The sequence below is a fragment of the Convolutriloba macropyga genome, chromosome 15 (genome assembly GCF_964194025.1).
Source record: "Convolutriloba macropyga chromosome 15, txConMacr16.3, whole genome shotgun sequence".
Lineage (NCBI taxonomy): Eukaryota > Metazoa > Xenacoelomorpha > Acoela > Convolutidae > Convolutriloba > Convolutriloba macropyga.
In genome coordinates, this window is record NC_134482.1 from 17,351,727 (window position 1) to 17,495,905 (window position 144,179).

The window sequence follows — 144,179 nt, forward strand, 5'->3', positions numbered from 1 at the left end:
AAAATCTGTCAGTTCTTCTCCTGGATGCTCTACGCGGCGAGCTAGCCTTCCCCGCAAAACGACCGGTTTTTCGCTGTAGTGTTCTCAAAAAGTTTTAACGCATTCATCTTAATTTTCTCGTGTAGCTTGCGGTAGAGTGCGATAGAACTCTATGGCAGATTTTTGTAGCCTAAGTGCAAAGTAATGCGGCCGTTCATCAACTTCACGAGTCGGATCTCCTTCAGTTCTTCTCCACTTTTGTAGTTCCGCTAATAGCTCAAAGTGCGTCACGTAACTTTCCAAGTCGTCTGAACCGGTAAATGCTTCCAGTAATAGCATTCTAGAGGTTGAGCCCGTTGCCATTTTATTGTTCCCCTACTTGTATCATGCACTTTTAAAACTTTGTTAAGCTGTTGAAATTAATAGTTTCTACAAAATAATTATCAAGTGGATTGTCACTGGAAGGTGTTTTCTATTTTTATCTTTTAATTTCTATAGCACTCTCTTTATTTTAATGTTTAAAAAGTTTTGTTTTTAAAAAGCTAACGCTCATTTCAATACGGTATTTCTTTTTTTACTTATTTATTTACTTTTCTTTATGTTTAAGGAAGTTTTAATTTACAGTCTTATAGACGACTGTCCCACCTAATTTCTCTTTTTTTTTAATATGAGTCTGTCTGAACTTCGATTTTCCTTTTTTATTGATGTTTTTAATATATTTTCTTTTCTATTTACAGCAAGGATGATATTAGGTGCTTTAGTTTTCTTTTACTTATTCTGCTTATTGTTACCTGATCATCTTTTTTCGCTTTATTTTCTCTTTTTTTAATGGTAGTTTCAGAAAAAGTCAATATATATAACTTTCAGCAACTGTTTCAATTGATTTAACAACGCGACTATCCCGCGCTGTTTTTTCCGATGGTTATGCCGCTCTTTTTCTGAAAGTCAATTTAGTATTTAAGGTAAAAAAAAATATTTCCTAGATTAATAAGAATTACGCAGTGGCGTTCAGATTCAAATACGAACGACAAAAACAAGAAAGAACTCATTATTTCTTCTCACTTGGTATGATGCGGTCTTTCCTTACAGGGAAGTTTCTGTCTCCACCAACGAGTAAAAGATAGCACCACGCGAGTAATTTCTCACTTGTTTTCCTGCGACTGATGTCCTGTGACTGGTGTCCTCCGCTGTGGCTTCTGCAATTGATTCCCACAAAAATTGTTGGAAATTGGTGGTAATTGAAGATTTATTATCCCAAATCTTTGCGTTTGTTTGGAGAATAATTCGATTCTCGGAGTTTTTGGGGTTTAAGTGCTTTTTGTTTGCGTCTCCCCACCGACAAATTTGTTAAAGATTTTAAAATCTTTAAAAGAGTTTAATACAAAGTTAGAACTATTGCTTGTAAATATTAGAAGTTTTGTGAAGATGAGAAACGTAAAACAATTAAAGAGAGGCAGCTCGATTGTGTAAGGTTTAGTTTTGAATATGTTCTTTGGTTTCAGTCCTATCAATGGTTAATTAATCTTAGGTTATTTTTACCCATTTTCGTTAATCTCTATCGGATTTTCTCATTGTTATTTTCTACCGCACGGGTCTCTGTTAGTTAAACGAACAGATAACAGGTTTACCTGCTTGACGAATCCCGTCATGAACAAACATTCTTTGACGTGTCCCGTCAAGATGAAATTCCATGATGATTCCCATCATTATTTATGATGCTTTCTCTATATTGTTAAAATCCGGTTTACTATTAGTAACCATCTCTTTTTGTTCTCCTATTTAATTGTGAAAATTTCGAATTATGCGTTTAATATGTAATTTATGAGCATGTCATACATTATGGTTCACTATAGCAGCAAAAGTAACATCACCTGTCATTTGTGTCAAAAACCAATTGACACTGGAATGATACTGAATTTTCGCAGCTGTGCACCGCTTCAGCATGACGAAAGTGTAATTCAATGGACTGTTCGCAGGGTTTATAATGCAAAATCTAAAATGGTTGGCCTTCGATCAGCCTTTTGAAAAGAACAAAACTTGCTGGACCCAATATCAATTTCCAGAGGAATGGTCTTTTAAAACTGTGAAACAAACTTTTTGAAAAGAAAATAAGTGGCGGTAAAGATGAATTGGAAACAACACCAAAAGAGAAAAAAAGCAAGACTAGATCTCATGATAAACCAACTATTTTTCTACAATACAGAGGCAACCTTATTCAAAACTTTGCAAGCAAATTGAAGGAACTATGCGACTTGCAAGTGGTTTTTATTACGCGAAAATTCAGATCATGCCTCCCCACTCTGAAATCATCTTTCGATAGCGACCTGAAATCCCACGTTCTATATGAAATAAAAGGTACCAGATACCGATCTATTTATGTTGTGCAAACAAGCCGGTATGTTACCATTAGGATATCAGAACCTCAAAAGGATCTTGTTTAATGTTGTGACTCCACGAATGGCATTGAATGGAAAATTCTGGATGCCTCTCGGACAGTAGAAAAGCTCATGACAATCGAAGCTATATTGATCAGCAAGCTGAAGCCGGCACTAAACACACGCGATGAAAATAGGGGGCGGGAACTCACGTTAAAATAATACTTCAAATTATAATTTTGACTAGATGAGGATACATAGGGCAAAAAGCATTTGGTGCATCACCAAACGAACTTTGCAAAACCTCCACAAAAGGGATACTTAGGGTTAGGGCAATTTCGTGGTTACCATAGAAATACAAAAGATGGTCAAAAATCCGGAATAGGAATGTTTTTGAAGAAATTGGTGACAGATGTAAATATGAGTTGTAAATAGGCTAAATATTGTATAGAAAAAAATTTCCGATTTATTTTTTTAAGATAGTTCATAGAACTGTTTTAATTGTGGTCTCAGACAAATGTAATTGGAATATTCACTTTATCCTTTAACAATTTATGAAACAGTTTTAACCTGACAATGAACTTAAAGTTCGAAAACGTTTGTTTTAAATATCAGAAGTAATTTTTGACAAATTGTTTTGTTTTACCTTTTAGGGGAGCAGCTTTATTTTAATTGAAAAAGATTTTTCTTTTATTTGAAAAGTGGACAACAAAATAATTTTGCTACTAATCTAGTTCTGTTTAATTTTGTTCATTCCTCAAATTTATCCACAAAGAACAAGTTCGTTGCGATGGTGTTAATACAGTTTGTTTCAGAAAGGATGTCTCGGGATAATGTCCTGTACAGTATTTACAACCATAACGAGTGGTGCATTGAATCCGAGGAAACTGTTTTCCGTTTACCGCAATCATTTAATGTGTCGGCATGGTCGATTCTCAGAGCTGCTGGATCTCTTATTAAATCAAATGTAAATAATGTCGTTTTTCCTTTAAATCAAGTTTTTCTCCGGATTAAAGAATTTGCATCTGATTGGAGAATCGATTTTCACCATGCTACAAAAATTTTGGCGATTGCAAATGAGAGAGAAGTATTGTTGTTACCACATGAGAATGGATTTTCAACAGTTATTGCTAGTCATTCTGTCGCACGTGATTACAATGCAAAATGGGCTTTAATTAATTGGTCACCAAGTGGAACGTACTTGATTCTTTGCTCTAGCAAATCTCAGTTGACAGTTTTTGACAAAAAGTTGGCTACCTTATCTTCCTTGTCAATTTTCGGAGGCGAAATGAGAAATGATGACGCAGATACGTTGAATGTATTTGACACTATTGATTACGGTAACTGTATTTGCGCCATAGAATTCAAAGAAGACAGTCAGGGACTTCAAATTTACTGTTTAAGCTACCGCGGAATGTTCAACTGTTTTTACTTCGACACCTCGCTTAATGATTTGGCAAAGTTTTTTGCTGTAAACCTGGGTACTCATGTTCTCGATGGAGGAGTTTTCAGTATGGTGTTTTCTCACATGCACGGGTTATTTGTAACGGGATCGTGTTTTGACAGAAACGCGGAGTCATCAGGGAAGAAATCACAAAGTAGTGGATTGCAATCTTGGAAACTACTGGACGAATCTCCTTGGCTTAGGAGTTTTTCAATAACAGATCAGAAGAGTGCAGGATCTGGCAGAAAGTCGTGGTTTACAAGCTCTTTGACTTCGAAAGGGGACAGAACTGAAAATTTTGACGGCGCGTTTCGTTTAGTACTATCTGTTGATGAGAATTCCGTTTTTGCTTGTAATTTGTATGGGTCCATTTCCCAATGGTCAATGCCAGGTTTACTACCAATTCGCAGCATTACTCAAAACGACATTTGTAAAACTTCTTCAGTGGAATCCGATTTTAACCCTGTCAAACGTCAAGCCCCAGTAAGCTCAGACTTTTTGCTAGAATCGTTGGGTAGACTGCAAATGTGGGGTGTCGATGAAGCTGTTCTAATGAAATTTTCCGGAATCCTTGACATTCAAAATGTAGCAACTATGGAATCCTTGATTGGCAAATGTGAAAAGTTTTCGCCTGTGAGTGAAATAACCGAAGTGTTCACTACGGACGGCGAACATAAAGCATTTGTAGGATTGGAAATGGAGAAAAAGGTCTCAACGGTCAAGCGAAAGTTCAGACTGAGCGATTCCTCTGACAACGAAGATGATGATGACGACGATTCAGATGATGACGAACGAACAGAAACTTTAAAACAGAGAGGTTCTAGATACCTAAAGCAAGGTTTGTACTTTGTGACAGAAAGTGATCATTTCCAGCCACCAAAGAAGAAACCAAAATTGATCAAAAAATTATATCGAATATTTTCTTTCCAATCAACAACTCCAGAAGCTCTTTTTAAGATCAAGCTTCAAAATGAGGAGTTCGGCGAAGCTTTGAGTCTTGCTAAACTCTTTAATCTCGATTCTGACCTCGTGTACATGCGGCAATGGAGAAAGTATCCTGTTTCTAACGCCACAATTCAAGATTATCTCCGGAAGATATCGAAGCGACATTGGATTTTAAGAGAATGTGTGAACAGAACATCAGATGACCTTGACGCGACAAAAGCGCTTTTAAATTATGGACTTATTGGAACTGAAATTGAAGTAATTATTGACATCGGAGCCCGCGGAAATGTATCGGAAAGTGAGTCGAAAAAAGCCGTCTATGATCTGAGAATCGAAAACGACAATGAAAACGATGATGACGATTATCTGAGTCGACAAGCAATCGCAGAAAAGAAGAGCAAACTACGCAAAGAAACGGTTAGCAAGCTTTTAAAGGAGTTCAAAACTGTTTCTAGTTTAGACGATGAACAACGGGAAATTCTCAGACTCCGTAAGCGGTTGATTCATTATCTGCAAACTTTGACGTTGTATGAGGAAGTTTTGGGAGGAGCTGAAAAAGCGGCTCAGAATTTTTCATCCGACGAATTTGCAAAGCTTCGAGATCAAACTTGGCTCAAAACGACCGTAGATTTTGCTCAAAGCTCCGATTGGCAAGCTGTGGATACAATGTTTATGTATGTAGAACAATTGGAAATGAGCCGGTTGCTGGTTCTTTCCAACTTTCCTGAAACTATGGATATTTCCGAGTATGCGGAACTTCTACCTTCACTCTCGGACCAAGGAATTGTCAAAGGTCTGTTTCTAAACAACCAGTTTGAAAACGATTGGATGGACTCAGACGTAATCAAAGGGCTTTTTGACGAAGAGTTGAAACTAGTCAAGATCGATTGTGAATCGTTACCGGAGATTATTAAACCCAGGCCAATAGCGTCAGCAATTTGCAGTGATTGGTTTAAATGGCGGGCTAGAGAAATCGAATCCTGTACCGGTCTAATGGCTAATGCAATCGAGTTACTAAAGGGAGGAGTTGACAACCAAATCCCAGGTCTAATTCAGCTTTTGACCGACATGCAATTGTTACAGGCGTTTGTTTGCGAAAAACAGACAAACACTTTGATAGAATTGGAAACGTTCGAAGCGATGTCAGAATTTGACAAAATCAATTTAGTAGTAGCAAGTTCAACACCACAAACTATCGCAAAAGATGTTAGAAAATTCGTAAAGCCTCGCCTTAATACTTTGAGCGGTAAAAAGCATGACGAACTATTCAGACAGCTTTTAATATCGCTTTCAATGAAAAGTTTGGAGAAATTGGTCACCATTTTTGAGGCCTCAGGTCCGAAATGCCCGGATCCGCTGGAAACTAATCAAATGAGCCTTATGCGAAATGCAGTTGATTGTATTTATAACTGTCCGAGAACTGACCAGCTTTCTCAAGCTTATGCAATCTTAAATTGTCTTCCATTAAAGTCTTCTGGAAATTTCGGAGCCAGTTTTGACCAAATTTTCGAAGATTTAGATTCTCTTGAAATACATTTAGAAGCAGCAAGCATCTTAAACAAATTTGAAGTTTTCAAACCAGTTGTATTTTACATGCAAGTGCAATTTGACAAAACGGAAAGTTTGAAGTTATTGAACGAATTGATCGGTACTTTAATCAAACAGGATCGAAAATTAAGCTTGGACGAATGGTTGAACTTTTTAGTGCACGACTTACTACAGCTCCAGTCAAAATTGATGAAAAAATTATCGGGTCAAGATTGTTTCACAGTTTTTATAACGCAGCTGTTAAGAGCTGATGATTCAAAATTGACGAAAATTGGGCTCCGATTTATGATTTTATCGCAGTCGGAAAAACCTCGCCAATTTTCCTACGCGAACGCGACGACGTTTAAACTCTCATTTCAAGAATCAACGGATATTATTTTGAACGTGACGCAAGAATTTGTGGACTCTAGCGCGTCAGTGCATGATTCATCATTGCTGGCCGCAATTTCCTTGCTTAAAACAGTCCATAACCCTCCAAAAAGTATTCAGGACGAAAAAGATTTCATTGAAATGCTGACCAAACTTCAAAACTACAGCTGTAGTTTGCTGCCAGTTGTCATCAGAACGAAATACAATTTCGAAAGCTTGATTAGACATTTATTGAAAGAAAATGTGGGAGCATATACTAACTGGACAAAAATTCTGAAACTTGCCACCCTTTTCAAAACTGGCAGTGTTCTGGTTTCAAATGAAGAAAAGAAATCTAAAGTTTGCGCTATAATTGCAGAATGCGCTTTGAACGATAACTACATTGACCTCGCTCTAGAAATGTGCCTTCAATTAATAGCTCTCAAATTCCGAAATGCCTGGAAATTTTGTTGGGAGTTGGCGAAAAACGAGGAACTGAAAGATTTGGAGGTGAAACTGAAGTTGCTGTCCTTTGCCATGCTTCACTGCGATGATGAAGTGCTTCCCGAAGTTATCAAGTTGAATAATGTCATCACTAAAAAAGTTAATAAAAATTATTACGAGAAAAGTAATTCCTCGGAGAACAGTTCCTCTGAACAGATCAAACTGTTCCCAGTTCTGGACACGTTGGAAAAAACCGGCAAAGGTTTGCTGAAAGAAACCCAACAAACTACCCAAAAGTTACTGGGTTCACAAGGGGTCAGCTTTCGCGGTGACTCCAAAAGCGACAAAATTGATGTTTCCGCAATAGGAGCATCTTGCTTCTTCGATTATGATGAAGTAACCGCCCAGTCGCTCCGCGCTTTGGAATTACCGGTTCCAGAATTGGATGAGTGCTTTCTCAATCTAACCAGATCTCAACATTTCCAACAACCCAATTTGAACGAAACTTCAGAAAATGTTGACAAACAAATCGAATCTTTGGTTAACTGCGCGGTTCAATGTTTTGAAACCGATATAACTTTGAGTTTATTTTTCGTGTTAGCTTGCAATAGCGAAAAGGCAGTTAATTTAGTAAGGGAAAAGTTAAAGAAAAGTGAAAAAAGTTTGACTTTTGTTGTTGTGGCTTTTGCAATGTTGCAAAAAATGAACGACGAAAGTGAAAAATTCGACATTTTTGAAACCATCAAAACGTCACCGCAGTTCGTTATCGAATCGGAACTCGACAAAGTTTCCGAGTTAACTACCCCGTCAAATAATTCTTTAGTATTAGCTCTAGAAGATCTGCAGTCATTTGTAGAATCATCTAAGCTCGGAAAATTAGTGGTCGATGTCGATACCGCTCGATTTGCGACAGACGAACAGTACAAAACGGAAACTATTTTAAATATAGCTGCCAACACTGACTCAAAATTAGTGGGACTTTCTTTAGAGTTAGCGGAACGGCATAAAGTTGATGTCTCAAAAGTGAGGTTACACACTTTAGCATTTATTTTGACAAATGAGAAATATTCAGTTTCAGACATTCGAAGTCACTTAAAGTCGATGAACTTATTAAAAGAGTTGAAAGAAAAACCAAAAGACGTTGTAAATTTGTTAGAATCTCAAGTTTTTCCTGTAATAAACTCGACTGATTACCAAAAGTTGCTGTTATTTTTCGAGGTCTTGAAATCTTTTGATGTTCTCGAGTCTCAATTGTGCCAGAAAGCAGGGACTCATATCGATATCCTGACATCTGTTGAAAAATTGGCGCCCAAGTTGCCTTACAAAGACATTTTGTCTCAGGAAATGGAAATGGATCCCTGTGAAGTGATTGCGAGATATTGCAATCCGAACAATTATTCAGGCCTGTCTCAAGTTTTGGCTCGAATCCCGAATCCAGGGAAGCCAGTTTACAGAAGCAGAATCGTTTTTCATTACGCCTCAAAACTGATTTTCGAAACATCATCCGAAAGTTTTGCCGCCGAAGATCAAATAAATTTGATCAAGTCTTGTATTGATTTAATGCAATTTGAAGACGTTAAAGAATTCGCAAATTTGATTGCCTTTCAAGAAAACGAAATCAGAGTGACAGATTTGAAATCGATTTGTGTCTTGGTCAGAAAGTGTCTAGCCGTATGTAGGAAAAATAAAAAGAAAACATCCAAAGCTTCCATTGATATATGCCAGGATGTTGAACAAATTTTCCAAGAAGTCGAAAAACTAAACAACGCGATTTTCATGAAAAACTGGCTCACTAGTGGCAATGAAATTAAAACCAGAGCTGCTAAAGCTTTCTGGCTATCAAGAGGCGCGGCTGAGACCCAGAGAGAGATTTTAATCGGATTAGTGCTTGCTCAAATTGATTTTGGCGATATAAACGAATCAATGGAGAGTTTATCGGTTGAGTTTGGCCTTAATGATGTGATTGAGACAATAATGGGAAGGTGTATGGATGATATAGCAAGTTGTCAACATATTGAGCTCGCAGAAACATCTAAACCGCTAGTTGATGTGTTGACTAATGTTCGAGAGAGAATTGATGGCGATAGTGATGGCAGTGAGAAATGTTTGATTTCGGAAGAGAGAATTGTGAAGAAGCTTAGAGAGGTATATGAATATAATTAGAATTTTTTTAAGCCGGAGATCCGATCGACATGGGATAGGGGTAATTAGTTGAGTTAATATTAGCTAAATGTTAATAAAATATTCAGAGAAAATCAATGCATGATGATTGAAACATGATTGTGTATCAAACAAAATCGGTGCAGTTGTAAGTTTTTGTCTTGCTCTCTCATTTCATTTGATTAATTGCTCTTAAACGAAGTTTGTGGCAATTATATTAGTCATGTGGTCTTTTCATGCGGCTTTTTGTCTGACCCATTAGGCTTTTCGTTCTCAAGAACGGGATAATCACGTAACGCCCGGAGGACATTACCCTGTGAACTCCAAGTTGAGTTTGTGTTATAAACGAACGTTGATGTTATCAGGTTACGTGTATCCCCAATCTCTCTACGGAAGCGAAAATTTACATTCTGGAGAAAATCGAGCATTTGTTCAACCTCAACGAAGAGGACTTGAAGTCACTTCTGCATGCGAGGACTCGCTCATTGCTCGAGAATCTCTTCTCAGAAAGTGTATTTACGGAGGATGATCTGGGTTCTGAGCAGGGCAGATACGATTTGATTTGTGATTTGCTTGACTGCAGCGTCAATTCTCAACAGTTCGCCAAATTGGCCGAGTTAGTTGACTCGTGGCCGGCTTTTAAAGAATATTCAGGTATTTCATAATTCGCAAATTAATTGATTTCCACCTTTTAAAATGATTTACACCTTTTAAAATGATTTACACCTTTTAAAGTGGATCTCCACCTTTCATTATTCGTAGATTAATTGATTTCGGCCTTTGAATTCCAATCGCAGGTATAACGTGATGGGTGTGTATAAGCAATAAGACAAATGATAGTTATAAAAACCAAGAAAAATTGCTGCTTTTAGTAGTTGGTTAGTTCATTTGTCAAAGAAATTTTAGATCAGATTCATTATCATGTTTGTAATATATTAAATTTAATAAACCAACAGAGGCTCTCATATATTAAAATGAAATTCAAATTTTCCACTTGGTCTAATATGAGGTGAGGTACTTAGTTCATTGTTCATGACACATCCTACGGCGTTTTTTGAATTTTTAATAGCCGCCGTCATCTTTTCAACGGCTATTTTCAACGCTGTTTTCCCTCATGCCGATACAGGAAGGGGAGCGAAAAACCAAATCCCTTTCTCAGTGGTTTTTTGTTCACGTTTGGCGATTTGACTTCTATTTTTTCTGTTTCAATTTTTTGATCGGGCTTTTCTATTCAGTTTTCGCAATTCAAACATTTTCCATTCTAGGCCTAATTTTTTGTTTAGGCAATGAAAATTCTTAGAATTGTAGGTCAGGACTTGGCCTGCAGTTTTTTAAATTCGCTTTACATTTTTTTGTTTTTACTTTAGTCAACACGTTTACTTTTGACTGCTGACTTGCCTCACTGTTTCAATTGAATGGAATTCAGAATTCGAGGACCAATTTGACGCAATTACGGTCAATATTCAAAAACTTATTATTACGGTCAATATTCAAAATTTAAAGAAACAGGATGAAGCAATAGCCCGGGTATTAAGAGTTAATTATCTTTGTGCATTAAGAGTTAATTATCTTTGTGCATTAAGTCATCAAACTTATTTAGTATATACGGCTAATTGGCGTTATTTTTAAGCTTTTTTTCTCCAACATAGTGACTGCTTTCACAACATTTATTGAGTCTATTGAAACTGCGGACCAAAGTAGAATGTTTTTTGACGCTTTGAAAAATATCAGGCTGTCGTCAATTTTGTTTGCATTTAGATATCGGTTCTTTATTTGTTTTATTATTACGCGTATAGCTGTAAGCTGAGCGGAGCTATATTGCGGTGCCCTAGTTTTTTACAGTTCAAAGAATTTGAGTTGTATTGGGGCGCTGTCTTTTTTTAAGATCTGTTACACATTTTCATGATTTTGAAGCAAAATTTGAGTAGTGATTTTGTTCACGCCGAAAAAGGAAGAGGAGCGAAAAAGCGAGTGGTTTTGCGGCGTGAGAGAAAACGGTATTTGAACAAAAATTCACTTTCTCCCTAGTGGTTTTCTGTTCACATGCGGCAATTTCACTTTGGTTTTTACTGTTTTTTCGTTTTTTTGTCCTGCTATGCTTTTTTGTTTCGTCGTTCTTTTTCGTTTTGCATACGTTACACAGCAAAGCTGGAAGTCGAATTTTTTGAATGACTTCTTCCTCTCACTAACGGCGTTTGCGCGCGTGACATCATTTCTCACTCTAGCAAAGCTTTTAAGACCATTTGCGTGATTAGATTTTGATCATACGTGACTTATCTCACTCAATAAAATGACTTCTGCTCTTAAAACTTCTGCTCTTAAAGTTCAATCTGAGTTAGTTTAAAGTCAAAGGAACTTATTTGTGCAGCCAAGGTCCTAAAGAAAAGGCTTCTGCGGAATGAAGGTTAAAAACCTTTATTAATATATCGATGAATGTTTTTCACTTAGCTTTTTGAGCGGCGTCGATTTTCCAATTTAGATCTGTATCTGTTTCTATCTCGGCTTATCTGTATCTTCTGCTTATATGGCACACAAGTTTATTCTTTCGCAGCTATTCCGGCAATCTGCCGGCTATGTTTAGGCTGAAATAGCCTTATTTGTTGAATCCAATGAAACTGCGGACAAATTAGAAATATTTCTGACACTCGCTAGAAAATTAGGCAATCGTATTTTTTTTTAACTGTTTCAATTATCCGGCAATCTACCGGCTATGCTATCTGATATCAATTCAAAACAGTGGATCGTTCTTTGATGATTATTATTGTTTTCAACTATTTAGGCAACCAGCATCCTTTTGTGGCCATTGCTTGCAAATGGATTCAGACGAATGAGAAAGAAGCAATTGGAGAGTTGAAACCAATTTTGAGGACAAAGTCATCCGATTTCTCAATGAGGCAATCTCTCTCCGCAGTTTTGGACTTCTGTCTGGACTCGAAACTAGACGAGTGTTCTGTTATTTTCGGTCTGCTGATTAAATCGTCCATTGATCATTTGCAGAGAATTGTGGAAATTTTGAATCGAGAGAATCGGGCTTTTCAAGTGTCTGAGGAAAGTTTTGTGGACATAATTGAAGCCGAAATACTTCCGAAGTTGCTAGAGTTTCAGACTAATAATTATCAGGTTGGTTTGATGGCTTTTTTGGTTCATTTGATTACCAGTTGATCCCTTAAATGATTACTTTGTATTACAGAAGATAGGACTGTGCGTTCTGAATGAATATAAACATGGACATGACACGCGCATCCTGAAAATGATTGAGTTTGATAAACCGAAAATTGATTGGTTTCTCAAATCAAATTTGAATTCTGGCGTAAAAATCAAGCGAATAAATCATATGGAATGAAAAATCGTTTTTCTTGCAAAATGCGCCCTCTTAACTTGACCTAACTTTTTTTTCTGTCCTGGGTAGTTTATGACCCTGCATTAATGGAATAATGGATAACCCCACGTCGTCTCACGATACACAAAAAGTATTATAAATGCAAAGAAGTTAATAATTTGTTCACACGTGCAATTGAAAAAAAAATCTGTGCACGCGGAAAAGGAATTAGTCTCAAACCTAAATAGAGAACTTGGCTCGGATGGGTATGATTTGCAAATATTTCGAGAGAAATATTGAAAGTGAATTTCAGGGATCCCTTTACTCGCTCGTAACAGAGTTTGTGATTGAAAAGCAAAATCAGTCACTGATGCAAAAAGTGGTACGTCAATTGCAATCTTCTGGTATGCAGTTGGAGGCTGCTGATTTCTTTGCCAGGTAAGATTTTAAACGCGTTTTATAAAATTTCCCCTGGGTTTTTTTTTATTAATAGCCGCCCTCATCTTCTCAGCCGGCTATTATTGCGCTCCTTTTTTTTACTGCGTCGAACTTTTTTTCGCTTTACCATTTTGCCGCTTTTTCGACATTTTGCGTGAAATCTTTTTGACTTCTGTAGGCTAGTTTCTCTCTTCTCTCGTTCTGCTAAAAGTGAATTTGAACATCAGTTGCTCAGCAAAGCAATTCAAAATGAACAGAGTCAGTATAAAAAATTGAAGTCAGAAATTTAAACGGGATAAACCCATAAAGCCCAATTTTAGATGCCCGCTATTTGAACGTCGTTACTATAAGTCTTAGTTACCATCTCTTATGCTTATTGGTGTTGATAGTAGCCCCTGTAGCCTCTCTCTAAGAAACAGAAGTATGTTCAACTACGAAATTCCATCAAAATAAATCGGACTTAAAAAAGTTTTTTGTACAAAAATCTTTTTTTTTTCAATATCTTCTATTCGTTCAATCCCAATCATGCTTATTGGAATCAACGGCGGCTATTTTCCGGCAATCTGCCGGGTATGTTTTACTTTTCGCTTGATTGTTTTTTTGTATGATTGAATAGACTTTTTTTAGGAACAGGATTACTTGAAGATCGAAGGAATTAATTAGGCTCTAGGTATAGTTTTCCGAAGCTGCCGAGTATAAAGAGCTTAAGGGCTTGAAGGGCAATTTCGAATTAATCTAGATTTCAGATTCTGCACTTTTTTCTGTTTTCTCCCCTCCTGCATGGGCACTGCTGCGTGGGTTGAGGTTAAGATAGCTACAACCAAAAGAGCAAGACCTCGCAAATTCGTCAGATGAAACTCGTTTTTTGAACGTTCTAGTATAAGAAAGTCGTTTTTTTTTAGTTCTGATTATTTTGCTAAGCTCCCTGCGTACCAGATTTTCATTTCTGTTCTTAAATAATTGCTCTCTTGAATCAATTATTTATAGCCGCCGTTAGCCTCTCAACGGCTATTATTTAGGCACTCTCCTTTCTTTTAAATTCGCTTCAATTTTTTTCTCCTTTTACATAAGTGGCCACTTCACGTTTGACTTCTGAGTTACCTCACGCTCTGTTTCAACTGAATGGAATTTAAAAATGATTCAGCAACTTTACTCAAATACGTTCAAGCTCAGAAGGCGAAATCACGAAATCAAAAGAAACGAGATAAAGCAATAAAGCCCGGGCAATAAGAATTGAGGTTCAAAAACTTAGTGCATTAAGTTATCAAAGTCCCTTAAGATTTTACTGCTAATCGGTATTAGTATTAAGCTTATTGTCCTCCAGTATAGAAACCGAACTCGCCAAATTTTATAGAATCTAATGAAACTGCTGACAAAAGTAGAACACTTTTTGAAACAAAAAAACGAGTCTGTTGTCAACAAAAAAACGGGTCTGTTGAAATTTCCTTAGAGTATACTGCTATCAGGCGTTATAAATTAAAGCACCTTTTAAGGCTAAGAAAAACTTAGACTGTCGTCAATTTTTCTCTTTATTTTTTCTAACAATTTCAATCTCAAAGGCGGTCAGGGGGGGGTCAACGCCGGCTGTGTTCCGGCAATCTAACGTCTATGTTCATTGTAAAATTGTTGGTCTTTTTTTCAAAGTTGATCGTTTGAATTTTAGTGACTTTTGTGCCCCTGACTTCTTAGTTTTGCTTGATCTAAATTTCTCATTCACAAGTATCAGCAGCTGAACTCAATCGGTGGCGGTTTACTACTCAAAGTCAAATGAAAAGTGCATCTTTTAATTTTTTAGTGGTTCTACTGATTTTTAACAAAATCTAATTATGTCATTTGAAGCCACCTCACCTGCCTCCTTAGTGAATTCAGTTCCCATCCCAGACCAGCAGGTTACGATAGATTCGAGCTTGCACTAGTCGTTCTATGGCGATTCTTCCGACGTTAGTCATTTATTATTTTTTTGCAACAATTAAATTAAAAGTATAATCTCATGGTTAATTATAATTGAAGCGAACAATAATTCAAATCAATCAAGCACAAATTATAAACATCAATCAATTTTCTTAAAGAATTACATTGTATAATTTTCTTCTGATTGTTTGCTTCCTGAAAATAGAAATATGTTTCAAAAGCTCCTCCGTTACTTTTCAAAGGAATTTTTTCATCCTGCGAGAGCAAGAAATCATTCAACGTTTTCTTAAATTGTTTTCATTTTTTGCCAAGCGAAGCCATTGTGGTAACTTGTTCAGTTTTTGTACGCATTGACGAACAACCCAATTCATTCCAAAGTTGGTTTTTGACATTCTATCTAATTTTGAATTTTTGTTCGAGTGTTTCGATGAGGATTCAGATACCCGTAAAAATTTTCAGAATTTTCTTGTCTGGCTATGTCATAATGAAATTGGATAAGCGATATTTTTGCTATTATTAGCTCTGTTGGTAGGATCTTTATCTGTACTTATGTTTTCAAAATGAAAATATTCATGTAGTTTTCTGTGTTTAGATATTCCGACCATCATCCGACCTATTCAACTCTCACAAGTGCAGTTCACTTTCTTAAGTCTTTCTTTTCAACCGACGAATGACGCTAATAACAGAACAAATTTTTCAAACTGACGGCACAGCTTTATCGCAATGTTTTGGCTTGGAGGGCAATGTTTGTATGAGCCCAGTTTGTGTGTGTGGGTGTAAACATAGAAGACGGTGGGGGTAACAGTTGTTGAAGACGCTAGCTGGAAAGAGATATAAACTGAAGATTGTATCTTCGTAAACTTCTCAACTGAATTTATTCATTTAATAATAGTCACGAAAGTATAAATGCTCTTCTACGAGGTTTAAGGGCTTTTTTTGCTATTGCCGTATCCGGAAAACGGCAATTCTGTTTTTTATAGCTGCGAAGCTGTAAGCTGAGTGAAGCTATATTGCGGTGCTCTTGGTTTTTTACAATTCAAAGAATTTGAATTGTATTGGGGCGCTGTCTTTTTTTTAAAGATCTGTTCACACATTTTCATGATTTTGAAGTCAAATTGGAGTAGTGATTTTGGTCACGCCGAAACAGGAAATGGAGCGAAAAAGCGAGTGGTTTTGCGGCGTGAATTTTATTCGCTGTAATTTTAAAGTAGAGTGAGAAAACGATGTTTGAACAAAAATTCGGTTTCTCGCTGATGGTTTTTTCTTCACATGCGGCATTTTGACATTGATTTTTTGTTTTTTTTTCTTATTTTTTGATCTGATTTTTTAAAAATGGTTTTCTCAATTCACTCATAGTCCATTCTAGGTCTAGTTTTTCAGTTTATGTGACGTCATTTTTCACTCGCTTTAGCAAAAGTTTTTAGGTTATTTGCGTGATTAGATTTTGATCATACGTGACTTACCTCACTCAATAAAATGACTTTTGCACTTTAAAACTTAAGTTTTTGCACTTTAAAACTTAAGTTTAATTTTAATTTGTTTAAGGTCAAAGGAACTCATTTGTGCAGTAAAGGTCCCTAATAAGAGGCTTCTGCGGAATGAATTTTAACAAGCTTTATTAATTTATTGCTGAATGTTTTTTATCTAGTTTTTTGAGTGGCGTCGATTTTTTTTTCAATTTAGACCTGTATCTGTTTCTATCTCTATTATATGGCGCGCAGGTATATTCTTTCGCAGCTATTCCGGCAATCTGCCGGCTATGTTTATAATCATAAAATGTTTGCACAATGGGTACATGTTTTTGAGCACGCGTTTGAAGGAAATGAAAAACGCTGCTATATTGTACATGTTTAGTTTGCCCTCGCAATAAAATGATCTGTTCTTTTGGTGGAGCGCTTCACCTGATTGCCTTACCAATTGCTTAGTTGCTCTCAACCGGATTATGCGCTCAACAAAAACTGTTCAGTAGACATAAATTTATTATGTGAAAGGTAATTTTTTTTTAGTTTTGGGCCATTTGTAATCAATCCAGGTTGATGAGGTGTCTTAATTTCTTGAATTGAACGGCCAAAAGAAATTTTAGCAGTAAATGATATTTGTTAAAAGACTCAATATTATTGTGTAACGAATACTCGACGTAAGAGTTTAGGAAATGTGGTTCAAGTTTCTCAACAGGTATCAAACTTTAGAATTTTCACATTAAAACCCTTTCACTAAGTTGATGAAGCAAAGACGACATCAGCTAAGCAGTCTTCTGAGGAAGCTAATGTTTGAAACTGAAAAACTGACCGAAAAATTACGTTTGTTTTGAAAACGATCTAATAAACGATTCAGTAGTTGATACTTCCAAAAGCTGCTGCTAACGTTCGGGTGGAAAAGAATTTGAGTGATTGGCTTTTAACATGTTTTGGGTTGGGTGGTGAATTTTAGTTTAAATTTTGGGAAAATTTCCCTGGTTTGGTTAATAAAGATATGATTTTAAGGAGTTGGATTAGAGTTCCTTCTTTTTGATTAATGGAATTTCGTTTTTCCTCTTCCTTTTGGTGATAGGAAAGGTTCTAATTTCCTTTAGGAATTGTTTGCTGTATACTCTTTGGAGTATATTGCCATCTGTGAATTCAAATTTTTCCTCTGGATGAGAAGGCCGCGAGAAAATCTCCACTTCGAGTGCCAATTGATGTTTAAGGGGAATTGTTAATCAGAACAAAAAAATAATAAAGGTAAATTTATCAAAAAATACAGTTAATATTTCTTTTTTTTTTCATTTGTGACTTTAATTCTTCGAAGTTTATTATGGACTGAAGATGAATTCCACAGGAAGGATTAGAGTGGTTTTCTCCTTTAGAGATCTATTGGACGGGTTGATTTTTCTTGTTTCCCTTTTTCGTGTATGTGTGTCTAAGTTGGAATTTGTTGCAATATAGGGATTGTTGTAAATTGAAGAATTCAGCAAGTCACCTTGTTCAGTGGTTAGTATTTCTGACTTCTATTCTTTGGTTCGGGGTTTTGATCCAGTTGGATACTGGTTGCCTCTCAAGGTATGAGGAAAGACTGAGAAAGGGTAAAAAGGTAACGGGTAAAGGGATATAAGGGTGAAAGGTTGAGGTGGGGGCGAGGGGAGAAGTTTTTCTAGGTGATTTGTAAGTGCCGCTCGGCCATCCTGCTGACTACATTTGGTAGTGCGTTTGAACCTTGTAATGGTGAGGGTTTGTGTCCAAGTCGGCATTTTCGCTTCCTTTTCTGTAATAATTCTAAATGTTTCCTGTAGTCACAATTTTAAGTGGGTGGCCACTGGTGGGATAACGCGGCTGCTCGGGTATATGGGTGTTAATCGGTTGAGTTGGTGCGACTGTTTTTATATGGATGAATGGCAAATTTCTCCAAATTGGTTTTGCCATTTCTATCGTATTGCTCTTTGTGCGTCTCGTCTCGTTTTGAATTTCTGGCTGTTTTTGTTGGATATGAATTTGCGCCTCTGATCTTGATGAGAAAATTGATATTTAATGAAGTGAGGGTAGGTAGTTGAAAAGCGTGTTTTTAGGATCCGAAAGTTGACCCGTATTGCCGAGACTGTCTGTATAATTTGAAAACCCGGGATGAGGGAGTTCCCTATCCAAATCCCAACAATTTTGAATACTTGAAGAGCACTATACTAAAAAAAATTAGAGAAGTGGTAACTTCACAAACCCATTCTCTTAATTGAAAGAGAGGGTTATACCAGGCCCTCCTACTACTCTTAAAGTTTAATTTTAGAAGCAATGGTTCCAAGGATTTGATTCAATATTGAGCGCCTCGTCTACGATCTAATTGCGTGGAGAAACTAATTAACTACAAAATAGGTGGCGCTATGATTGGGAAGTATACCAAGTTCTCAATACAATTGAGTTCTATTAAGAGATCAATCTATTGTCTTAGGAATTACTAAGTTGAAGATGAAGAGACGATCGTCGGAGTTCACTCCACAAACCAACCAGTCGAGTATCAACCACTTGAAAAAAGAACGTAAGAGCTCTTGCCCATCAGGTACTTCAGGGTTACTGCAGACCGTGTTAATTGTCTACCTGGTTCGCCCATCCATACTACATGGGTTAGTCCTACTTGCCAAGTCTTCTACGAGCAGGCAGCCCTACCCTCAGAGTGGCTTCACTATTTCAGTCTCCAGAGGAGCACAGCGATCAATACTCTTAGAAACACTCGTGTTGTGGGTACTTACAATTACCCTTTCCTCGGTCAAGTCCAAGGAGCTCTTAACTTAACCTATTTCAGAGTGATCCCTGTAAGCCACTTCTATATTCCTAAATTAGTTATGCTAATTTGAGTTCAATGCCAAATCTTACTCTATAGAAGACATAGAACCTGTAACTAAAGATGCGAAGTTACCACAGATCTTAACCCTAGTCAGAACTGAATTTTACCAAGTGTATTATTTGCCAATTCCTTATTATGTTCTAATTCTTCATTCGACCTCTGAGTCTACACCGACTCCATCGAATAGTTCTAGGAGCTTAGAAAAACCGAGTTTAAGGAAGACTTTTACCGCGGAGAATAACAAGTTGGCAAATTAATGAGTTAAATTAGAATCAAGATTTTAGGTTCGAAAAGCTGTGGTACTGAAATTGATTTGCAAAATCAATCGTATTTATAGCGCCAAAACAATGGAATAATAGGTCCGAGTTCAATTTGATCATCCTTTTGTAAGTCCTTTGTTTAATGATTCACAATATGTTTCTTGGCTTTTGTCTTTAACAATGCTTGTGAAGGTAATTGTTCAGTTTCAATCGTTATTTGAATTCTCGTTAATATTCCCTTTGTTGCTCAAGTTATCATCAACTTTCTGGATGACAAGGTTAGTAACATTTTTAACAAAGTTCTCATTTTAATATTCTACACTTCCCTCTCGGACCCAACTATTCTCCCGAATAGTTGTCAAGATCATTAAAAGATTTTCAGCAAGTAAGCATGGTTTAAGCGAATAGTTAATCATATTTTATGAGCACTATGAGGCTGAAATTTCCAGTCTATTTTGTTCTCTGACTCGGCTTAGTAGTTCAATTTGAGGGACCAATGGCAACTCATGGGTTGAAAAGTCCTTCAATTCTTCGTTGCTAATTGGTGGGTTTCTTCTATTGTTTGGCTTCTTTTTGGCCCCAATGAACACGATTTTGTTTTTCCTGACTGCCCAAATAATGATTAAAACGACTAAAATCATCAATAGGAAGAAGGCGGTTAATCTAAGTATATTGGCTACGTATGACAAAGTGCTCTTCTTGGAAAATTCCGCACTGTCGATGTCGAAGTTTTTCAATAGTTGTTCGATGGAGTGTTCATTAACTTCGAGCGTTGGTTTCTGCTGAAGTCCAAATGTAACGTTTTCCAATAGTCTCCTTTGGTAATTGACTCGATCGCCGTCTAGTTTTTGTTCGATCTGTGGTGGGAGGGTTATTGTGAGCGCCTTTTTGAGTAATTGAGGAGCCTCTACATTGATAATTAAGCCGGTTTCGTGTGGGCACATATTTGCTGAAGGATAAAGCATTGAACCCCCGGACGAAACTTCGATCCGCCCCTCGCAAGGCGGTTGTACCAGGCAGCTCCGACATCCTTGCACTTTGTTGCTTCGCATTTGATTTTGTGTCGTGTTTAGCAACCAATAATTAGGATTTGCAGCCGTCATCAAAAAGAGAGAATCGGCCAAATAAGTTGCAGTTGGTATGGCGGGAAGATGGATAACATCGTAATTACAGTTTTGCAGGGTTGCAGCCTCGTGTCCGAAAAATAAACTGAGCAAGCAGCCGGACTGTTGATTGCAAAGTCGAAGCCTCTTTGATCCTCGGCAGGAGTAATAGTATATTTATCAACCTCGGCAAACGTCGTGGAGGCGTCTGAAAGAGCAATTAGTTTGTTTTTGAGGGTCAGTGTAGAAGCTGTGTTTGAGTTCCCGATTGGTTGGGGTAATGGTATTCCTTCGAAGACTCTGTAAACTGCGTTCTGGTTGAATAACGGTATCTCTAGTTTAAGAAGAATTCCATGTTCTCCGACATAAACGTTGCGTAGTAGTTCCAGTTCGTAGTAGAGGGTAAGATGTTCATTTGGGATGGTTCTAAACTTGCCATTGAGTTGTTGTTGAGCCAAAATCCATTAAAGAGTATCTGGTTGAACGAGCCGAGAGGGAAGTTTCCCACCAGCCATCTCTTGGAAGGCTTCTCTCAATTTGTTGCTGTATTCCTTCAACTCAACTTTATACGATTCAATTTCTGATTGAACCGACAATAGGGAGAAAGAGACGTTGTTCAGCACGTTTTGAGTTTTGAAAAAGAAAGTGAAGACATTGCTTTGCTTATGATCGCAGACTTGTGCTCGTTTTGCTTCCTCCATGTCTCGTCGCAGATGATCCACTGCTCTCTCAAGCATCCCAAAATTGCCAGATGTATAGTTCAGTACCTCTGCGATATTAGGTTGTCGTCTACTGTTTTCATCAGCGAGGATATGCACTGCAGTTTTGGTCGAACCTGATAAGTTGAGAAGAGTGTGCTTGTTCTGATGAAGCTGGGTTTTGATTTCGCTCATCTTGTATTCCGAATCGTGGCAAAGGCTAAAGATTGATAGCAGTTTGCAGGCTGTCTTCTTTACCATCGGCTCTAACACCAAGGCAGCTGCAGCACCGATTGCAAAAAGTGTTACCGATCGTCTGTTCCTTTTGTGGGTAGAGTTAACAAAGCTTTCACATCAGATATGAGAGTAGCTCGTTCTCGGTTGAGATCCAGAGTCTGACGCTTGATGTTATCAATCAACAAATCTTGACTGTGCTCAAGCATTCCATTCAGTTTCCTGCTCTTGCAGAAACCCTCCGATGATTCCGCCCAAACTTGTCTTTCCACCTCGGCAAGTGTTTGTGAGAAGTTGCTTATAGCGTCCCAATTCAAGTCCAGCACTTGTGGAAAGGGAATGGCAATTTCGATAATATCAATCGAATCAGCTACTGCAATAGGAGTTTTTGGTATAAAAGCTACACTAGATTGGGTTTGGTGGTCTGTCATGGCCATCCAAGATAACAGCAGTGATAATAATTAGCACCACGACATCTAAATAGGGTAGTCTACTTCTATTCCTGCACCAATTACGAATGGGAAGAGTTATTATTATTTTGAAGGGGGATTTTATTTTTTTTTCAGGGAAGTTTGGTTGCATCAACCAAATTTCTCTGTTGCTGGTATATAAGCGTTTACTTGAGCTTTTTTGGCCACTATAAAATTTTTGCTTGTTAATGGTTTTCCTTTTTTACTTATAGCGTGAATGTTTTTCCTTTACCTTTTTTTAAATCTAATTTCATGACGTGTTGGTTGTTTAGGACAAGGATTCAATTTCGAATTTCCCTCTTTGTATTTCACCTTAGAAAAATGTCCAACTCTGACTGTCGTGCTTTTTGAGAAAGAGTTTTGAATTTATATTAATTGAAGCTTGAAAATTTCTATGACTTTAATATTGTTCAAGCTAATAATGTTCAAGTATTCGTCGTCAATTCCATATCGCTTTGGATTTTTCTTGGTCCTTTTGGGTCGTCCTCCATTGCTGTTGTTGGCATCAAAGTTTAATGGCTCTAGACGCACGTTAGATGTATTTCGCTTGACTGTTTTCAATTTGTGGGGGTAGTCATTTCTGCGGTAGGTGCTTTCTCCGGTGTCAATGTGTTAGGAACAAAGCTGGTCATTGCTTCCATTTGCTGCTCTGCCGGTGGGCTACTGTTTGACACCAATGAATTTGACTGTTCTTCTGGGTTTGGATTCGTCATATCCGACGGGTTTGATTCGAGGGCTTCTTCTGCTTCTCCCATTCCTTTGTTCATTGAGCTTTGTGCTCTCCTTCTGTTTCCCTCATCAAACAAATCGTAGAAGTTATCTTCGTCTTCATCCATCCATTTTTAGGGTTCCGGTCGTCTTGGACCTCTCCTGTGGTCAACTGATGTAACAATGATTTGTTGGTGCGGCCGATCATCATCGTCTTCTTCGATGAGCCTGTTAATTGGACGCAGTCTGCCTGGGGTAGGCCGCGTTGATATCCGTTGTTGGTCTACTCCCTCTTTAACTGGTTTCAGTCGGTTATAATGTACTATCTGCCATTTTCCAATGTTGAGGTTTTTCGCAATTTTGTAGTGAAGGTCCGAAATTTTCTCGAGGATTGTATATGGGCCATCCCATGGAAGAAAAAATTTCCTTGACTTTACCTTATGAGGAGCAAAGAGCCGTACTTTGTCACCAGCCTTGTAAGCGTCACCGAACACATCTTTCTGATAGATATCTTTTTGTCGCTCTTGGTTGCAACTGAGTGTTTCTCTTGCGTTCATGTGCGCCTCTGAATTGTTCTTCCAACCATCTAGTAAACTCATACTTCCTTATCTCTTGTCCTGGTGCTTTTGGCAAAAACAGATCTATTCGATATCTGCACTCTTGGCCGAACACTAAACTGAAGGGTGTGTGTCCTGTCGTCCGATGTACGATTGTGTTATAAACGAAGCTGAGATATGGTAACATTTCGTCCCATGTGTGTGGATTTCCAGAGCAGTACTTAGAAATCATATCGGCTATCACTCTGTTATGCCTCTCCACCATTCCATTTCCCAGCGGATGATAGGCTGAAGTCCTTGTTTTATCAATAGCTAGGAGTCTGCACAACTCCAGTATCAATTCGCTGCAAAAGTTTGTTCCTTGGTCTGTATGATCGGAGTCGGATGTGCAAAACAACAAAATCCAATGTTCAACCAGCGCTTTGGCAACAGCTTCTGCTGTGGTTGACTGTAGGGGTACACTGACAACATATTTCGTGAAGAAGTCGGCGATTACAAGAATGTACTTATAGCCGGTCGGTTTCGTCTTCGTAACTGGTCCCAAGATGTCAGCTCGGATCTTATTGAATCGAATGCCTACGTCAGTAGTTTGTAATGGGGCTTTTCTTTTCTTGCCTGCGGTCGATCGTGCTTGACAAACTAGATAGCCTTCGCATTTAAGCTCTATGTCTCTTCTCATTTTGGGCCACCAAATTTGCTGACGTGCTCTGTCCAGCGTCTTCTGAAAAGCAAAATGCCCGCCGCTGATCTTCGAGTCATGAAGTGGGTCCAAGACGTGGTCCCGTAAGCTCGTAGGCACAATAAATTGAATTGTTGAGTTTGTTTTCTCAACAAGCCACTTCCTGTAGAGCACTACATCTGCCAGTTCGAGTTGTTCCCATAAGCTCCACAATGCAACTGCGTCTGCGCCAGCTGCAATCGCTTTCGATCTTTTCACTCTAAGTTTTCCCAATGACGGTTGGGTTGGTTTCGTCTGTGCATCGGCCCAACTTAAAATCAATTTCAATGTGGGATCTTCCATCTGTTTCTCTCTCGCAATTTCTCTTCCTTCCTCTATAATAAGTCTCATCTTGTTTGTGTCTGTTGAATCATAATTCATAGTTGTGGCTGCTTCCGTGAGTCGAACTTTCCCATTGCTTTCCTAGGTGGATTTACAAGAAAACTTGTGTGATACGCTATCGGCATCATCCGACCATTCTGATAAGGATGTTTCGATAAAGTCACTGTGGTTCGGTAAAGTATCTATAAGTTTGCGGTAACTCATCTCATATAATAGTGGTTTCTCTGGTTCACTCAAAATTTCTTCGTGAGTTGTTGAATCTTTTTTTCACCTCTTCCCATTCCATTGTTTCATCGTCAAGTTCGTGCCTGACAAACGTTAATATCCTTGCCGCTCCATTTTGAAATTGTTTTAACTTTTCGTCGTTTTGTTGGTTTTCACTTTCTGAAAAAGATACCATTTGAATGTGTCCTAATGCATCATCCAAGGTTTCTGCGGCCGGGCAGTTGCCAAAGAGTCGTTTTTGTTCCTCTACGGAGAGTTCTGGCGTCTTGCTACTTTGTCGAGATAGGCTATCTGCGTTTCCATGTTTTTCTCCTGGCCGATGAACCACTTGAAAATCAAATTCTTGAAGCTTTTGCAGGATCCGAAAGATCATCCCGTCATTGTTTTGTCAGAAGAGCCATTGCAGAGAAGCATGATCTGTTCGCAATACAAACTTTGTACACCACAAGTACGGCTTGAACCATTTCATATCTTGGATTACAGCAAGCGCTTCACGTTTTGTTGTAGAGTATTTACTTTCTGATGACGTCAAAACTCGGCCGGCAAATGCAACAGGGTGCTCAACGCCTTTGATTACATTGGAAAGTACTGCACCCAAGCTGTTATCACTTGCATCTGTGTCCAAAACGAAGGGAGATTGATAATCAGGGTGAACGAGTATCGTAGACTCAATCATTGCTGCCTTCAATTTTTCAAACGCCTTCTGGCAATCGGGTGTCCAACTAAAACGTCTGTTTTTCTTTGTTATCTCGTGTAGAGGTCTAGCAATTCCTGCGAATTCTTTGACGAACCATCTGTAGTAGCTGCAGTAACCAACAATGGAGCGAACTTCGGTTATGTTTACCTCTCGCTTCGACTCTCTGAGTGCTCTTATTTTTCCTTCATCGGAGGAAATTCCATCTGCGCTGAGTTTGTATCCAAGATATGTAACCGATTTCTGGTACAGCTTGCATTTCTTTGGTTTAAGTTTTAAGTTTGCTGCTCTCAACGCTTCAAATACCAATTGCAAGTGTTCCTCATGTCCATCCATTGAATTGCTGAAAACCAGAACGTCATCCAAAAAGATAAGAACGAAGTTGTAGAGGTACTCTCTGAAGATGGCATTCATCAATCGTTGAAACGTTCCTGGGGCATTACATAGTCCAAATGGCAATCTCAGAAATTCAAAGTAGCCTCCGTCTGGTGTCACGAAAGCTGGTTTGGGAATTGCTGCTTCGGAGAGAGGAACCTGCCAGTATCCAGAGGCAAGGTCCAAACTCGAAAACACCTTTGCACCATGAAGATGATCGAGGATTTGATCTATCTGAGGGAGTGGGAATGCATCTTTTCTTGTGACATCGTTGAGTTTTCTGAAGTCCACGCACATGCGGTTGTTTCCATCTTTCTTCGTCACCAGAACAATAGGCGCACTGTAGGGGCTATTCGATGGTCGTATTATGACCCGAGTAAGCATGTCTTCAATCTCACTTTTCACTACTGACATTTTTCCAGGTGCTAGACGGTAGGGTGCAAGCTTTATGGGTCCCGATTCTCCCGTATCTATGTCGTGTTCAACAAGGTGAGTTCGGCCCAGCTTCGAGTCATGTAGAGCAAAAACATCCCGGAAAGCAGTAACAGCGGCCAGAATCCGAAGTCCGTTTTTTGAGTTGGCTTCCGTTTTTACCAGCGGGCAGATTTCCTTTATGTCGGGAGAATTCTGTTCTTTCGCTCCTTGGGTGTCTCCAATGGAGTTGTCTGTTGTTGAATCCTCATCTTGTAGTTCGTTTTCAGCTCCACAAACTTTTACCTTCCCCGACTGGTCAGACTTCCATAGAAAAGTTAAGTTAACAGAGCTGCTCTCTGTTCCCATCATCAGTTGTCGTGCCTGGAAATCAATTGACATTTGGTTTTTCTTGAAGTATCCGTGTCCCAAGAATTAGTGGTACATCGGTGTCAGGAGTCACAAGAAATTCGGCCTGAATGACTATCCCAGGCCCAAACGCCAAGATTCCTGTGAATTTCCCCAAGATTCGAAATGGGTCGTTTGTTGCCGATAGTACAAAATCGTTGAAGTCATTTAGAAGCATTGGAGGTGAGTAGAGTTTATATGCTCGTTCTGACATTATATTGTCGTTGCTTCAACTTTTCCATTTAGCTTGGCATCAATATAAACTGTAGGGCCAAAAATTCCTTTGGATGCCTCTATGCTCGCACTATTGAAACTTGTTTGTCTTTGGGCTCTTTGGAGAATCATTTTGACTACAGGTTGGTTGTCTGTGGGAGCATCGTTTGACTTTTTGCTTGATCCATTCTTCCTCGAGTTGTTCCCATAAGCTCCACAATGCAACTGCGTCTGCGCCAGCTGCAATCGCTTTCGATCTTTTCACTCTAAGTTTTCCCAATGACGGTTGGGTTGGTTTCGTCTGTGCATCGGCCCAACTTAAAATCAATTTCAATGTGGGATCTTCCATCTGTTTCTCTCTCGCAATTTCTCTTCCCTCCTCTATAATAAGTCTCATCTTGTTTGTGTCTGTTGAATCATAATTCATAGTTGTGGCTGCTTCCGTGAGTCGAACTTTCCCATTGCTTTCCTAGGTGGATTTACAAGAAAACTCGTGTGATACGCTATCGGCATCATCCGACCATTCTGATAAGGATGTTTCGATAAAGTCACTGTGGTTCGGTAAAGTATCTATAAGTTTGCGGTAACTCATCTCATATAATAGTGGTTTCTCTGGTTCACTCAAAATTTCTTCGTGAGTTGTTGAATCTTTTTTTCACCTCTTCCCATTCCATTGTTTCATCGTCAAGTTCGTGCCTGACAAACGTTAACATCCTTGCCGCTCCATTTTGAAATTGTTTTAACTTTTCGTCGTTTTGTTGGTTTTCACTTTCTGAAAAAGATACCATTTGAATGTGTCCTAAGGCATCATCCAAGGTTTCTGCGGCCGGGCAGTTGCCAAAGAGTCGTTTTTGTTCCTCTACGGAGAGTTCTGGCGTCTTGCTACTTTGTCGAGATAGGCTATCTGCGTTTCCATGTTTTTCTCCTGGCCGATGAACCACTTGAAAATCAAATTCTTGAAGCTTTTGCAGGATCAGAAAGATCATCCCGTCATTGTTTTGTCAGAAGAGCCATTGCAGAGAAGCATGATCTGTTCGCAATACAAACTTTGTACACCACAAGTACGGCTTGAACCATTTCATATCTTGGATTACAGCAAGCGCTTCACGTTTTGTTGTAGAGTATTTACTTTCTGCTGACGTCAAAACTCGGCCGGCAAATGCAACAGGGTGCTCAACGCCCTTGATTACATTGGAAAGTACTGCACCCAAGCTGTTATCACTTGCATCTGTGTCCAAAACGAAGGGAGATTGATAATCAGGGTGAACGAGTATCGTAGACTCCATCATTGCTGCCTTCAATTTTTCAAACGCCTTCTGGCAATCGGGTGTCCAACTAAAACGTCTGTTTTTCTTTGTTATCTCGTGTAGAGGTCTAGCAATTCCTGCGAATTCTTTGACGAACCATCTGTAGTAGCTGCAGTAACCAACAGTGGAGCGAACTTCGGTTATGTTTACCTCTCGCTTCGACTCTCTGAGTGCTCTTATTTTTCCTTCATCGGAGGAAATTCCATCTGCGCTGAGTTTGTATCCAAGATATGTAACCGATTCCTGGTACAGCTTGCATTTCTTTGGTTTAAGTTTTAAGTTTGCTGCTCTCAACGCTTCAAATACCAATTGCAAGTGTTCCTCATGTCCATCCATTGAATTGCTGAAAACCAGAACGTCATCCAAAAAGATAAGAACGAAGTTGTAGAGGTACTCTCTGAAGATGGCGTTCATCAATCGTTGAAACGTTCCTGGGGCATTACATAGTCCAAATGGCAATCTCAGAAACTCAAAGTGGCCTCCGTCTGGTGTCACGAAAGCTGGTTTGGGAATTGCTGCTTCGGAGAGAGGAACCTGCCAGTATCCAGAGGCAAGGTCCAAACTCGAAAACACCTTTGCACCATGAAGATGATCGAGGATTTGATCTATCTGAGGGAGTGGGAATGGATCTTTTCTTGTGACATCGTTGAGTTTTCTGAAGTCCACGCACATGCGGTTGTTTCCATCTTTCTTCGTCACCAGAACAATAGGCGCACTGTAGGGGCTATTCGATGGTCGTATTATGACCCGAGTAAGCATGTCTTCAATCTCACTTTTCACTACTGACATTTTTCCAGGTGCTAGACGGTAGGGTGCAAGCTTTATGGGTCCCGATTCTCCCGTATCTATGTCGTGTTCAACAAGGTGAGTTCGGCCCAGCTTCGAGTCATGTAGAGCAAAAACATCCCGGAAAGCAGTAACAGCGGCCAGAATCCGAAGTCCGTTTTTTGAGTTGGCTTCCGTTTTTACCAGCGGGCAGATTTCCTTTATGTCGGGAGAATTCTGTTCTTTCGCTCCTTGGGTGTCTCCAATGGAGTTGTCTGTTGTTGAATCCTCATCTTGTAGTTCGTTTTCAGCTCCACAAACTTTTACCTTCCCCGACTGGTCAGACTTCCATAGAAAAGTTAAGTTAACAGAGCTGCTCTCTGTTCCCATCATCAGTTGTCGTGCCTGGAAATCAATTGACATTTGGTTTTTCTTGAAGTATCCGTGTCCCAAGAATTAGTGGTACATCGGTGTCAGGAGTCACAAGAAATTCGGCCTGAATGACTATCCCAGGCCCAAACGCCAAGATTCCTGTGAATTTCCCCAAGATTCGAAATGGGTCGTTTGTTGCCGATAGTACAAAATCGTTGAAGTCATTTAGAAGCATTGGAGGTGAGTAGAGTTTATATGCTCGTTCTGACATTATATTGTCGTTGCTTCAACTTTTCCATTTAGCTTGGCATCAATATAAACTGTAGGGCCAAAAATTCCTTTGGATGCCTCTATGCTCGCACTGTTGAAACTTGTTTGTCTTTGGGCTCTTTGGAGAATCATATTGACTACAGGTTGGTTGTCTGTGGGAGCATCGTTTGACTTTTGCTTGATCCATTCTTCCTCGGGCATTTATTGGCGAAGTGCCCCCAGTCTTGACAATGATAGCACTGAACGTTGGTGTTCCGATCCACTCTCGGAGGGCGCCTTGAAATCCGTCCAGATAGTAGAGCCTCCGTTAGAAATCAATTTTGGGTGTCCAGAAGGCGCTCCATGATCTGAGTATGGCGTTCTTGTTGTTCTTAAAGTTTGCCGAAATATCTCGTCTGGTTGTCCATGATTTCGCTCATGCTAATGCCCAATTTAGTTGAAAGATCTCGTATGTCGGCTTTTCTCCCACAGTCGTCGTCTTCTCCTTGAGTCCATCGTACATGTCTTGTTCTCCTAGGTCGGTATCGAGCGTTTTCGACTTTGGTGATAGCCTCTAAGGCTATGGCTCTTTGAGTTGAAGCGTTGAAGGTGTCAGGATCTTCTTTTAGGAGTGTACCTGATTTTACTATCAATTAATCCGTCGATGAAAGCATCTTTATTGGCCTCCTGTCTCCCAGCGGGTTTCAGGTGTGCATTTGCCGCTTCGCCCAGCTTCCTTTTTCGTCTAGAGAACTCCTGAATGCTTTCACTTTCGTTCTGCTGTAGGTTTTTGAACTCCGTTCGTGCAGTTCTGGCGTTCGGGAAGTCGACGATCCTATTATTGAGGGCGTTCAAGACACGTTCAATTGTTGGGGCGGAGTGCCCTTGCAGTTGCTGAAAGAAGTAATTTGGTAAGTTGAAGTACTCGTCTAAAGCGTAGTTGTTTAGACATGTAGGGAGAACTTGTCTTTGCCGCTCGTCATTCCAGTTGTTGGCTAATGACATTGCCTCAAAATGTCTGATCCATCGTTCGAAACAATCAAAGTCTTTACTCGGCTATCGTAAGGGGGTCAGTGGCGGAGGCGCAACTACATTTCGCTGTCCACCGTTAGGTACTTCAGGGTTACTGCAGACCGTGTTAATTGTCTACCTGGTTCGCCCATCCATACTACATGGGTTAGTCCTACTTGCCAAGTCTTGCACGAGCAGGCAGCCCTACCTTCAGAGTGGCTTCACTATTTCAGTCTCCAGAGGAGCACAGCGATCAATACTCTTAGAAACACTCGTGTTGTGGGTAACTGCAATTACTCTTTCCTCGGTCAAGTCCAAGGAGCTCTTAACTTAACCTCTTCAGGATTGATCCCTGTAAGCCACTTCTATATTCCTAAATTAGTTATGCTAATTTGAGTTCAATGCCAAATCTTACTCTATGGAAGATATAGAACCTGTAACTAAAGATGCGAAGTTACCACAGATCTTAACCCTAGTCAGAACTGAATTTTACCAAGTGTATTATTTGCCAAAGAGTTCCTTATTATGTTCTAATTCTTTATTCGACCTCTGAGTCTACACCGACTCCATCGAATAGTTCTAGGACCTTATAAAAACCGAGTTTAAGGAAGACTTTTACCGCGGAGAATAACAAGTTGGCAAATTAATGAGTTAAATTAGAATCAAGATTTTAGGTTCGAAAAGCTGTGGTACTGAAATTGATATGCAAAATCAATCGTATTTATAGCGCCAAAACAATGGAATAATAGGTCGGAGTACAATTTGATCATCCTTTTGTAAGTCTTTTGTTTAATGCTTCACAATATGTTTCAAGGCTTTTTCTTTAACAATGCTTGTGAAGGTAATTGTTCAGTTTCAATCGTTATTTGAATTCCCGTTAATATTCCCTTTGTTGCTCAATTTAGCATCAACTTTCTGGATGACAAGGTTAATACTATTTTTAACAAAGTTCTCATTTTAATATTCTACACTGTCACATGCTGCATTTTCTGAGCTTACATTTGGTCCTGTCGGCTGTTTTCCACATCCCATTGTGTTAATACGCACTCTACAACCAGGGTGTTCAAATCTCGCCAGTCAGTTGCTGTCATTACCGGAGCCTAGAATGAACGATGTTTCTTTCAACGGAATGTATAAAAAATTTTGTTTCAGTATTCCTAAATTTGTTTTGCTAATTTGAGTTCAATGCCAAATCTTACTCTATAGAAGATATAGAACCTGTAACTAAAGATGCGAAGTTACCACAGATCTTAACCCTAGTCAGAACTGAATTTTACCAGGTGTATTATTTGCCAAAGAGTTCCTTTTTATGTTCTAATTCTTTATTCGACCTCTGAGTCTACACCGACTCCATCGAATAGTTCTAGGACCTTAGAAAAACCGAGTTTAAGGAAGACTTTTACCGCGGAGAATAACAAGTTGGCAAATTAATGAGTTAAATTATAATCAAGATTTTAGGTTCGAAAGGCTGTGGTACTGAAATTGATATGCAAAATCAATCGTATTTATAGCGCCAAAACATTGGCATAATAGGTCCGAGTACAATTTGATCATCCTTATGTAAGTCTTTTGTTTAATGCTTCACAATATGTTTCAAGGCTTTTTTCTTTAACAATGCTTGTGAAGGTAATTGTTCAGTTTCAATCGTTATTTGAATTCCCGTTAATATTCCCTTTGTTGCTCAATTTAGCATCAACTTTCTGGATGACAAGGTTAATAACATTTTTAACAAAGTTCTCATTTTAATATTCTACACTGTCACATGCTGCATTTTCTGAGCTTACATTTGGTCCTGTCGGCTGTTTTCCACATCCCATTGTGTTAATACGCACTCTACAACCACGGTGTTCAAATCTCGCCAGTCAGTTGCTGTCATTACCGGAGCCTAGAATGAACGATGTTTCTTTCAACGGAATGTATAAAAAATTTTGTTTCAGTATTCCTAAATTTGTTTTGCTAATTTGAGTTCAATGCCAAATCTTACTCTATAGAAGACATAGAACCTGTAACTAAAGATGCGAAGTTACCACAGATCTTAACCCTAGTCAGAACTGAATTTTACCAAGTGTATTATTTGCCAATTCCTTATGTTTTAATTCTTCATTCGACCTCTGAGTCTACACCGACTCCATCGAATAGTTCTTGGAGCTTAGAAAAACCGAGTTTAAGGAAGACTTTTACCGCGGAGAATAACAAGTTGGCAAATTAATGAGTTAAATTAGAATCAAGATTTTAGGTTCGAAAAGCTGTGGTACTGAAATTGATTTGCAAAATCAATCGTATTTATAGCGCCAAAACAATGGAATAATAGGTCCGAGTTCAATTTGATCATCCTTTTGTAAGTCCTTTGTTTAATGATTCACAATATGTTTCTAGGCTTTTGTCTTTAACAATGCTTGTGAAGGTAATTGTTCAGTTTCAATCGTTATTTGAATTCTCGTTAATATTCCCTTTGTTGCTCAATTTAGCATCAACTTTCTGGATGACAAGGTTAATACTATTTTTAACAAAGTTCTCATTTTAATATTCTACACTGTCACATGCTGCATTTTCTGAGCTTACATTTGGTCCTGTCGGCTGTTTTCCACATCCCATTGTGTTAATACGCACTCTACAACCAGGGTGTTCAAATCTCGCCAGTCAGTTGCTGTCATTACCGGAGCCTAGAATGAACGATGTTTCTTTCAACGGAATGTATAAAAAATTTTGTTTCAGTATTCCTAAATTTGTTTTGCTAATTTGAGTTCAATGCCAAATCTTACTCTATAGAAGATATAGAACCTGTAACTAAAGATGCGAAGTTACCACAGATCTTAACCCTAGTCAGAACTGAATTTTACCAGGTGTATTATTTGCCAAAGAGTTCCTTTTTATGTTCTAATTCTTTATTCGACCTCTGAGTCTACACCGACTCCATCGAATAGTTCTAGGACCTTAGAAAAACCGAGTTTAAGGAAGACTTTTACCGCGGAGAATAACAAGTTGGCAAATTAATGAGTTAAATTATAATCAAGATTTTAGGTTCGAAAGGCTGTGGTACTGAAATTGATATGCAAAATCAATCGTATTTATAGCGCCAAAACATTGGCATAATAGGTCCGAGTACAATTTGATCATCCTTATGTAAGTCTTTTGTTTAATGCTTCACAATATGTTTCAAGGCTTTTTTCTTTAACAATGCTTGTGAAGGTAATTGTTCAGTTTCAATCGTTATTTGAATTCCCGTTAATATTCCCTTTGTTGCTCAATTTAGCATCAACTTTCTGGATGACAAGGTTAATAACATTTTTAACAAAGTTCTCATTTTAATATTCTACACTGTCACATGCTGCATTTTCTGAGCTTACATTTGGTCCTGTCGGCTGTTTTCCACATCCCATTGTGTTAATACGCACTCTACAACCACGGTGTTCAAATCTCGCCAGTCAGTTGCTGTCATTACCGGAGCCTAGAATGAACGATGTTTCTTTCAACGGAATGTATAAAAAATTTTGTTTCAGTATTCCTAAATTTGTTTTGCTAATTTGAGTTCAATGCCAAATCTTACTCTATAGAAGACATAGAACCTGTAACTAAAGATGCGAAGTTACCACAGATCTTAACCCTAGTCAGAACTGAATTTTACCAAGTGTATTATTTGCCAATTCCTTATGTTTTAATTCTTCATTCGACCTCTGAGTCTACACCGACTCCATCGAATAGTTCTTGGAGCTTAGAAAAACCGAGTTTAAGGAAGACTTTTACCGCGGAGAATAACAAGTTGGCAAATTAATGAGTTAAATTAGAATCAAGATTTTAGGTTCGAAAAGCTGTGGTACTGAAATTGATTTGCAAAATCAATCGTATTTATAGCGCCAAAACAATGGAATAATAGGTCCGAGTTCAATTTGATCATCCTTTTGTAAGTCCTTTGTTTAATGATTCACAATATGTTTCTAGGCTTTTGTCTTTAACAATGCTTGTGAAGGTAATTGTTCAGTTTCAATCGTTATTTGAATTCTCGTTAATATTCCCTTTGTTGCTCAAGTTATCATCAACTTTCTGGATGACAAGGTTAGTAACATTTTTAACAAAGTTCTCATTTTAATATTCTACACTTCCCTCTCGGACCCAACTATTCTCCCGAATAGTTGTCAAGATCCTTAAAAGATTTTCAGCAAGTAAGCATGGTTTAAGCGAATAGTTAATCATATTTTATGAGCACTATGAGGCTGAAATTTCCAGTCTATTTTGTTCTCTGACTCGGCTTAGTAGTTCAATTTGTGTATGTGTGTCTAAGTTGCAATTTGTTGCAATATAGGGATTGTTGTAAATTGAAGAATTCAGCAAGTCTCTATGTTCAGTGGTTAGTATTTCTTACTTCTATTCTTTGGTTCTGGGTTCTAATCCAGTTGGATACTGGTTGCCTTTCGAGGTATGAGGAAAGACTGAGAAAGGGTAAAAAGGGAACGGGTAAAGGGATATAAGGGTGAAAGGTTGAGGTGGGGGCGAGGGGAGAAGTTTTTCTAGGTGATTTGTAAGTGCCGCTCGGCCATCCTGCTGACTACATTTGGTAGTGCGTTTGAACCTTGTAATGGTGAGGGTTTGTGTCCAAGTCGGCATTTTCGCTTCCTTTTCTGTAATAATTCTAAATGTTTCCTGTAGTCACAATTTTAAGTGGGTGGCCACTGGTGGGATAACGCGGCTGCTCGGGTATATGGGTGTAAATCGGTTGAATTGGTGCGACTGTTTTTATATGGAGGAATGGCAAATTTCTTCAAATTGTTTTTGCCATTTCTTCTATCGATTTGCTCTTTGTGCGTCACGTCTCGTTTTGAATTTCTCTGTTTTTGTTGGATATGATTTTTCGCCTCTGATCTTGATGAGAAAGTTGATATTTAACCAATTGAGGGTAGTTGGTTGAAAAGCGTGTTTTAAGGATCCGAAAGTTGACCCGTATTGCCGAGACTGTCACATGCTGCATTTTCTGTATAAAAAGTTTTGTTTCAGTGAAGGTTATAATGTCGTTTTGGACCAAAACGAGTATCTGTTGTTGCAGATTTGGGAATCCATATTCTCTGGTGTCGAGTGATTCCAGTGATTTTCTGAGTTCGATCGGTAATAATACCTGTGCAAAAAAACGCATCTTTGTCAAATGCGGGTTCTTGCGTGAGCTCCTGGAATGTTTGTTAGCGGGTTTTGTGTGGAGTAATTTGCTGATCGTATGTGGAATTGAAAGAAACAAATTGTGCATCAATGATATTGATGGCAATGTTTTTTTTCTTTGTTTATGTGTTTGTTAACTTGGTTATCAAAAAGCTGTGGTGGACAGTGTCGAATCGCATAAGTGGTTGATGATTTAGTGTAATTGTTAAATGTGAAATATAGATTTGAATTTGGTTTGAAAACCTGCCTTTAAGAGATCATTTCTTTCCTGTTTACTCTTGTTCACAGTTTTTCTGTTGAAGTTATACAATCATTCTCTTGTGACTTTTTTTGACAATATTGCAATGGATAAAATTATATCTCTTATGTAAATATAGGTCAAATCTATATCGAATTGAATTTGCGTTATTGTTAAATTTATTATAGATTAATTAGTTCTTTTGGCGGAGCGGTTCACCTGATTACCTTACCAATTGCTTAGTTGCTCTCAACCGAATTATGCGCTCAACAGAAACTGCTCAGTAGACATAAATTTATTATGTGACGGTTAATTTTTACTGAGTTGTGGGCCATTCGCAATCAATCCAGATTGATGAGGTGTCTTGTTTTCTTGAATTGAACGACCAAAAGAAAAATTTTAGCAGTAAATGATATTTGTTAAAAGACTCAATATTATTGTGTAACGAATACTCGACGTAAGAGTTTAGGAAATGTGGTTCAAGTTTCTCAACAGATATCAAACTTTAGAATTTTCACATTAAAACCCTTTCACTAAGTTGATGAATCAAAGACGACATCAGCTACGCAGTCTTCTGAGGAAGCTAATGTTTGAAACTGAAAAGTTGACCGAAAACTACTGCCAACGTTCGGGTGGAAAAGAATTTGAGTGATTGGCTTTTAACATGTTTTGGGTTGGGTGGTGAATTTTAATTTAATTTTTGGGGAAACTGCCCTGGTTTGGTTAATTAACATATGGTGTTAAGGAGTTGGATTACAGTTCCTTCTTTTTGATTAATGGAATTTCGTTTTTTCCTCTTCCTTTTGGTGATAGGAAAGGTTCTAATTTCCTTTAGGAATTGTTTGCTGTATACTCTTTGGAGTATATTGCCATCTGTGAATTCAAAATTTTCCTCTGGATGAGCAGGCAGCGAGAAAATCTCCACTTCGAATGCCAATTGATGTTTAAGGGGAATTGTTAATCAGAACAAAAAAATAATAAAGGTAAATTTATCAAAAAATACAGTTAATATTTCTTGTTTTTCATTTGTGACTTTAATTCTTCGAAGTTTATTATGGACTGAAGATCAATTCCACAGGAAGGGTAAGAGTGGTTTTCTCTTTTAGAGATCTATTGGACGGGTTGGTTTTTCTTGTTTCCCTTTTGTGTATGTGTGTCTAAGTTGCAATTTGTTGCAATATAGGGATTGTTGTAAATTGAAGAATTCAGCAAGTCTCTATGTTCAGTGGTTAGTATTTCTTACTTCTATTCTTTGGTTCTGGGTTCTAATCCAGTTGGATACTGGTTGCCTTTCGAGGTATGAGGAAAGACTGAGAAAGGGTAAAAAGGGAACGGGTAAAGGGATATAAGGGTGAAAGGTTGAGGTGGGGGCGAGGGGAGAAGTTTTTCTAGGTGATTTGTAAGTGCCGCTCGGCCATCCTGCTGACTACATTTGGTAGTGCGTTTGAACCTTGTAATGGTGAGGGTTTGTGTCCAAGTCGGCATTTTCGCTTCCTTTTCTGTAATAATTCTAAATGTTTCCTGTAGTCACAATTTTAAGTGGGTGGCCACTGGTGGGATAACGCGGCTGCTCGGGTATATGGGTGTTAATCGGTTGAATTGGTGCGACTGTTTTTATATGGATGAATGGCAAATTTCTCCAAATTGTTTTTGCCATTTCTTCTATCGATTTGCTCTTTGTGCGTCACGTCTCGTTTTGAATTTCTCTGTTTTTGTTGGATATGATTTTTCGCCTCTGATCTTGATGAGAAAGTTGATATTTAACCAAGTGAGGGTAGTTGGTTGAAAAGCGTGTTTTAAGGATCCGAAAGTTGACCCGTATTGCCGAGACTGTCACATGCTGCATTTTCTGTATAAAAAGTTTTGTTTCAGTGAAGGTTATAATGTCGTTTTGGACCAAAACGAGTATCTGTTGTTGCAGATTTGGGAATCCATATTCTCTGGTGTCGAGTGATTCCAGTGATTTTCTGAGTTCGATCGGTAATGATCCCTGTGCAAAAAAATGCATCTTTGTCAAATGCGGGTTTTTGCGTGAGCTCCTAGAATATTCGTTGGTGGGTTTTGAGTAGAGTAATTTGCTGATCGTATGTTGGAATTGAAAAAAAAAACAAATTGTGCATCAAGTGATATTGATGGCAACGTGTTTTTTTTTTATGTTTATGGGTTTGCTAGCTTGGTTATCACAGAGCTGTGGTGAACAGTGTCGAATCGAATAAGTGGTTGATGATTTAGTGTAATTGTTTAATGTGAAATATGGATTTGAATTTAGTTTCAAGACCTGCCTTTTGGAGATCATTTTTTTCTATTTTCTCTTGTTCAGTGTCTTTCTATTGAAGTTATGCAATCATTCTTTTGTGGCTATTATTGACAATATTGCAATGGATGTGATTATTTCTCTTATGTAAATATATGTCAAATCTATATCGAATCGAATTGAATTTGCGTTAATGTTAAAATTTATTATAGATTATTCAGTTTTTTTTAAGTGTTCTCGTTCTATTTAGCTTCACGGGGCAAAGTAGAAACATGGAAGTAGCTTTTCAGAATTATTGCTCAACGAATTGAAGCAAACACAATAAACGATATCGCCATTGTTTCATTAGATAGCTCTTCATTCGTCAGTTTTATTTTTCTGACGTCTCAAATCTTAAATGATCGAAATGGCTTCCGAAGATCTGGAAATTTCACTTCATCTGGATATCGATCGTTTGCAGCAAACTTTTATGGAAAAAGATTTTGCTGACGCATTTCTGTTTGATGCGCTAACGTCAGTTTTGTTCGGTCAAATTCGCGTATCTTGTTCGGGGCATGAAAGAGCTGCAATTGACAATGAGAGGTTGCTTGTCAATTTGAAGAGGGTTTGGAAACGTAAGTCGACATCACCCCAAAATGGACCCCCTGGAAGGAAAACGATGCGCTTGATAGAACCGATTGCCCGTAAGGACGTCCAAACTGCCTTGAAAGACCTGAATCTTATGCCGGATATTGGCGCAGATCTGGGCACGTTTCCTTTGTAATTTTAACCCAGCAGCTTTATTTTTGATTAGGCATTAGTTTTTTAGCATTAAGTTAGAGAGTGCGCTTTTTGGAGTTTCAAATCCGGGTTTCGAATATTCAGTCGGTGAGCTTTAAGTGCATATAACCGTTTCTCTAGGCAGGTATGTCTGTAATTTATGCTGCATGTGGAATATGAAGAATATTTCACCAACGGAATTTATGTTCTCTAAGTGTAAAGAATGAGAAATTGATTCTCAATCCTTCTGCGGTAAGTACAATTTTTTATGATTATAAAGCTAGATTGTTTGCTGCCATATTGGGTGGTTAAAATTATCTGGTGAGGAGTTAGTGAATAGCAGATGATGGATTAAGTATAATCCTAATAAAGAACAAGGAACTCGTTAATGTGCGTTCGCACATTATTTTCCGACCCTCGCTCATCTACATTTTTGACGTAACTGTCTTTTGACTTACATTTTTGACACAGAGAATCAAAATAGACGTTTGAGTTTAAAAAAATCGTTATACAACTAATCTAATAATTGAATTAAATAATGCCATGCCTCATTACAACGAGATCTGCGATTGAAAAGACAGAGAAAAACAACAACAGCAACAACAAAAAAAGCAAAAACAAAAATTTCACGGCGAAAACCCAATATCTTAAAAGTACCTAGTAACAACGTCAAATTACAATCAGACAAAACCTTAAATGCACAAATTTTTTTTCCTAACTAAACATCAGATGGGATTTTTCCTTAATGAGACTAGGTATCAAGTTGACAAAATGAAATAATGAGGCGAAATTCAAAAAATCAACATTTTTTAAAACAAATAATATCGAACTTTTAACGAAATAATTACTGATAAATTTACTAAGAAGTCATAATAAAACCATTAGGACATGTCTCTGGTTATACTAAGCCATAGGAACGGATTAAAGATACAGAAAAACTCAAAAAATTACGAACAAATTACAAACATTGCGAAAACACATATTAGTGAAGCCATTCAAATCATTAGCTATTGTCTGAATACTATGTATTTCTGTTTCAATTTCATATATATATATATATATATATATATATATATATATATATATATATATATATATAATATATATATATATATATATATATATATATATATATACTAATTCAGCTAAAATTATACTGATTGAATAAATAAGTTCAATTGGGCCACATGCCACAATCATTGGTGTCTGTTGTTACGCGACTGTGCTAAAGGAAGAGAAAGAAACAAAAATACACCACTCACAACTTTTTATGAAAACGCATATTGTCCAACCAACAAAACATCAGTTACGTCATGATATCAGTCTACATGTTATATTTTAAAATACAAGGAATTGTATGGGACCTCTCAATAATGAGAATAAATTACAAGTTGACGAAAAAAGCAACAAAAACTGAAAAAATTGAAAAATCTTTAAAAGTATTTAAAAGGTATAATATCATAAACTTTATTTCTATTCGCAATAAACTGACGGCTTCGGGTGACCCCTTTCATTCAATCCTCAATTACAATCTTATGGGACCCGTCAGCTTTTTACGGCTACCTAAAGAATTAAAAAAACAAAAACAGCAAATTCAAAAAAAATTGAGAGAAAAGTGTCCAAGCAGTTAAAGAATGAAATTTTCTGTAAAATTTTTATACCTTCAATTAATTTTCTTAACAGCAATGGGATTCTTCTGTTTAACAATTTGACTCCAATAAATCAACTAACATTAACAGATACATTAAAACCCGAAATATTTGAGAAAACCCATAGTATCAACGCCTTTCATTTCAATAGCTTTCAAGGAAAGCTAATGAACACGCAAAGTTATGCCTCGATGAGACAACAAGGATGTTCGTCATTCATAATGCATCAATATGACGTTACAATAATTCATTGATTATGAAACCAACACCAAATTCGGGCAAAATCTATAAATTAAATAGAAAAGTGATAAAAGAAAGTGTCAAAGCCATTGGATCCATAAGTTTTTTTTCTGAAAACTTAACGTATAATCCATTGACCCTCATCTCTGAGCCAATGCAACTATGTATATTAGAATATTGTGTCAAGATTCCAAAAGGAACCGAAATTACGAAAAAAAGTATCCAAAAGTTTTTAAAAAATTATGAAAACCCATTATGAAATTATGAAAATTATAAATTTTGGTTGAATTAGAAATGAAGGGGGTCCAGTTATTAGTAAACCGTGCTACAGTTCACGAAAATGAGTTTAAGACCGGTTAATTTTCAAAAAAATATATTGAAATATTGAAATTTTATTTTTAAAGTCTTAACAGCCCTCAATTTCAATAGCTTCCAACGGAAGTCAATTGGAGCGTATGCCTCGATTTGAGGACAAGGATGTTTGTCTTGCATAGGCAGCCGATATGACACCACAATAAGTCATATGACCGTGGAAATAACGACACATACGGGCAAAAACCAAAAATTCAGTAGAAAAGTATGAGAAAAAAAGTTTCGGAGCCATTTAAACCATGAGCTTTACTCTGAAAAATTTATCCATGATCCACTCCAATGAGAGATAAAAATATCAGGATAATGAGAAAAGATTTCAAGAGGAACCAATAATAAGAAAATATCAAAAAAGTTTTTCAAAATCTTGTGGCATTGATGTCATAACAAATAGTTAGAAGATAAAACCGCTAACCGAATTGATTATGGTTGCAGTAGAAAAGGAAGGGGGTCCATACATCACTGAGAATGACTTAAAGTTCATGAAAATAAGTTAATGATCTGTTAATGTTAAAAAAATTTCTCGAAAAATTATTTTTAAAGTCTTAAGAGCCGTTAGCTGTCGACTGAAAGCTCTAGATAGGTTCACAAAGCTCAATAGGAATTTTATTGCACTTTTAGTCAAGGAGACGATGCCATAGGACTCCAAAATTTTAGTAAAACCGCAAAAAGAAAATCAACATTTGATTTAAAAATGCGAAAACTCAGAGTCGAAGCCAAAAGGAAAACACGAGCGATTCCTTAAACACGATTTTTTTTTCATTGGGCTTCATTTGACTGTAGATCAGGTTTGATATTAACGGAACCCAGATATGAAAAGTGACTAGTCTCTAGGTGACCCAAGAAAAAAAATTGAAAAGTTTTCAAAAAAAGAGCTCTCAAATGGAATTCGAATTTTTTAATAGTAAACTTCCCTATGAGACCAACTATTCTTTTAACGCTTTTCGTTTATTAGGAACTCAACATTAATTTATTTTGTGGCGTGAAATGTAATTTTGAATTAATTTTTAAATAAAAAAGGTCTTAATTTGAAGAAAATTTACACTAAAAGTGAACAAAATCAAGCCAAATATCCCGTATTCACACAAAACTTCAATCCTCGATAACTCTTCGAATAGAACGAAATAAAAAAAATTTAGGCTCGAATTCTACGCTGGACGAGATTTATAATGATGCCACTCACATTTCCCCACGATGAATATATCGGTCGGCCAAAATTGTCTGAACAAAAAAACCATTTGAGTACAAGTGGGGTCGGAGCAATAATTCCTAAAAAAACGTAAGTGAATTATCAGGACTCTTTCACAATCCCATACAATTATGTCAGTTGAATTGTTTTATTTTTGACCTATTTTTGATAGCGCTCGAAAGAGGCTTGAATCAATTATTGTAAACCTGTCTTATGTTTAATTTTTGCTTAACCGTTTTCTTCTAGAACATTCTTTCGATTTCACTTGAGTGGTTTTTGAGTGAATTGATTTGCGTTCATTAGAAGTTAAATCTGTTGCTCAAATAAAAGGGATTGTGAGCGGCGAAGGCACTTAGGCCGTGTAGTGAAGCGGTTAAAGCCCCTGACGTTCATGCGAGAGGTCGAGGTTGCAAATTCCTTAAAAGTTTGCTCCATAAAAGTTTTTCTAGCCTATGCTCACTTCCAATTTGTTTGACTCGCCAGTCGTTCTAGAGCAATTTGCCCTACGTTAGTCGGTTTTTGTTTGGTACTGATATGTACTTTGTGCTCATAGTGTGTCGTGAAATAATGTGAAAAATCAAAATTGTGGTAAGCAATAAACTAAAAGTTTTAAAGCCGCTTTTAGACAGGAAAGCGTTGTTTCTGACAATCATATTTTGGTTTCGGAAAAATTTTGATGGATTGATTCAGATTATTGCTGACGTTAATGCTGATTATAGCTGAGTGGAGATGATATTCGCTTCTACGTCGTCATGCTCAGGTCAGATCAGGTTTTGTTCATTCATCGTCTGACCGAATTGGATTTGGTGTTGTGGTTCAAATTTTTGGAGTGAGGTTTTTGTTCATTTGTTTTGAGAATTTTTTGATAGCACGTGAATGACATCACTCAAAATAACCTTTGCTCTTAATTCGCTTTTTTCATAGATTAATGGTAGGGTTTAAAGTCGAATGAACATATCTAACATCATCGAAATTCATGTAAGTCTCATCCCTTCAAAACGTTGCATTTATTTGTAGGAAACACTATTTTTTCTCTAGGGTTTTTGGTTTTTTTCATTGGTACGTTAAAACTAAAGAACGAAAATTTTTGTCTTAAAGTTAACAGCTATGTTCTGCAAAATTTTAGAATAAAAGAGTTGCTATCTGTAAGCCAAAATTATACTTTGATATATTTTTTATGCACTGTGAATTTCGAATTTTTTAAATTGCTCTGTTACTAAAAAACACGCTGAATTTGTTTTCTATTTATATCATAGTATTGGTCTGTAATGGACGTTAACGTCAAGTGAAACCCCTTACTGAAGTTACTTCCTCTGCCCCTACTAAAGCAGGCTGCGTTAGAATTGAAGACCTTACCTGTTGAGTAGTATTTTTTCTACGTTAATTTTTGTGTCAAACTAAGATGCTCGTTCATGTGCATTCGCACATGATGTTCCAACCCGAGTGCATCTGCATTTTTGACTCAATTGTCAACCTAATGATGAGATAATTAAAAATAGATGTTTGAGTTTTAAGAAATCGTTACAAAACCGAACTACTAATTGAATTGAACGATATCATGCCTCATTACAGCGCTCACAAGATCTGCCAATAGAAAGACTGCGAGAAAAAACAAACAGCAAAATAAGCAAAAGCAATTTCAGCGAAGGTGCTAAAAGAAGAGAAAACGAAACACAAATATTGACCTCTTACAAAACTTTTATGAAAATGCATACTGTGCAACAAACAAATTATCATTTACCACATTATAACAATGGAGAAATAGTTTTTGAATTACAAGGAATTGGATGGAACCTCTCAATGATGAGAATAAATTACAAATTTACGAAAAGAACAAAAACTGAAAAGTAAAAATAAAATCTTTGAGAACGAACAATATCACAAACTTTAATACTATTTGCAATAAACTGAGTGCATTGAGCAACATAATTCATTCAATCCTCCGTTAGAAACTTGTGAGACCAGTCAGTATTTTACGACTACATGAAGAATTTAAAAAATGCAAAAACAGCAAATTCAAAAAAATATGGAGAAAAGTCTCGAAGCCAATAAAAAAAGAAATTTTTGGTATAAATTTCTCTAATCTCATAAAATTTTTTAACAACATTAGAGTTGTTTTTTTTCTTAAAAATACGACTTCAGAAAATCAACAAGTATGGACAAATATAATAAAACTACGAAATTTTTGAGGAAACCCGTTATATCAACGCCGTTAAATTCAGTAGCTTTCAAGGGGAGACAAAAAATACGCACAGTTATAACTCAATTAGAAGGCAAGGATGTTTGTCAATCATAAGTCACCAACAGGACAAAACAATAAGTCTTATGATTATGAAAACAACAACAATTACATGCAAGAAGCAGAAATTCACCAGAAAAGTGCGAGAAGAAAGTGTCAAAGCCATTTAAACCGTAAGCGTTTCTCCGAAAATTTCATCCATGTGCCATTGGACGTCTTCTGTTAGCCAATCAGAACTATCAATATTTTGATAAAGAGATAAGATTTCAAAGGAACCTCAAAATTTTCTGGAAACTCTTGGCACCGAAGTCATAAAACCAATAGATAGCAGTTAAAATCGCTCAAAATTTTCTGGAAACTCCTCAAAATCCTCAAAATTTTCTGGAAACTCTTGGCACCGAAGTCATAAAACCAATAGATAGCAGTTAAAATCGCTTACCAGATTATTTTGATTACAGTAAAAAGAATAGGGTCCTGTCATTTCTGAGACTGACTTACAACTCATAAAAATAAGGTTATTAATACTTAGTTTCCAAAAAAGTTTTTTAAAGTCTTAGCAGCCACTAAATTCAATAGCTCTCAATGGAAGTCATTAAATACGGTAACTTATGCCTAGATAAGGAGATATATTTTTTGTCATTTTACAGTTATCAATAAGACTTATGATTACGAAAACAACAACAAAACCAGGCGAAAACCAAAAAATTTTAGTAGAAAAGTGCAATAAAGTGTCGAAGCCATTTAAACCATAATTTTTCGCTGATTATTTTATCTATGATCCGTTGAACGCCTTTTCTAAATTTCTAAGCTACTGTGAACTATCAATATTAGGATAATGTGATAAAATTTCAAAAAGAACAAAAGTTTTTAAAAAATCCATAAAAAAAAAATTACGTAAACTCGCGGCATCGAAGTCATGAAACCAGTAGTTAGATGATCAAACTGCTAGCCAGATTATTTTAGTTGCAGTAGAAGAAGAGGAGGTAATGTAAGTTTTGAGACTTACTGACAGTTCACGAAAATATGTTTAAGATTGGTTAATATCCAAAAAAATTATTTTCAAAGTATTAACAGCCATTAACTTCGCGATCTTTCAACGAAAGTAAAAAAATACACTACGTTATGCCTTGATTGGAAGAAAAGGATGTTTTTCATTAAAATGTCATCAATAAGACATCACAATAGGTCCTATGATTATGAAAACAGCAACAATTGCATGCAAAAACCAAAAAATGCAGTAGAAATGTGGGAGAAGAAAGTGTCGAAGCCATTTAAACCATAAGCGTTTCTCTGAAAACTTTTTATACCTCCCATTAGACGTCTTCTGCTAGCCAATCAGAACTATTGATATTTGGATAAAGAGATAAGATTTCAAAGGAACCAAAATTACAAAAAATCTTTAAAACAATTATGAAAACTCGTGGCATGGAAGTCATAAACCCAATAGTTAGAAGATAAAACCGCTTAATAGATTAGTTTTGGTTGCAGTAAACAGAAAGAGCTCATATTTTCTGAGAGTAACTTAATGTTCATCAAAATAAATTTAATATCGTTTAATGTTGAAAAAAAATTCGAAGATTAGTCTTGACAGCCATTAGCTGTCCACTCAAAGCACTAAATAAATTTACCTTTTGCACATGGGAAAGCTGATTGCACTTTTCATTAGCGAGTTTGCGCCATAGGCCTCACAAAATTTAAAATATCATAAAGAAAATGAAAATTCTTTGAAAATCTCTAAAGTTCATGAGAAGAAGACAAAAAAACATGATCGATTCATTGAAAACGATTTTTTTTGAGTGTCATTAGATTGCAAACTAGGTTTGTCATGAACGGAACCTCTATATGAAAATAACTAGTCTCTAAGTCACTAAGAAACAATAATAAATTAAAAAAAGTTTTCTAAAAAAACAGCTCTCAAAATGAATTCGAGTTTTTCATAGTGAGTTTCAACACGAGACCAGAACTAACGTTTTTATCGAGCTATTGGTAATACAAAGTTCTTTCATTTTGTAGCGTGAAATGTAATTTTGAAGTAATATTATTATAGAAAAGCCTTAATTTGAACAAAAATTACGATAAAATTGAACAAAATCATGTAATTATCACTTGTTCACACAAAATTATAAACCTCGATAATTCCTCGAAAAATACGAAATTCAAAAAAATCTTTTTAATTTTGAATTCTAAGTTGGACGGGCTTTTTAATGATACCAATCACATTTCTCTACGATGAATATATCGATCGGCCATAATTGACTGAACAAAAAAAACCATTTGAGTATATAGTTCCTCCCCCCACAAGTGGGTTTGGAACAATTAGATCAATATAATAAAATTTCCCCTCTAACATTTTTAGCTTTTAGTGACACTATCCCCCCTTAAAATATTTAATCTTTTTCTTTGATTTAAGAAATTGGATTCAGTTATTGGACAATTTAAAGCTGGGTAAAAAATGTTGCTGTTCTCGGACTGTATTGGCGTTTTTGTACCTGAGGTAAATATTTAGACCATAGTTGATCCAGAATTACTTTGTGAGAAAATTTTCAAAGTTTTAAAATTTTTATCAAAAGTTTAATCGCCTCAAATTTCCCGGAGCCGCGTCTAAAATGATCAAATCACTTAAATGGGGTCAAGTGTTTCCAAGGTTTGTTAGACAGTCATGTTAAGTTGTTGGACTTATAATAATAAATTGTTTCCATCAGTCATTAAGTAGCTTCACAATTACCTGTACAAATACAATCACATATTTGACTGTGGGAGAGCACTATTGGGCCGATGGCCCGCTCTCAAGTGTCTCATTCAGTTTATCTGGATGAAAGTGATTCAAAATGAAAAAAGGAGGAAGCATTGTTTTTCAAGGTACCACTAAACCCAGCAGTAAAAACACTATTCTGGTTTTGGAACGCTTGTGAGTGGTGATATTAAAACTCATACAACAGTCTGACTATGCCCTCATTACCCAAAATATAATTATCTAGAAATTGATGACAGAAATTTTTTGTTTCAGTATTAGACATGTTTTCAATCTTTTTGATTATTTCATCATCGTAACCTAGAAGCATTCTTAAGAACCGCCTTATCCTAACAATTATTGAAAAACTGTGAAATAGATTTTTACCTAGAGTTATTTTGTTTTTAATCAACCGTTTGCTTTTTTTAAGGCGGTTTAGCATTGAGAAACCCTTTGAAATTGGTGAAATATTACATTGTCCCCTTATGTTTTTTAGTGTTTGCTTAAGTACCTCATAGGCATGTAACTCTGATGCTAAATAGATCCTATGTTTTACTCTTTCTTCGTGAGTGCTTTGAAACTTTTTTCGATGAAAAATTAGCCGCAAGATACGTTTGACAACTTTGTCTATTTCCCTAATTTTTGTGATTGTTGTTGACCCGTATATCAAGACTTGGTATTGTACTATTGTTTGTGTGTATGTTCTAAATGCTTTTATCATCTGTGATTCTCTCAAAACTTTTCTCAGTTTATAAAAGATAGAACAATTCGACAAAAGTTTTGTGACCACATGCTTTTAGTGCTTTGAGAAACGAAGTTCATTATCTATCGTGATGCCCAGGTATTTGAAACTTTGTTTTTCTTCATTTTTATTGTTTTTTTATGAATCTTCTTGACGCAACATTTTTTTGATTTTTCTTTACAAAAAGCATGCTTTTTGTTTTTTCCTTGTTCAGCGTTAGTTTATTTTTTATGAGCCAATCATTGACGTTATCTAGTGCTTTGTCGTAATCATCGTCAATTTTCGATGCAGAACTTCTGCTCTTCACAATAGTGTCATCGGCGTATAAAATAACATTTGATTTTTTCTGGGACAAACTCAAGTCATTCGTGTAGATAATAAACAAAAGAGGGCCGAGAATTGAACCCTGTGGCACGCTTAGTTTGGACTTCTTTTCTCCAATTAAGGTATATTGCATTCGATTGGACAAATATGATTTTAAAATGTTGTATATTGGACCACGTCGACCATATATATAACATTTTTGCAGTAGAATGTTGTGATCGACAGTATCAAAATTTTTCTTTATGTCTAGGAAGGTGCATTTGGTGTTTTCGCTGTTGTTGTGGAGATTTGATCTTATTTCCTCTATTAAGGTTGCAATGGCATCAACTGTGCTCTTCGCGTGCCTGAAGCCAAATTGTGAATCTGAGAGAATTTCAAAAACGTTTAGGTAGTTTTGAATTCGATCAAATATAATCCGCTCAAAGACCTTTTCCCTATAATTGGTAGCAACGAAATGGGCCTGAAATTTGATGGGTCATCTTTATTTCCATTTTTGAAGAACGGTATAACTCTTGCAATTTTCAAACTCTCTGGGTATTGTCCAAGTTCTATGCATCTGTTAAACATTAGTTGTCAAGGAGCTGTCAGAAGATTTTTTAATGAAATAGTTCAAATTATAGCAATCAAGGCTAAATTTGTTTTTACAGTTGTTGATAGCGTACTTTACGTCATTTTCAGATATCGATTTTTGGAAACATACTTTGACTCTCGTTTTCTATTGTAAGGGCACTTCTTGTTAAAAATTCCGCATTTAATTTTTTCCCAATTTTTGAGAAGAACTCGTTAAATTTTTCTATTTTATTTTGTGAGCAAAAACTTTCAGAGGACTCTGAGTTTGCCGGTTAAAGAACTATAAAGCTGAAAAAAAGTTTTTCTGTTTTTACCGAATCGGTTTTACGTAGGTTTTGATAAAAAGTTTGTTTTTTAGATTTGATGAGTGATTTAAGGTTTTTACAAGCTTTTCACGGATTTCTGAAAAGAATCGAAAGAGTGATACAGGGAAGCAAAATCTAATACTGTTGCATTCTGACTTCGACTCACTTATTTTGGATACCTGCGATTTTTAAATGTGCGACAAAAATGTGATCAAAATTGAGATTTGACAAATGTTCCTGTGAAATTCAAATAAGAAATTAAGTCCTTTTTGTCGGAAATCAACGGAAATTCAGGGCAACAAATTCTTAGCAAGCTCAAATTTCAGAAATAAGGGTTGTAACGGCTGCAAAACGTTCAATCGCTCTTCATTCCACTTTAACACAATTATTTGAAGTATTTGAAGATCAAGGACTGTCTGATGCTCACTCAGTATTGGTGTTTTAATAACATCCACTCTCAATGGTGGAATGAATAAAAGAAATTGTTATCATCTGCTGGGATGTTGAATGTGTTGTATCTGTAAACATTTGATCAGATTTCTTTTTTTTGGTAGTAATATGTACTTAAGTACTGTTAGCGTGTCATCAAATAATGTGAAAAGTTAAAATTGTGGTAAGAAATTTAAAAACGTTTCAACATCGCCTGTAGACAAAAAATGAGTTTCTGAATCTATTGTTTTTGAAAGTGAGTTGCCGTTTCTTCTTGCGGTTTTTAAGTTCATGTATTTACTGCAATATTGAATTCTTTCTCGGTTAATGTGAGGTATGCTTGACTGAGATTTTTTTAAAACTTCTTAATGCTCTGATACTGACGATGTTTCATTTGTTTACGCCATCCAAAAATTTCCTTTCAGCAGCCCAATTGAGCCTTCCTAAGTATAAGTTGGTTGGTTGCTATCAACCCAACCCCTTATCGTTTACGAGCAATTCATTCAATTTTAGTCGATCATTGAACACACACTTTGTAAGTATTGACAAATTTCTGATAATGTTGTATTGAGTTTCAAGGTAGACAAGGATGCTTGTTAATGTTCGCACATGATGTTCCGACCCGAGCTCATCTACATTTTTGACTTAATTGTCAACCAAATGAAGAGATAATCAAAAATAGATGTTTGAGTTTAAACAAATCCTCACAAAACCAAACTAATAACTGAATTACATAATGCTACGCCTCATTACAGCACTCACAAAGCGCCATCAAAAAGACAAAGAGTAAAAAATAAAATAAACAAAAACAAAAATTTCACCGCAAAAACTCAATATCTAAATTTAAAAGCAGCTAGTGACAACGTCAAAATTCAATCGGATAAAACCTTTACTACACAAAATTACATTTTTCATAACTTTACAGCTGATGGGAATTCTCATTAATGAGAATAGGTAACAAGTCCGCACAAAGAAGAAATAATGAGGCGAAACTCAAAAATTATTTTTTTTTTAAAACATAAAATTTCATAAAAATCATCTGCTCTTAAGGAAAAAAAATTAATAAATTTACAAAAAAAATAAATACGAAAACAATAGGACCTGTCTTCGGTAAGACTAAGCTATAGAAACGGATTAGAGATGAAGAAAAAATATTTTAAAAAATCAAAGAATTTGCGAAAACACAAGTTAAGGAAGCCATTAAAATCATTAGCTATTATCTGAGTATTATGTATTTTTATTTCAATTGTAAAATATACAAATTCAGCTAAATTAGACTGAATAAAATAAGTTCACTTGGGCTACATTTGAAAATCATTGGGATATATTATTACGCGAATAAGCTAAAAGAAGTGAAAAAGAAACAAATACTGATTGGTCACAAAATTTTTATGAAATTGCATATTGTCCAACAAACAAAATATCAGTTACGCCATAATGTCAATAGACACGTTAATTTTTGAATTACCAGGAATTGAATGGGGCCTCTCAATGGTGAGAATAATTTACGAGTTGACAAAAAGAACAACAAAAAGTTTTAAAATCTTTGAAAAAACAGTATAATAAACATTAATATTCGCTAAAAAGTGACTGCATTGAGTAAAATGATTCATTCAATCCTCAATTAGAAGTTTATGAGACCTGTCAGCATTTTACGGGTAAATGATGAATAAAAATATCAGGCAAAAGCAGCAAATTCGAAAACAGCAAGGCAAGAAAAGCGTCAAAGCCATTAAAAAATGAACTTTTCAAAGAACACTTCTTTATTGTCAATTGATTTTTTTACAGCAATCGGATTCTTCTTTTTATAACAAAATGACTTCACAAAATCAACAAATGTGAACAATCTAATTGGAACAACGAAATTTGCAAGAAAACCCGTCGTATAAACGCCATTTAATTCAATAGCTTTCAACGGAAGTCGAAAATGCTAAGTCATGCCTCGATAGGAAGGCAAGGGTGTTTGTAATCCGTAAGTTTTCAATGAGACATCCCAATAAGACTCATGACTATAAAAACATTAACAAATACAGGCAAAAACCAAAAATTCAGCAGAGAAATGAGAGAAGCAAGTTTCGAAGCCGTTTAATCCATCAGATTTTCTCTGAAAACTGTATCTATGATTCATTGAACGCCTTATCTCAGGCTATGGAAATTTTAAATTTTAGGATAATGTGATTTCAAAATAAACCAAAGTTTAAAAAAAAATATCCAAAAATTAAAATATATATATGAAATCTCGTGACACCGAAGTCATAAAACCAAGTTTGAGGATAAAACCGCTAACCAGATTGATTTTAGTTGGTTGCAGTAGAATAGAACAGGTTCCCGTCAGTATTGAGACAGACTTACAGTTCACGAGAAAAGGCTTAAGATTGGTTAATGTTCAAAAAAATTTTGAAAATCTTTTTTTAGTCTTAGCAGCCATTAAAGTCAATGGTTTTCAACGGAAGTCAATTAAACGCTAGATTATATCTTGATGCAAAGATAATTTCGTTTATCAATCATGAGTCAACAATAAGACGTTACAAAGTCTTATGACTATGGAAACAACCACAAAAACAGGCAAAAACAAAAAATTCAGTAGAAGAGTGCAAGAAAGTGGGGAAGCCATTTAAACCATAAGTTTTTCTCTGAAAACTTAATCTAAGATCCATTGAGCGTCATCTCTAAGCCAAAGGGAAATATCAACATTAGGATAATGTGATAAGATTTCAAAAAGAACCAAATTTACGGGGAAAAACCCATTATAAAAATTATGAAAACTCGTATCGAAGCTATAAAACCCATAGTTAGAAGTTGAAACCTCTAATCAGAAAGTTTTTGAGTTGCTGTTGAATGGAGCTGTTTCCCTCCATTATTGTATCGACTTACAGTTCATGAAAATAAAATTAAGATTGGTTAATGTACAAAAAAATTTTCGAAAAATTATTCTTAAATTCTTAAGAAATTAAAATCAATAGCTTTCAACGGAAGTGAATAAAATCAATAGGTTACCTCTCGATGGGAAAACAAGGATGTTGGTCATTTATACGTCATCGATAAGACATCACTATAAGTCTTAAGACTACGAAAACAACAACAAATACAGGCAAAAACACAAAACCAATAACTCTGTAGAAAAGTGCAAGAAAGTGTTGCAGCCATTTTAACCATGAGTTTTTCTGTTAAAACTTTATCTGGGATCCACTGATCGTCTACTCTAAGCCAAAGGCAACTATCAATATTAGAGTAATGTTAATAAGAGTTCAAAGGAAACCAAAGTCACGAAAAAAAATCCAAAAATTTAAAATATATGAAAATTCTTGGCATCGAAGTCATAGAGCAAATAGATAGCAGATAAAACCGCTAACCAGAATGACTTTGGTAGCAGTATAATTGCCGGGGTTTCCTTTCATTACTTCGTTTGGCCTAAAGTACACAAAAATGAGTTTAAGATCGGTTATTGTTCAAAAAAATTTTTGTTTGATTTAACAGCCGTTAGGTGTCCACTCAAAGTATTAGTTATATTCACCTAATGCTCATCAGGAAGCTTATTGCTCTTTTAATCAGCTAGTATGTGCTATAGGACTCCAAAAAACCAGTAAAATCTCCTATTGAAATTCAAAACTTTATTAAAAATTACGAAAATTGAATTCGAAGCCAAGAAAAGATGAGCGATTCCTTGAAAACGAATTTTTTGTTCATTGGGCGTCACTTGACTGTAAATGAGTTTTGTAATTAATGAAACGTTGATATGAAAAGTGACTATTCTCTAAGTGACTAAACAAAAAATTAAAATATGAAAAGTTTTCTATAAAACAGCCCTCAAATTGAATTAGAATTTTTTTATTGGTAAACTTCGCTATGAGACCAGAACTAGTCTGTTTATCGCCTTCCGACTATTCACAAAACAAAATTGTTTCATTTTGAAGCGTGAAACGTAATTTTCAATTAATGTTTTTCTAGCAAAAATCTTAATTTGAACAAAAATTACGCTAAAAGTAATTAAAATCATGCCAGATATGCCGTATTCACACAAAATTTTAAGCCTCGATAACTCCTCAAAAAATACGAAATTCAAGAAAATCTTTTTAAATTCGAATTCTTCGCTGGACGAGCTTTTTAATGATACCACTCACATTTCTCTACGATGAATATATCGATCGGCCAAAATTGTCTGAACAAAAAAATCCCATTTGAGTATATAGTTCCTCCCCCCACAAGTGGGGTCGGAACAAAAATTGGTCGTAGCATTGTTGATATGATGTTAAATGATATGCTTTTTTTGTAAGTTCAGAATTCCTTTAATAAATTGTTACATAGGGCAAGACTGTGGCAAGCCTTTGTGGAGCTTAAAATTGGAGACCGTTAAATTTAGTGTGGGGCGCTGAAAATGTGTACAAAATGGTCTTATGATTTGCGGACTTGCATCAGAAGTTTTGATGATGATACCTATGTTTTTCTGAAAAAGCCTAAATGCAGAAAAGAGTTCTTGGTTAAAGCTAAGCTTTAAGTTGAAATGCATTACGAGCCCGCGTCCCTATTAAATAGCGAAAAATTTGGTCCATTTTTACCTTAATTCCACAAAAACGTATCTGGATACAAGTATAAAGGGCCATTCAGTGTGCGCTTCTGAATGTCTGTCTCAAAATTCCACAAAACAGGGCACTAATAATTAAAATTTGTTCGGGGGTACTGGCTCATTATGTAATATTTGCAAGAGATAACTGCTATTCTGTATATAATAAAAAAGTTTTGAGGTGAAGTGTTTTTATTTGTTTCGATTAATTGAGTCGGTTGACTCTCAATTTTTCGTTCTTGGATTGTTTCTCGAAAACCCTTGAGTTGAGGACGTTTTATTCTGGTAACTATGAAAGATATGCCAAGTTTTAAGTCACCGTAAAATTAAATCGCCTTCAAAAATAAGATCAAATCGAAAAGAGGACAAATTTTTTACCCGTAAAGCTTAACCAATTTAAAAAATGTTGTACGTAGTTGTGATTACTTGCGTTTAAACTTTTTGTGGATTTCAAACGCCTCAAAATTGACCAGATGGTTTAATATTTATGTGTTTTCCAATAAATTGATTGTACTGAAATAATTCTTTAAATGTACATTTAAGGAGATTTGAGGTAGTCATTTTGGTGGTTTGCATTAAAGTTTTATGGAGAGATCTATGGAATCTTTTGAAATGCTTCAAGATCGTAAATTCTTAAGTTTATTCAACGATGTTGGATTGTTTGTTTATTGAAACGAATTTTTCAATTGTCTAAGCGTGTGCAATGTGCGTATTACGCTAAGATTTCACGACTTTTCATAGATATGTTTGGTATTTTTTGAAATGCCTAATTACCATAGCAATATTGATATGCTGTTTAATTAAAATACCGTTTTCCACAATTTATTTGCAATTTTCAGAATTTGGTAAGATCAGAATTACTTCGATACTTTTTTGACAGAGCGGGAATGTGGCAAATCTTTGTGGAACATAAAATTGGAGCGGTGAAAATGTGCAAGAAGTTGTCTCCCGTTTTGTGCAATTTAATCAGAATGTTTTAATGATGATATTTAAGTTTTCTGAAAACGCGTTAATGCAGAAATGAATTCTCGTTAAATGCTGAGCTGTAAGTAGATCTGGATTTTGAACCAGAACTTTTACCAAATAGAGTGAACCATTTGGTCAATTTTACCTCTTTAAATGTGTAAAACGTATCCTAATACATGTAAAGAGGACATACACTGTGGGATATGGCGATAATGGAACGACATATTAGTTGGTGATTATACAATGTCTTATTCCTTGTGACCAAATTTATGTGAGGAGAGTTTAATTCGTCATTTTGGTTGCTCGAGTTATAGGTGTTTTTTTTTAATTTTGGGTTGCAGTTTTTCAATACAGATGTATTTAATCTTTTGAAAAGTTTCAAGATCGTGAATTCTGTAATTGGTTCAACGATGTCAAGGATTGTTTGTTTAATGAAAGTTTTTTGTCGGTTATTGTGGGAATATGATTAAACAACTAGGAAACGAAGTTTTCAATCGTCTTAGCGTGTGCAATATGAGTATTACGCTGGGATGTTACCAATTTTTATAAACTGTTTTGTTTCTTTTAAAATGATTCATTACCATTCTTTGCAATTTTCAGGAACGTTGAATTGTGTATGTACAAAAAGTGATATATTAATTTAACACAAGGAAACGATTCCTTAAATAATTCTTTAGCATGCGCAATGTGTTCGTATATCGCAACCCAAAAACACAGCCTGAAAACTCACTACAAATTGAAGCACTTGGGAGGAGGTGACCTCGTTATGACCTGTCAAATTTGCAAGGTCAAACTCAAGACTAAAGGTTACATGAAGAAACATTACATGACAGTGCATAAATTAGATGATAATGTAGCTCAGAATATGGTTAACTCACAAACAGATAAATAGTTGGAGTAGTTAATTTTTCAGTAATTAATTTGTGTAATAATTCGGGTGTTCAGTTTTGTGTTTTAGGATTTAATTAGGGTCTATTCTGTTGCCCATGCACATCTTTAGTGAGCAAATTTTTAAATAACTTATACCCTGTTTTGATGTCCTATTTTATGTAGAAGGTGCTGTTTAACATATGGTGCTGCATAACATAAAACTGTTATAGGGGGATGAGGAGGAGGGGCGGGGGGTCATAATTAGCTTGGGCTTAAAATAGATCTATTGTTTTGAGACCTGTTCCCCTTATATTTGTCGTTGCTGATCGAGATAAAGCCGAAATCAGTTTATTAAATCGAGATCGGCAATCAGGGTTTGCGGAGTCTTTTTTGACAACAAAAAGACCCTGAGCATTTAGTGATGAGCGGCTACATTAAAGCCTTGCCCTGATAGGGGAATTTGTTCAGAAAATTGCTTGTTCATTTGATCTTTGCAGAATTATTTGAGAAACATGGACTACCTCTTGAAGCGTATAACTACTAAAGCTGTTGTCTAAATTAATGAAAATTCGATTCCAAGATTTACGGAAATATTTTTAGTAATTTACAATACATAGAGGGCATATTGATTTTCGATAATTTGAACTGTCTGTTAATTTTGTCCCACAGTGTGCATGATTTGTAGTTTAATTGTTGATGTTGTTTTAGTTTTTTGTTAGACTACGACAGTAATAGAACTCCGCAATAGTGTTTTTTTCTGAGCAAAAAGTGTTCATATATGAGAACTATCCAGAAGTGTGCGAGATTGCTGGTACAATATCATTTTATAAGAAAAGTAAATATATTTCACCCTGCTGGTTTATTTTTGATCTTGCTTAGTTTTGTTTTTACAAACTCTTTTTTAGCAAAATCTTCAATTGTAGGATAAAGTTAAGCAAAATTCTGAAATTTACGACTGTTCTGTTACAAGAGGAAAAGACAGTACTCGATAAAATCTTTGAGTCGCTTGTTCGTTTGCAAAAATGCCAGAAAAAGTTTAAATCATTTTGAAATTTGAGTGTAACGAAAATTCAAAAGGCATCCGAAACATCCAGTAAGTGACCAGTAAGAGAGAAACGAGATGTATCTCATCTGGGCTCGATAACAGTAAAATTATTGGGACTAAAACGGAGATTTGAAGTTGGAAAAAAATAAGGTTGTACTTTAGTGCTGAAGTGATCCTCGAACGTTACTTTGTCAGACACACAAAAAATTAAATTAAAGATCATTCAATTTTTTATTGAAACCTTCAAAACAATGTTTTGAATTTCATTTTGAAGATTTTTTTGAATTTCATTTTTTTTAGTTTCATTTTTCCGAGGAGTTTTCGAGGTTTAAAGTTTTGTGTGAACACAGGACATTTGGCACGATTTTGTTTACTTTTAGCTTCATTTTCGTTCAAATTAAGATTTTTTCTAAAAAACTATCAACTCAAGATTACATTTCACGCAACTAAATGAAAATTTTTTTTCCTACTGGACGAAAGGCGAAAAAAATGCTAGTTTTGGTCTCATGGGTAAGTTCGCTTTAAAAATAAAACTCGAATTCTCTTTGAGAGCTGTTTTTTAGAAAACTTTTCGCATTTTTTTGTCTTTTAAATTCACTTATAGACTAGTCACTTTCCATATCAAAATTCCCTTAATGACGAACCTCACTTACCGCCAAATGAAGCCCAATGAACAAAAAATTCGTTTTCGAGGGATCGCACTTGTTTTCTTTTGGCTTCTACTATGACTTTTTGTAATTTTTAATGAAATTTTGGTTTTTTTTTGAGATTTTACTAATTTGCTGAAGTTCTATAGCATAGGCTTGTTGACTAAAAGTACAATAGGCTCCCTAATGAGTGTTAAGTGATCCTATCTAGTGCTTTGAGTGGACAGCTAATGGCTGTTAAGACATTAAAAATTATTTTTTGAATTTTTTTCAACAGTGTGTCGTTTTCAGTCATAACAGCACCTCCTTCCTTTTTACTGCACCCAAAATTTATCTGGACAGCAATTTTGACTTCTAACTATTGCTTTTTTTTGATGCCACGAGTTTTCATATTTTTTTTAAATTTTTGGATATTTTTTCTCGTTATTTTGGTTTCTTTTGAAATCTCATAACTTTATCATGATACTGATAGTTCTCCTTTGCTTAGAGAAACGTTCAATGGATCATAGAGAAAGTTTTCAGAGAAAAGCCTTTTGCTTAAATGACTTCGACAATTTCTTCTCGCACTTTTCTATTGAATTTTTTGTTTTTTGCATGTATTTATTGTTGTTTTCAACCATACGACATATTGTGATGTCTTATTGATAACGTATGAATGACCAACATCATAGTCCTCCCATGGAGGCATAACCTAGCGTGTTTAAGGGCGTGGATATTACGTGTTTTTCGTAAAAACTTCGTGGTTTTGATATTCTTGTTCATATTTGTTGAAATTTTGAAGTCCTTTTTGAAACAGAAAAATCATCCCCTTGCTGTTTAAAAAATAATTGAAGATAGAATTTTTTACTGAAAAGTTCACTTTTTACCGGCTTCGACACTTTTCTCTCTTTTTTTACTTTGCTTTTTTGACTGTTTTTTATTCTTTTTGTAGTCCTAAAACGCTGAGAGATCTGACAAGCTTCTAATTGAGGATTTAATGAGTGATGTTACGCAATGCAGTCAGTTTTGTAGCGAATAGCCTTAGAGTTTATGTTATTCGTTTTCAAAATTTTAATATATTGTTCAGGTTTTTTTCGTTCTTTTCGTCAATTTGTAATTTATTCTCATCACTGAGAGGTCCCGTTCAATTCCGTGTAATTCAATATGTTGAAGTGTCTATTGATTTTGTTTCGTAACTGATGTTTCATAAAAGTTTTGTGGGTGGTAAATATTTGTGTTTCTGTTTTTTTAGCATATTTGCGTAATAACAGATGCCAGTTATTTTTAAATAAGGACCGAGTGAACTTGTTCAATTGAAATATGAGAAACAATATTCAGATAAAGCTAATGATTTTAATGGCTTCAATAATTTTTGTTTTCGCAAATTGTTTTTTTTGAGTTTTTCTACAACTCTAATTCGTTTCTATGGCTTAGTCTAAACAATTATAAGTCTTCTCGATTTCGTTATGACTATTTTGTACTTTCGTCGAGAATTATTTTGTTAAGAGCTAAGGATTTCTGAGATGTTTGAAGTTATGAAACGTTTTAAAAATGTTGATCGAATTTTGATTTTTGCCTCAATATGTCTTTTTGTCGACTTGTTACCTAGTCTCAATGAGGGAAAATCTCATCTGATGTGTGGGTAAGAAATTTGTGTAGCTAAGGTTTTATCTGATTGCATTTTGACGTTGTTACGAGGTGCTTTTAAATTTAGATACTGAGTTTTTGCCGTAAAATTTTTGTTTTTACTTTTTTTTGTTGGTTTTTTTTCTCGCGGTCTTTTTAATGGCAGATCTCGTGAGCGCTTTAATGAGGCATGGCATTATGTAATTCATTTAGTAGTTTGGGTGTGTAAAGATTTTTTCAACTCAAACATATATTTTGATTCTCTTCATTTGGTTGACAATCAAGTCAAAAATGTAGATGAGCTCGGGTCGGAACATCATGTGCGAACGCACATTAACGAGCCTCCTTGTTCAATTCAGTGTCAAGGCAAACTTTCAAAAATTGGAATCTTTGAAAGTTTGGAGACAGTGTGATGTGATGTTCTGTAGCACAAACGATACTCTGAATTACAAACTAGCACTCAATAAAAGGTTTGTAAAAGAAGTTATCAATTTTACTGGTTTTTTCAAGTAAGGAATGTCTCATAGCAGAAGCAATAAGTTCACATGGCGAATTGTCTTATTCAATTTATCTGCTATTGTTTTTATCGTGGAATTCTCAATATTCAGTTCTTTGCTGTTGAAATGTTTTAAATAAATTTGTAAGCGACTTGCTGATTGCTTTCGAACGAAGTCTGAAGTAATAATTTCAAACGTAAGCGTTATTTTTTTTGCTTTTTTTGCTTGAGCGTTTCGTTCTAGAACATTCTTTCTATTTTTTAGTGATTTTCTCGTGCATGACTTCTCAATTTTTGTGTGACCTAATTTGCTCTTATTCAGAAATTAAATCTGTTTCTAACACAAAAGCAATTGTAAGAAGAGCTAGACACACGTTCCGGATAGCCAAGTGGTAATTGCACTAGTCTATTAAGCCGGAATCGAGCACCTCCATTGTTGGAAGTTTTTGCTCACAAAAAATTTTACTCAGGCAAAAGCAGCGACCTCTGAATTAAGTGCACCTCCTGTAGTTCGAGAGCAATTTGTCTCACGTTAATCGGTTAAGTTTTTACGAGGTTGTAATATTTAAGAAATAAGCAGATATTTGGGAGCGGGTTTACGACTGCCGCATCAACCTATCTTTAACTATTTTCAACTCTTAGTGTCGAGAACAACAGATTAGAAGTTATTCGGAGCGATTTGTTTGAAACAAATGGCTCCTAAGTTTGACAGTATAGCGGTCAAGGACGGAGTATTGTCTTCAAATTGCAAATGAATATTTGAAAATGAACTGATTGTTCCGACCCCACTTGTGGGGGGAGGAACTATATACTCAAATGGTTTTTTTTCAGTCAATATCGGCCGATCGATATATTCATCGTAGAGAAATGTGAGTGGTATCATTAAAAAGCTCGTCCAGCGTAGAATTCATAATTAAAAAGATGTTTTTGAATTTCATGTTTTTTGAAGAGTTATCTAGGTTTAAAGTTTTGTGTGAACACGCGATATTTGCATGATTTTGTTCACTTTTGGAGAAATTTTTGTTCAAATTAAGGCCTTTCTATAAAAAATTTATTTGAAAATTACATTTCACACTACAAATTGAAGCAATTTTGTGTTACCAATAGACCGATAAAAGCCAGTTCTGGTCTCTTGAGGAAGTTTACTATCAAAAAATGTCGAATTCAATTTGAGAGCTGTTTTTTTTTAGAAAAATTTCCTATTGTTTGTTTTTTTCTCACTTAGAGACTAGTCATTTTTCATATCGAGGTTCTGTAAGGTCAAACCTAATTTATGGTCAACTGATACCCAATGAACAAACTATTCGTTTTCGAGGAAACAGTCATGTTTTTTTCAGTCTTCGAATTTGTGTTTTCGAAATTTTTAATGAAATATTCATTTTCTTTTGAGATTTCACTGAATTATGGGAGTCCTATGGCATAGACTCGCGAACTAAAAGTGCCATCGACTTCCCACTGTGCATTAAGTAAACCTGTATAGTGCTTTGAGTGGACAGCTAATGGCTGCTAAGACTTTGAAAATAATTTTTTTTACCATTAACCAATCTTAAACTTATTTTCATGAACAGTAAGTCACTCTCAGCAATGACAGGACCACCTTCCTTTTTAATGCAATCAAAATAAATTTGGTAGCTGGTTTTTATCTGATAACTATTAGTTTTCGGACTTCGATAACACGAGTTTTCATAATTTCAAAAAAAATTTCGGATTTTTGTAATTTTGATTCATTTTGAAATGTTCTCCCATTATCCTAAAAATCATAGTTCCCATTGGCTTAGAAAAGACAGCCAATGGATCAGAGATGAAGTCTCAGAGCAATTATTATGGTTTAATCGGCTTCGACATTTTCTTCTGGAAAATTTGGCTGAATTTTTGTTGGTTTTTGCCTGTATTGGTCGTTGTCTTCATAATCATATGACTTATTGTGATGTCTTATTGATAATATATTGATGAGAAACATCCCACTCTTCCCATAGAGGCATAAGGTAGCGTATTTTTCGGATTTCCTTGAAAGCTCTTGCTTTTAGTGGCTGTTAAGACTTCAAAAATAATTTTATAAATTTTTTTGGACATTAACCAAACTTAAGACTTATTTTTTTGAACTGTAATCAATCTCAGTAATACCAGGGCCTCTTTCGTTGCTACTGCATATAAATTTAATCTGTTTAGCGGTTTTATCTTCTAATTATTTGTTTTTAGCTTCGATGCCACGAGTTTTCATAAATTTTTTAAATTTTTGGATATATTTTTTGTAATTTTTGGATATTTTTTTTTGGTTACGTTTTAATTTTTATCACAGTTTTTTCATAATTTCAAAATTTTGTTTTTTTTTGTAGTTTTGGTTCTTTTTAACATCTCATTATCCCATCATTAATAGTTCCCATTGGCTTAGAGAAGACGTCCAATGGATCACAAATAAAGTTTTCAGAGAAACGATTAGGGTTTCAATGGCTTCGAAACATTCTTCTTTTAATTCTCTTATGAATTTCTGGTTTTAGCATGTGTTTTTTGTTGTTTTCATAATCATAGAACTTATAGTGATGTCCCGTTGATTATTTTTTATTTACAAACATCATTTCTTTCTCATTGAGGTATAACTTAGCTTACTTTTTGATTTCCGTTGAAAGCCATTGAATTTAATGGCGTTGATATAACTGGTTTTCTCAAAAATTTCGTGGTTTTATTATATTTCTTTATACTTTTGAAGTCATGTTGTTAAGGAAACAACAACGCCATTGCTACTAAAAAGTATATGAAGAAAGAAAGTTTTTTTACCAAAAACTTCTCTTTTATTGGGTTTGACACTTTTCTCGCTCAAGTTTTTTATGAAATTTTCTGAAATTCTTCATGTAGTCTTGAAATGTATTCTCATAGGCTTCTAAGTAAGGATTAAATGAATGATGTTACTCAATGCGGTCAGTTTATAGCGAATAATTTTAAAGTTCATGATATTGTTCGTTTTCAAAGACTTCATGCTTTTCAGTATTTGTTCTTTTCGTCAACTTGTAATTCATTCTTATCATTGAGAGGTTTCATCCACTTCATTGTAATTCAAAACCACTTTTCCATTGATATCATGTCTTAACTGATGTTTTGTTTGTTGGACAAAATGCGTTTTCATATAAGTTTTGTGAGTGGTCAATATTTGTGTTTCTTTTTCTCTTCTTTTAGTACATTCGCTAAAAAGTTTATGTTTTTGCTTGTTTTGTCGTTTGTTTTTTTTTCTCGTAGTCTTTCTAATGGCAGATCTTCTGAGCACTGTAATGAGGCGTGGTGTTATGTATTTCAGTTAGTAGTTTGGTTGTGTAACGATTTCTTTTAAACTCAAACATCTATTTTTAATTATCTCATCATTAGGTTGTCAATTATGTCAAAAAATGTAGATGAGCTCGGGTCGGAACATCATGTGCGAACGCACATTAACGAGCATCCTTTCTTCGTTTCAGTCTCCATATATGATAGTAAATTTTATAGACGTTTGCGTTGGGAATGTTTTACCGTTAGACCAGACCATCGAGGTCCAAAAAAGTCTTAAAGTTGAACATAGAAACTATTGGTAAAAAACAAGAAAACAATATTTTGGTGAAAATTTCTGCGTCGTCGTGCGAGTGTGCTTTTTAAATTGATCTCATGAACTGTTGTACAGCATTGAAAAACATTTTTGCTGAAATATGATAAAACTTCACGATAATCTCTTTGGTTCTTTGTTCAAAGGTAAAGAGAGTTGGTGAAATGTTTTGAAACTCACGAATTACATGTCCAATTGACTTCCTAGGCAGTAAAAAGTTGTTCTATTTGCCATTTTTTAGTTGAATGCTTACGGTTGTTACATCTTACTGTTTTAAAAAAATGGTTTTTGTGAGATTTTCCACTTTCAATCTTATTTCTGCCACCTTTAAGCGTAGTCTCAGCAAAGATAGGTTGCATTCGTTTTCAAGTGAATTGTAGTGTAGTATTCATTGCTGGTTTTGTTATTTAATTATTGATTTTTGGAGTTCATCTTAACAAATTTTCATTTTTTTTGAAATTTTCTAAATTTTCTAAACTTTCTTTTTTTTCTTGTTCGATCATCACATTAATGACAAGTCACATATCACATTAATGTTGTTAACAGAAAGTGCAATTGTTTACATTCGATTTTTTTAGTGAATAGATTGGGGGATTTTATTGGCTTCGACACCGTTTCCTCTCAAAATTGCGTCGACTTTTTGATTTGTACCAGTATTGGTTCTTTTTGTAGTCGTATGAAATTTTTGAGAAAGACAGATCTCAATGGTTTTGTATGAAGGTACAAATGAAGCCATTGAATGATTTCTGTTAATAGCTAATTGTTTTCGGACTTTCAATTACTTTTCACGAGTTAAATTGTTTTCAAAAATTGTAAACGTATTCTCTAACTTTGCCCTTTTTGTTTTGTCTATTCTTTAATTATTCTCAAAGACAGTTCCAATATCTTTTCTGGTTAAATGCAATTCATTTGATTTTTTTAGTCGTTATCTGATGCTATTTTGACTTTTTATTAAATTTTTGTAAAAAAAAATTAGACCTTGAATCTTGGTCGTAAGTAATGCTTGTTGTTTTCTTTGATTTTGCTGTTTGCCTTCCCTATTACTCTTCTTAAAGGCTGTTATAATCGGCCTCCTAATTAGTTGTTGATTGATTTGTATAGTGGTTTGAGCTTAAGGCGGGTTTTTAAATGGATACATCAATTTTTTTTTCGAAAAATAAGTGATTTTTTGAAAGTTTCATCTCTCTACCTCATTTGCCGGACAATTAAATCAAAAAATGGTTGAGTGGGATCGGAACATCATGTGCGAACGCACATTTCCGAGATTGCTTGGTCAGTTTTATTTGAAATTTAAATCCATAAAAGAACTAAACTAATCATAACTGAAGTATTTGAATCTTGAAAATATTCTTTCTTGAAGCTTTTAAGTTGATTCTAATTATTCTAGGCTGCTCAGAAAAAAATAGCTTTTTTTTGTAAAATTGACAAATAAAATCTTATTTTTTTCACTCCAGTTTATTACTTGGAAATATATCCTTTTAGTGTAAGCATTATTTCTTACCATAACTGTGTTTTCTATTTTTTGCTTACCAAAATAGCGCTTTCTATTACGCAATTTCTAATTCGAGTCGCACATGTTTTCTAAGTTAAAGCAATCGACCGGTTTTATTACATTTGAGAGTAATTTAGTATTAACCGGCCTTATTCTTAATACTCATTTTTCATAATCATAAAACTTATTGTGATGTCCCGTTGATTATTTTTCATTTACAAACATCATTTCTTTCTCATTGAGGTATAACTTAGCTTACTTTTTGATTTCCGTTGAAAGCCATTGAATTTAATGGCGTTGATATAACTGGTTTTCTCAAAAATCTCGTGGTTTTATTATATTTCTTTATACTTTTGAAGTCATGTTGTTAAGGAAACAACAACGCCATTGCTACTAAAAAGTATATGAAAAAAGAAAGTTTTTTACCAAAAACTTCTCTTTTATTGGGTTTGACACTTTTCTCGCTCAAGTTTTTTATGAAATTTTCTGAAATTCTTCATGTAGTCTTGAAATGTAGTCTCATAGGCTTCTAAGTAAGGATTAAATGAATGATGTTACTCAATGCGGTCAGTTTATAGCGAATAATTTTAAAGTTCATGATATTGTTCGTTTTCAAAGACTTTATACTTTTCAGTTTTTGTTCTTTTCGTCAACTTGTAATTCATTCTTATCATTGAGAGGTTTCATCCACTTCATTGTAATTCAAAACCACTTTTCCATTGATATCATGTCTTAACTGATGTTTTGTTTGTTGGACAAAATGCGTTTTCATATAAGTTTTGTGAGTGGTCAATATTTGTGTTTCTTTTTCTCTTCTTTTAGTACATTCGCTAAAAAGTTTGTTTTTGCTTGTTTTGTCGTTTGTTTTTTTTCTCGTAGTCTTTCTAATGGCAGATCTTCTGAGCACTGTAATGAGGCGTGGTGTTATGTATTTCAGTTAGTAGTTTGGTTGTGTAACGATTTCTTTTAAACTCAAACCTCTATTTTTAATTATCTCATCATTAGGTTGTCAATTATGTCAAAAAATGTAGATGAGCTCGGGTCGGAACATCATGTGCGAACGCACATTAACGAGCATCCTTTCTTCGTTTCAGTCTCCATATATGATAGTAAATTTTATAGACGTTTGCGTTGGGAATGTTTTACCGTTAGACCAGACCATCGAGGTCCAAAAAAGTCTTAAAGTTGAACATAGAAACTATTGGTAAAAACAAGAAAACAATAGTTTGGTGAAAATTTCTGCGTCGTCGTGCGAGTGCGCTTTTTAAATTTATCTCATGAACTGTTGTACAGCATTGAAGAACATTTTTGCTGAAATATGATAAAACTGTTCACGATAATCTCTTTGGTTCTTTGTTCAAAGGTGAAGAGAGTTGGTGAAATGTTTTAAAACTCACGAATTACATGTCCAATTGACTTCCTAGGCAGTAAAAAGTTGTTCTATTTGCCATTTTTTAGTTGAATGCTTACGGTTGTTACATCTTACTTTTTTAAAAAAATGGTTTTTGTGAGATTTTCCAATTTCAATCTTATTTCAGCCACCTTTAAGCGTAGTCTCAGCAAAGATAGGTTGCATCTGTTTTCAAGTGAATTGTAGTGTAGTGTTCTTTGCTGGTTTTGTTATTTAATTATTGATTTTTGGAGTTGATCTTAACAAATTTTCATTTTTTTGAAATTTTCTAAATTTTGAGCTTCTTTCGTTTTCTTGTTCGATCATCACATTAATGACAAGTCACATATCACATTAATGTTAATAACAGAAAGTGCAATTGTTTACATTTGATTTTTTTAGTGAATAGATTGGGGGATTTTATTGGCTTCGACACCGTTTCCTCTCAAAATTGCGTCGACTTTTTGATTTGTAACAGTATTGGTTCTTTTTGTAGTCGTATGAAATTTTTGAGAAAGACACATCTCAATGGTTTTGTATGAAGGTACAAATGAAGCCATTGAATGATTTCTGTTAATAGCTAATTGTTTTCGGACTTTCAATTACTTTTCTCGAGTTAAATTGTTTTCAAAAAGTGTAAACGTATTCTCTAACTTTGCCCTTTTTGTTTTGTCTATTCTTTAATTATTCTCAAAGACAGTTCCAATATCTTTTCTGGTTAAATGCAATTCATTTGATTTTTTTTAGTCGGTATCTGATGCTATTTTGACTTTTTATTAAATTTTTGTAAAAAAAAATTGGACCTTGAATCTTGGTCGTAAGTAATGCTTGTTGTTTTCTTTGATTTTGCTGTTTGCCTTCCCTATTACTCTTCTTAAAGGCTGTTATAATCGGCCTCCTAATTAGTTGTTGATTGATTTGTATAGTGGTTTGAGCTTAAGGCGGGTTTTTAAATGGATACACCAATTTTTTTCGAAAAATAAGTGATTTTTTGAAAGTTTCATCTCTCTACCTCATTTGCCGGACATTTAAATCAAAAAATGGTTGAGTGGGGTCGGAACATTATGTGCGAACGCACATTTCCGAGATTGCTTGTGTCAGTTTTATTTGAAATTTAAATCCATAAAAGAACTAAACTAATCATAACTGAAGTATTTGAATCTTGAAAATATTCTTTCTTGAAGCTTTTAAGTTGATTCTAATTATTCTAGGCTGCTCAGAAAAAAATAGCTTTTTTTGTAAAATTGACAAATAAAATCTTATTTTTTTTTTCACTCCAGTTTTTTACTTGGAAATATATCCTTTTAGTGTAAGCATTATTTCTTACCATAACTGTGTTTTCTATTTTTTGCTTACCAAAATAGCGCTTTCTATTACGCAATTTCTAATTCGAGTCGCACATGTTTTCTAAGTTAAAGCAATCGACCGGTTTTATTACATTTGAGAGTAATTTAGTATTAACCGGCCTTATTCGTAATACTCATTTTTCATATATTGAATGCAAATGTATGCGTTCATGTAATAAAACTTCATATGTGGTCTATGCTGACCGAGTTTTTGTTTAATTCGTGTGCGAATATTGATCTCTAATGAGCTGTTTTTCATTTAGTCTTGAAAATGAGTTGAGAACGCACTTCATTTATGCCTTTATTAGAGCGTTTATAACTGGTGTGTATGGTTAGTTGACTTTGACCTCTGATAAGTTATGAGCAACTGCTAGCTTTATTTACAATCTTTGGAACATGGTGAGGTTAGTTTTTATGATTTTTATTTTTCAGTCTAGGTATTAAGTGGCCAACTACTCTGATTATGTTTTCCGCCACTATTAACATCAACTTGAAGTTGTATATTATCCCGAATGATTTTGATGTTGCAGCGAGAATTTTGGTGTAAGGTTAATTAATATTAATTAATAATAAATGAGTTTTTTAAAAAACTTTTATCATTATTTTCTGAAGGTTTTTGGACCTACCTGTTGCTCAGAGACAATTGAAAGTTTGTATCTCAATTTTCAATTGATACAGATTAACTGAGTTCCAATTTCCAATATAAGACCACCGTAGAATAGAGTAGAATAAATCACCCTTTTGATATCAGATATAGTCCATTTTTTGCAGTCGTTAGAACAAATAATGGACAAACTAAATTTAAATTAAATTCAAATTAAATTGACTTGAATATTTTTTTATATTTCGACAAGGAGGCTCGGTAATGTGCGGTTGCTTATAATGTTCCGAACCTGCCCAATCGCGTTTGTCACTTAATTGACCACCAAATGATGGATATATAGAAAATTTTTACAAATCTGTTTAGTGTTCGAAAATAATTGTGTATCCAATTAAAAAATCGCTTTAAGCTCAAACCACTAGGCAATTTGAAAATGCTTTATGAGAAGGCTGATGTTACTGGCAATTAAAGAAACTAAGAGACAAGACAAAAACAAAATCAAATAAAAACAACAAGCAATAATTACAACCAAACCTTAATAGCTACTTTTATGAAAAGAACTTAAAGACGGTAAAAATAGCATCAGATAAAAACCAAATTCAACAAATTGAGTTGTATTTCACCAGAAAAGATATGGGACCGTTCTTAATTGAGAATACTTAATAAGTAGAAAAACATAAAGGGCAAAGTTAGAAAATACGTTTATACGTTTGAAAAACAATTAATTTCAAAGTCGTAAAAACCATTAGCTATAAAGTGAAATAATTAAGTGCCTCAATTTATACCTCCATAAAATTCCTGTAATATCCAGAATGTCACATTTCTAAAAAATAAATACAGGCAAAGGTCAACTAGCTAAATTTTGCAAGAAAACCGTTTATTAAAAGAAAACGCAAATCTTTTTATCAATAATAAATTATGCATGTTGATAGATATCGGTTTAAATTAACGAAAGGCATCTAAAGTGTTAAATACGTATCAGTTTCTTAGGAACCGGAGGTCAAAATAACCAATGTTTGAGTAACCGCAGACTGCGTCCGCACTACTTTTACAAAACAAGTTATGTCTACACTACTGGGCAATTTGTACTAAGTGGAAAATGGAAAAATTGCTGAATTTTCTAAAACTTAGCCAAAATTGTAGCGAAAATTTGTGGTTCAAACAATTCAGCAACTCTCTTTTTTCTCTAAAAGTAAAACCAATGAAACTATCGTTACCATTTTTTCTTAATGCAAAATTCATGGAAATCTAGCAAAAAATAAGAAAATTGTGAATAAATCAACGGAAGGGAGGCTAACGTTCACAAAATTAAGACCTCCGTCACTTCTCCGAAAAAGCGAAATTCAGAAAATGTCTTTTAAATTTAAATTTTTGCGCGTGACAAGTTTTTAAATTATTTAACTCACAATCCTGTATGATGAAAATATTAGTCGGCGAAAAATGACTGAACAAAAACCCAGTTGAGGAAATAGTTCTTCTTCTTCCCCCACTAAACAGGGTCGGAACAATTAAAAATAAACAAAGGCGAAGAGAAATCGTGATATTTTGAAGAGGAACCGTCGAAACCTTTAATATTACTGTACAATCAGAAAAAAACGGAAATTAATTGGTAGTGTTTTTCTTGACCAAAAGCTCAACCATTAGGACGAAGTCAAGAACCTCTTGCGAAAATTGTCTCTTGGAATTAAATGACATTTCAGACAAGGCTGATTCTGATGAAAGTGTTGATATGCTGTCATATTAATTAAACTCCTTTTCTAGCACCATCAATCGTTGTTTAGTATTTTACGTGAGAAATTTCTAATTTGGGCTCTTAGTTCAAATCTCAATTGACTAAAAAAAAATTCTGATGGCACAATTCGAAATAATTCTGATTGACATAGAAGTCATGGCATATATCTTTGAACATTTTTCTAGAAAGTTCCACTTAAGTGTTTCTACTTAATGCCAGCAAAACAACCGCTCAAGTAAACTATTATCTAAAACTAATGAAACTATCGTTACCATTTTTATCGTATTTTTTAGCAAAATTCATCAATCTTGTCAAAATCTATGAGCAAAATTTAAACCTCCGTAACTTTCGGTAAAAGCGAAGTAAAAGAGTCTTTTTTATTTGAATTTCAACGCTTGACAAGCTTTGTAATGATACAACTCACAATCCTGTACGATGAACGGCAAAAAATGACTGAAAAAGTGTTTAAATCCGTACAAAAGCAAACAGAAAAGTGATCATTGAAGAGAAATTGTCGAATCTTTTGATATTGCTATGCAATAAAAAAACGGAAATTAATTAGGAGTTTTTCTTCATCAAAATTTTTGTTTTCGAAATTTTGCACTCTTATCGGATGGCAAATCTTTGAATGCTGTTGACTTTCTTTTAGCAGTTGTTTCTAATCTGTCTACCGCATGTAAGAAGTTTCAGACAGTGTTAGACTTGAAACTGATGTGAATTTTGGCTTTTATAGGAACTGTTAATAACATACGGCAAATTTAGCTTCATATATCAAATTCGTTAGAAAATTTTTTAACTAAGTTCAACTTTGTCTAACGTCGACTGTTTAAGTAAACATTGATGCATTTGTTACACGCACTTGAACACTAAAGACCTCTAAAACTTTAGAACGTTCTTAGCATATATTAGCATTTTTCTTCTACGTATGTTTTATATCTATCTGTTTATTCGCTCATAGCTTAGTGTATGATTTATCTTTCTATCTATCTTTTCCATTGAGAATTTTTTTGTTGTGGTTTTCATACCATATTGCTCGCTTTCTATAGTGCTAGGAATATGGGCAGACTGGGAGTTTAACCGACATCCAAAAAATGAGAAATTTAGCGGACGCTGAATTCTGATTGGTCGACAAACCGGATCGATCAAATTATCACTGATTCCTCCGACCTTTTTAATTGATATGCGGTCGGGTTTTCGGCTTGAGTTTTGATTTTTTTTGGTCGTCGGCTAAGCCGCCTGTAGGCCAATTCGGCGATCGCCGATTTCTGTATATCTTTATCCCGTTTAAATTTTCAGCCATGCATTTTTCAAATCTAAACACTCTTTGCCTTAAATTGTATGGTATGTACGGAAAATGTGCTCCATAAGCCGACAGACCGATAAAACGAAAAGGCTACAATCAACTTTTGAATATGATTCAAGTTTAGTAAGGGTAAATATAATAGCAACATTGATTTTGTGTACGCGCGTTTATGTGTGGAATTAATCTTTGAATATTTTTCTCAGCATTTTTTTAATGATGTTTTAATGACTTACAGTTTTCTTATTCTATAAGTTTGTAAATTTAGGGAACAGTTGATTAACATAGTCCGTAATCGCTGCTTACAGTAAGGCGATAATTTAATCTGGAAACGGAAAGTTACCGTTAAATCTCACTTCAAAAATTATGAATAATTTAAGTTGTCTCATTTCATGCTCGAAGTGTTGTAGTTTTATAATTGCTCAACGTTTGAGGTTGTTTTCACAATTAATTTGCGTTTTTGCATTCAAAAATTTTGAAAAATATGTCCAACTAAAAGTTTAATTATGCTGGAAGTATATGACTGCTGTAAGGCCACAGGCCACGAACAACGAACAGGTCAAAATAGGGTTTTTCGGGGCAAAATGGAGCTCCTCCTCCCCCCCCCCCCCCACCACCACCACCCACCACCACCACCATAGTTGACGGACACGATCCAGAACGAATGCAAGTTGGTATGAACTTTGATTCTATATATTGAATCGTGTTCAAACTGAACCACCCCCCCCCCCCCACCCCACCTCCTCCCTCATCCCTACATCATCTTCCTCTGAACATCGCTGGTTCTTGACCCTCAGCAAAATAATTCAACTTATTGTGGACTCCAATCAAACTCAAACTGATAGGTATAATAATTTTGTTTCCGATTCCGCAATTAGCGCTTATTTTGAACGTATAAAATGGCACTAAAGAAAGACTAAAATTTTTTTTTCAATTTTTTCAATAACGACTTTAAGCTGACTACTGTAGCGATGCGTGTTTAGCAAGTTTTCGGTCTTCTGAGCAATCTGCTATGTGTTTCGTTAGTTTTTCCATCTATTGTTTTTTCATCTATCGTGCATGTGTGTGTATGCGCTCCCTCTCTCTTTTTGGTTAGCTGAGCCGATATATAGATGATATGTACGTTGATACACATGGCTTAAAACTAACATCTAACAAGGACGAATTTGAACATAACTGAACGAAGAGCTAATATAGTACACTCTTATTTTTCTCTTATTCTTTTTTCCTTCTTTCTCTTTCCATATAGTTAAATATATATGGATACTTTGTAAGTTCCTCAAATTAAAAAGGCGTTCAAAATCAACCACTCGAAAAAATAATGCTAATGATACATATACGCTTTAGTTGAAAAAGAATGCTTTAACCTTCGCTTGAAAATAAGAAAAGTGGCCAAAATTCATTTCACGCTCGGGTAAGTTACACTCATGGCTGACTAAGCGTTGAGTTACATTTTTACTATATTTTTAGTTTGTTTATTTATCGCTGCCTTTTCCCTGTTTATTGATTTTGCTGCCGTGGAAGTTTTGTTTATTTGTTTATTTTTTTGCTTTCAGTAAAGCTGTACTTGGCAACTTACGTTGATTTGACAATTTTTTCGCGGTGTGATTTAACCAAAACCTATTCTTATGTTTACAGTTACTAGTTATAACTCTCGTATATGCTATTAGCCTTCAAAGAAGTTATCGCATTCATTTTACTCTCGAAGGTTAGTTGTTTTGCTCATTTTTCTATTAATAAAGGAGAACAAATCGGAGGGGTAATATGCGTTCGCCCTTAATGCTCTGAAACCATTCGTCCGACCTCTTGGCTAAATATTAGAGGGCAGAAATTAGTTTTGAAATTGTTTCAGCTACTTTGAATCTTATTTTTTTGCATAATTGCAGCTGCTATCGCAGAGGCCGAAATAAATCGTAATTTTTATTATCTGTCGCACAGCTGTTAGTTAGCAGGTCGTATTTTTTTTTAAAAAACTTTTCCAATCTGGTATGTGAGGGAAGGAGCTCTATGATAACCTGGCCTTTTTTGTCATTTTTGACCCCCTCCCTCTTTAAATTTTCATCAGAGAAAGACATTAGTGGTATCATTTGAAAGCCCTTGCAGAGTGGAGTGTTTACAAAAGGGGTCTTTGCTTCCGTTTATGTTGAAAAGTTGAGGTTTTTATAACTCTAGGGTTTCCCTAAAAATTTAAGAAAAAACTAAGCGAAGCACTGAAAATCGTTGACGTATTCATATTTTTGGATCGATTATTTCAAAATATAAGTGGAAGCCCTTACAATACAGAATAATTAAATTTATTGATTGCTGAGAAGATGAGGTTTTAAAAAATTGTAGGAATATTTTTGGGCAAAAATTCACCGAAATGAAACTTTCTGACAAATTCGAGATTGAAGTGGTATGAATTACAGAACTAACTCCACATAGGAAAAGGTTATGACGTTTCTTTAAAAAAAATGGTTTTTAGTTACAAGTTTTTGAAACTTTATCTTTCAAGCCGTTTTTGGAGCATTTTTTGTTCTATTTAGGCTATTGTTCTATTTATGTGTTCTATTAAGAAAGGCAATTGGATGTAAAGACTAACCGCTCTTAACCTTTTGTTAGTATTGGACTCAAGAAAGGTTAATGACCAAAGTGAAAATTTTGATAATTGCTTGACCACTCTTAATTTTTCATTTTTTCCAATAGGTAAAGAAGATTAAAGAACTATGCCGAAAATTTAATGGGTAATTGTAAGCATAATGTTAGCGTGGTAGATAGTTTCTTATTGTGCAAAATTTTTGAAAAAAATTAATAGTTTTTCATTTTAGTTCGCTAAATATGATTTTATACGAAATAATATCAATAATTGCTACGTGTAAGCTGTTTGATTATCGCGTTTCGGGGCTGTAGACATAGGGGAATTTAAGTGGAATCGCTCAAAGGAATTCAAATCTTTTGATCGTCCTTGTTTGACACATTTCTTCATGTTTTTCTTTCCTTGAAAGAAAAACATGATGAAAAAAATGAACAAACACCCGGGGGGGGGGTTTGTTTATTTTTTAATCGTTTTTCCTGATAAATAGTTATATGTAAAATCTGTAATCAAATAAAATATGTAAAATATGTAATCAATAAAAGTTTTTACATTCTCAATGAACTGGGTAATTATACTTTTATCATTCAGGCAATGCCAAATAATCTTTTTATCCCCAGCCCATATCGAATGGTTGTCTTGCAAGACGATGCATCGTTTTGCAAAAATGTTCTTTCAATATATCCATCGTCTTGCAAAAATTTTGCGAGATAAACATTCATCTCGCAAATATGCAAATAAATGGAACTCGATTGGATAGGATCAGAATGAGACGAGAACGTTTTTCACCATTTTTTTTTCATTATGGTAAAGATTTACAGCCAATATAGCCACAATTTTGATTTTTTTCGCAAACTAAGAGTAAAATGAAAAATAATATTTACTATTTCACAAATTAAGAAGTCTGAAGTGCCACAAATGGTAAGTAGATGATAGCAACGGTTTTTAATATCAACTATTTTATTTGGTTCCAAAGAAACTTAATTGAATTGACTCGTTGTGAGAAAATGAAACAGAAAATTAATTGAAAAGTTCGAAGGTTTTGAGGAACCATATATCTCTTTATATTACTCAAAGAATCCTTAAGAGTTTAGTCTTAGTTGAATGAACTTATGTTGTACTTTGATAAAAACCAGATATCTGATGTAAATTTTGTTTCAAATTGTCTCTTAAAGCTCACTCAAGTGTAATTGGGAAATTTCTGCGCTAAATGAGCGATAATGCGTCTATTGCAGCCAATGAGAGTAGAGTTTGACCGGAACGAACTTGCAGGGTTTTGCAAGATAGCCACCGTTTTGCAAGATAACGATTATCTGGCAAGATCTTGTAAGATAACCATCGTCTTGCATGATCTTGTAAGATAAGCATCTGGTATCGGCTAGGGATGCGTAAAAATTTGTTGTGCTTTTTAGTCGCTCCAGAGTAGAGCAAATTGTACCTAGAGAAGTTACCAAACTGCCTTGTTTTTTATTGACTTTCCCGAAATCACCTTTGTTTAATAGTTGCAATAATGGAAATAAACTTTAAAAAGAACAATTTTTGGCGAAGAGAAAACATGTGACAGTATAGTTTTTGTTTTTATGTCTGTGCAATGTTGCTGTTTTTTCTTGTTCTCAATACTCCAAATTTAAGAGTGTATAAATTTTTGATTTCGTACTGAATAGTAGTTTTTATCATTAACTTTTCCGCGAACGTTTGTTTTTCAGCAAAAATCTAAAAAGTTATTAAATACTGTTTTCTTCTTGGCTCACGGCCTTTGCTTAGAATTCAGTAAAAACAAAGACTTGTATTTATAAGTTAACGCGACGGTTCATATAAATGTGGTTAAAAATGCACATTTAAACTGCACTGAAAAATTGAAAATTCCCGTCTTTCCATTACAGCCCTCGTGAATTGAATATGTTGCTGAGCCTATTTTGACGACAAAGTTTACAATTACAGTGTTTAGCACATTTTCTATATTTGTCTATTTTCGATTTGGCCTTGAATTTTTCGACCCAGTTCTTCTATATGTTCTTTTATGTTATGGTTTTTGGGTCAGAATAGTGGTTAGCGGTGTATGACTAATAGTCCAGATGGTTCATATATCGGGAAATTTTTTATTTGTTGTTAGATTTTTATTGGTGAGTCATTAGCATCCGTTTACCGATGCTGATTTAATGTTTATGCTCCTCTCGAGTACATCGAATTTCAAACATTTGGAAAATCGTAAACTTCGCTAACTTTTGGCCACGTGTTTACGCTTCAATTGTACCTTTAAGTAGAAGTTATTTAAATGTGCGAACCAACGCGCGCCGTTTGAGCTACAAGAAATACTTGTCATAATTTTTGACTAAATTATTTTTTGCTAATAGGTGATGTTTTTTGATTAATTAATTTTTTGACCGCCTCTTTGCGCATTTACAGTTTATATAATTGCTATCAAACCATGAGGCAAATTTTCCTTTTCTGTTTGAAAGTCTCCTTTCGAAATTTTTTTGAAGTAAATTTAGATATTTGATTTCAACTTCTCCCGCTGATTGGAAGTTGAAGAAATGTATATTTTGTAAAAAGTTTTTTTGTTTAGTAGTTTTGTTTTCAGAAAACAAATATTAAAGTTTCTGAAATTTGGTTTTTCATAATTGGATTCGCTTATTTAGTCCTTCATCGCGTGGATGCATTTCTGATAATAGATATCCTTTGTGAGACATTAATACTTCATTTTGTACATAGTTACATTTCAAACTAAATCGTTTTAGTTCAAACTAATTTATTTTGTTTCTGTGGAAGTCAAATATTTTTTTGGTATTTTTTAATTAGGGTAGTTGAATCATCACTTTGAAAATGTACCCAAAGCTTGGTTTTTATTTATTTAACGTGTCGATCTTTTTTGCAGGTGTTTTTAGCCATGAGTTTTCTCCTGTATTTTTTGTTAAGTTAACTTTTTTAAGGTGCTGATATATCCATATTGCACTTTTGCACCCAGTGATTTTATCATAAGAGAAATGTAATCATACAGACATGTGTTTGAGTTGTAATTGTTCTCGCAGTTTTTGTAAACATAAGTGTCTTTTTTTTCTAAGTTTTGGCTGGATCGTTTGTGATTGACTTTTAGAGTGATATTTTCTCATGGAATAATTCCAGCAATTTTTCCGAAGCGTCAGTATCTTAAGCCAACTAAATTATTATCGTTCTAGAAACTATATTATTCAGTCCGTTATGGTAAATTTTCTTCGTTTCATTTTTAACCTTTTTTGCAAAGATATTTTTGCAACAGCTATCGCTTTTTACTTGTAATCAGGTTGCTTATATGTAATAACCAATTCGTCAAGGGGAGAATTAAATTAGTTACTGCATGAAGATCTTTAAACGTTTTGGACAGATAAGGAAAGGAGATCATTCAGGTCTTCTATTAGATTTTGCCCCAATATAAAATCAGAATTGAATTCTATACAGCTGCATGAATGCCAGTACTAACTAATGGTTTAGTGGCTCTGCTTGAAGTCTCTGAGAATTTCTGTTGCTTATCGAGAACCGCGAAGCGGCTCGAGATATTAAGCCATAATTTCGAAGTGACTTTTGCAGTCTTGTAACCATGCTTAAAACATGAAACGCGCACGTTTTAAAATGACGAAAGTCAACGGGAGTCAACTTCTGATTGAGTAGGCTTTTTAACTTCTGCAGACTTTCGGCATTTCAAAATGTGCACTTGAATGTTTTAATTGCCGATCTAGACTTTTAATAAAGCTTAGCTGCATTTTTGCTGTATCCTGTGGATCGTGTTAGTGGAATACAACATTCTTTTGCTCACTGTTTTAGCAGTTTTTTTTAGCTCCTTCACTGCTTTTGTCAAGATCTTTTCCAATTTCAGCTTATGGAAGCATTTTTCAGCTTCAGATTTTCTCAGAGGTCTCATTTTTTCAGCTTATGCAATTTATCGTTTACGTTCTGAATTCTGTTCACATTTTTTTGCAGAGAGTTTCAATATTGTTTTTGGAAGCCATTTAAGGACTCAAACGCAAATTTGGTTAATTCATAATTGTGTTCTTTGTAAACGGTTAATAGAACATAAAATAATTCTACAATCTTTATCTGTAGAAGTTGAATTGGTTTTAGTGCGAAATAACTACAGAAACATTAAACTAATGCGCCTAATTGACTCATTGGTGTTATTGGTAACTGGTAACTGAGCTCTCGCTACATGATGCCTTCCTTCTGAAGGAATAGAACATTCATAATGTTTCTTAAACTCAATTTCATCCTAATATGATCTACGTTGATTTAATTGTTTGGGTCTTTCCCATTATAGCCCCCCCCCCCCAGCTTAGTGGTCAGATAACCTATAGCCGCTCCCCCCCCCCCCCAATTATGGTTATTATATCATAATGGGGGAGCTATAATTTCATGGGGGGGGCTACAATGGGAAAGACCCGAGAATTTATTATTAATCTTAATACTCAAAATAATAAGCGAATGGCGTATTTTTCTGTCACTATTTTTGAACTGATTTTTAACCTGTATTAACCTAGATTAATTTGAACAGATTTCGGCCAGCTTATTGTTTTCGAGCCAGTAATTTGTTTTTCAAGTCAGTTTCTTTCCACGTGAGCATCCAACTGCTTCTATAATTATGTCGTCAGCAACAAGAAATATTTCAACTCAACACCTTCGCAAACTGAAGACAGATCCTTAATATATATTTGACAAGATGGGGCTCTAATTTAATCCTTGCTGTACATCTCATTTTAGTTTACAGCATTGAGTCGGATCTTGATCAACGATAAGTTTTGAAATTCTCTTATGTAATTAAGATATTAACCAATTTTAAAAATTACCTCCAGTTCTGTATTATTTGATTGCCTGTAGTGAAATTGGATGAGAGTTATATCCTTTTTTTTCAAATCGCAGGAGAAACTTGTTATGATCGAATGTTGTTGTTTTATTCGTGCGGATTCAGTTAGTTCGACTAGAGCATAAGTTCGACTAGAGCTATGGTGACATGAAAAACTTCTTAAGTTTTTCAAATTTGACGGTCTTGTGTCGGCTATTAGGATTGGCTGCAGGGAAATAGGTGATCTTTCGCGCGTTGCTGGGTTTTGAAATAATTCTTGTTTTAATATACATTCTCATTTGGGTTTTGCTTAACGATTGGAAAAAAGCTGAGCATTAGCTAGGGCTTCTATTGATCTCAACGGCATTTGAGTTTTAAGCAAAACAGGTCTCATTGACTGACATCGCTCAGACAAGTGACTTTCATACTCACTAGTTTAATTTTAATTGAGAACAGCATCAGGACTAATCAAGGTGAAAGTCAGAGGACAAATTTTAGACTCATTCTGGCCACTTCTTCGACAATGTTTATTACTTTGGACCAATTCCACGGTTATTTTAAGGGCAATTGTGTATTTTATTAGTTTTTCGAATCTATGAGGGTGTTTAATTTTTGAAGGAAGGAAATTATCTTTTTTAGGGTAGAATGAACCTGCGGTTCGTTTACGGTATACTTCAGTTAGGTTTTTTTTTAGCTGAAGCAAGTTTGTCGATGACTTGAATTTTTACTTTTTTTCTTTTCGAACATTGGACTTTAACAGTGCCTTGGTTTCTTTTGTATAGTAACCAGGAACTGCTCATATTAAAGGTGAAGCGGGATTTTGAAGGTAAATGTTAAAGTTTACACCACTAACTGTGTAAATGTGAAAGCTAACAATACCCTCAACACCCCCCCCCCCCCCCACCACCCCGACCAGTAGCCCAGCGCCCTCTCCCCTGCCCCCTTTTATTTTTGACACGGTGGTCTGTAGAGTTCAATTGGCGCGATTATTTTCGGGTATTCTACCGGCTATGTTTAAAATTTCATGGTTGACTTTTCTCGCGTTTGACCTAAAAAAGTGAGAATTCATTTTTATCAAGTGCTTTCTGCAGTTACCTAAAAATGGACTCGTTTCATCAGCTGTGGGTTCAAGCTCACAAAAGCTTTTGAAATGAAAAATGCATCTTTTCCGTTTGTTCTCCCCAGCATAGTTGATGCATGTTATTTGCACCCCCACGAGAACGTTCGGTATTTTTCATAAGGGCGCTTTATGTAATGGTAAATGCTCTGCAACGGGGGGGGGGGGGGGTTGCATAACGTATAGTTGTGAGGGGGGGGGGCGGTTGCATAACGTATAGTTGTGAGGGGGGGGGGGTGATTTGGGGATTTTCAGTATCTCCAAAGTCTAGGAATGTAAAGATCGACTAAGTATCAATAAGTTGAAAGATTAGGGTTCTAAGTTGAAAACGACGCGTATCGGTTTCATATCAAAGCCGATGTTAAATTCGCCCGTTCCCAAATTAGCCTCAATTGAGGAAGAAACTTTTGCGTTTTCCTTCCCATTTTGCTAATTAATTGAATACATCCAATCAAATTCCGTCTCGATTTGCTTCCTTTTCCTTAATATGTAAATAATGAGCAATTCGGGGGTTTGTTTTTCAGGAATTAACACAAGACGAGAAACTAACTTGGATAGAAACGGAGACAACTTATGGCGGAAGTATTATGCTAATTTTGGGACTAATTTGACAACTGATATACCGATTAGTGCCTATATTATCTATTCTACTCGATATAAAGACTTTTTTCACTATTTTTTTTACTTGATTACTCGCAACATAGTTTTTGTTTTTTCTTCACACGGTTGTGAACCAAATCTTTGTCAGATTTTTATCTGAGAAGCGTTTTTTAGTCGTCTTTGTTTTAAATGGAACCTTATTTTATTATTATCCTTACTTTATTATCCAAAATATTCCAAAAAATATTATTCCGAATTATCTGAACATATCTGGATAGCAAATTAACCTCTTGAAAAAAGTATTATCAACGTTATTGACGTCAATTGTAATTGGAAATCGTTTTAAGTAATTTTTATTGTGAGGTTAACATGAGCTGGTATTGAAAGTACTACAATTGTTGAAAATACTACATTTTGCTGTATTCGCTACTTCTCGACGACTGGGAAAAATCAATTACCGTTGTGTACAAATTCCGTTTATTCATTCATTCCCTAGCTTTCTCTCAGCCATATAGTACCAACATTGACAACATTGGGGAAATAACGTTGGGAGTAATAAAACATAGGGGGGTTAAGGTTGCTCCTATTACGGCTTTGATTAGAACAAATGAAATGGAAAATGAAATTAAAAAGACTCAACATTAAGCCGGCGTACAAATTTGCATCGTATCAGTTGTTTCGTGGTACAATGCGTTAAAACGAAACGCGCGCTAAGTTCTACCAACCCTGGTTATTATCGTTTTTTTTTAAATTTCGTGAGACTTATCAGAGTTGGAAGGGATTATTTTGTTCTGGTTTCGTCCCAAATTGCGACCCAAATTCACTCTGGGTGATTTGTCTCTTTAAAGCAACTCTTGCGCTAACTGATCGATATTTCCCAATTCGATTAAGTTGTTTTGGGTCATTTCGCTTTGCAATTTGTTGACAAATAAGTTGATATTTCGCCCTATAAGTGAACCGAAAGAAATTAAATTTACCACTCTATATTATCGTGACGTTTAATAACCGTTACAATGACATGTGCTGGGCTAATCAAGTCCAGAAAATTCTTTCAACTTTCCCCCAAATTTTTAACCCAATTTAACTCTGGGCATTTATTTGAGCGTTTGAAATTCATTCATCGAAATTATTTTTGCCGGTAGAATGCTCGATTATTATTTGAGCTGTTTGCTAATTTGGATTTTGGACAGTTCATGACAACAAAATAATCTAATTTTATATTTTCAAGGTCGTTGCTTTTAATTGATTGGGGGGTTTGAGCTCTACTAAATCTTACGATTATTACAATTAACCTCATTACGATTATTAATATTACGATCGATTATCTAATTCGATACTTCCTTATTTGAAATTTTGAGTTTGAAAAACGTTGAGGTTATGGCGGTACATCATACGTTGACAACCGACCAAGTGGTTCTGGCTATTGTGGGCGCGACGCTCGGGACCATCATCATAATTCTGGTCGCGGTCGTTTTCTACCTGCTCAGGACTCGAACTTCCGCTTGCACGAAACCAACAGCCACTGACGAGGAAAAACAGTCCGTGCTGACCAAAGGGCCCTTACTCAAAGGAAGGTCCGTGATCTCGACTGTCATTGCTGAAGAGAAACCAGGATTCCAGCAGCCTCGAATACTTGACCAAAACCTTGCCGTTCCTCCGAAACATAAGCGGATCAGCTCCATAACTGGACGGAATAGTCCATTTTATCAAGATAACTCAGCATCAAGTTCCTCATACAGGTCAACGACACCCACGCATAGAGGGAGCATTCAAGATAGACGAACGGGGCGATCGGGTTCTGTCAGCAGCTTGACTCTCAGTTTACAGTCTGATGCTAGCCAGGTTTCTATACCCCCGGTCGCAAAAGCCCAGTTAGCGGCCATTCCTGCAGTACGCAGCCCCTCATCATCACGTGGGGCTCAAGAGCAGAAAATTCTAAATGAAGCTTCAAAACATCTTACGGTGCAGGAGCTTGAGAGTCTAGTTTCAAGCCTGGGCCAGCTTTCAAAAGAGTTCATGTCGTTGCCAACGAACCACCAGGACCGGGCGGACATCAAAAACATGGACAAACAAAAGAACCGACATCCGACTGTCTTGCCGAACAACCACAGCCGCATCCGGCTAAGTGGTAACAAATTCAGATCAGAATCCTCAGCCTACATAAATGCCAACTTTGTTCGGGGCTTCAAACGTGACCAGGAATTCATCGCGACTCAGGGACCCTTGCCTTCGACAGTGGAGGACTTCTGGTGGATGATATGGCAGGAGAACGTATCAATTGTGGTGATGTTGACACAGATCCGAGAACGGAACAAAACCGTCTGTGAGAAGTACTGGCCAATCACGAACGCAACTTACGGTGAGTAGTATCATGGATATATCCCTGAGGCAATCTGATTGGTTGAAATTTGGAATAAAAATGTAAAAGCATGAATTTCTGTTTTTTTAACAATCAAAAAGTATAAGCAATTAATTTCCTTAGTCATATTTTTATGGAATCTTAGTTAATCGCGAAATTTTCATCAGTTCAAATCAAGTACAGATCAAGTTGTGTCATTTGGGATGACACATCTTGGACTCATCTTGGAATTGTAATCCACACAATCGGGTTTTCAATGTTGCGTATTATATCCTAATGTATATCCTAAGTACTTAGAAAAGATTGTTATTTCTGGATGTTCGGTTGAAAATAGTTGGTTATTTGGATTGAATCTTAAAGCAGAAAAACTAACCTTTTTAACGTACCTACACCGCACTAAAATATCTTGTTCAAAATAACACCCAATAACTCAAACAAGTATCTTATTAAGATATGTCAAGAATTTTAAAATCATGGAAATAGAATCAAGAGTTATCATAAGTAGTAATGGCCATTGTCTAACCTTGCGATTCGTTGCCTATCAGGTTCCAATTTGCATTCAAATCACGTCTTTCTTTGATGCGTAAAAATGTTGATAATTCTACATTTATTGAGCCGCCTGGCTACAATATATTCATATGTTCTGAAATACCGTTTTTTCAAGTTGTTTGTTTTTTTGACGGACTTGGTTTTCTCAGATAACTAAAGTGCACACTAAGCTCTTTTCTCTATCATGACAAGTCCCGTCGCTAAAGAATTATTTTAACAATTAATCATCTGTACAATTAATGATAACATATAATTAGCAGGTATAGAAAGTGCACGTGCTCCGGTTGTATTGGCAAGTTTCTGAATAGACCATCTTTAAAAACAAATTCTGTAAACTACTTCTGCAACTCTAGGACCCATCTTAAAACTTCTTCCTTTTTGTCTTCGAAATTACTTTCTGGGTTGGATGTGTGAAGGCAGATTATCCAGATTATCGAGTTGAGGCCGTGGAAGTTCGTCAAAACCGGTTGTATCCAAACTTTACAGCCCACCTTCAGCCCTCCTCCTCCTCCTTCCTTTCTTTCGCCGTTCAGATTATCGAAACATACGATTCATGGAGCGGTTTGCTTGTTGGATCATTATCGCGTTTTGAGCACGTAATGCAACATAAGAGCTAAGAAACCTTCGGGTAATCTGGTTCAGTCTGAAGCAAACCACGATATAATCGATAGTTCATCCCCCCTACTCATTGTTCTCTGAATATCAGTAAAAAAAGTGCCAGTTTCTATATCTCACGCCAAAAGTAACGTACAGGAACAAACGACTAGCATTTCAGGAAGGAAGGTTTTGTCAGACACCTCAACTGGTTGAACACAGCAGATAAGTGAACTGACAATTAACGATGACATATCTTGATCCCAGTTGGAACTATTCTTTTTAATCCCGACAAAAGATAATCTATGTAAAGTCTCCATCTTGGATCACAACTTGGTCAGTTCCCAGGTGAGGTAATTGCAGTGGGGCTCAAACTACGATGACTGGGTGTGCACTAAATCAATGGGCGTATTCACAATTCACTCAACTTTTGTCAACAGCGAAAAAGTTACCGAAAGATCTATCTGCCCGTATAGACGAGTTGGTTCAATCTGCAACAATGGGAAGTGATCCACCAGGCCCCAGTGACAATCCAAGCGAGTTACCGGATTTAAAAACTATTTGCTGTAAGAATATTCCAACGATTCGCTATATCCCCTGAAGTTTCGTATGCCATGGTCCTGGATTATAGCGTCAATCTTAGAGGCTTGCATCTCAAGTTCAGATTGTGTTGATAACTGGAAGAAGTTTTCCGCAGTTAGCAAATGCCTTTAGCGTTTTTCCAACAGTGGGGGTAAAATACATAAGCAGCGGCAGGAAAACTCAATGATGAATAGAATTGATCGATGGAGATCGGGTGAGTATGCTGCCCTTCGATACCGAGTGACTTCAATGAAGCCAGCAAAAAATAAAAGCAACAGCAAAATAAAAGCGCTTGCCTCCCGAGCGAGAACAAATTGTATTCAAGGACAATTCAGTCGGGTGGCAAAGGTTTTATCATCGGAGGGAATAGCACCCGACAACAGAAAAACCCTCATTGAACTCGAAAAACTGCATCCAGGGGGAAAACGAAACTCTTGATCCAATTGAAGACTCTAGCTGCGAAGCTTTTGAGTTCAACGAAGCAAAGGTCCGTTTACAGCTTCAGTCTTCGAATTTCTTAGCAGCTGGCCCGTCCAAAATGTTCTCAGAAAATCTCCACGCAATCAATTGTTCAATTGATCAAGCGAGAGATGAATTCCCTAACCAAATTAGTGAACTTGGCCAGCAGAGGGCAGCTCCCAAGCTTCTTGGCTCCAGCCTTTTGTAGTGCTATATTAATAGTAATAAAGAAAAAAGAAAACCGGCATTAGACCTATTGCTGTCGATGAAGTTATTCGGCGCCTCGTTGCCAAGTGCATTGCGAAAGAAGCAGCCTTCGAGGCTGTATAGTTGTTCCGAGCAAAGCAGTTGGGAGTTTGTGTCAGGGAAGGTGCCGAGAGCATAGTGCATGCCACAAAAAAAATTCGAAAAAATGAAGAGAACAAAAAGTGGTTGCATACTCCAAATTGATTTCAGAAACGCATTTAATTCGGTGAAGCGCAGTCATTTCCTCGGCTCAACAAATTTTTTGATGCCTAGTATAATGTCTTTTGCAACCTTTTGATACTCGAAGCATAGTGATTTGTTCTTCAACAGCTCAGCTGTTGACAGCCAGTCAGGGGTGCAACAAGAAGATTCACTGGGTCCACTTTTGTTTTCACTGGCCATCTGGCCTGTTTTTGACAAAATTGAAAGCAAATAACCTAACCTCTGGCAACAATGCTGGTATCTTGATGACAGATTTATTGCAGTGAGTGACGGAAATATTTGAGATCGAACTTTGTAAAGCGTTGGAAATTCTCACAGAATCAGGAGAAAATTCGGTCTAGAACTCAGGAAGGATAAGTGCGAGTTGGGGTCAATCGAAATTGTGACGAAAATTGACAGTTTGATCAAGAAGAACTGTGTAGATGGAATTGAAATTTCAGGAGCCGCCATAGGATCTGATGCTTTTGTCTACTTAAAGGTGTTAAAATATTAGAGAAACTTCTAGACAATTTAGAAACTTCTGGACGATCCACTTCTAGAAACTTCTGGACGATCCACAATGTGCCCTTGGTATTTTGCGGTTTTGCCTTGGTGCCCCCAAAACGGTCTTCTCTTTGCGATGCAATTCTCCTTCGGACGAATCAAATAAAATCCTACGAAAATTCGATTCGGTTCAGCGTGCGACCTTTGAATGTATTGATGTCAGATACCTCTTGGGACCAAGCATGCCTTCGAATCTTTGAAACTGGTGTAGGAATAAGACGATCAGCCGATCAAGTTCAGGCTGCATACTTTTGCTCCGTTTTTCAATCTTTTTTTCGTGTAGAAAAACAAACAGTCCTTAATCCAACTGATGGCATCTCTTTTGTTAAGGCAATTGAAGAATTGGGCGAAGTTGCGACGACTTGTCCCTCTCAAAGAAAAATTCAGGAAGAACTTGATAACTCAGTCTAAGACTTCGTATTAGGAAAACAAAATTCCATTAGAGAAAAAGCTCGTTTGCAGTTTTTCTCTAGCGCGGTCTGGTGCCTGATTATCTTTCGATGAGTTCCGTGTTGCTCTTAAATACCGACTGGTTTTTAAACTGTACGAGAACGAGAGAAAATGTCCTTTTCGTAAATCGTGGACGCTAGATGTAATTGTTGACCATGCAGTGTTATGCCATGGTGGGGGTGATATGATCTCTCTTCATGACCGTATAGGAGAAAAAATTATATCAGCTTACTCGGGAGCTCTCTTTTCTCGCATCTCTGAACAGAAGGATTTACTACCCAACAATAACTCCAGACCGGGCGAAATTTTCTTACCTGTATGCAATGCCGGTCAACCAGCAGCATTAGACGTTGCCGTCATTTCTCCCTTGCAGTCAGGCCTCATTATAAATGCTTCGGAGAAGGGTGGTTTCGCCCTGTCGGCTGCTGAGGACAGGTAGTACGAACAGTACCCCCAGAAATGTAGTGAAGTCGGAATTCAATTCATTCCTCTGGCTTTCGAGACGTTTAGGGGATTTTCAGAAAGTTAGTAAGACCCTCAAACGAATCGTTACTCTGGTTGATAACAAGTTTGCAGTCGGTTGGTTGTGGTAAGCTTTCAGTGGGTTATCTCAATCAGTCTCTGTTACAGCAATTCGGGGGTCCGCAATCATGCTCCTTGCTGGGGATGCGAGATTATGGACACATATGAAACAGGAGCCAATATGTGAATCTTTATCCCACCAGTTGAGAGTATCCCAATTGAATAACAGATTGTGAGGGTTCCATCATCCCAACTGAAAAACCGATCGTGTGGGTCTTATTATTCCACCAGAAAACCCGTTTTTGTGGTTTCTACTTATCCATTTGAAAATTGTGTGGGTTTTGATTCACATAATTAATCATCCGAATTACGAGGGGACATTAATCCGAGTATTGCTCTGATTCAAACATGGACTATGACTTTTAACTGATAACTAATGGCATGTCAATGAGTTAATAAAGTTGAATGTTAATTGAATTTGCCTCAACAGAGAATTAGGAAAAATTAAATTCCATCACATCAAAAAACCAATCATTATACATGTTATTTCCAAATTGTTTATACATGTATAAAAGTGTGTCATTCACGGCATTATGATGAAATCTTTGAAAAAAATTGTAGATGTTTGGTAATGTACGTTGGCACAGAACCTTTCGAGCTCGTCAACATGAAATTACAAAAAATTGCTCATATCATCAACATTACAAGGTTTCAGAAGTTTTAGATGCCTTACTGTATGTATAACATTCTTTCATGCGTAAAGTTGATAATACGTTTGGACACTAGCCCAGTTTAAGCACATGTTTCTATTATTCCTATATACAAACAGCGTGCACTTCTTAGGAATTATCCCATAATTATAAATTTAGGCACCCTAATTTTCCTAAAACAATGAGGCTCGGTAATGTGCGTACGCACAATGTTGCGAACCCGCTCATCCACATCCTTAATTTAATTGGCTACCAAATGATGAAAAGATAGAAAACTTTCAAAAACATACATCGCTCAATAAACCACTAATGGAATAAATTAATGCTACGTTCGTTAGAGGGCCCATGAAACTTGTTGTCAATAGGACTACTAGAAAAGACAAAAGTAAAAATCAAATAACAAATATTAAATACGACCAAAACTCGATGTCTATATTTAAAAAAATCAGAACAAAATCAAACGCGTATCAGATAAAACCTAAACAAAACAAATTAACCTATACTTCATTAGAAAAGACATGGGACCTGTCATCAATCGACTGGGTAACAGGTAGACAAAAAGAGCAAAAAGGTGCGAATTTCAACAATATGTTTCTCTTTTTGAAAACAACCTTGAAGTGATTATTATCATAAGATATTAACTGAAATTGCTATGTTGACACTCCATTGGAAGCGATTGAGAGCTGTCATTATCCGGTCTACGTCATACGACTACAAAAAGAAGGACAAAAACCGGCAAAATTAAATAGTTCAGTTCAACTATTTCAGAAAATTTTAAATAGAACCTTCAGTCATTTTAAATTCTGTCAAGTATTTACAAAATTTTTTTTGAAAGCTCATTCTTTATTGAATCGTTTGCTCTTTGACAAAAGTTTGTTCTCTCGAATTTACATTTAATACTCGAATTTTCATTGACAGTCAGTAATTGAGTCTCTTCATTTTACGCTCGTTTGATCTTTTCAACTGCGAAAAAAACTATTGGAAAACTTGTGTTTGGAAAACAGTTAAAGTGATTTTTTAATTTTTAAATTCTGGCGTATAAAGATGTATGTTGATGTGCAATTTGAAAGATAAGGTTGTTGTTTGCAAAACGAAATTGAAATCACAAAACCCATTTGAATGACGTCCTATTAACGCAAATTTTTATGAAGAAAATTGGAGGTTCGATTGCAAATTTTTAGCTCTTATTACACTGATCACAGCAACAAAGCAGGTTTTATTGAATTGGTTTTCGAATTGACGGTTTTCATAACCTACTAGATCAAAAAAATAAATTTCATACGAGAAAGTTCAGCGCAATTTTGGGATAAATTAATTGAAGTTTCATGATTTATTAGAATTAATTATAGCTTGTTGGATCTTCTCTGTTTGTGCCCTTAGGTTAGTGGGGTGCATGTTATTTAGACCCCAGAAGCACGTGCCATTTTTTTCCATTATGATTTAATGATTTAATTATATTTAATGGTACGTGCTCTAAAACTGGAGTGCAGAACAAGTTAGGGGGTACAAAAGGAAAAGATCCAGCTTATTATTAATCGCCGTCAGCCTCTCAAAGGCTATTTAGGCGCCCTTCTTTTTAACGACTATCGAAAAGGCGTATTGGTATTCTGCAGTTTGTTTAAGCTGAAGCAATATTTTCATGACTTCTGAACATTGACTTCTATTTCAGAACGTTGACTTCTCTTTTCAAAAATTGTCTTTTCAAAAGTTCAAAATTCTCTTTTCAAAAAACGTACATAACCCCCCAGTTACATACCCCTTTACCCACTCCATCTACGTACCTAAACTAGACCTACCTACCCCTCCCTCATATCTGCCCCACTCCCACCTACTACCATCTCTACCACCTACCGACCCCCCAAACTAACTACCTACGTACTCCCAACCTACCCTACCTTACCTTCCTCCCCCGCCTACCGACCCACTAAACTAAAAATTAGGTCTGCATTTTAAAAACTACAGTTTGATTAGGCTATTATTTTGTTTTTTTGCACGATTATTCGGGTCGTTTTCAGCGGTCTACCAGTTATGTTTTAAATTCGTTTTACCTTTTTTGATAGTTTTCCGTTTTACATGAATCACGACTTCATGTTTGATATCTGACTTGCCTCACCAACTGTTTCATCTGAATGGAATTTAGAACTCATCCAGCAAATTTACGCAAATATGTTTACGATCAAAAAGCGAAATCAAAAGAATTGGTATCAGCCATTAAAGCCCGGGCGCTATGACTTTGTCTAAAGACTTAGTGCATTAAGCCTTCCAAATTCCTTAGAAAATACTGCTAACTGGTATTCGTATTAGGCATGTTTGTCTTTAATTTAGAAGTTGAGTTCACCATATTAATCGATTCTGTAGACTAAAGTGGAACACTTTTTGACACTTTTTGAATAGACTGTCTTCAATTTTTTTCTCACTGTTTCAATCCCAACGACGATCAGTGGGGTCATCGGTGGCAATTTGTTTTTTGTTTCTTTCTAGAGAACCGTAATTAGCCTGTTGATGTTAATTGGGCTCTCATTATCAAATTTGAACCTTCCAGTTTTTAGCTTAAAGTAATGAATTCAGATAACAAACACTATGTTAGAAAAAGGTAGCATTATATACATGTGTTTGACGTCACAATGGTGGGAGTTTTAAGATGTAATATTTCAACGCTGTCCTTTCCGCTTTAAAAAAATTAGAAGACAAGGGTTTTTTTACACGTGATTAACTAATTGGATTTAAAAATGGTGGTTTGCTTTCGTTTTATTTTCTGTTTCAGATGTTTTTTTCCCGAAAGTTTGATGGTGTACTTGGCTTTTTGTACTGTTGTGTTTATCGCGAAAAACTTAAATGTTGGTCAATGAATATATCTCTGAAACATTTATGCGTAATTTTTCTTTCTCTTAGCTTTGGTATTTCTGTCGTTTTTTGATACTGGACAGAAATTGAACGTCAGCAGTTATATTTTTAGGTTGGTGTGAAATTTAGGTAAAAGAAAATGTTTTTTACAGGTGATATTGTAGTTACATGCGAGTACAGCCCTGCTCAGAAATCCAAATATCAATTCAACGGGTTCCTTATCGCCGAGATTGAAAGTGCCAACCAGCGACGAGTGAGCCAGTACTGGTACTCGGACTGGCCTGATAAGGGTGCCCCGGAAGACGCATCCAGTCTGTTCGCAATGATGGAGGAGATAGCAATGGTCCAGCGGGAACAGCAGACCAAGTCCAGCGGTGATGCGGCTTCCCCAAACCCTCCCGGACCTATTTTGGTGCACTGTTCTGCTGGTATTGGGAGGACAGGTCAGATATTACTCAGATTCACTGTTAGGTTTTTTAGGCTTCATGTATTCGACGCCCTAGCTAAAATTCTGAGACCCGATTCTGAGGGTACATTTGTGTTACGCACTGATTTTTTAATAGTGTTCCTCGTGGTGTTATTGAGGTTTATATTAGAAGTAATTAACTTTAATAATCGGCATTTTACAAGGACTTATTTTGGTGTTTCACAGTGCGATTTTTAGCAGATATATTTTGAATAAAATTAGCTTGGAAAAGCCTTTTACTGAGCGGTTCGGATGTGCGATATATCCACTAGTTGCCTTGCATTTTAGTGTTACGTTAGTCGCTATTTCTTCTGTAACTTAGTTTATCAAACTTGGAGGTTTTAAGAGAATTTCCAGTTCAATCTTTAATTATTTTAGCAAGAATTGTTTAATAATTTTAACAAGAAGTTTCACAAGTTTTATTAAGTTTTTATGAGATGATAGGCAACTGATTGTCAGGCTGGTTCTCCGGTGTTCTGCTGATCGTAAGTTCCGCAGGGCTGTGCCTTGAGTTGTATTGGTCCTTCGTAAATATTTACTGATCTACAAGTTGGGCAATTTCCGGCTTTTGTACGTCTCTTGATGTTTGTTAAGTACATATACAACTTCCGTATTAGCACCTACTTTATCAGAATAATTACTTCACCAAGTACATAATCTCTCATGAAGTTATTTACTGATTATGTGAATTTATCATCAAGAAACTCAAAAAAGTAAATATTGAGGCTTTTAGGCACTTGAAGTGTTTGCTAGTAAAACTGTCAATCTGCGGTTGTTTCTCATAAACATAAACAAATTAGGGGTTACAGGCCTAGATGGAAATACTGGCTATATATGGCCTTGAAACTAACTGAATATTAATTAATATAAAGCACTTAATTATGGATATTTTAAGGAATATCATCGCGTAACTATGAGGGACGAAATAGGTGCGTGACACTACCCGACTTTATGAAAATTTTCCATGAAAATTTTGAGAAGGAACTGGGTTTTTACAATTTTTCTATAAAACATATAATCTGTACGAGTATGAGGATATAAACATATTTTTGTTGGAGCCACCCAATTTATGTTTTCTTAGAAAAGTGTTTAGGAACGAAAGCATTTAAGTTAAAGACAATTAATGAAGTTAAGAGAAACAAAGTTTAAGTTGAGACAAATTGAGATAAAGATTAAAGTGAGGAAGATTAAGACAAGATTAAGGGCTTTGAGGGAACATTCAGAATGTGAAAGTGCGCTAATTCCAGAGTAAAGAGTGGGAACATAAATGAAAGTTAAGGTTAAGAGAAGACATTGAATTAGCACTGAAAATAATCACGATTATTTCTTTAAATAATGGCTCTAAACTTTGAGAAGGAGTAGGAGAAGGATACTGGTTGAATGACTAGTTTAAAGCACTGGTTAATTTCTGGGATTGAAGCACTGGTTTGGTGATTTAAAGCACTTGTGAATAGAACTTAATGAGTGAAGGGATACTTGGTCAGTTAAAGGATTAATACTTGTCGAACAAGTTAAGACTTTCAAGAAATCAAAATATACTTTCCTCTCGGGTTAAAGCGTTGTTGTCCTTTTCGTCTTCTGTGGTAGTTTGTTCGTCTTCTATATCAAGTTTTTCTGTTTCAAATGGAAGATGCGCTTTTTGTTGGACAGTTAGACAGTTGAAGGAAAACTTGAAGATTGCTCTCCCTATTAACAAAACTGATGTCACTTGCGCAGAAGTCTCAAGTTTGTCTCTTCTGGTCGTCGTTTATATTGTCCGAATGGTTGTCATTGGAATTCTGTCGTTGATGAGAGGAGAACTGTGATGCATGCTACTCGTGCAATAATCTTCCACCTTTTGGCTTTTCGTGAAGCCTTTATGGACTTATGCATTGTATCTATTCAGGGTAGTTACTTCACTCTGTTTTTGCTGGATGATGTGTTTTAGGTCAGGCTACTCACTCTGAGCAAGATCAAGAGCTTTTTTCCTTTATTATCCTTCACTTGGACTCGTGAGCTCCTGTTCGGGGAGAAGGGAAAAATATCTAAGAAAACAATTTTCATCACTTTGTGCACGAGCTCTTCAGTTTCCTTTTTCATTGTGTTTCACTAGCTTTGGCAATTTGTCTGCCTTTCGAGCATAAAATGAACGGAAAGCTGTGGTGCTGTATGTGCAGTTCATTGACAGCAATATGTTCATTCTCTGAAAGTTTGGCTGAAAGTTTGACTAAAAGTCTGACTAAAAGTCAACTTTTCTCTCAGTGGTCAGATACTCAAATGGAACTCGATATTGTGAAACTTTTGCAATATTTTTGGTTTTGTGACCAGCTATTGCCGTTATCACATGTTATGGTGGTTCCTTTTTTTGGTTTGTCTGCTGGATTCAGGCTTCTAGGTCTGTGATATTTATTTGTTTCAGGTGTACTTTACTTTTGGATCATGTGTGTTGATGTGTGTGTTTATTAATATTACTACTAAATATGGTGTTTAAACATGTTGAAATGTGGTTGTTTGGTTGAATGGTGGGTGTATGATGATGGGGATAGTGGTTGGGGGGTCGAATTATGCAGTCTTTACATGTTTTTTCGAGTTTTTTCAGATTATTTGTTGTCAATATGTGCTTTAATATTACTGTCGGCCCGAATAATATCACTCTGGGGTGCTGCGGCAACGGGACCAGGTATGTATCAAGGAACTGGGTTCACTGGTCTCGTTTGCGGCACCCAGAGTGTAATATCAATAATAGTACAGCAGTAGTTAATAGCTTAGAAGATGGAGGAGATGGATGGGACTGGGACTCAATATTATTATTAGTATTCATATTATTATTCTTATTATTCGGGATTGTTGGGATGTGGAGAAGGAGGAGGAGAGGAAGATGTGTTGGAAGAAGGAGGGAGAGGGAAGAGATTGAAGATCAGGAAGATGAGGGAGGAGTTGAGTTGGAGGAGACGGCAGTTTAACTTAGTTATTTTTATTTATTTATTTAACTTATTAACTGACCTGTAGTTGTATATGTTTAGTTGTAGTTTGATGTAATATATCCCAATATACTGACTAATATACTTGGTGCTACTAATATTTAATAAGGTGCTACTAATATCATAGTAATTAGTATATATCAAAACTTGTTTTGTTGGGAAGAATTGAGGACATAGTAAGGGGAGAAATAGGCAGAATTAGTGAGGCGTAGTGAATAAGTAAATGTTAGTGAAGGGTGTAAGTTTGTGTTCAGAGTGATAATGTGTGTTTTACGTCATGTGTTGTTAACTATTAGCGGTCATTATAGCAATCAGTATTTTAACTGTTGTTGTGCCAAATTAATCGAATTTTAATGCTATTTTGAGGAAGTTTATTTATTTTGATAGCATTTATTAAGTTTGGATGATGCTGAGCGGTACTTGACTCGTTCTACTAGGACAAGGGGTCAGGCCGGTCAGAGTACTAGTGGTGGTGGTACCGTGGCTGAGGATAGCGCCGATGAGAAATGACTAGTGTCGGTGCAATTGTTTTCATCATGTAGTTTAATGTCATTTATAAGTGAGTTTTTACTTGTTATTTGGCAATTGTAGCTTTGATAGTTGGTTTTTACTGTTGGAACTAGGAACTGTGGTGTGTGTAAGCATGTGGTAACATTTTAATTGCAGTGTGTGTATTTAAAATGACATATTGGTGAAAGTGAAATTCTGGTGACATAACGACTTTTTTGATTTTTGAGCATTAATTTACTTGTAAATTATTGATCATGGACTGGTTCTAATGCTTCTAGATGCTTATTCTGGTTGTTAGCAGCACTTGTGTGTAATTTGAACTGGTTTAGAAGAGTATTTGGTACTAATTTTCACATGTAATTTCTTCGTAATTTTGGTCATTTTTCGCATCAGGGCTAGTGTTGCAAATATGTGAATTTTTAAATTTTAATTGAACTTTGGGCAAATTTTTTGGCTTGGCCCACTTAGTAGACATCGGTGGGGAATAACTATGCAATAAATTCAGGTTTTTGGACACTTTTTGGTCAACTTTTTTACTGATGTCTGAAAAAACGAAAAATGCGAAAAATTGAGGGCTCCAGCGTCACTCAATTTTTAAATTGCTCCGATCGGGCTCAAAATTGGTAGGTCGCTTCTGTGGCTTAAAAAACCCTGCAGCGCAAAAATTTGGCGCAATTTAAGCATTTTTCGCAAAGTTATGATTGTTTTCGTGATCTGAATCTGGCTATTTTTGGATCATGAAATTTCAGTCTGAATAAGTCGTCACTATTCATACATTATCGGTATTGAATGGTTAAAATGGTACTGTCTGTGCTTGGTACTAATGTATATTACTGAATTATAGGGTTTTAAGCTATTTATTGGGTCAGAACATTAATTTTTGCGTCCAAAATGCTAATTTTCAGGCATGATTTTTCCACTAATTGAGCTTCGTCGAGACATGTGTCCGTCTGGTGATTCTCTAGTGGCCTAAATCAGGTGCTAACTCTTAGTACTAATATCTGTGGCTATCAGGGGTAGCATTTTGGTAGGTTTGAAGTTGATTAACTTAGGTTTTATGCCAGATTTTCTGTGAAATTTACTGAATTTTTACTTGTGATGCGTCATGTTTTGTGCATAAGTTGACATGGATTGAAGATGATTGATTTTTGGCGGTAATTGTGGGTCATACTAGTGAGTACTATGTTGGTTGCAGCTTTTGGTGTGGTTTAATGCATGATTTGACTATAATATGATGAGTTTTTCACTTTAGAATTTCGGACCAAATTTTGTGAAATATGTGCAATTTTCGATTTTTTCACTTTTTTCAACATTTTTGAATTTCTATGCATTTTTATTGGTTTATTAGGCTTGGACAACTACTAGGGAGACTGAATATTGAATATGGGCTCATAATTCGGCTATTTGATACTATTTTTATAGTCTAATTTTGGCTCTGTTTTGACAAATTTGAGAAGAGTTTGGTAGGCTTCAGTTATTTACTATTATTTCAACATTTTACTTAACAATTTTCAATATTTTTGATATGAGCGTGTAGAGCTTGAGCATGCGGATGTTTTAAGCTAATAATATCGGATTTTCGATCAATATTTTGGATTTTATGAACATGTGCGTGAATTTTCAAAAAGTCTCCAAAATTGAGGGGCCCAGCGTCACTCGATTTTTAAAATGCTTCGATTGAGCTCAAAATTGGTGAATCGCTTTATCGGCTCAAAAAACCCTGCAGCGCAAAAATTTGGGCAGTTTTGACTATTTTTTCACGAGTTATAACGTTTTTGCTGCAGTGAACCTGGGTTTTTTGAAAAGGCTCAGATAGGGGATAGGTTATTGGCTATAAGGCTATGAAAAACTTGTTCAAAAGGATTGATAAAGCTATGGTTGGACTGCTCATGAGTAGGGCTAACTGAATAAACAATAAAACTGGGCATATTCGGGTATTAAGATGCGTTTTTGATCGCTTTTTCCAGGAATTACACTCGATTTTTTGTGATTTTCATTACAATGGCAGTCTTTTCTCAGCTTGTATTTGCACTAGGGACCTGGGAGTGCATATTCTGAGAGATATAGATGTGGGAGTGCTGATGGTATGGTTAATTTTTGTCAGAAGTTAATATTTTTGACTCTAGTGGGAAATAACTGGATTTTTCCTGACAAAATTGTGGCGTTTTGAGAGCTTATTTGGGTTTAAGTCTTCAGGGTTGATACTGGGACGAGCTGGGACTGGTATTTATGGCACTGCGAGGCTAATGGGTGGTTGCACTAGGGTTTTAGGGGGTATAGGTGGCTTCAATCGGGTCATGTGGGAAATAAAATGACAAAATTTTTGAAGCAGTGAATTGAAGCAGAAGCGCAATTTTTGTTTTTTCATCATTTTTCAACATATACTTGGAAATATTGGGTTTTAACGGTTGTCTGAGGTTGTACCATGTGGGTGGCAGCTGGGAGTAGCTGCTGGAGGCATTTGGGACAGTTTTTGGCATATTGATGGGGCATAATTTACACTACATTTTAATCAATTTTAGCACACTTTGGTAGGGTTCGGTATTTTTGTCATAACCCAACTTTTATTGATTTTTGACGGGATTTTTGGGTACTGGGATGTCAAGCGTGAGCAGTAGGATGGTCTAGGGCTATAAAATGGGTCAATTGAAGGTTTTTTGTAGGAGTTATCATTGAATTCGAGCGGATTCGAAAAGTGTCAAAAATTGAGGGCTCCAGCGTCACTCGAATTTTAAAGTTCTCCAAATCGCTTCAAAATTTGCAGGTCGGTTCCTCGGCTTGAAAAATGCTGCAGCGCAAAAGTTTGGGATGATCGGGGCATTTTTCACAATTTTATGACTATTTTTCTGAAGTGAACCTAGGATTTTCGGAAAGGTCAACTTTGAGCTAAGTTTTTGGTACCTAGAACGGGTCGAGAGGGGTCAATTATAGCTGGAATCGCTTCTACTGGAGGAGGGCTTTTCAGAACAATAGGTTAATCCAGGTTTGGACAAGTTTTTCTTGAGATATATCAAAATAACTAGGATTTGAGGTCGAAATTTTTCGAATTTTGGGCAATTTTTGGGCTTTAGGGCTAAGTTGCTCAGGCTTGTTGGGCTTTTGGGGCAAATAGAGGGTACTGCTAGACTGTACTGGGTCTGTACATGCTAGTGGATGTAGATGGTTATGGGTAGAGGGTCGAAGACTTGACATATAAGCTCAAAAATGATGTTAAAATCCAATTTATCATAGCCTCTGGCGAGTTTTGGAAGACTTAAGTGTGAGATTCCTGCATCTATTACTATTTCTCTCAGTTCATAGAGACTTGCTAGTACAGATTCATATGTGGGTTTGTGGTAGTATCTGAATTTAGTAACTAAACTGAAGATATAACGTTCGGAAATGGGGTCGAAGTAGATTAAAACTGAGCCAATATCTGGTGGATATCTAAGTCTAATTGCACTTGGGGCTGCCGGGTACCAACTTTTGACTTGTCTGGCTAATCCTTTTGCCATTGCAAGGTCTGCTGATATACAGTGTGCAAAAGAGTGTGGAGAGTATAAGATATCTGTTGGTGAACTTAAATATGTTGCATTTATTTCTTGACTAAGGTGATTTAAGTTTTGATTTGAAGAGCCTGGTGAAGAGTTTTTTGTTTGAGATCTGGTTACTGGTTTGTTTGCTGAACTGCTGGGCTTTTTCCCTGAATATTTTGCTATACTTGCTCTAACTTGATCTAGTTTTGTCTCTCTACTTGGTGTTTTTGCTTGTTTTGATGCTTGTGCTGAGGCTTTTATTGCTTCACGTTTTTCTTCTTGTTCTAATCTGGCTCGTGCATTTTTTGGTCTAGGACTCCCTGATCTTCTAACTTGGTTTTGTAGGTAAGGGTTTGTTCTATCTTCATCGGGTAACCATAGTTGTCTAGTTATTTTAAATCCTTGGACATTTTTCTTCTGTTGGTATTCTGGTGATTTGAAAGCACTTTTTTCTGGTTTTCGTTTAGGGTGATAAGGTCGCGCTCTTATTTTTCTGTCGTTTAACGCAAATTGTTCTTCTCTTGTTTCTGGAGGTGACTCAACATCTAATGGTACTATTGACGGGCGAGGCTGTTGAGCTGGTAGAAACATTTCATCGTCTGATGAGGATGATACAAGAGGAACACGAACTTCTGGTTTTTGCTGTCTAATTTCATCAGCAATTAACGGATCAACTGGTATTCTAGCGATTTGTTCTGCGTCTAGGTTCAGGTCAGCTAGGTTTTCGTCTGAACTAATATTTTCATCAAATAGATTTGGAATTGCTTCATCTGAACTTGAGGAGTCAAATACTGGAAGTTGGACTGGCGCAGTTCGTGGTCTAACTGCTGGTGCTACTATTCTTGGTGGGGCCGGTGGTGCTGCTGGAGGTGCTGCTGCTGCTGGTCCTGCTAATGGTCCACCTAGGGGAACATTTATGGTAACTCTGACTGGGTCCTGTTTCTTTTTTGTAGCTTGTTTTGTCTCCTTTTCCTGTTCGTTTATGAGTTCTGGAATATGCTTATCGAAGAGATCTGGTTTCATGTGCTGCCTTCTAGATGGATCAGGTTGAAAATTTGTAGGGTTAATAACCTCGAGGTCTTCAGGAGTTTCACTTGGTTTAATTGGTTTTAATCTGATGCGGTGAACACATTGGGTGTAATTCGTATTTACTTTTCGAATAATGTAATTGGAATCAGTAAGGACTTTTTCCACTTTATATAGCGGTAGCCATTTCTGTACTTGGGAAGCTATTACTGTAGACTGTTCTAGTAGCTTAGGATTCAAAAGTAAACAGAATGATTTCTCCGGAATCGGTTTCGCTGAAGCTTTTTGATCATAATACTTTTTGTACTTCAGGTATGCGGTCGTCAATTTTTCTTTGTTTTCTCCAAACTTTTGCATCATGGCATCTTGCAGTTCATATACAAAGTCCGAGTTTACTGCTACTGCATCCATTACTTTTCTAGAGAACCTAATGTCGAGGGGCTTTATAGGTTCTCTGGCATGGAATAAAGTTGAGGGACAACAATTTGTCGCTGAATGATATGAAGGACTCAAATACTGGAGTCAAATACTGGAGTCAAATACTGGAAAATTAATAAAGGTTGCAAGAGGAACATATTTGTGCCAGTCTTTCCATTGTTCCTCAGTATTGAGTTTCAAGATTCGTTTCAATGGTCCATGTGATCGTTCTACTGCTCCAATGGTTTGAGGGTGCTTTAGTGAGGCATGTTTTAGCTTTACTTCTAATAAACTTGCTAATTCTGACATTAATTCAGAAGTAAAGTTGGTTCCTAACTCACTAAGTATCGTTTGAGGAATGTAGCTGTGTTGGAAGAACCCCTTTACTAGTTCTCTGGCTACTGTATCAGCATATCCATTGGTTAACGGAACTGCGAATAGGTACTTTGTAAATACATCTATTCCACTCAAGACATACTTATATTGTGATTGACTTTAGGGGGCCTACTAAATCTATTTGGAGCATATCTGGGTATGATTGTAGAGAACTGACTGGCTGTAACTTGGGTGTGATGTGGCTTTTTGGTACTCTGTTAAGTTGAAGACAAGTGAGGCAATTTTTGATGAAACTAATGAAATGTTCGGTGAAGCCTGGGTAATAGAATCGCTTTCTGAATTCCTGAATTGTTGCTTTAATGCCTAAATGTCCTGCTGTTTGTGAATTATGGAGCCTGTATATAGTCTCTTTCCACAAATGCTTAGGTACGCAGAATTGTTTATGAAGTACTTTTCCAGTATCATCATAGAAATTCCGGTATAAGACATTCCCTTCAAGAATTAATCTGTTGAAGTGTTTGTGGTACTTTTTTAAATTGGTTGAGGCATACTTTAAATCTGGTTGTTGATTATTTTGTTGTATCCAGCTTATTACTGTTCTAATGTCTGTGTCTTTTTGCTGCTCTTCTGCTAAATTGAGGCTAATTAAGTTGTCTGTAAGATCTGGGAACTCATCTAATGGATTTGGGTACTCAATTAAATTTATTTCAGTTTTTCTTTTAAGTTTAAATAGCCCTTGAATTTCTGTGATTGGTGAAATATTTTGTTGTTTTTTATAATGTTCGTAAACTCCGAGTTTTTTAAGGACTTCTAGTTCAGCGTTGTTAGCTTCGTCATCAAAATTGTCAATATCAAATAATACGTTCAATTCAACATCAGGATTTTGTGCTTCTGTATCAATTTCTATTTCTTTGACTGGAATTCTATCTGTTAACTTTAAAGACATTGTTGCTTTTATCATTCTCCATTCGCGAGAGAAAGTCTGCTGCATAATTAGCGCGTCCAGGAATGTGAGCAATTACTATATTAAATGCGAGTATTCTGTCTAAAAAATTCCAAAGAGATGGCGGTATTACTTTTGACTGGAAGAATTGTGAGGCTTTTGTTGTCAGTGAGTATAATTACTTGTTTGCTTGATCCCCAAATGTAGGGTGAAAAGTAGTCCAGCGCATAGTACAAGGCTAGGAACTCTTTGTAATAAATTGAGAACTTTAATTGTGTAGCATTAAACAAATGCGATCCAAACGATACGGGAGCGTATGTTTTCTTTTCTTTCTTTCCTGTTTCGTTTACGTAGTCTTCCACCATTAGTACAAAACCTGCACCGTGGTAACTAGCATCACAAAGAATTACATACTGTAGACCTGGTTTTGGCAATCGCAATGTTACATTCGTTGCTTCCATTAGATCCTTCTTTATTACTTCTAATGCTTTTACATGTTCTTCTGTGGTTTCAATTACTGCATCCTTCTTCAGGAGCTTGTAAAATGACATTAGTTTTTCACCTAAGTTAGGAATGTAATTTCGGAAGAATTGCGTGAAGCCGATTAATCGTTTTACTTGTTTTGTTGTTTTCGGCATTTTAAATTTATCAAGAAATTTTGTTATTTTCGACTTTTCTGGTGATATTCCTTCTGCACTGATGTTGTTTCCAAGAAATTTCATTGTGTCAGTTGCTATTTCACACTTTTCGGGTGACAATTTTAATCCAGATTGACGTATACACGTAAAAATTTCTCTTAAAGAGGGTACCACTTGTTCAAAATTTGTTACTGCATTTCCAATATCATCCATAAACTGGGTACAGTTTCCTGAAGCTAAGCATGGGTCCAAGTAATGTCTAATAAAGGAACTAAATCCTGTTACTGACTTATTCAATCCTTGTGCGAGACATTTATATGCATAAGTTCTCGAAGCAAAGTTAAATGTAGCAGTTGCACTGATACATCGTCTGCCATTTGTACGCAATGATATGCTTGAGAACAGTCAAGTTTTGTGAACAATTTTTTCCCAGCAAAGTAATTTATTGCGTCGCTCATGTTCGAAATTGGGAAATTCGTATTCACGTAGTCATTTTTCAACAAGTGGTTTACTTTTCTCAAGTCAATTAATAGTCTGAGTCTTCCTGAATTCTTTCTTTGAGCGAAAAGTGGACTACTATATCTTGATTGAGACAAAGTTGTTATCAGTCCGTAATAATGCATTAATGCTAGTTCTACTTGCAACTCATTTCTCAGATGGACAGGCGTTGGAGGTCCTTGTTCATAAACTGGTATGCTTCTTTCTGGAGTTAACTTTATTTTCAAATCAGTATTGTATCCGACGTCAAATCTATGTTTTGCGAAAATGTCACTGAATTCAACTAATAGTTCACCTACTACTGCTTTTTGCTCATCATTAAGGGCCGATTTCTCCTACGGAAATTTGCTCAAAAAGGTTATTTTGTCCTGATGGTTACCCTTTGGATCTAATTTCTCCATTTCTTGCAGTTTTAGCAGTTGCTCAAAGATTTCTCTCTGCAAGGGCGACAAATTTGTCGGATCTGGGCACGTTTCAGGTGTTGGGAACCACAATTTTTTATATTCTGTCGCTGGTTTCACTGGTTGAGCTTTTCTTTTCGGGGTGTCTGTAACTTGAATTAGTTGGTTTATTTCTGTGAAGTAATTTTCGCTCATTTTTGCAACATTAATTAATTGAGGATCTACTTCTATCAACTTTTCAGCTTGATCTGATGTTAAGAATGAGAATTTGGCTATTTCTTCGCCTTTATTGATGGTAATTGGGTGGTCAGTAATGTTCAGGACATAGATATACAGAATGTTATTTTCAGCAACTTTACTTAAAGAGGATGTTAATATTACTTCGCTATCTTTTTCAAAGATTTCATTTGGAATTATTACCCCACAAAGGTCAGTGAATGATTCTAGTTTGTCGTAGAGCTTGCATTCTAATACTGCTTGTTGATTTGGTTGTAGAACTTGCTTTTTCTGTGTATAAACTCCAAATTTTTTACGTTTTACAACTCTTCTGGGTTGCTTCTCTGGCTTTATTTCATTTATCTGTAGAGTTTGATCAGGGAATTTAATGTAACTTTGTCCTGTGCAGATGCTAACTTTATGTTAAACAAAGAATGGGTTGCCTAATATTACAGGAGTTGTGACAATTAAAACAAGGAAATCTTCTGTAAATGTTTGTGTGCCCAATTTAAATGTAATTTTAATTGCTTTATCAATTTTAACTATGTTGCCGTTTGCCATTTTAACTTTGTCTAGATCTTGCTTTTCTATTTCTGTTATTGAATTGATATTTGTATTAATTAGTTCCTTGTAAAACTCACGACTTATCACATTTGCAAATGCTCCTGTATCAACTAGTGCGCGTCTTTCTAATTCTCCATTAAATTTAACTTTAACATAGGACAATGTTCTGCCTAAAAGTGGGACAATGCTGAATAATTGCTGAACATGTGGTGTTGGCTTTTGTGAGGATTGTGGTACTTGTGTTGGGAGTTGCACAGAATTATTAACTTTACTTTTATTATTATTACTTTTGCGTTTTCTACGCTTTTTGTTACTTTTAATATAAACTGGCTCTATTACTTTATCTAAACTAGGACTAGACGTGCTTTCGTTATAATGATTAACTGAGTTTTTATAATTTTTATTTTGTTTTTTAAAGTTGGGTGGCTTTATTAGTTTTTTTGTTGATTAAATGGGAAATTCATACCTCTCATATTTCTGCTTTGGAATGCACCAGCACGACTAAATTCTTTTGCTTTTTGCATACCGTATCGGTCTTGTGCTGGACTATCGTAAACTATACCCTGTCTAAGAAGGTTTTGAGGGGTATTTTTTGTTGGGAACCGATAAACAGGTCTATTAACATAAGATGGGTGAATAAATGGGGGACTATCTGAAGGTTCGGTCCAATAATGCCGAGTTTGTGGCTGTTCATTATAATAAAACGGTCTAGGGGTATTAAATTGCGGTCTAAACTCTCGGTAATTATTAGCACGAGGGGCATACTGTTGCTGGGGCCGATAGTTTTGCTGAACTGGACGATAATTAGGCTGATATTGGGGGTAATTTGGTCGATAATTTTGATATTGGGGGCGGAAATTTTGTCTATAACTTTGTCTGCAGACTTGTTGAGGGTAATGTGGTGTAAAAATGTTTACTGGGCCTTGTTCTGGTGGCTCATTTTTAGGTGCTGATCTCTGCTCAAGTTTCTGCTCAAGTTGTTTCTGATTATTTGAAATAGTAGTTATTGCTTTTAACATTTTATCAGTATTTGTTTCAGTTATTTCATTAAATCCGTCATCAAAGTACTCTTCTCTATTACACATCTCCCTTATTGCAATCTGTTGGCTAGCTAAGGTGCATAATTGATCAATGGTATCTGTATCTGGTCTTTCTAAGAGCTTAGGCTTAAGCCAATTTGGCATAGACTTAATAAAGAAGCGCTTTATTTGTTCGTTTTTTCTGTTTTCTGACATCTGAAGGGCAGAATCTCTTGCTGCTGTCTCTCTTTCAAATCTACGAGCTTCTGGGTCACCATGTCCAGCTGGCGCTACTACTATTTCAGGTGCTGGATATGCTTTATTGGCTTCAGTTCTTAACTTTACTAAGAAATTTTTTACAGTGTCTGTTTTTGGATTGAACTTTTGGTTCTCTAACTTTATAATTCTGATCTCTCTCAAGTCATCCTGCGTGAATCTATTCCTTAGAGCTGTTATACTGTCTTCAAAGACTAGTCTGGTGGCCTCTGGTAAGGTTAAGAAGTATCGTAAAGCATCTCCTTTTAAATGTAATTGCAAAAAATTCGCTTGTTGCGCGGCTGCGATTGCTGCAACTCCGATTGCACCTGTTATTAGTTGTTCAAACTCGTTGAAGTTGTCCGTTTCTGATCCGGAAAAAGGCGTGATATTGATCTGCGCGTGTGCCATTTTGCTTTTTACCCGATTAGTTTATATACTTTTCGTTCAATCAGTCTTATTTTCGTTCTAAAGTATTAAATAGCACACTTAACTTAACTTAATGGAGAGATTTAGGGGTTTTAAGAGATGAAAACAGTTAAATGAATAGCACAAGAATATCAGAAAAGAAACTACTGAAACCATTCGTTCTAAAAATAATAAAGAAGGGCTGCTTATAAGCCTATTCCTAAAGCTCCGGTCGAATCGTCAGACTTATATCGTTGAAGCCGTATGGGCCGCCGAAGTCTCACCTCTAAAGAGTGCCCCTTAGTCTAGGAAAATTCGTGGGGACCACGACCGCACAGGCCTTGTGGAAGCTGCACTCAGATAGGCAACAGCATAATTGACCGAAGTCACTGTTTGATTCATTAACCTCCGGAGCTGGGTGGGGAAAGGAAATATAATTGTTTTTATTTTGTTTAAATTTATGTTTTGCCCTCTTTTAGTTAATATTTAAGTGATGGTTTCAGTAATTTAGCTTATTCTGATGTTATCTGATAATCAGTGATGATGTTATCAAGGTTAATTTCTTTATCAGATTGAAGTTTGTTACGGATAAGGCCAAATTTACGAGATTTCTGATTTAAACTTTTTGCTGTCCAATAAATTGCAACACGTTTGTCATCTTTATCTAGCACATAAATAACGATGGATTTATAAGCTGAAGAGGAAAAAGCGCTTACTATCTGAGCTTTTGTTTTTTTGCTGTTATGGGTGTAATTGATGTTATTTCCTTCAATATGTTCAACAAAATTGGGGGAAGCTCGGCAATTATTAATAGCGGGGAGAATTTGTTCTTTATAAATTGACATAAATAAAGCACCAAAGTTAATTTTACAAAATCATTTACTCACAATATCCTCGTTTGCAAATACCCTGTGTTGTTTTTGTCCGTTGTGGCGGCTGTGGTTAAGTTTGTTCCAGTTATTGTCCAATCAAACACTTTTGAATTATTGTTGCTTTTTGTCCACAAAGACACAAGCACAGTTTCCACCCATTCTTTCCTTTGTTACTGCTTTCTGCATTATCGTCTTGCTCGGAAAGGATGTGCTGGATGCTGATAAGGATGATTGGAGGCTCTTAAGGTAATGAAGGAAAAGCGAAAGAAGAAAATGTCGAAGAGAAGAAAGAAAATGTCGAATTTATCAAAGAATTATTTGGAATTTCGGTCCGTTAAACTGGGAAACAGTTAATAACTCCTGTCACCATGTTACGCACTGATTTTTTAATAGTGTTCCTCGTGGTGTTATTGAGGTTTATATTAGAAGTAATTAACTTTAATAATCGGCATTTTACAAGGACTTATTTTGGTGTTTCACAGTGCGATTTTTAGCAGATATATTTTGAATAAAATTAGCTAGGAAAAGCCTTTTACTGAGCGGCTCGGATGTGCGATATATCCACTAGTTGCCTTGCATTTTAGTGTTACGTTAGTCGCTATTTCTTCTGTAACTTAGTTTATCAAACTTGGAGGTTTTAAGAGAATTTCCAGTTCAATCTTTAATTATTTTAGCAAGAATTGTTTAATAATTTTAACAAGAAGTTTCACAAGTTTTATTAAGTTTTTATGAGATGATAGGCAACTGATTGTCAGGCTGGTTCTCCGGTGTCCTGCTGATCGTAAGTTCCGCAGGGCTGTGCCTTGAGTTGTATTGGTCCTTCGTAAATATTTACTGATCTACAAGTTGGGCAATTTCCGGCTTTTGTACGTCTCTTGATGTTTGTTAAGTACATATACAACTTCCGTATTAGCACCTACTTTATCAGAATAATTACTTCACCAAGTACATAATCTCTCATGAAGTTATTTACTGATTATGTGAATTTATCATCAAGAAACTCAAAAAAGTAAATATTGAGGCTTTTAGGCACTTGAAGTGTTTGCTAGTAAAACTGTCAATCTGCGGTTGTTTCTCATAAACATAAACAAATTAGGGGTTACAGGCCTAGATGGAAATACTGGCTATATATGGCCTTGAAACTAACTGAATATTAATTAATATAAAGCACTTAATTATGGATATTTTAAGGAATATCATCGCGTAACTATGAGGGACGAAATAGGTGCGTGACAGTTTGCAAACCCTTTTGCAAAATCATGATAACCACGTTAATTGTCAATTCAATAATGTACACCTTAAACTGCCAATCTGGTGGAAAATTCCCCCCGTAGATGAATTATCTAATTTTTGTCCAGTTTTTCTTTTTAAAAATTCTGGATTGATGAAAAATAATGAACAAGATAACATCTCTTGTCAAATCTCTACTAAAACGAGACAACGCTCTTTATTAATTACTCTAATGATTTTAGAGTCTTTTGAGAGAACAAAAATATATACGACGTTTTAACCTCAAAACAGGTTATTTTATTAATTGCTCTCAAACAAAGTTTGTAGCAATTATATTAGTCCTGTGGTCTTTTTATACGATTTTGCGCTCGACCAACTTTTCGTCTGACCTATCTGATTTTTTGTCCTCAAAAACGGGATAACAGGTAGCGCCCGGAGGGCATTAAGTACTGTTAGAGCCTTTCAGGTCACTAGTTTTCAAGTATGCGATTCACAGAAACTGTTTTGGAGACTTATACTTATGGTGTGAAGGGCTGTTCTTAGTTTGACCCTCCTCCGATTTTCATGTTTAAAATCCAAAAAAATAACAGCAAGGTTAAATACTTTTTTGTTCAAAGTGCAGTTATTATTTAATTACTAATTATAAAGAGTAAAATTTTAACTTTAGTTGCTGCTTATAATTAGAAACGATCGGTAATTTTTTCGTTGCACGTTACAGGTTGCTACATCGCTCTCAATTCGGCAATAGATCAGTTCGACTCGGAGGGTAAAATAGACATTCTGGGAACAGTAGCCAGAATTAGACTGGACAGGGGAGGGATGGTACAGACTGTCGAGCAATATGAGTTCATTCACAAGGCGCTGCTCCAATATATCAGACAGAGAGAGTCCAAAAGCACCAAAAAGCAGTTCTTCTCAACTTCAGAAAAGGACGAAGAATTAGAACAATGATTTCAGCAACTTTTTCCCATTTTAGTCCCTACCCCTCACGTGATGGGGGAATCTAAAGTGCTGAAAGGGTTGGGTTTTTGTTGTAGCTTGAATCTCATCATTCCAGGGCTATAATGGGAAAAAGTACAGTGGTATGATGCTTATCGGGCTTTTTTCAAGCTAAATATCTTGATAAAATATTTGATAACTTGGGTTTCGCAAAATCCATTGATTTGACTTTTTTTGAATTTTTTTGTATTTTTTTTGATATTAGATGTCGCTTGCTTATGCCTCCCGGCTATGCTTTCATAATTGTTAGTGTATTTTTCTAAAGTTTACGTCAAAACGCGTCTTAAAATTTCTCATTTTCTGGCAAAAAATTAAATTCCGCTATTCATTTCAATTCTGATTACGTAATTCTACAAGTGCCTCTCCGATATTCACCTCGAAATCCGTCATAAAGTTTGCTCAATTTTAAATTCAGCCAGTTCAAGAATATTACACTCAATCTTAAATAAAAATTTTCCTTTTTTTTTCTGTCGCAGCGAATTTCCCTCCGTCATCAGTCCTAAGTCAAAGAATCAAATTTTGTTGCTCATTCTTTTTTGCCGATTTTTAGCTTCATAAAAGAAATACTATCATAATATGACCTCCAATTTCATCTGTGTAATTTCAGAATTTCCATTATTGCAATATTTGATCAATGTATAGTTTATATTTTATATACTGCGCAAACAAAGACTTTACCGTGACTTCAAAGAAGGCATTTGATAAAAGGGAGGATCTGTAATTGCGCAGATTTGACGAGTAAACAAGGAAAGAACATCTTTTGTATCACTCCTTCCAGATATATGTCGGCATGTTTAATAAATATTGGCTTAATTTTAAATTTGGACCAGTTCTTGACCACAACACAAGCCGCATACTTCTGAGAGATTATTGTTCCGACCCTCTTGAGGGGGGAGGAACTATATACTCAACTGGGTTTTTTTTTTGTTCAGTGAATTTTCGCCGCTCGATATATTCATCGTAGAGAGTTGAGACTGGTATCATTAGAAAGCTCGTTCAGCGTAGAATATGGAATTAAAAAGATTTTTTTAATTTTCGTTTTCTACAGGGAGTTATCGAGGCTTAAACTTCTGAGAAAAGAAGAGTGAATTCACGTTGTTTTTATTCACATTTTCCGGAATTTTTGCCTAAATTTTCGTCAATTTTGCTAAAATTTGTTATAATTTTTAAGAATAGTGTCGTTGATTTCATTTTTGAAGACGAACAAGCATTTTTGATTGTTTTGATTTAATTTTTTGGTCAAAAAATCTGGATAAACATTTCAAAATTTAGCCTTTTTCATCAACAACAGCACGAAATAAGCTACTTTAGTCCACTTTGATTAAATTTGCCTACAGTACACCCCCAAACAACACTCATACAATCTTTGTAGACTCAGAGGGGGGCTATTTCTACTTCAGAGTCCGCAGAGAGTGCCTTGTAGTTAAAACTTTGCCGTTTTTTGCTAACTTTACTCGTTGATTATCAAAAATGCAAAATTTATTTTGAGTTTCAACTCAGAAATTATCTATATCTACAACATTTGAAAAATCAATTGTTCTTAACGGACAATAAGTATTAACAGGGGTAGTTTTGGGCCATTCTTGGACTGTTACAATCCAAAAAAAAATCGGGTTGTAATCAGTCGGTCTTTTTTTTTAAAAAAAGACTTTTTTTTAATAATAAAGAACAGAACATATCAAATCAAAGCTCAGGAGTGATAGGTCCAACCAATTCGCTTGCGAAACAGCTCCAGGCTAATTCATTTAGTTTTTTAATTGAAAGTTTATGGTGGTTTTTTTTTAAAATAATTGACTTTTCAATAAATAATGGCTTAATTAACTTTTCCTCTATTTTTTTCTTAATTTGTTCAACTTCCAGCTTAGTGTCAGCAAAAAAAGACTGCTTCTTCTTTCTACTGAGTTAACATTTATTCTCGGTTGCAGTTTTAAGCCTGAAATTATTGTTTTCTGGCTTTGATACTACAAGATTTTAGATTTTTGTTTGTTTTGATATTTGCCACTTTTTCATGTTTTCTAATTTTGTCACATTATCACATTATTGACAGTTCTCATGTCACCTTATTAGCATTCAAATTAAAACACAATTGAACATATTAAAATCTTGAAAGATATAAATCATCGTTTTAATGGCCTCGACGCCTCTTTCTTGAAGAAATCAATTGAATTTTTTAATTTTGTCTTAACTGTCATTTATACTTTGTCGTTTCGGTCGTATGAAATTTCCTGTTTAGTGATAGCTTTCATTGGCTTTTCATGGAAGAATAGAAAAACCGATATTCTGATATTAGCAGATAGCTGATGGCTTTTATGACTTTCAAACCCATCGTTTTCCAAAATTAAAAAATAATTTTTTAACTTCGCAATTTTGTTCTTTTTATGTTTCTTTTTGTTACCTAATCTCGTTAGTTGATTACAGGTCAAATATGACATTATGGGTGTCAAGGGAATAAAAGGGATTAGTGTCCAAAAATCTTTTTTTTAAAGATTTTGTTATGACCTTACTGGCTTCGACACCGCTTTTTCACAAAAAAAAATTAAATTAATTTGATTTTTGTCATATTTGACGTTCTTTTTGTAGATGCAAGAAATATTCTGGATAATTACAGGTCTCGAGGGTTTCTTTTTCATGAAAAAACGACGATATTTAAATAGTTCTTTTTGTAATTAATGCCTTTCATGACATTGAATGTAATTTTGTTTCGAAAAAAAAATTAAAAGTATTACATACTTTAGCACTCCGCTTTTTTGTCTACTTGTTACCTAGTCTTACTAATGAATGGCCACGTACTACATTATAACTGTTTGAAGAAGGCGCAATCAAATATATTTTGAGTGCCAAAATTTGGCTTGACGGTTTTGACAGCGTTTTCTGGCAAGTTTCAATTTAAATTTTGTTTGTTCTTTGTTGTTCTTTTTAGCCGCTCTAAAAAATGAATAAGGTCAGGTCCTAATGCCCTTCTATAGAAGCAGTGGTAATCGCAAATTTGTGGTAATATTAATTTATTCCTAATGGTATTTATTACTTTGAAGTTAATTGTTTCAAAAAAAATGTTAATTTTTTTTACTTTTCTGTTTTTGTTCTTTTTTTGCATAATTATTACCCAACCTTTCTATGGACTGGTCGCATATGTTTTGTGGTGATTTTTAAGTTATTTTTGTTTAGTTTCAGGTTTATCTGACGGTATGTTGACTTTGTTATTAAATTTAGTTTTTAAGAGGGACATAAATTTTTTGATATAATTAATGTTTGTTGTTGTTGTTGTTTGATTTTGCTGTTCGTTTTGACTCGCTCTCTTAATATTGACATATTACAGCAATCTAATGCATCAATTTTTACTCCACTGAGTTATTTGTTTTGGAGGTTATCTTATCGTTCATACGGAATTTTTTGAAAAAGACTTGGGCTTTTTTGGGATTCGCAAAAAATAATTTTTGGGTTTTTCTATCTGTTCCTCATTTGGTCGCCCATCCACAAAATTGTGGATGGGCGGGGTCGGAACCTTATGTGCCATTGCACATTACCGAGCCGCCTTGTTTCTTAAAAAGTCAACACCCCCCCCCCCCCCCCCCTCTCTCCGTCCTCCAGAAAAATTTGATAACAACCCCCCTCCCTATCATTAGAATAAGCCTTAATAAGTAAAACCACGCATTTTTGTACTCACAATGAAGAAGAGTTATGCAAAAAATGTAAGTTGTAAAATTACAAAATTAAAGATTTTCTAATTTCGCAAATATTTCAAGCCTGGAACAGAAAAGCTTTAAGTTCCATTTTTAACAAGTACATTTTTCTCAATCTTACCGGTTTTTTCTTTCTTCCGTCATTATTTTGCTTATTTTGTGCTCTTAAGGGCCAAATGTCCGATTTTCAAGCTGTACAATCACTTAGTTTGTCAATTTTAAGAAAAAAGACCCAAAAAGCAGCCCACTAAATACCCCTTAGTAAATAACCTAGTTGATATCTAGTTATAAATGGTCACTAGTAAAGTGTTTTATTTTGATTATAGAGGTTATAACTTATTATGTGTACGGTTAATGTCTTCAGACGTATGTGAAGGAAGATAGCTTATTTTCGGATAATTGTAAACTGCCTTTTTTGGAGAAGAATGTTGTTTTGTTTCTATATTTTGTTCAAAAATGTCTGTATAATTATTCTGTCTTATCCACTTTTTTTATATCTACGAGAGTGAATCAAATTGGCATCTCGGAACAGAGACTGGAGTCATTACATTAAGAGCCATCTACCCTTCCTTTACTTAATAATGCACTAATTTGTGAAATTTCTCCACAGAGAACAATGACATTGAATAATCACATTCAATATAATCGTTATTTTGTTGCCATACCTCACACTGTAAGGCCCTTTTTACATTTTTTAACACAGATTTTGTGTAATTAATGGAGGTAAAATGGTACAATTTATTTGATAGGGTTATTGGCTCAAAATATACAAAAAGTTTGAAATTCAAACTTTCTTCGCGTGAGTAAAACGAATTTTCTGGCGACTGTATGACAGATTTAAAAATTTTGGGTCTCATCATTTGTGGTCACTGGCAAACGTCAATGAATTTCCTTAACCATGCTGCTCATACGGTCTCATAAACAGGGTTTTGAGTGCGTTCATCATTTGATCCTTTGACATACAAATGAAAGCATTGATGCTAATTTTGATAACTCCATTTCTTTGAAACAATCGACAACGAGTAGGAGGCCTAAAATGCTCTGTGTATGTTTGATGTGTTTATACTTTCAGTGACAAACTCATGTGCACATTTTAAAATGCCAAAAGTCTGCAGCGCCAGAAGTTAAAATGCCAGAAGTTCCTACTTAGCCAGAAGTTGAATTCCGTTGAATTTCGTCACTTTAAAACGTGCGCGTTTCGTCTTTTAAGCATGGTTACGTGACTCTGTAGAAAACACTTCGAAATTCTGACTTAATTTCTCGAACCGCTTCGCGGTTCTCAATAAACGCCAGAAGGTCTGAGTGACTTCAAGCAGAGTCACGTAACCATTACTTAATGCTCTTCGAAAGGTCTGACTAGTCTGGGCCTGCTCCAATACCTAACTCATGTAATATTAGGGTTCCGCCATCATGAATTTTCATCTGGAGAGTTTGAAGGTATCATCATCAAGTGTGGTGCTGCTGGCTTTGACCAACCAGAATTGCTGTTTTGTGGCGTGCATGGCCCACAAGAAGTGTAAAAAATTTAGATGTATTCAGGAACAATACATTTTTAGGCTATGCTCCAAATATTGCTGATCCGAGTGATGATCCACCTCAATTAACAGAACTAGTAAAGCTAATTGGGTTGCCAAAGAAATTTTTTAGCCTCATGTGTAATAATAACAAAACTTCAAGTGTCAGTGGGTGTACATCAAGCAGAATTGTCGAAAGATCAATATTGTAGCGCGCGGAATGAAGTCGGGTGTCTGGGGATTTCAAAACATTTGTCCTAGGAGCACCAATTATTGTTGTTGTTTTACCTGTCTCACGGAGCTGCAATTCGCAGATAATTTTGGCCGGATACCGGCTCTTATTGCCGTTTTTAACTGATGCATTAGCTGCATTTGTATCATAATAAAAATAGATTTATTAGTAGTAGTGAGACTGCCGATCCACAACTTGGTAGTAGTACGACGACCTGTCTGCATCTACGCCATGGTGAATGACATGCGGTCCCCGGGTCAGGGGGCAAGAGGGGCAACATCGGGGGAAAGGGGCGACGAAGGTTGATCATTCTACATTGTGGTCGTATTGGACTGATAGTATTAAGTCCAGCCTGGTCTTTCCCACAGGTCAATCACTTCCCGGTTCATGACGTTCTTACTGCGTTGAAAATGTGGTTTACGTCATATGATGCTACTTAGACTTGGTACAGCGGCTATGAAAATTGTTACAGAGTTACATGTTACATTTTTACATGTTACTCAAGTAAGTTTAGTAGGGGGCAGTATCCACTTCTCAGTTGTGCTAATCGGATACGTGCAATTCATGGCAGCGTTTGTTCTTTGGCTATCTTTTTTGGAGGTATGCCTTATTGCTTGCTGTCTTTATTCAACTGAGTGTGGACCGTATGTCGGTAGATACTTTTGAGCGCAGTTTTTTATTCTTTGCGATTCAATTGCTTCTTATTTTTTGTGTTGCTTCACGCGTTCCCTATAGGTATCATTTGATGTCAGTCTCATGGGACAAACACTGGTTGAGGAGGTTGTTTTATGATCAGCACGATGCTCCCTTAACTGCCGGCTATCAACTGCTCTGCTAACATTTCTGTGTGAGCTGTTCGATGCAGCATTTCACTTTCATTGTTTATGTCATTGATGTCAGACATTCTTACACAGCCAGTAATTATGCGAAAGAAATGTTTTGTTGTGTTTGAAGGCGGTTCCAGTTTCTATTGCGAATTGTGGAAGCCCAAATAGGAGCAACGTATTTCAGGACGCTCTGAGCGATTGCTTTGTCATTCACTGAAAGTGTCTTTTTTGTGCAGCCCCAGTCTCTACCAGTAGTCTTTTTCAGTGTGTTATTGCGCTTTTGTAGTTTCTCTTTGGTTCTCCTTAAGTTGAGCATACTATCGAAGATGGCACCAAGTACTTTGACTTTGGACTTTACTGTTGTGGTGACTGTTGATAGTGAGTTTTAGTTCAAACATGGCCTCCTTACTCTAGGATGTGAATAAATTTGAATTTGATTTCTCAGCTGATAACTTAAATTTTCTTGATTCTAGCTGGTCGTGTAAGTAATTTTTCACCGTCGTTGAGATGTACTAACTAGTAAATTTATCCAACTTTGAACATTTACCATCAGTAAGCCTACCCTGCTGCCGTTGGTTGTATAACAAACCTTACGAATATTGAGTAAGTTGAAAATCATCTGTATCTTGTCTCTGGGGAGCGTTTTAGTAGCAAAAGAAAATATTTACGTTAATATATTGCTTAGCCCAGTAGCCGGATTGCCTAATTCTGCCCGTTAGTTGGGCCAAAAAGGTAAGCGTCAGCTGGAGGCCAGATTGAGCAGTTCATTAGAGGTCACGTGACGTGAAACTTTTAATAGTTCTGGACACTTCCCAGACAGTTTTTAATGTCTGTTTTTGGTGCACACCTGTCGCGTACCACTATCAGTTATCTAAAAATGTGATGGCATCTTAGACTACATATCTCACTACGTTTTGTAAAAATATATCTGCTTTATGTCGCGAATGTTCAGCGCTGCTCATTTCAACCAATCAGGACAGACTTTTCATTAAAGAGTGAGAAGATGGTCCACCGGTCTTCTCACTCCGCGAACTTTCTGGATGACTACATTGGTCACTTTTTCTTTGCTGTACATAGAATCGATCACTGTAAAGAAGCCCAATGACAATTGTCCACAAACGCTTTTTCTCAGGCTAGGTTTCGAACACCACATTAAGTCTTGGCGGACATGCACTTAAGTAACGTCCATAAGCGGTGATTCTTGTAACCTAACCGCACCAAAGCATGTTTTGTTACGTTAGTTTTCTACAAGTATCCCCTCAACAATTAACAACAATGCACAACCTCTTCCTAAGCTTATTTGGTACTGAAAGTTCAAAGGTTATCTTCTGGTTCTGATCCAGCAAAGTTTTATGCGGCAGACGCCTACTTAGCTGCTTCTTAAGACCGATGACTTCATTTGTGTTATTGAAGAAAACAACTATGGTTTATTTACCTTAAAAGCAGAGCGAAGTTTTTTTGGAAAGGTTTAGATGGTGAAAAAAGCATGCTCCGCCGTATTGTGTACCTCAGCGATATTCTCATCCTCTTGTTTTTAATGTTAATTCAATTTATTTTTGCACCCCGGAACCTATAACTTACGGCAAATTAAACCCACCGTTTCATAGTTCTTGACTGATTAACTGATTTTCAAAAATGTCTAATGTACGTCTGAAGTTCAAGATAAGTGCGGTAAAGCTTATTTCAGGTCAAACAAACTACAAAAACTATCGAATAAGCCGAGTTTAGACTAAATAGCTTTCAGTGTTTGGAATTTAGTGATATGAAATATCGACAGAAAATAAACTGGTCAGAGATCATACAAAAAATGTCATCTAAGAAACCACTTTTTTCTAGCGCACAGTGATCCTAATACGTTCCTCTGTTAACATGCGTCGTTTTATAATTTTCTTAAAATCTGTTTTTCGGGGGAAAATGACAGAATTAAAACTTGTCTCCGATTTGAAGTTATTCTGATTTCGTCCGAGAATGAAATGGCTAGAGTATCTGAGAATAACGCAAAAAGGATGCCGTTTTCAGCTTTGTTGTTCAAATTAAAAAGATAAATTTTGGCATTTATTCAATTATCTCTCTTTCATACTCACTGTTTTGTATTAATAAGGGTTGTAATAAAGTTTTCAATTTTTAGTCACCAGTTAATTCGATTAAAAATTGGAAACAAGCCAGTTGGTTAGAAAGAAAAGTTTTCAAATTCGCTAACTAGGTAGCAAAAATTTCATTTTTTTGTATTAGTCATCATGAAAAAATAAAAACTTTATATTCACGAGAGAGTAATTTCAAGTACAAGCGTAACTGTACTATAAAATTGATACGTAACACCTTGCTAGAATCGTGTTTTTTGGTTGGCTTGATCAGCTTAAGACATTCATGCATGTCATCATTTCCGTTGTTTGGCAATTTTTGTTCGCTAAGTCAACGAGATATGAAAACTGTTTAGAGTGTGCTGGAGGAACAAGATAGAGTTATTCGAGATAGTTCTGTCTAAGGCGAAGAAAACAAGACTATGGTAATTTTACAAGATTTGCTATTTCTTCCCATTATCTTAAATGTTTGTTCGTTTTCGCATTTAATTCTTGTGTCAATTTTTTGCCGCTTTTTTAGAATTAGCTTTGCTTTTTTAGCAATTTTTTTGCTACGTTTTAATGTCTGAAAAAGTGCAATTACTGCTTTCTAAAATTTTTTATGTTCTTTGCAGTGAATTTACAAACAACGAGCTACAGTCGTTTTTAGGAGTTTCACTCAACTTAATTTGAAAAGTGTCGGCTGATGTTTTGAACAAAAACTTAAGACACAAGACAAAAGATGTTGCGAAAAAAAACTTGTTTAGGGAAAACCTGCTCTTTAATGCATAAAAAAAGAGTTTTATGTTTTTTCCTTAAGTATGAAGACTCGGAAAAGCAAAAAGGTTTACAATGGCATCAACTCTTCTTTTTTCCCATTTTATTGAAAATTCGGACAATTCTTTCTCGAAAAGAAAGGAATTTGAAAAACAGCAAAACTGCCGAGTAAGAAGTTAAACTCCTCTTTATTTCTCATGTCAGTCATCTTCCAAGTTAATTGATTTCTCTAAATCTACGCCAGCATTATCATTCCAAGGTGGCTAATTTTAAATGTTTTTTAAAAATATTATTCGGATACCGAAAAAATTATTTGTCTTCAATGTTTTTGAGAGTTACTTGTAGATGGTCAACAATTTTCAATTACATGTGATTTTCCAATTAGGGTTTTTGACGCTTTTTCATTTTTTAAGAAAATTTTTTCCATGGATTTGATGCCAAAGAAACCTTTATAGAATTACTGCAATCTGCTAATTTGAGCTCGTTTTTGACAAAATCCATCAATTTCTCTTGTTTTTGGCTATTTGTCCCTGAATTAATTTTGAGCATGTTGGGACTTAATTGTGATTGTGATAAATAAAACAGTTGCATTTTGTTCATTCTTCAAATTATATATGTTTACCTCTCGAATTCAATTTTCACATAATTGAGAGGCAAATGATATTTAGAAGCAAACACTTTTTTATTTGTAATCTTAAGAGCTACCAAAATAGGATGCTGTACCAGAATCGGACAGTTGATGGACTTTAACTCTCTCACATCTCCTGCGATGACTTTCAGGGAACTTAAATCTCTTTGAACTGTCAAAGTTATTAAACAGTTTTTGTTGAAGACTTTCAAAGCGTTTGCAATTGTATAGGCTAGAAAAGATTTAAATTAAAGTATCATTGTTATTTTTGCAAAGAAAAAAAATTCTGACTCTGTTTTCAAAAATAGTTTTCTATTTCCGATTGCCTTTTATTCTGTGAATCAGATGACAAAGTCAGTTCAATAACAGTACAAAAAATCGCAGAATTAGAGAAAACCAAATTCAGAGAAACCAATTTTTTTTAAATCAAATTAGTTTAAACCAAAAATTTCAGAAAAGATCTTCCACTAATTATGTAGTTTCAGAAAACTTGCTAAAAATGCTGTTAACTTGCTCCAAAATTGTTTACAAAAATTGCTTAAAAATGACTTGATCAGTATTTTCGTTTTGATGAGTACTTTTTTTCTCACACCTTCTTCGACGTCCAAGTTCAAGGTTATTGCAGGGATAACATCCGCAATTAGTATGAACTAATTTCCCAAAATTTTTTATATCAGTTATTCCCGCCCACACGGAAAATCGCGTTATGTATGCACTATTATCATCCGTATACGTAAAATTTTGTGCCTTTTGTGAAATGTTAAGACTAAATGAAAAACCATTGACGTTTTTTGAAAATTAGTGATATTGCTTTTTAAGTGCCTCAATTGACTGCCTGAGAAAAATTTCCCACTGTGATAATAACTCAAATTGTCTTTATCAATCGATTACGAATAATGCATGAACAATTTATGAACGGATTACGCGCTGTTACGTCCCGCAGTTGTTCAATTACGTAACACAATTACTCAGATTACGCAATACAATTAGCACGTTGCGTAATCGGGTGCAATGACTTTTTGAGACGTTCCAGTCAAGGCTATTAGAGTGTCAATATTTAACTACGCGAATTTAAAATTTTTTATTAATTTTTGCTTTTATAATAGACTTAGCGCAATTCAATTCAAGTTAATCAATTTTAAAGAATTTTATTAAAAATCAAGCAATATTATGAATTTTTGTCAAAGAGCGAAATTTGCACCAGGCTTTTAATTTAATTCGTTCTTGCAAACAAATATTATCGACTTCCCAATTTCAAAAAGTGATCTTGAGTTTTGTGAGGTTTACTAATGCGTAAATTAGTTATAATATTAGCCTCAAATTCTTCCAAAAAGTTTATTTTTGTTCATGCGCCGATATACTCATATAAACGCTGGTTAACCACTAGTTATACTAACTAGTTATAACTAACTTTGTTGGTTAAAATTCCTCGAGGAAGAATAAGGTGGGCCTGCAAACTTCCATCGGGTAATTTTATTGTTTAACTTTTCACCCTAAGGTTACTTTTTAAACCCCAAATTTCTTAGTTTGCTTGAGTTGAACGAAAGTTTGCACAGTGTCTATAAATAACTTCCTTCAGCAAAACTCTAACTTGACTTGAAGAAAATTACTAAAGTTGGTACTCATTTTTCAAAGGGGTTCAGCCGTCAGTTTCAAAACAAACGCAATTTACTAGAAAAAGGCAAAACCCTTCATTAACTTAGCTTAACCTATAAACCCATTTTGCTATGTTTATCCATTCCAAAATTCAAAGCTGTCTGACAAACTTGATTCATTATTTCGAAATCAGAGTCATTGAGAGTTCCATTGACAAATTTGGAAAGTTATAAAATTAGAGTTAAATTATTTGAATGTCGCTAGAGCTTCAGTCAGGTAAGGATTTTAGCCAAGTTTTCTGGGTAAAATAAACTTTAGTGAAAATAATTTGACAAAAATCAAGTTGTCACTAAATTGCTTAATATATTTTTGCCCTATGAAGCAATTGAACACCCAAGTGTTGACTTCTTGTTATTATTGCAAGACAATTAAATTTTGCAGAGTCAAAATATCTTTGCAAGATTTTTTGGGTTTCGTTCTACAATGAAGTGGTTAAAACAAAAGAAATCATTTTTTACTACCCAACTTCAACTGCAACCCCTATCCCCTTCACCTTTTGTGATGATTCATGTAATCTACAAGATACATGCTTTTGCATGCTTGTGAAAAATTAATAAATAAAAAAATTTTGCATTTGATGTGGTTCGCAGTCTGGAATGAAAGTTGTACTTGTTGAGCGTAGACTGTTCTAGAGAGTGAAAAAACAATCTCAAGGTGGAGCGAAAAATATTACCGGCTCAGAAAGCATTTGTTAGTTGTGACTAATTAGAATCTTGTTTTTGCAAGAACATTGCAGAATTCTAAAAAAAAGTTTGTTTTATCTCTCAAAATCTTGAAAGGTCTGGTGTTTTCTGACAAGAATTTCATTTCAAAGAAACATAAACATCTCCAGTCTCTCCAAAATGAACATACAATTTAAAAAAAAAATAAAATTCTTTTATGTTTCAACCTTCCATGGAAAATGAGAGGAACAGTATTCCAACCTGCCTTTTCCTAAGTGAAACTTTAGTAACCTTGATCTGCATTCTAGAAATATAGAGAAACATAGGTGAAGAGTCTATTTTACAACAGCGGCCAACTAAAAATGCTACATTTCAATAATAGACTTTTGTGCAACATATTTAATATCGCAAAGTCAATGAAATACATTTACGCAACGAAAAGAAATTGTTCTGTACCATGAAAGAAAACCTGGAAAAGTTGTAACAATTAGCTCAAACATAGAGGAACTTTCGCACGTGAGATGTTCTAATGATGGAAGAAATCAGGTTTTGAAAGAACATGATAAATCGTTGGGCTATCAAGAACTACCGAAAATGGTTGTGAAATTTATTTTATTGTGAACACCATATTGATGGCATCTTTTGAACATTTTGACCACACTTTGATCAAATAATTGGAGGACTAAGAAGTAACAATGAAACTATTTGGTTCAAAAACACATCTATCCTGTTTGTTGCGAATCTCAGAGTTTCCTGAAAAATTGAATTTGCAGAATCAAGAAAAACTAATCAGAGAAAATCGAAAACACTATAATGGGTTCAATATCTTCAAAAAGTGACAGCAAATGTTTGACTTTTTGCAATTTTCGACCAATGGTACATGATTTTTGTTTATGGTATATCAATTTTGAAAAAAATTTCGATTTGAGTTGCTGCTTTTACTGCTGCTGGCTTTCTGTCCCGATTTGGTTAGATAATAAGCGACCACACAATATAAATTATTTGAAAAAGGTTATCAGCATCCTACTTTTCGCTGCTAATTTAATTTCCGAAAGACAAAATTTAAGACAGATAAAAAGTAGTACAGAAACAGTTTTCAAATGGAATCTATTTTTTGTGTACTTTAGTATGCGTTATAGTTTTAAGAATTACAAGATGAAGATCCGAAGACTTTGAGGCAACTCAAAAACAAAAATAATTTGCCGAGAAACAAAAATAATGTTACGCAGTAAATAAAGAACGAATTTTAGCCAATCAGAATTGAGTATTTAGATTCGAATTTAAATGCGTATAAAACGTTCTAATATACATAGAAAGTTCCGAAAAAGTTCAATTAACCTAATTTTAAGTAAATATAACCACGATATGTACCGATTGAGGTGGTTTTCGGCTTAATATTTTTAGGTTTTCTAGACAATTGCCGATTGAATACGAACTGATTTGACGTCAATAACATCAGACAAAAAACCAGTAAAAGAGCATCGAAAAAACCTTGCCGTCTAAGCTTTCACTTGTTGCTATGATCATCGCTAATGCTTTGTACGTCTTAATGCTTACACTAATGTTTACACGTTGTTATATGTCGAAAAAAGAGTCAAATTGAATCCTCGAACTACTGATTGTTTTATCAGAGTTTATATTGGTGCCGCGACCCGGGACCTCTCGCATTATTCAGGGGTGGAAAAAGCCACGCTTCGCCCAACAAAGAATCGACGAACTTGAGTCAGCGCGTACCGCCATTACAATTTGTAAGACAATATTTTTCGCAAACTATAGTGCATTAAATCTTCCTTTTTGAATTTAGACGGCAAGAAACCCAACCCGTGAACTTTTTTTGGATAATGGGCTAGTAGAACTAAACGAATATTTGTAGAAAACATTGGCAAGTGGGCCCACAAAAAACAATGTTTGAGACAAAAAAAACATCGAGTTTGAAAAATTTTGGTTGATTTACCAAAAATTAGAAAAAATTGATACAGTCAGTTCATTTATCAAAGAATAACCTCTGATAAAGGGAAAATTGAGAGAAAATTATGCTAATTTGTCCCATTTTGAAAATTTTTGGTCAATTTTGATGCAAATAAAAAAACATAGAATATCAATATTGAATATTGATAAACCGTACTTTCAGGCATAAAACCGTCCAATTTACCGGATAACCGTTTCGTATTCAAAAAATTGCAGAAATATTGACCAAAAATAGAAAAAGTTGAACAAAAGTGTAAAATTTTGACAGATTTGTCAAAGAATGAAATTTCCAGCAAGAAGGTTCGTAAATTGAGTGAAACTCAATTAACACAGAAAAAGTTGTGAAAATTCTCACAACCTCCGGCCTACAAAAAATTATCGAATTCCAATATTTTTTCTCGTCGCTCGTTTATGTACCGTTTCGTGCGCGTCCTTTTTGTCCTTTAAATTTTCAGTTCTCCGTATTCCCTTTTTCAATAACGTCGCTCTCCCAAAACTTCGCTTTTCCTTTTCTCCGTCTACTTTTCTGGATTTCAGTGTAGTGTGTCATATGTGATGAAGTATGTTGTTGTTTTTGCTGTAGTATGTTGAGTACGCTAGTATGCTGGTTTTGTTGTTTAGGTCTTGTAGCTTTCTAGGGTGTGACTTAAGTTTATTTTCGAGTTACGGCTGGATTGTCCTTCGACTTTTCAACTTTACTAATTTACTAGCCTTCCTGTTGTAGTATATTGATTTTGCTGCTTTATGTTTGTGTGTACCTGTGTGATTGCTAGTTGGTTTGGTCTTGTTGCCTTCTAGGGTGTGACTTAAGTTTATTCTCGAGTTACGGCTGGATTGTTTCTCGACTTTTCCAACTATCTTAGTCTATAAACACACTTTTGTAGTTTGTTCAATTTTGTTGTAGTTTGTTTAATAACGTTAGGATGCTGATTGTTTGTTACGGTTTGGGTTTTGCTAGGATGTGACTTAGGTTTATTCTGGAGTTACGGCTAGTAAATTTCTTGACCTTTACATCCTTTTAGTGTACTACTGCATTGCCGTAAATTAGTTTGTCGTTAAATTTGTCGTTATAAACCCCTTATGAACTATATTAGATTGTCTTGCAGTAGCTTCTCTCCTTTTTCCTAGGGTGTGACTTAAGTTTGTTCTGGTGTTACAGCTAGGTTGTTTGCTTGAGTTTTTGCTGTGGTCTGCTAACATAGTTCTTTCCGAACTCATTTCCCGCCCGTTCTCTCCCACCGTCCCGTTTCGTTCGTTTTCCCGCACGTCCCGTTTCCGTTCTGTCGCGCATTGCTCGCTCGATTTCTCGTCTGTCCCGTTTCCGTCGCTTCGCGCGTTGCTCGCTCGACTTTCCGTCCGTAACGTCTCCGTTTCGTCGCGCGTTGCTCGCTCGACTTCCCGTGTGTCCTTTGCCTCCCTCCGCGTTGAGCGCATAGCGTTCAGCGCTCCACTTCTGTTTTTGTCGGGCACAGTGTGCTCGACGGCCTTCTTTGCTCTTTGGGTGGGTTGTTTTACAGACTGTCTACAGTGTGCTGTGTTTGGTGTCCTTTGCGTTGGGTTTGTTTTGCGTGTATTAGGTTTATTTGGAGTGTGCATATAATAGATAACCGTGTGCAGTGGTAGTTTTGCTGGTCTTTGAAAATAATAACATCATGATGTCTAATAGTCTTGATCAAAAAGTCAAAAAGTTGTACGCTGCCAGGTCAAAGCGTGAGGCTGAATTGCATGCTATACATGAAGATATCCTTCATTGTATAAATAGTCAAAGTAGGCGAGTGAAAGTTGAACGCCTAGTAACAAAGTGCAACGAAGCATTTATGTCTGTTGTAGACAAAAATGAGGACCTGATTGCATTTGCTGGAAAAACAGAGGATCCAAGTGCTCTTGTTCCTTCATTAGAGTCTTATTTGGAGGCAATGACAACTAAGAACGACAAGATACTCACTTCAGCACGAAACTACATCAACTCTGCTGATGATAAAGTGAGTGAGTTCCAGGAACCAAGGGCTTCCATTCGTTCTAGACTTCCCTCAATTATGACATCGTCAAAAAGATCCAGTCAGCGTAAACATGATTATGTAATTGCTAAGATGAAGCGTGAAGAAATTGAAAAACAAAATGAGGCAGCCATTCGCCTTGCAAAACAGAAAAAGCAAATGGAAATAGATGAATTGGAGGAAAACAACAGGAAACAATTGGCAGAGGCAACTCTGCAAGAATTTGAATTGCTGGACGCCGTTTCCAAAGGTAGCCAATCTGAAACAACTGCAAGTGCTAGGAGCTCAATGAGAAGTGAAAAGGCTGTCCAAGATTGGATCAACACCTCACTTGCTTTAAGTTTTCACAATGAGGAGAAAACTAGCGAACCACAGGTTATGATTGACCCTCCAGAATCTCCTAGCCACAACAACGGCAAAACAGTGGAAGATCAAAACACTGAAATTTCAAGGCATTCCATTCCAAAAAATTGTCGAGGCAATTACATTTAAGCAATGAGACCTTGCAGCAACTCGACCCCTATTATACTCCACCTGAAAATTTTTTGGCTGCTGCTAACACACAGGCGTTGTACCAGGCGCACCTGAGGGCGCAAATGAATCAAACAGGCCAGCAAGGCACGGCGCTCCCAAGCATAACTAACCAAGGAACCGTGGATAGTCAGCCGCCTTCTGTACACGCCCCAGGGGCTTCTTCACCACCCATTCAACAGCCCATTCCACCACAGACGTTCGCACCACAAGAAAATCAAAATAATGCATCCGAGTTTTTTCCACACGCACAATCCAGGGGACCTGAAACATCAAGTCTGTCGAAAAATAATTTGGCCCAGCGAATATGCTCCCGACAACAAATTAATTGTGTCCCCCGAGCACCAAACGCCACTCTTCCTCCTTTTCCGACAACAAATCATCCCGCCCCCGCAATAAACGTTCCCCTGCACCCAAGCGCCCCACCAAGTCCAAACACTCAACAGCACAACACCGAACCGGCTCATCCTAATGACCTTTCCATTCCGAACCCAGTCTTCGCACCTAACCTCACTGCTCCCATCCCACACGCCCATTTGGATAATCAGCCTCTCGTCAAAACATTTCAGAATAATAATAACCGAGTACACAAAGTTGTACGTTCCATTGCTCCGCCTGTCCCAAATATGCCCAATATCCCTCTTGGCCAAAATTTTGTGCCAAATATGAGTCACTGGCGGTTTCCACAGCACAGACCGTCAATATTCAACCAAGACACAACCACCGTGAATAGTCTGCCTCCAAATGTACACGCCCATATCGCACCATCAAGCACTTATGTTCCACCACGATTTTATCACAATTCGCCCCCTTTGATTGATATGCAATCACCGTTAGGCGCGCAGCAGGAAAACCTGATCGCGACTACTAATGTTGTACCTGGTCTAGCCACTCCGGTTTTTCAGCCAATATACCCCATGTTGGGCCCACTCCGTTGAGTTGGAGCGGTCCGCAGGTGTCTGCACCTGCCCCTCCGATACCGGACAATGCGTCATTGATTAGGGAATTAGCTGATGCAATAACAAGCAAGAGAAACGACCCTTTGCCCGAGTGGAAACTTGCAGAGTTTAATGGCGACCCATTAAAGTGGCATGAGTGGTATGGTCAATTCAAAAGCGCGATCGACTCGCAGCCGCTCACTGACGACGTTAAATTGACGTACCTTAAAACACTCGTCACCGGTAAAGCAAAGATTGCAATCGCCGAGTTTGCTTACTGTGGTTTAATGTACAAGGATGCACTAAGGACTTTGGAACGTAAATTTGGCCAGCCACAGGCAGTCGTATGTGCACACTTGGATAAACTAAGCAGTTTTCCACCTCTTAAAATGCACAATAGTGATAACATCATAAACTATTCTGCTGCAATATCCAGTCTCGTTGGGGTTTTCAAGTCGTTATCATATGATGCTGATTTGAAGAGCGCTTCCCTACTTAACCAAGCGGTACAGAAGTCACCACCAAACATGAAAGAGTCATGGTCACTCTTTACGGTTAAGAAGCACTGGGTTAAGCCTACCCTCCTTGACTTTAACGATTGGCTTAAAGAAAAGGCTGAGGCCCATGATCTTATGAAACAAAGCGCAACCAAGGCCAAACCTGAAGAGAACATCACTTCAGTAACCAAGACCAAAACAGCCTCAAAAGTGTTTGCATCAAATTCGCAACAAAGGGAAACAAAGAAGCAAATGCCATCTGCTTCCACAAACACTTTCTTTCGATGCATTGTATGCAAAGGTAACCACCGGCTATGGGAGTGTCGAGTTTTCAAGGAAAAGACTCCAACCCAGAGAGCTAAGTTGGTGGCGGATAACAAACTTTGCTTTTCGTGCTTACGGGGCAAGCACACATTCCGCCAGTGCCCTCAACCAAGAAAGTGCCGAGCAGAAGGGTGCAATAGTTCGCATAACACACTATTGCATGGAGCAGATAGGGTTTTCCCAACAAAACAGTCGACAAATTCCAATACCATTCAACCTTCTGGCAACACAGGTCAAACTAAAGCAACTTCTAGTCAACTCCAGCCTAATAAGACCACAACAATGTCATCTGTTACTGATGTTAAGGGGCTCCTTCAGGTGACTGAATTGCAGTTGGTCAATTCGTCCGGTTTAGATACCAAGGCTTTAGTTTTGTGTGATACCGCCTGCAGTAACTCTTGGGTGGCCGGTAGTCTCGCAGATAGACTCGGTTTGCACGGTAAAGCACTAAAGCTAACTGTCAAGGGTATTAATACCGAAGAAGTAGTTGATACTAGGGTTGTTGAAGTTAATGTGAAACCAAGAGAACAACAAGATTTCGAACCATTCACCGTCAACCCTTTCGTTAAAGAGAGTCTGAACGTCGGCTCTGATATAATCAATGTACAGGCCCTGCAAGAGACTTACCCACACTTAGCAGTCCTTGATCCTGTGACGTATTCCTATAAAGACATTGAGATGATACTCGGACAAGATGTCTATCATGCCATCCGCCCGTTAGAATACTTCTCTGCCGATGAGAAGCGTTCACCCGTTGCCGTACGCTTGCCCATAGGTTGGGTCTTAAGCGGTCCGTTACCATCAAGTTCGTGTTTAACCTCAACGTGCTTTAAAGTGAATATCGAACAAGACAATGAGTTAGCAAGTCAAGTAAAGTCATGGTACGACATTGAATCATTCGGGGCAAACAAGCAGGTCGACTCAAGATCTGCAGCAGACGCAAGGGCTCACGAAATCCTTGAGAGTACCACCATACACAATGGCCTGAGATACGATGTCGGAATGCTGTGGGCAGCAGATAACACCAAGCTCCCAAATAATTACTTCTCATCCCTTGTGCAACTAAAATCTCTCGAAAAACGATTGGCTAAGGATGAAGACCTTAGAGAGAAGTATACTAGTACCATCAAGGAAGACCTAAACAAGGGGTATGTAATTGAGGCTCCGGACGCTCACAAGGTTGAGAACCGGTCCGATAAAGAGTGGTACCTACTCCACCATCCGGTTTCAAACCCGAAGAAACCGGGTAAGGTGCGTAGGGTGCTCAATGGAGCAGCAAAATTTCATGGCGCCTCACTGAATAAATCTTTGCTCACTGGCCCTGATCTGCTCCAAAACCTTATTTACGTACTTCTTCGCTTCCGACAACATCCATATGCCGTCTCTGCCGACATCGAGGGAATGTTTCTACAGGTTGGTGTATTACCATCAGATCAACCATCACTTCGCTTTCTGTGGCGGGAGGACCCCACAACTAACGTTGTAGTGTATCAATATACGCGCCATATATTCGGTGCTAAAGACTCGCCCACATGCGCCAACTATGCATTACAACGCACTGCGAGAGACAATGTTAAGTTTTACCCCGAAGCTGCAAAAGCCGTCGTTGAAAACTTTTACATGGACAATTACCTTGACTCGGTGGAGTCTCCTGAGAAAGCCATCAATAGATCGAAGGAATTGGTACATCTTCTCCATCTCGGTGGGTTCAAGCTTACAAAGTTTGTAAGCAATGTGCCAGATCTAGCTGATCGAATTGATGGTTCTCCTCAATCTACTGAGCCCAAGGTTATTGTTTCATGTCAGGAGGATTCATCGCATGTGCTAGGGTTAAAGTGGGATCACACTAATGACACCTTAGCTGTGAATCGGGGTACAAGCTGCGCTATCGCCAAGTCCCTCACGCAACGCTTGGTTCTAAGTCTTGTCTCGAAAGTCTTTGACCCCATTGGTCTTGTCGCACCGTTTACCGTCGGTGCGCGTTTGCTCTTAAAAGACATCTGGCGTGTCACAGGACAGCAATGGGATGACGAGCTCCCACAGGACATGGTTCAAAGATTTTTGGTCTGGAGTGCGGACTTACCAAAGCTTGAAAACATCAAAATTCCTCGAAGTTACTTTAGTGGACCCTTTGATAATACAGAGTTGCATATGTTCGTTGACAGTTCCCAGGATATTTTTAGTGCCTTCGCATTTCTTCGAGCCCGAGTAACAACCCCTACGGGCAAGATAAAAACAGAGCTTGCGTTTTTTTTGGGCAAAGCGCGCGTGGCGCCAATGAAAGTAATCACTGTCCCTAAACTGGAATTGCAAGCAGCTCTACTTGCCGCTCGGCTGAAGAACGAAATTATTCAGGCACTTACGGTCACTGTTAACCAAGTATTCATGTGGACAGACAGCACGACCGTTCTTCAGTGGATAAACTCTAATGAAAAGCAACCAATCTTTGTTGCAAACCGCGTTTGTGAAATTTTGGAGTATACCAGCGTTGACCAATGGAACCACGTCGCAACTAAGGATAATCCAGCTGACGCTGGCACGCGTGGAATGTCCGCTGAGGTTTTGCAACTAAGCAGTTGGGTTAATGGTCCACATTTCTTATCTAACTCAAGTTTCCCTTTCGTACCGAACAAAGACGTCATTAAAAACATCAAACTTGGCGTCAACCAAGCAGTCATCATAGAAGACACTGTCTCTCTCGCTACATCTGTTAAAAAACAGACAACTCCCGTTCCGTCGTTATTCCCATTTGATAAGTTTAGTTCTTATCAAAAGTACTTGCGCATTGCCGCATACGTTCTCCGGCTTTTGCCGAAAAATGCCGGCTACCGTAACCCCGATGGTAGCATTACCGACCCTACTGAGCTTGACGAAGCCGAGCGTCATCTACAGTATTTGGTGCAAGGAGAGTCTTTTGAAGCCGAAAGAAAAGATCTCATTGACAATAAATTCGTTAAACGGAGTAGCCGAATTGCTCCACATTCACCGTTTGTTAGTCCAAATGGGCTAATCCGTTCCTCGGGCCGCATCAAGCGGTTAATTGAAGTTGGGTTTAACGTAAAGCACCCAATCATCTTAGATGCACGTCATCCGTTTGTAAAACTGTTCCTTGAACACACGCACGTAAAGCATTACCATCAGGGCGTTGAATACCTAAGATCAATTGTGCAGGAACACTACACAGTACTGAAACTAAGATCATCCTTGCGTTCCATCAAAGCACACTGCCTGAGATGCCGAGAATTCCAAGCTGTAACTATGCAACCAATCATGTCTGACTTACCTAAGGAGAGACTTGCTTACCAGTCTCCTCCCTTCACGAACACTGGCGTTGACTACTTTGGGCCATTCTATGTTACTGTCCGCCGTACTACTGAGAAAAGGTGGGGCTTCCTCTTCACCTGTCTCACTACTCGCGCTGTCCATGTCGAGATAGTTACATCCATGGACACCAGTTCTTGTTTTATGGGAGTTGAGCGGTTTGTGTCACGTAGAGGTACACCTGCCATGATTTGGTCGGACAATGGCACTAACTTTATTGGAGCGGAGAAAGAACTCCGAGAAAGTATTGAAAAGTGGAACGTTGTCAACATTGCTGCTGAGCTCGCTCACAAAGGTATAAAGTGGAGGTTCAATCCACCCAGCCCACCACATCAAGGGGGTATCTGGGAGAGGTTGGTACGCAGCTTCAAACGCGTGTTGTATACTATTCTTGGCACGCGTCGCCTCACGGATGAGGTACTGCATACTACCTTTTGTCTCGTGGAGAATGCTCTCAATTCGCGTCATTTAACACCCGTAAGCGCCGATCCGTGCGATTTGAACGCTTTAACGCCCAACCATTTTCTTTTAGGAGAACACTCTACCGGTATTCCGTCTGTTGTCGGCAACAATGAGTTCGACCATCGTAAACGTTACGCCCGTGCGCAGTCGTACGCTAATGCGATCTGGTCCCGTTGGATCAGAGAGTACGTACCGACGCTGAACCGACGCTCTAAGTGGCAGACGCCTGCCGAGCAACACCTTAAGACCGGTGACTTGGTTTGGATAGTTGAAGAAACCGACCCTAGGGGTTACTACCCAACCGCTCGGATTGTGGAACTCCGTTACGGCTCCGATAGCGTCGCGCGCTCTGCCGTTATACGTACGTCGACCGGTTCACTTGTCCGCCCGCTTGTAAAACTTGTACCAGTTTTCCCAACATCTTCTTCAGGGCCGGAGGATGTTACGCAGTAAATAAAGAACGAATTTTAGCCAATCAGAATTGAGTATTTAGATTCGAATTTAAATGCGTATAAAACGTTCTAATATACATAGAAAGTTCCGAAAAAGTTCAATTAACCTAATTTTAAGTAAATATAACCACGATATGTACCGATTGAGGTGGTTTTCGGCTTAATATTTTTAGGTTTTCTAGACAATTGCCGATTGAATACGAACTGATTTGACGTCAATAACATCAGACAAAAAACCAGTAAAAGAGCATCGAAAAAACCTTGCCGTCTAAGCTTTCACTTGTTGCTATGATCATCGCTAATGCTTTGTACGTCTTAATGCTTACACTAATGTTTACACGTTGTTATATGTCGAAAAAAGAGTCAAATTGAATCCTCGAACTACTGATTGTTTTATCAGAGTTTATAAATAAAAACGTTCAGTAGTTCCAAAGATCCAGTAGAAATTCTACTTGAGCAATGAAAGTTTCCTTGTATAATATATAATTAACGATTAAAATGCCTAAAATATATTAGGGGTATGCTGAACGGCCTTTTTCCAAACCCGATTGTTTTCATACCTTTTGAGGTTTTTATGATGAAACAACCAAAAATCGGAGAAGAAGTTTGACGACATGAAGCCAAAAATGGAGTAATAATTTCTGAGTAATACAACTAAATTATAAAAAGCATATTGCTAATTTAATTTAATCTTAGTGTGAATTATTTTAATAAAAATCATCAACATTTTAAAAAATTAATAATTTTTTTTGCTGTCACTGCTGTATCTGCTATCTAAAATAAAGCCTGCAATTCAATTGTTAGATAGGTTTCTAAATCTCAAAACACTCAATAGTCAGATAATGATAGATCAGATAGAATTTAAAAATTCTGCGTTGGTGCAGGTGTCTTTCGAGGAATTGCCCATTTTTACCCATTTTGGCGCTATCACAATCTTATTTTTACAATGAGTCGTATAGTAATTTGCCCACGTGAACAATCTAAATACGTCTGAATGAGCCCAAAATTAGTGAGTGTAAATCAGAGTTATTGAAAGCGTGAAAAGATTTGACTAGATTTAGTTTGGCACTGTTTGTCTGTTTTGAAAAACTCTCGTGGTGTGGTCTGGAAATATTTGATAAGTTCCGCTGTTGGTCCATTCCGCCACGGTAACCAGAGCGCTTCTTGTTGACAATGTTTCGGTAATTGTGCTATTTTTGTTATTTCAACAGGAGCTGAAAATTTCCTACTTATTCGACTATTGTTAGGCTAGAAAGTCCCGGAGAAGGTCTATAATATACTTTGTAGGCCTGAGATTAGAGTTCGAATTTTGACAATCGGCGAGAGAAGTTATCAAAAACATTGTCATTATTAACAGTCATTTTCTTCGATCTTCTAAGAAAACTAGAAAAACAAACGCGTTCATTGGGGATTATGTTTTCGCTAAGTTTACCTGTAATATGGCGACTAGGAGTCCCTACTACCCCTTTTTACATACAACCCCAACATAATTCTAGTAATACTTCCAATTAAATTTCAAATCGGGTTACAGTCCTTTTCCCCAATTTGTTCAACCAGATTTAACCTTATCACGGTTTATTATCTCAGCTTGCTTATTAAAACATTTTCTGAATCGATTACCCCTATTTATAACTTAAACGAATGCTTCCGTAATTTATAGCTCATATTACTTACTAACTTTACTCTAATTTTGATGTTTTCTTTTTGGGTTTGACCGGGCGGAAAGTCTAATTATTGCCTACCGCACGATTCAAATTCCATTACAATTTACATTGTCTAGTTGGCGCGCTAGCATGCTGTTATTCATACCCACACCAAGCTGAGAATTATTTCCTAATTTTATCTTAATTCAGACAAATTATCGACAAATATTTATATTTATTTACTATCACAAAAATGATTTTCATTCCAATTTCTTTCAAAATAATTCACAATAATGTTCAACTTACTGAAAAACGAAGTTATAGTCGTTATTACAAGATGGAGCGTTTCAAATGTTTGTTTACTTCGTTTTTTGTTTTGTTTATTTTATTTCCTGAAACGACATTGACATTTAGAATTGCACATGATCCCAAAAAACCATTAAACAATCACCCAAAATTACATCACCCTAATAGCCCAAATATAATCGTGACGTCACCATACTCGTCGTCCAATAAGAACCCTTTCTATCAATTGCCAAATTCCCTAAATGGAAATATTATTACAACATCTCAAATCCAGTCGTTGCTTGGAGAGGGGGTTTCAGTTCCAGCTGATCAACCGGTTCCAGGTGTTAACGGGAATAAGCAAGAATCGATCGGAAAATATTCTGGTTTTTCTCATCTAACATTCCATCATTTAAGACAAAACCAGTCACCCAGTCCAGATGAAAACCAAAAATCTTCCAAACTTGATTTTGATCCAAATCAACATGCAGATTTTCCAGATTTCACAACTAGCTCAGACGAAACAACGCTTCCAGAAGAAACAGACCCATCTTACATAATGGACGACCCAAATTCATACTTACCCAGACATAAGAACTTCGAATACTTCATCCCAGAAGATTCAAGACCGCCTTCCAAAACGAAAAACGGCGGCTGCTCGATGCAAAGAGAACCGGCATTTCACAATTCGGAGGACTGGAAAAATTTCAAACCCTCGAGGAAAAGGGAGGATTACGATCTGGCCGTAGAGTTGATTAGTAGAGGCAAAACGGATCCATCTATACAAGCTCTAATCATGTTCTGTGTGTACGACAAAAACGGCAAGTTGACCCACTATTTCCCACGTTGAGGTGATGCGCGACCGAAGCCAACCATGATCAGACCGACTGGGGGGGGGGGGGGGGGGGCTGATCATAGCGTCTCCGTTTGGAACTAATATTTTTACTGAAGAACCCAAAAACAAACAATATATATACCATTTAGGTATATACGCACTAAGCTTGAGGAGGGGGACCGAAAAAATCGCATAGTTTTTTCAACCTCTGAAAATCTATTATGTCATTATGTCTGGAATCCCTCCCCCCTTCCGATGATAGAATATAACCATCAATTATTGACATCTTAGATATTTATATTGTTGTGTAATAATTTCAATGGCTAGGCTAGGTCCACCTAATATCATTAATGTAAAATACTCATTAGGAAAAATTTTTTCAAAAAAATTGTTCTCCGGGAGCTGAAAAAGAGAGGATATTGATATTTCAATTGATGCAGGACCAAAATTAACTAAAATTGATGACAACTGCGCCGTTGTTTAAAACAAACTAGAGGTCTAAGCTCAAGGGGCCGTCTTGAGCTATTTTTGAGGTTTTCTTAAAGTAAAAAGTACCAAATTTCTATTATCTGCACTTGAACACAAATAGTTCATTATTTTTGATTTATGGTATTCTTGATCAAATTTTGTTAATAAAATTAGCATTTACTTTTCAGATGTTTATCTCTTTGAACAATAGCAAAAATTAACGATAAACTAACAAAAAAAGTTATATCTTTAAATAATAAATAAGTATATTAACAGAAAAAGCAACAAAATTAACAAAAACAAATGAAATTGGAAAAATGTTACGATAGTTTGGAAAATGTATTACTCACTATAATAAATTCTTTTTTGAACAACTTTTTAAACAGTTGTTTTATCACCTTAATAATAGTAGTTTCATAAAAAAAATACACACAATCAAAATCATCTACCTCATCAAAATATTGTTTTTTCGATTGAAACTATATTTCGTTTCGAATTAACGACCTGAAATTTAGAACAAAATCTAGTTAAGAATGTTTTCGGTAAATCTGAAAAAGTTTCTTTAAACAGCCCTTTTCTTCAGGGTAGGTTCTTTTATTTGCTAAGTGCGCTTTAATCTTTTATCTGCTCTTCGTGAATACGCGCATTATCAAGTGGTTTTAAAAAATGTTCTTTTAAAAAAATATCGAGCCTCTAAGTTTTCGAAAATTGCAATTGAAGCCGTTTTCTCATCTTCCAAATTTTGCTTTTCAGGTATCAATTTAGAGTTTGATTGCTCTTCAGCAAAGCCGATGATTTTGAAGTTGGCTCTGTTGCTTTCAGTGAAACACTTTACTGTAGATAGCTCTGTACCTGCGAGTTTTTGTAAGATGACTGCTAACAGTCTGAAATGATTTTCCGCAAACCTAACAGAAAAGAATGCTGAGCTGCCCTTCAAAAAATTTTTGCGTTTTGTTCTGTTTTTTGTTGTTGTTTTTTTAAAGAAGTAAGACGCATAGGAATGCTGAGCTGTCCTTCAAAAAATTTTTGCGTTTTGTTCTGTTTTTTGTTGTTGTTTTTTTAAAGAAGTAAGACGCATAGGAAGATCATTTGAAAATCAGGCCGAGGTGTCAGCGCTAAATAACCAAAAAGCCCAATGTTGATGCTGAATGCTTTCTTTATGTATGATGAACGTAAAATAGTTTCTGTGATTTTCCATCATTTTAAGAGTTTGTGTTAAATAGCTTAGCGTTTCCAAGAGTAGACCCTTCATAGTTTTGGCTTTTTAAACCGTAGGATGTACATGATTCTGAATTTTCTAGGCGTAGAACAAAGCTCTTTGATTTTTGTTTTGATTTTTAAGAGGTTCAAAATTCATCGTACCTAAACACAAATCACATACTTTGAAAAATGTTCTTCTTGAGTTTACTTTAACATTTAATTTATGTATTTCTGCGTATTTTTAGCGGTGGTCCAATAAAAATCAGTGTTAACGTTTGGCATTGTAAATGGTATCTTAAATCAACAAAAATAATTGATTTTGGTAGGTTGGCTCATTCATAGTGTCGACCATGTTGGAATACAAATTTTCCTTTCCCAAGAAAAGGCTTTTTTAATTCAAAGTTAAAGGCATCTTAAGAGAAGTAAGGTACATGATGTTGTGGCCATATTTAATCAAGATCAAGTTTCTTAAGAAAACTAAGATATGGTTGTGTATACGAGAGGCATCTGTTCGGACAGAGGCCTCCTGTATTTTCAATGCTTACAAACTCTAGCTCTGGCCTATTTTTGACAGAGGTTGTAAGCATTGATAATATGCGAGAGCAGCTCACAAAAATGATATGATTTCGTAAGCTCTGCGATTAAAAAGACCCAAAGTTATATAAGATCTTTGCTTAAAAGAGCCAAAGTTATAGAAGATCTACGCTTAGAAATGTTAAAATTTTCAAAGATCTACGATCAGACAGGTAGTTTTTGTACAAGATAAGTTGACCGTTTAGAATATTCATGACCAAACCTTTCTTACCTTTTACGCCTTGAAAACATTGAATTTGTTATTTTAAATTTAACGTAGGAAAATACGTAGGAAAATTGTAGCGTATTCTCTATTTCTCAAAGCTAGTTTTTGCGGATCGGAAATTGATTTGTCAAAATTTTTTTGGACCAAAAATTCTTTTACTTTAAAAAAAAATTAAGCTTGGCATGGAAAAGTTGCGACAGTTTATGTTGCCGTAAAATTCGGTCCAATAATGCTTAAAATGTCACAAATTGATGTTGGTATTATATTGGAAAAATTTTTGGGTCTCGAGTTCCTAGTGTTTATTAGCATGTACGAAAATGTGTTTCCGGTATTTGTTTTACCGTATGCTCATAGGATTGTAAGATCTAATTTTTTCGAATAAGGACTTTTATTACGTATTCAAGTTTCATGTTGTCCAATTTATTGGTAAGAAATTGTGTATAACAAGGCAACTATTTTTGAAGAGTATAAATTGAATTGAAATGGTTAAAAAAATCTCATTCGATTTGACAAGATAATGAATATATCACTTAGTAGAAATTAATTATTCACATGAAAAAAATGAACAACTCGTGAACAGACAAAAAACGTTCCAATTTTGGGGGGCGACTTGCATCAGTCAAGATATCACGCTATAACCAAGAATATGTGTTACGAATCTGATGATAAGTATGAATCACAATTATGTTCCCAGAGATGACTGCAGTTTTCGAGGGGATATGGACAAACTGTACCAATATCAGGTTTAAGCTGTCAGCTCTCCTTTTCAATAGTTAGGTTTAACTTGTCTCAACCTAGTTTTCGTATTAGCATCAAGGTTTTCGTTAATAAAGAACACTGTCTCAATTAGTAGTTCTGTACTTTAAATAAGTCTTCACCCGTGAATTGTGGTGCGACCATCGCTAAAAATTTTGCGTGAGATTATTTATTATAGAATGTTATGAATTTTTTCTTAGGTATTATTTGCACCCGTGTCAATATTACCAACCGGACCTTAGTGCCATAGTAAATCAGTGCTTAAACATTGGATTCCAATTTTATATCGTCGGCCCAGTAATGTATCAGTGTGTCCTAATAGTATCTTTCAACTCATCATGTTCAGTATAAGTCCCATTGACATTTTTTCCTGAAAATAAAATGAGCATCCTTGGGATTGATTCCCATTATGTTCATATTATGTTCGCATTTGCAGCAATACTTTGAGAGAGCGATCTGGCCTATTCAAGTCAAATTCTTGGGGCACATGAAGAGAAAAGATCTAACTGCCAGTTCGGTACAGCAGGAAAACGTTTGAACAAAATTTTGGGATATCGGTACAAGAACCCTCGTGCAATGAAGCGCAAAGATTTCAGTGATAAACCGCGATATCGTTTAGAGCCAAATTATGGTGCTTATATGCATATGTGTGCGCTTGTTTTGTCTATGTTTTTGAGGAATTTATAGCAAAGTGGTGAAAGTCTTGCATTTTCATGGCTATTTTTTGCGTCGTTCAGTTTTGTTAATTGAAACTGATGCTGTCTGTTTTCTTAAAAGACCTCAGTATTATAAGTAGTACTAAATTAGCAATTATTGTCATCAATAACGGTGGTTATTGTGGCCCAAATAAGGCATTAAAAACCGTTTTTTCGACGCATTTGTAGACATTTTTTGCACTGTGAATAGCCTTTTCAGACTGTACTTTTATCATACTCCAGCCTAAATTCAGACAGTTTTTTTCTGATTTTTGAAATGAAAATTCGAAAATATGACATGATCATATTACTGGTCAGAGTAAAATTACAGAAGTGAAATACTATGGTTAAGTACTGATTTTGTCTGTGAGTCCAGTCCGCCCCCCCCCCCCTGATTACCCCCCAAACTGCTGTAAGAGTAGGGGCCAATAGTCTTTGGGGATTGGGGGGTGAAACCATGTAAGATTGGGGGGGGGTAACAGGTGTAATGGGGGGAATTTTTAGATTTTGCACCCTAAAATTACCCCCACAAAGATGTAAGATTAGGGGGAGGGGGGGGGCAATATTAGGTGGTAAAATGATGTAAGACTAGGGGGTAATGGGAAGTAATGGGGGGATTTCAGATTCCCCCCCCCCCCCCCAATATGTACAACTTATAACGTTTGTACTTATAACTTTTTTGTATATCAAAGAATGTGTGTTTCAGGAGATGGTTTCATCAGCTATAAAGAGTGGATGTATGTTCACGAAGGGATGCTTGCCAGAACATGAAAACAAACAAATAAGCAACTGGATATAGGAAAATCAATTTATCCCTAGATCAGTAATCACAAATATGGGACAATTGCAATCAGAATATCTCAATTATTTTGCTATATCTCATTCTATTTCATCCTTATTTCTATTTATGGCATTAAATTTTTAAATTACAAAATATGGACAACTTGCAAAAAAATTGTACAATTATTTTCTATGAAGCAAAACTAACTGTTCGAGGGAAAACTCCGTATCAATTTTGAAACCTGCTGATTAATGATTCTGTCCTATCGAATAGCTAGAATTGAAAAAAAGCAGAACCAATTACATTAGCATCTGCCGGTATCAAATTTTTGAGTAAATTTGCTAATTTCTATAGCTGGTGTCAACTTTTGTATCTTACATTGTAAAAGTGGTCTTTACTTATACCCAATTCTTTCAATTTAATTTTTCTGGAAGTCATCGCAACTTTCTTTGAAAGTATAATTATTTTGGTACCGGTAGACGCTTGTAATGTTTTATTTACAGCTGTGTGTTTTGAATCATTGTTCTAATTCTCGTTAATGGCCCTAGATTTAATCATCCCCACCTGTGTTTTCGAAGCTGATTATCCCGAAATTGACAATCTGTTACTATCAGTGCATTATATACTTGAAGGAATATGTATTTCCTGTTCTTATACTTTGTGTAGATCGTAAATTGTTGTTCGAATCAAATTCAAATATCCGAATCGAATTTTTATGGGTCTTAATAATCCTTTAATAACGTCAAAGACCAAAAGTTGGCATGTCCAGACCGTCTCAGACGGAGCTTGCTTATGAACAGATTATCCCAGACTTTTTCGCTTGTGCCTCTCAGCTTAATGGGTGCATATTATTTGTACCCCCCGACGCACGTGCCATATTTTTTCGAATAATGGTTCACTACGTAAAGGCACGAGCCCTGTAACTGGGGGAGCATAACGTATTCGGGGAGGGGGCACAAACGGAAAAGATCCCTTTTATGTTCATTGGAATGGTGACAAATTTTTAGGCTTCTAATAGTCTCGAACACCTGCAACTGTTTGTTTTCTGAAAGCTAAAACGGGACAAGAATTTCTATAACAGGAGCGAATTTGATAAGAAAAATTGAGAAACTGAGGATATAGATAATTCTGAAGGAGACATAAGTTTCTTTGAAATTTTTCGTCGCATCAACTTTGCCTTAAAGAAATTAATTCCGAAAAGCACTATTAGGCAGTTTAAAATTTGATAGATATTCAATTTTACACGACTCACAAAAATTGGAAGAAAAAGTTTGAATTTATAGAGGAATCTGAAATATTTAAGTAACAAAAAAAAGTTTCTCAAGAGTTTTTAAGTTTACACTTAAAGTGTAGGATGTAAACTGGCTTATCAATTGGTAGAAATTTCAGGAAGAACAGGAAACTGCCATGTCTGTATATATCTTCTAACAAAATGACATTAGGTTTAAAAAGTACAAAAAACGTCAATTCCTTTTCTTTTTCCTGAGAGAAAATGAAGGACGAAAGCATCTTTACGCCTCATGATAATCTGGCGATCAGTTTGATATCTTTCCGATTGTAATTATAGAACATAACTTTGGATTGTTAAACGATTACACAGTTGGAGATAAGACCAGCGAAGTTTTAGGTTTTCTTTTCTGTTTGCATTGATTCCTATCTTATTTTTACTGTTCCTTCTTTTCTGTTTTTATTTCTGCTTTTTCTATCGGAAAATTACTGGGCTTACTTTTGCATAGTTCCAGCATAGACAATTGTGCTTGAAGCATGACAGACGACGAACAGGAAATTAGATTTTTCAATTGTTAAGGACAGATAAAGATTTGATTTTGAATTCTATCGATTTTAGTTCCATTTTTTGTTGTTTCTCTCTTTACCATGAAACTAATGTTATTTGTTCTGTCAGCTTTCAATCTGATTTATTTTATTTTCAGTGAACCAGTTTTTTAGTTACTTTTTTCACATACTCCGTGAATCTGCATTAAAATTTTTGATTCTCTTTCTATTTTTTTTACAAGATATTTAGCATGATATTAAAAAAGTGTAAAAAAAGCTCAGCGCAGAAATCAACGCTTCAGTTTCACTCAGAAGCAGAATTTTTTAATTATGTGTTATGTATATGTCTTAACAAACTGTTCTGTCTTCAACAAGATCTCCAGATATCAAAAACTGTCTTAATAAATCTCAGTTTAGAGGAAAGTAAAAAATTTTTCTGACATAGTTTTGATTTAAGGCAAATTTTACCTGAAAGAGCAAAAGTTTACAAACAACTCTCAAAAAAACTTTTGTATAGTATGCGTAGGGTAATATAGATTTGTAAAATTGTGAAAAAAATTGATAAGTTGATGCAACAACACTTGAAATTTACTCAATTTGAACGTTTAATCTTTCGAATTTGGATAAAACAGTGCTAATGATGAAATTTTCAATGGTCAAACTGCATAGGATTTCTAGTAGCCCAAAAATTTAAAACCGTATTTGTACTCATCTATGTATTAGAGATACCTCTGTTACAATTTCGCTAGGCTCCTTAATGAATACTGATAATCTTTTTTCAAAGAGATGAGTAGGCAATTTGTTAATACGTTTTTTTTTTAAAAAAAAGCAATCGGATTTGAAAAGAAAAAACGAGTCACCCGGAAAAAGTGTAACCCAAAAAAAGTATCACACAAAGAAAGTTTTCAATTATAGATGCTTGTTTTTATTGCATTGAAACAATCAGATATGTCATCAACAGCAAAACATTGCTACAGGATCTGTTTTAGACATCAAAAAACTTTTGATTCGATATCAGATTCTTTTCTTCTAAACAAAGCTAAACGTTAAGTTTTTAGTGAAATGGCAATTGTAACTATCAAATCTTTTTTTAGAAAACCGTGTTCAAAAAGTCAAATTCTTAAACCATGAGACCAATTCGATACCATGTAGACGTGGAGTACACCATTGTACACTTCTTGGCCCATTGCTCTTATACATATATGTAATAGATTTGAAACATGATACTAATAAGGATTCCAACAAAAGCCGCTACACTAATGATACTATTTTTGCAGTGGAAAAACAATTTCTGAACGCAAATTAAATCTTGAAAGCATTACTCCACTCATTCTCTTTTTTCGAAAACCGAGTTAAATATAATTGAACGCAAAATTGAATTCCTTGCTTTTGGAGCCCCTGAAAGGAACAAAATTGAAGAAATAGATATTTACGGATGTACAGTTCTCGAGAAAAAAGTTGCGAAGTACTTTGGGTTTTACATTAACTGTAATGTTTCTCTTGATGGATAGGTAGAACTGTACTATGAAAAATGGCCGTTGGTATAAAAGTCATTTACTCCATCAAAAAAACCATTCAAGAAAAATTTAGATCTGTTTTACTGAATTCTCTTTATTTAGGTAACCGGCGTTAGCCAATAGTTTTGTTCTGAGGTCTTAATAAATCACTTCTAGTTATTCTGAATAAACAATTGAACAGGCGTATAAACGCATGTTTCAATAGGACTGATCGCAAAACCGAATACAAAATTTTACCAGTATAACTTTCATAAAGTATCGGGTTATTATGTCTTTTTAAGCCTTCTAAAAACAGATCTGCCAGCAGTTGATTAACTCAAGCAAGCCACCTTTAGTGGTAAAGTGACTGAACGTACAAACGTACAAACAAGCTGATATTTTGAGCAGAGCAAAAAAAAATAAAATGAAAAACTGTTTTTTCAAAAAAAGCATTTGACTGGTAAAACTATTTACCTCTCGCCATCTCTCAAAACTACAATAGAATTCACTTTTGGAATGAGTTCATAAAAGACCCAACCGTTTGGGTTCTGAGTTCTAATCTCAAAACTTTCAGGTTTAGATTTAATTTGACTAAATTTTTATGGCGTCATTTACACTTCTAAGAAACGTTCATTGTAGAATTAGCTTTTCCTTCACTTTTTTCTTTTCTCTCGAAAAAGTTATTTGTACATTAAGCATATGATATTTTCGGATCTTGAACTATTTTATCGCTCTTAATTTGCCAAGGAGTTTTTACACATTGTAAATTAAAAAAGTTTTTAAACTTTCTCAATGCGCCCTGTTTATTCATTTATAACAATCAACAATTTTTCGTAGAGTTATGTGTCAATATACATATAAGTAAGTCTTTTGTGGAAAAATATCTAGCCTGTGATTTAGTCATATATTTTAGCCGACATAGAAAAAAACGATTAGCTCAATTATGATTGGCCGACAATTGTGATTGATCAAATTATCACTATTTCGCCCCGCCAATACCATTAGTGTGCGGTCCGTTTATCAGCTAAAATTTTCAAATTTTGAATTTTCGCTAATCCCCAATTCTTCCATTTCTTTTTAATATTTATGCTGATTTTTTATATTTGTTTATTTGTAATAATTGGCCACCCGCGAGGGTTAGGGTGCGGTTGTTCATTAAAAGTTCGACTCTAGGGCGTCAACAGGTTAGATGTTATTGGGCAATTTATTCAAGTAATATTAAAACGACGACGTAAAATGTTGGCGCAACGGTGCTAGAGTGCCTAAGTACTCTATCAAATAAATGACAAAAATCACTGCACTAGTAATTTTCAGTAAAAAAAACTATTTTATTTTCAGTTGAATATAATCGAAATTTAATACTGAGCTAGATTGCAAAAAAGTGTGTCTGCCCTTTTTCAGTACCGCTTTCGAAAAGCCAACTTTGGTAAGTTCCCTCAATAAAAATTTGACATTAGAACTTGTTTCCCATTTTTTACAGCAGAAATTGTACCGCTATCATCGTTTTCCTCAATGTGAAAGCGTCAACAATTTTTCTGCTTGTAATAAGGCATAAAATGAATGGATGTGTCTTCATAATGAGACCTATAAGAGCATCTTAGACACACAAAAGCCTCCAATTGTAAGTTAAACTCTTTCGTAAATGGAAAAATTAACAAATAGTTAAGATAATAGATGGCCAAGAATTTTAATAAACTGCCTTTATATCGGACACTTTCACAATTTCACAAAGCAACAAAAGTTAACCGTTATCATTGAATATTAAGATAAAATTTTGAAAGGATCGTAAAATTACAATCTAATTCAAAATACTTCAAGTTGCTGGAATTTTTCATAAATGTGTCGTTCTGGTCTGCTTGCTTAAGCTAAAACTAACAAATATACTCTTCTTTATTGCTCAATATTTTCAGATAAAAAATGCAAAAATAAGCGGCCATAGCTTCATTGGAAGGATGTACACCCATATATAAGCAGAAATTGTTATTAAATTGAATTACGTATATATCTTCTGAATTTCAAGTTTATGCAAATATTTTTGCGTCAAATATTGATAAAGATTAATACACTGAGAATTTTACGTCAGTTTCTGACTCTTTGATTTAAGTTCTCAATTCATTTTACCACATTGTTTTGAAAAACGTTTCCTTTTTTTGCATACCATATGCTAATTTTGGCGACTTGTTCCAGAAAATTGGTTTAAAAACTGAAAATTTGATTTTCTAGTTAGCAGTATCTGCCCTTGAAGATCTTTTAATCGCAAGTTTGTTTACGGCTGTTTTGAAACATGTGACCAGTCTTCTACTTATTTCCTCAAATTTTGAACTTTCTTTCCCACTCTTTCTAAACACTCTTTCTAACCATTTTATTCGAAAAAATCGTCCAGAGCTAAATAAATCAATTTTCCAGAAATTTACCTCACAATTATATGGGGGTTTTGTCAAAGATAAATGATTTGAGCCTCAAAAATCTGGAAACCAAAAAGTTTTACATAGAAGTCCAAACCACTAGTTTTCCATTATAAACATACAGTTGTCATAATTTCATTCCTGTAAAGCACTGGCATAAATATTAAAAATTAGCAGGACACATCAATAAAAGCACTTTTTTGGTTGATTTTCTTTATGTTTCGAGAAATCTCGTCATAATTATTTTGGAAAAAAACTGTTCAAATTTTCAATGTATCAGCTATGATATTGAGGCAGAATTCATAGATAATTTGCAACTGGTACCTTCTTTGATACAAATTGTTTCAAGCTGCTGTTGTTTTGCAGTAATTGCCGTTTTGAAATCTTTACTGATGATTAGAATTAAGCATAACTCTTTTGATTGGATAAAGATAACAAACGTTGTCAAAATTTTGATATCCTTGAAAGTCTCAGCTCTTAGCATTTTGTCAGCTTTCCGCCTTCTTTGGCCAAAGATTTTAAATTTAGAATAAGTGCTGTTTTTATCTGCGTTTTACATGAAAAGTTGCGTTTAAAGTAATGATTCAAATAATTTCATGGAATTTCATTCATTCCCAGTTAGCATTTAGTGAAAATCCTTGTATTAACTGTGCTCAATTAATTTGTAATTGTGCCTCCGTGAAAAAATAGCACAACAGAAATTTCGGAAAAATAAACAAATTATTAGAAAAAAACCTTTTTATTCAATTTTGGCATAGGTGCAATGTTCAGTTGCAATTCAGATGAAATTTGAAAAATTATTTTGAAGAATTTTTTTCGGTAAGTCAGTAAATTTTATTGAGATTTGAGCCAACTTTTTCTCCTCACTTTATTACGCCATGTTTTAGATTATCGACACCAGATAGGGGTCAGCGTTGTAACTTG

At 35.9% G+C, this 144,179-nt stretch overlaps 4 protein-coding genes across 11 annotated transcripts; all 4 read left to right on the top strand.

Annotated features, from left to right (window-relative positions):
- Nucleotides 1–3,148: 3,148 nt before the first annotated feature.
- LOC142354485 (NBAS subunit of NRZ tethering complex-like) lies at nt 3,149–15,802 on the top strand. Of its 2 annotated transcripts, XM_075406800.1 has the most exons (5): nt 3,149–9,228; nt 9,609–9,897; nt 12,023–12,363; nt 12,876–13,000; nt 15,504–15,802. In XM_075406800.1, the coding sequence occupies exons 1-5, from the start codon at nt 3,175–3,177 to the stop codon at nt 15,583–15,585; spliced, it is 6,891 nt and encodes a 2,296-aa protein (XP_075262915.1). In that variant the 5' UTR covers nt 3,149–3,174; the 3' UTR covers nt 15,586–15,802. The 2 variants fall into 2 exon arrangements, with proteins under 2 accessions (XP_075262915.1, XP_075262916.1); XM_075406801.1 differs by lacking the exon at nt 12,876–13,000.
- Nucleotides 15,803–38,270: 22,468 nt separating this feature from the next.
- Nucleotides 38,271–56,093, top strand: LOC142354362 (uncharacterized). Of its 2 annotated transcripts, none has more exons than XM_075406636.1 (2): nt 38,271–38,722; nt 55,727–56,093. In XM_075406636.1, the coding sequence occupies exons 1-2, from the start codon at nt 38,374–38,376 to the stop codon at nt 55,939–55,941; spliced, it is 564 nt and encodes a 187-aa protein (XP_075262751.1). In that variant the 5' UTR covers nt 38,271–38,373; the 3' UTR covers nt 55,942–56,093. The 2 variants fall into 2 exon arrangements, with proteins under 2 accessions (XP_075262751.1, XP_075262752.1); XM_075406637.1 differs by having other exon boundaries at nt 38,271–38,659.
- An 11,562-nt stretch (nt 56,094–67,655) lies between these two features.
- On the top strand, nt 67,656–107,666 carry LOC142354659 (tyrosine-protein phosphatase non-receptor type 7-like). 4 transcript variants are annotated; one of them, XM_075407010.1, is made up of 4 exons: nt 67,656–67,912; nt 80,165–82,599; nt 90,473–90,763; nt 107,313–107,666. In XM_075407010.1, exons 2-4 carry the CDS (start codon nt 81,618–81,620, stop codon nt 107,543–107,545), a joined length of 1,506 nt encoding a protein of 501 aa, XP_075263125.1. In that variant the 5' UTR covers nt 67,656–67,912; nt 80,165–81,617; the 3' UTR covers nt 107,546–107,666. The 4 variants fall into 4 exon arrangements, with proteins under 4 accessions (XP_075263125.1, XP_075263127.1, XP_075263128.1 ...); XM_075407012.1 differs by having other exon boundaries at nt 67,656–67,907; XM_075407013.1 differs by having other exon boundaries at nt 67,656–67,839.
- A 10,754-nt stretch (nt 107,667–118,420) lies between these two features.
- LOC142354637 (uncharacterized) lies at nt 118,421–137,893 on the top strand. 3 transcript variants are annotated; one of them, XM_075406972.1, is made up of 3 exons: nt 118,421–119,183; nt 131,331–132,868; nt 137,507–137,893. In XM_075406972.1, exons 2-3 carry the CDS (start codon nt 132,016–132,018, stop codon nt 137,569–137,571), a joined length of 918 nt encoding a protein of 305 aa, XP_075263087.1. In that variant the 5' UTR covers nt 118,421–119,183; nt 131,331–132,015; the 3' UTR covers nt 137,572–137,893. The 3 variants fall into 3 exon arrangements, with proteins under 3 accessions (XP_075263087.1, XP_075263088.1, XP_075263089.1); XM_075406973.1 differs by having other exon boundaries at nt 131,367–132,868; XM_075406974.1 differs by having other exon boundaries at nt 118,421–118,755.
- Nucleotides 137,894–144,179: the final 6,286 nt, after the last annotated feature.

Coding starts and splice junctions, on each gene's coding strand:
- LOC142354637 (XM_075406972.1), top strand. CDS start 132,016: ATGATTTTCATTCCAATTTCTTTCAAAATAATTCACAATAATGTTCAA. Junction 132,869..137,506: donor CTGTGTGTACGACAAAAACG/GCAAGTTGACCC, acceptor TGTGTGTTTCAG/GAGATGGTTTCATCAGCTAT.
- LOC142354659 (XM_075407010.1), top strand. CDS start 81,618: ATGGCGGTACATCATACGTTGACAACCGACCAAGTGGTTCTGGCTATT. Junction 82,600..90,472: donor AATCACGAACGCAACTTACG/GTGAGTAGTATC, acceptor TGTTTTTTACAG/GTGATATTGTAGTTACATGC. Junction 90,764..107,312: donor TGCTGGTATTGGGAGGACAG/GTCAGATATTAC, acceptor TGCACGTTACAG/GTTGCTACATCGCTCTCAAT.
- LOC142354485 (XM_075406800.1), top strand. CDS start 3,175: ATGTCTCGGGATAATGTCCTGTACAGTATTTACAACCATAACGAGTGG. Junction 9,229..9,608: donor TTGTGAAGAAGCTTAGAGAG/GTATATGAATAT, acceptor TGATGTTATCAG/GTTACGTGTATCCCCAATCT. Junction 12,364..12,875: donor TTCAGACTAATAATTATCAG/GTTGGTTTGATG, acceptor AGTGAATTTCAG/GGATCCCTTTACTCGCTCGT.
- LOC142354362 (XM_075406636.1), top strand. CDS start 38,374: ATGATCGAAATGGCTTCCGAAGATCTGGAAATTTCACTTCATCTGGAT. Junction 38,723..55,726: donor GGATATTGGCGCAGATCTGG/GCACGTTTCCTT, acceptor ATAATTCTTTAG/CATGCGCAATGTGTTCGTAT.